The following is a 144,179-nucleotide window of genomic DNA, read 5'->3' as shown; positions in this document are numbered from 1 at the left end:
TTTCCTGTCGTTTGAGGAAAACACAAAACGATGACGGTTAGTCCCATCCACGAACTTTTGTGCTTCGCTACTTATAAATGTTGTAAATGTTGTTTTTTTCTTTGCTACTATTACTTAGATGTAATCGTCCCTGGTTCTTCTGATTTTTAAAAGCGAAGCTTTTCTATAATTAGGGTCGGTCCGTCCGTCCGTCCGTCCGTCCGTACGTCCGTAACGGATAGCTTTTTTCGTTAATTTAGACATGTTAGAATTGTCCTATCGATTTTAAATTTTGCATGGTGATTCCTTTAGTAGTTAGGTACGATTTAGAAAGCGTAGCAACTCTATAATCATTACCAAAATGTCCGTACGTCCATTTTTAACATATTGATTTTTTTACTTTTTTAAATATATAGCTTTATTCGTTAATTAAGGCATGTTAGAATTGTCCTATCGATTTCAAATTTTGCATGGTGATTCCTGTAATAGTTAGGTACGAGTTAGAAAGCGTAGCAACTCTATAATCAATACCAGAATGTCCGTACGTCCATTTTAAACATGTTGATTTTTTTACATTTTTAACAACAAATTTGTATGTGACCTAATTATCCGATTGGTCTAATTTTTGGTATACTGATTCCTGGGACAACAAAGTACAATTTTATAAGCGAAGCAACTCTATAATCAAGTCTTAAAAATGTAAGTATGTCCATAAACATTATCCTGTATCAAGCAGTTTTTCAACAAATTTACTTACAATTTTGCTTTGACTCTTATACATTCGCATTCTGATTATTCAGTTCTGACATTATACAAGTGTTAATATCCGTTTGTCCTACCGTTTCAGAGCTTCGCTTTTATGGATGTTGTCATCCTTGTTTTATTGTTCTTAGTTCAATCAGGGACGGATGGGACAAGGGACATTGTATTACACTATTTCATTAAGTTTTATAATAATTTTCTTCTTATTCGTCAGCTTAACAACTTTAGGGACCTTATTGAGTTTTGAGTGGTTGGTTCATGACGTAGTTTCAACCAAATTGTAATTCACAGAAGGGCAATTGTGTGTCATCATTGGGGGTGTATTTTAATTTATCACCCAATGCTCTATACCTTTAGATTCCTGTAATACAATAGTTTTCATCTGTTGGTTTTAGACACTGCAAAATTTAATTGTGTTTATACACATTAACAACAAAATGTAAATGCGTAAATACAAATCTAAAAATTGTTCAGCTATATGTATAATGTAAAACTATTTGGATATTTTATATTTGTTGTAGCGGCCACGCCCCTAGAGGCATCTATTGCCACTTCAAGTGGGGAGGGAGTCGACCTTCGCTCATTTACAATTTCATTTTTATTGAGTAAACAATTTGAATGGGAGGTCAATCTTTTTTGGGGACGATTTCTCTTAGGAGGGGGGAGATACCCTCCCCCAAATTATGTTTAAACCTTTCCTAGATCTATAAGAAGCTCAAGAGACATAAAAAAGCTTACTACTATATATTAGGATGTACACTAATAAATTGTAAGAACGAATGAACGTGTATTATTGTATTTGACAAATGGTGTGGAAACAAAAATTAATACTTTATTATATTTTTGCAAATATAATTGCACTCTGCAAAATTTATATCAGGGCGTCTTGGGGTAATTAATAAGACATTGATTTTGATATCTATTGAACTTAAAACACATAAAACTATATAAATTTGAATTTAATTTTGAAGCTCTTTATAGTGCCTATAAAAAAATGACGTCACACAATACAAATGACCAATAATTATATTTGTATTGCACCTAGCTACCCTTTTATCTATAATAAGTAGCTGTAAATAAGTTCATTGTCTTTCAACAGATATATAAACTTCCTTAAAAGACAACAATATTTCATTAAAATTCTCTGTAGCTAAACTTTTCTATAAGTTGCATCCATGCAGACCAAAAATAAACTAGTTACTATTGTAGTAATTAGTAATCTCCTCTTCCCAAGTTTCCCTAGAGGCCTCTAGGGGCGAGTCCGCTAGTTCGTATCTATTATAAACATAAAAAATACATAAATTCATAGTTTCATGTTTACCTCGAAATAAATTATATAATAGTTATTTCTCGCATCGTATTATCAACGGCTTTCCGCGGATATAGAATGTACAATTATGAGATTAAAACTAGTTTGTTTAGACCCAAGGTGCCGGAGGCACCGGCTAAAAAAACTGGTTTTAATCTTATTGTCGAGGAACTTTGCTATCAAAGCCGTTCCGAGATCTTGTCTAACAGACAAAGAGACGTCTACTCCCGTGCAGTGAGGAATCAAAGGAAGATTTACAAATACTAGATTTATTAACTCTTAGTATGAAAATGGATTGCCTGAAACAAAAAATATTAAAATTAATTCATGATATTACAATAATTCATATTTAATTTTATGTTTTTTGTTGAATAAAACAGTTAGGGAGTTGAATCCATTTTTATAAAAGCAGAAATATAATCTATGATTATGGTTTGGACCCTCTAAAACTGTAATCTACCTTTCCACTCTCCCCTCTCTTGGTGAAGATATCTTCAACGCCGATACGATTTTTGAAATGTAAGATTCTACTTTCCCTTCTCTTGGTGAAGATATCTTCAACGCCGATACGATTTTTGAAATTTAAGATTCCACTTTCCCCTCTCTTAATGAAGATATCTTCAACGCCGATACGATTTTTGAAATTTAAGATTCCACTTTTGCCTCTCTTGGTGAAGATATCTTCAACAAGAGAGACAAAAGTGGAATCTTATATTTCAAAAATCGTATCGGCGTTGAAGATATCTTCACCAAGAGAGGGGAAAGTAGAAGGGTAGATTACAGTTTTAGAGGGTCCAAACCATAATCATAGATTATATTTCTGCTTCTATAAAAATGGATTCAACTCCCTAACTGTAAAAGATTCAAAATTAAATTAAAATTAAGAAATCAAAAAACAATAACAAACAAGGTTTCGTGACCAAATATTGTTTTGTTTTGATCGAGGTTGCGTGAATTATTTTAAGCTTCAATAAATTGTTCATAAAAAATCCTTATTTTAAAAAGAAAACATAGTAAAACAGAATAAAATTAAATGGTTTATGTGTCAAAAAATCATAAAAACATTATATTTTATTCGCTCATAGGTTTAATCAAAAATTTATCGGTCTATCTTTAGAAATAAAAAGATAAAAATACACTTAGGACGACTCAAACATACAAGGCGACTAAGTGCCGACACACATATGACATATGATTGTACATTTTTATATTCGTAGAAAGCTGGATATAATATGATGCTAGACATAGTTTTTACGTATGGATGAGAACCGGTTCCTATCCATTGCATTCGAATGAATACAAGAAAAACAAATATTTGTAAGTTCATTATAAACATCACAAACTTTAAACATTTTATAATTTGTCCCCTTTTTTGTTTCATAGTCTATTTATAAATCTTCCTTTTTAAAGCATAATATACATAAGAGAGAAAGAATATTTACATATGTGCTCATGTCTGATTTAAACAATACTTTTTACCTTTATAATTTTGTGTACAATAATTTATCTAGATTTAAAAACACATCTAAGAATTAATCTAATTTCATTTGATATCAACAAAAAAAAAATTATTTGGGAAAACCTAAGCCATCCAATGAAAAATTTACTGATATGTTTGTCACGATGAATCATTCATCCTTGCAAAGTATATTTCTAGATTTGTTGAAATACTTTTATGTTAAAAAGAAATTTGATGCAAAATAGTATGTACCTTGATAATGCAGTTCTTACATTTCATCATTTAAAGAAATTTTAAAATATGTTGAAATTCTAACAGCAAAGTTTTTCGATTAGAGTAAGAAAAAAAAATTTATTTCTGTTAAACAAATTTAGGCTGGGAGGAGGGGTTATTCACCCTGTTATTATTTTGAACAGTGCTTTTTTTTTTGGGGGGGGGAGTTTTTTTTTCTTTTTATTTCACATAGACACATAAATCATTATGCCTCGTTTGAAATTAATGGGACAATTCTAACATACCTTAATTGTTTGTTTATAAGAGATCTCCGTCAAAATAGACGTACAGAGGAATAAACGGACGGGCCGATCCCAATATTAATATAATAAATTTAATAATGGGAGTAACTAAAGCAAATTTCGTCTTTTCAACTGAATAAATAAAAACGGATATATGCGTAGATATATATATGCATTGAATTAATCTATTATATAAAGTAGTAAGCTTTTTTGTCTTTATTAGGATCTCACTAACCACTGAATTGACATGGTTTTCATAGGTCCTGGAAAGGTTATTACTATTTTGGGGGTGTGTAACACCACCCTCCAAAATAGTAATAATCCCCCGCTCACCCCAAAAATAAATATTAGTTTAATCTTTTTAACTAAAATTAAAAATCCAAAATATCTATCCTTATAATAATTAACAGGGTGTCTGTCTGTTTGTTTGTATGTTTGTACTGAAGGATCTCGCTAATTTGCACTGAACCAGTTTGGCTCTCCTTAACAGGGTAGATTCGCATAGGTCCCAGGAAGTTTTATAACTATTTTTGGGGAGGTACCACCACCCTCCCAAGAACATAAAACTCGAATTTTTTTGAAAGACTTTTTTGAGACTTGAACGCAACATAGACATTTTATTTCTCGAAAACATTTAAACTCTCACTAGAGGCCTCTAGGGGCATAGTCGCTAGTATTACAAAATAGAACGATGTGTGTCTGTCTGTCTGTTTGTTTGTATGTACTGAACGGAATCGCTAACCGCTGAACCGATCGGGTTCTTCTTAACAGCGTAAATACTCAGAGGTTTCGGGAAGGTTTATAACTTATTTGGTCCCTAGAGATTGGTATATTGATTCCTGGGACAACAAAGAACAATATTATAAGCGAAGCAACTCTATAATCAAGTCCAAAAATGTAAGTATGTCCATAAACATTATCCTGTTTTTAAGCAGTTTTTCAACAAATTTACCTACAATTTTTATTCGACATTTATACATTTATGTTCCGATTTTTCAGTTCAGTTACTATACAAGTGTTAATGTCCGTTTGTCCTACCGTTTCAGTGCTTCGCTTTTATGGATGTTGTCATCCTTGTTGAAGTAATTTCAGTTTTTTACACAATAAAATATTACAAATGTTAGGACACCTTCTTTAAAATGGGTTTTGGGATTCAATCCACCCCTTCTCAAGTGCCCTTAGAGGCCTCTAGGAGCGAACCCGCTAGTGTTTGTATCTATAATACAAAGTCTGTCTGTCTTGTACTTAAGATCTCAGAAACCAGTGAACCAATTAGGCTCTACTCTTATACCTACTGGTCATGTGATGGTTTTAATCAATTTTATTGGGGGGGTTGGAACACTCCCAACTACCAACCACAAAAAAAATTCACACTATGCAACTCGGGAATTGGTCATCTAGGGTTTTTGCTTATTAATGAATCATGAATGATTTTCAATATCTTTACAATGTTTATAAATTGAATGATTTCGGATTTTATGATCAGTAATAATTTAATAATCGTTAATAAATATGAGTGATAAAATTGTCATCTAAACTGTTTAAACAAAAAATAGGTAAATCTCTTAACTTTGAAAATAATTTTAGATTAGTTAAAAATATTTAATAGAGTTATAGTTCAATCATAAACGCGCAGAATGGGGACTTTATTCACCCATCATGTTTTTAGTAGCGAAGCTACTGTATAATTTGAAATATCCGTCTGTCCGTCCGTCTGTCCTTCTGAAACGTTTTGGGGGAAACGTGATTTTCTCGGCTCCTTTTCAAGATAGACGCCTGAAGTTTCCAGGGGTTAAATAAGTCCCCATTCTTCATATTTTCTCCAAGTTAGTAGGTCAATTAATGGAGGTGCTATAGATCGATTTCTAGATTTTTAAGTTTTCATAATTTTCTCAACTCCTATTCAAGATACACGGCTGAAATTTTCAGGGATTAAATAATTTTAAATTCTGAATACTTCTATAAAGTTTCATTGAGATTTGCTTATTGATTGGGGTGCTAGATCAATTCCTAGTTATTTAAGTGTTCAAGGTTTTATTCAACTCATAGTCCAGATAAATGGCTGAAATTTTCAGGGATTAAATTAATTTACGTTTTACATATTTTTACAAAGTTTCTTTTTTAGATTTACTTATATGTTGTGGTGCTAGATCGATTCCTAGATTTTCACATTATAAATCATAAAAGTTTTCGTGATTTATTTTAATGTTTAATTTGTTTTACACTTCTCTATAGTTCATTGTCATTGTCCATCCATAATTTTTAAGCTTTGCTAGTCATGAATATTGTCATCCTTGTTTTTCATATCTTACACACTCAAAATAAATCTAAGGGGAAATTACCATAATATCTGAAATTGACCTTAGGTTAAAAACTTTAAATGTTTAAAAAATAGATTATCCCTATTTTAACCCACTATAACCCTTATATAAAATGTCCTAACTCTCTTTAGATTTTTTTTATTACCTTGCTTGCACGTCCTTAACACCACGAAGGTAATCAACCCATCACCCTTAGTTTAAACTTCAACTGAATATTGCTTTTAGATGTGAAATACCAAGTCTTTTTCGTGGGCGCCAATTTTAAATTTTGCTTAGTACAACTAAAGTGCACGAGATTGGTGCAGCTCTAACTAACTGCATATTTTTTAAAGTAAATGCAATTGCACATTAAATTAACTTCATTATACAGTGTAAATTGTATAAATCTCACATCATGCATAAAATTGAGAATGTTTTTATCGTCAGCAAAATTTTTTTGATGCAATGCCTTCTATGTGAAAAATTAATGATTATTTTTTATTCAGAAAAAAAATGACAAAGACATCATCAAAGCCGTCTCCAGTGAAGAATATATCTGTTTGTGGAATCAGCATGAAACCCCAAAAGAACCAAAAACCTCTGGTTAGACTGGATCAAAGCTCAAAGTCAGTTGCTTTGGTAATATTTAAATGTTGCACATATTTTTTGCTTGTTTTGTACATAATAAGTTTAATAAGAAAAAAAGCAATGGATGTAGAATACATGTGTATATTATGATAGGGGGAAAATTGTCGTCATTTATTGGTCTGTTCGTTCATCAAGTGAGAGTGGAGGTGATTGGATAAATGGGATGGATGGGATAAATCGTTATTTTAGCCCGCTGAGTGTTCGCTGATGGCTAATCACATTTCCGGTATCTTTTATATGATAATTTCCATTCATACAAAAGTAAAAATGTATAGATTTGAATTCTTAAGTTATCTATCGAATTGCATATCGACTATTCCTACAAACATTTTCTTGTTTTAAGGCTCGCAGTTTTAAGAAACGAGTTCGGAGAAAAAACTAAAATAAATTGGTAAGTTTTTAAACAAATTATTTATAAAACTTAAAAATTTTTCATTCTACTCAATATTTGATAATGATTAGGGCTATTTGGAAAACGTCTAAAAATTCAAAGTAACAGGAAAATAGGTATCAGTTAATTATTAGTAATTTATAAGAAATAGTTTTAAATACAGCATGTTGCAAGAGAAAAGAGCTTTTTTATAAACCTAATTATGCATAGAAAAAAAATTATAAACTACAAATTTCACAAAAATGGTATTTATATTTCCAAAAACTAGAGTTTATGACAGTTCTAACGGTATGCATAACACATTTCAACTATTGATACAATCCATGCAATTTGAATTTTAAAAATATGCACTTTTTTTCCACAACTTTCAAAACATAAATCATCAAAAATAAGGTCTTTGGAAAAACTGGTTTTTAAGGCATAATTTGTTGAAATAATCATTTACTAAGTATATTTGCGATTACTTTTATTTAATGAAATCTTCCAATTTTTAACATGTACAAAACGGCCTGTGGTATTGCATCAAGATCCATGACAGATCTATATAGGAAATAAACGTCTATAATCGAGCTTGAATCTTCCAACCTTATGGTGTATAAAACTCATAGTGCTCCAATAATCCCTATTAAATTCTCATTGACCAGAACGTTAAGACCCATTATTCTACTTTTAGCATCATAAATTCAGTTTTTTAATTCATGTTGCTATTTAAATAACATTGAAGTATTTGATTTCTATTCATAAAACAGAAAACTTAAATTTATAATTGAGTAAATCTAAGAAAACTTAGTTTTAAAATAAAATGATTCATGCGACACTCCCGTAATGTGGTCAGATATTAAACTAAACATTTCAACCCTTTGAGGACGATAAATTGAAATGAAGAATATTAGGATTTCAATCATTAAAATAAGATAAAATAATGGAGCAAAACGTTAAATCGTGTATTGTTACATTGGGTGTAAATATAAAACTAATAATTACTGATTAAATATATATTAAACAGATATTCTAACGTAAAATGATAAAGTCAAATCATTCTGTGTAACGTATATATGAAGAGAGAGAAAAAGAGAAGGAGCAAGAAAGATAGAAAGAGAAAGGGGGGAGACCGAGAGCAAACGGGGGAATAAGAGAGAGAGACGGGTTGGGGGGGGGGGAGTGAGAGAAAGAAAGAGAGACGGGGGGGGGGGTGTACATAATGAATCATAGGCATTCTAATTTTATTACAAGCTGAATTTGAAGAGATGATAAAATGAACATTTAATTAAAGAATAAGAATAAAATGAACATTTAATTGAAGAATAAGAGAATAAAATTTGTAAGGCATAGAGCGATAGTATTTAAAAAGAGTAATTATCTCTGTTAATTAATAACATTAACAAGGATGACAAAATCCGTAAAAGAGAAACATTAATCAATTCTACTAAAGAACATTTAGATTTCAGCAAAAATTTAAGTAAATATGTCATTTAATAGCTTAAATAAAAGTTATTTTATTTGGACATACTAACGTCATGGTGATAGGGCTATCAGAACTATTTGTTAGGGACGTACGGATGGACAGATCAACCCCCACTGTAGAAAAGTTTGGCTTTTAACAAGAAATAGATCATTAACATTATACAACCCTTTTACCCCATTTCCTTCCCTCTTACTGGATGAATTAACTGACCAATAAATGAGGTCCATACTGTCAAGCTATAAAGGGAATATTAATACAATTTTCAGCCAATGAATAGCAAATGAGAAAATTACTTTTTCCTCTAATCCTAGCCAACAGACGAATGGACGGACATTTTGAATTATAAATTAGCAATAAGCAATTATAATAACAAATGTCTATTATAATCTTGATTAAAAATTTAAGCCATCTAATTTTTAAAGCAGCTGAGAAAACAAATATTTTGAGTGAATTATAGATTAAGAAGGATAATTTCAATTCCAAAATTTTTTTCATCAGGGAAGGAGGTAACATATGACTGTAAATTACACTGTTAACCAAAGTTTAGTAACCACTTTGACTAAAAAACTTAATCAGTGTTTCGTCAGTTCTAAACAAGAAGATCCCTGAGTTTAAAAATCATCAACAAGGATGATAATATTAATAAGTAGCAAAAATCCTAATTGTAAAAGTAAAAACACAAAAGCAAAAAGAAGAAAACGCGGCATAACTGACAGATAGACGAATGATGATCAGTACAGTGGTCATACAAATCTTCACACAAAATATTAGTAGTCTATAGACAGAATAACAGACTAAGTAAGGAATAAAACTTCTAAAGTTTAAATTAATTGACTTCGCTAATAACATTTAACAGGTAAATAAGGATGAAAACATCCATAACTATAGAAGCTCTTGAACTTAAAAAAAAAAAAAAGGCAAAGCAAATAAAAGCAAAAAGGGTGCACAACATACAGACATATAAAGTAATGATGCATAGTGAATCTTTACACAAAAAAGATCTTTGATAAAAGCTGGGAAAATTATTTAAGAGCATTACCGATAGACCGACAGACAATATTATTCTTAGAGTAGAGGTGCATTGGTCAGCAAACATAAAATAAGTCTTTTGTCTAAACCCTGAAAGATCGGGCCCTCTACAAATTCTTAACTGATCGGATTTTATACCTTAATAATTGCATTAGCCTTCTACCTTTCCAGTACGGATATTTAATATTCTCAAGAGCATTACAGACCAGCGAACAACGTGAGCTGTAGGCTAGTTTTGAAATATTTCCAAATATATACAGCATTTTATATATTTTTTTTGTATAATGATTTTTAAAAAAACTCATTTCTTCTTCCTGACCACCACTTAGGATTTAAGGCTGTCAAAAACTGACTTTTTAAAAAGAGGCATATAGTTTCCACTCTTTCCACCAATTGAAACTTTTTTTGATGCTTTTTTGTCATATTTATGTTTATAGGGACTTTCAAAAAGTGTTCTCCAGGCAACAAGTTTTTGTGTGTAACACATTTTTATCTGGCAAAAAGTTTAAATTATGAGACATACTTTTTCCAGTTAGGCATAAAATAAGACATCTAAGAGGGATTTTTTTAAAACTTAAGATTTTCTACAATTAGGATTAATTCATCTGTCCGTATTTCCTATTGTTAATTTATCTCAAAAAACGTGCAGCTAGAGCTAACTACACAGTAAGAACACACTTCTTTGTATAAAAAATATTTTGCTTTATTCAAGCCTTCTCAATTCTAATTGTTTGAGAGTTTATGTTAATTTATATATGTTGGAATCAATTTTAAAAATTTATATACACGGTGTTTCAGAAAAAACTGCGTTTTCCGTTTTTCTGACACAACCAGAAGGAATACAGAAAAAACGATTATATGTCCTTATTCTCTGTAAAAAAGTACATCAAATTTATAACAGGTGTTTTTCATTATCTCTAAAAATATGGCCTCTATAATAGGTACATAGTTTCCAAAAATGCTTTATGTGAAAAATGTTGCGCAAGAAAAATTGAAATAACTCTTATATTATGTATAAAAAAATTGTAGAATTTCAATATTAATTTAGAAAAAGGTATAAGAAAAGTACCTTAATAAGTTTTAAAGGTGAAATGCCTTTTAGCTCCTCACAAAAGCATTTTTAAGAAACTGCAATTTGTCATTTTTTCACATTTCTTGATTGTGATGCATTTGCAGTAAAAGAATCTTCTTTAGTTACGTAGGTTATAGTAAAAAGAAAAAAACTCCTTTTTATTTGACAAAAAAATCTCTAAAGACAAAAAAGTTATTGAAGTTTGAATTTTTTATATATGCATATTTTTATAGAGAATATTGACATATAATTATTTTTTTTGTACTCCTAATGGTTGTTTCCCAAATTTGGAAAACATAGTTTTTTTTTAAACGCCCTGTAGTAAAAAATATCATCTGATTTTCACAAAATTTGAATATGCTATGTAAACATGTCTGATAAGCTATAAAACCATTAGAGAATAAAAATTTAAATTTTAAGAGGGGTTTATAGACACCCCTAACATCCATCTCATCCACTGTTTACAATTTTAAACTTTTGTCACAGGAGCCTTTGAATTTCCCTGTAGCTAGCTATTTTATTATATTTTTATTTGTTTATTTTCAGGGATTCTTCTCATCAGGAAAGAAAGCAACAAATATTTCAACAAAATAAGAATATAAATACTAGTTGGCATGATTCCAATCAATGCATGAAATCTAAATGTAAAAACCTAAATAAAACATGTTTAGTAAACAGTAATGACATCCTAAACACAGTAGAAAATGAAAATAACTCAAAAATGCTAAATTATGTGTTGACTCATGTTGATATCAATGAAAAAACTATGGATGGATGTCTTAACCAAATTCCTGTAACAACCAGTATTAGTCATGCTCAGATTGAAACTAATGATCAGAATTTTGATATGAGTAAGATTGAAGTAGTCCAAGTTTTGCTCTCTGGGAATCAACTGGAGGATATTAACAGTTTGAATGAAAGCAACATTTTAGACACTGATCTAACTGATATTGCAATGACTTACAAAAATGAAAATGATTTACCATTAGATCTTTCAACCAATCAAAACAATGTTAGAGAATCAATTAAAGTTAATACAAGTAAAATGCATTTTAATGTCACAATGTCAGATATAACACATCATGTAAACATAAATCAAACAAATATTAATGAAGCAGAACGTAATGATGATATAAATTCCAATTTATCATTTGTCATCAATGAAGAACAAATAACAACAGCAGATGGTTCAATTGATGTTGAGGACAAAAATAGTATCAAACTTTTAACAAAAAGCTCAAAACTTGTCAATAAATTAGTTTTTGGTAGCACTATTGTTAACACAGATGATGCTATGGTCACAGAGGATTCTCCTGATGAAGGAATTGAAATAGACAGAGAACTAGTTATAGATGAAGAATTATCTAACAATGAAAATGCTTTTGCTGAGGAAAAAGACCACAGAGAACAAAAAATCAATGTTATGAATATTCCTCATGTCTCTAGTAATGTTAGTTACAGCCAAAATATTTCTGACAGCACATCATTAAATTCTGACAGCCAGTCTATTCTGGTTTATGCCAAAAAATCAACTATTACAGATGAAAATATCTTAAATAATAGCAAAGAGGATATTGAATTAGAACATATAGGAACCTCTGTTTCTAAAGCTTACTATGCCAAGGATATTGCTTTTAAGAAATCAGTTGAAGGAAGAAATCAAAGAAAATTGATAAATGAAATATCAAAGAAAAAGCTTGTGATAGATGTGAACAAGAAACCTACTGAAGTTTCCAAAAGAGAACTAAACAGGATCCATTGTCAAGCATACAGATTAAAACAGTAAGTATTTTTGTTTCATTTGAATGGTGACACTTTAATTATAAAGGAAACAAAGTATAATTTAAGACCCTAGCAAAAATTTTGCTTAACTGTGTAAAAGATGCCTAATATTCTTAGAAATTGATATCTCAAAGATCATAGTAATTGTACAAATTTAAATACAATTCTTCAAATAAAAGTTTAATGTCATTTTGTTTTGAAAGGACATTCAGACTTTTCTGTAAGATTTATAGAGTTGCTTTAATTTTCCATATCCTATTATATAAAGTAGTAAGCTTTTTTGTCTGTAGCAAAGGATCTCACTAACCACTAAACTTCTGTACATTTAAGGTTCAAATTCTAAATGAAAATAGAGGGGTTGACTTCTACCCCCTCCCCACACACACACAGACACCACTCCATATTAAGTTCCCCTAGATTCCTCTAAAAGTGTAGCCACTAGTTTTTTTTAATTTACCTAAATTGTTCCAAAATCAATTTTTAAAGTATAATAGATAGGTCAATTAATTAGTCTATAAAAGGTTGCCCCAACAGATAAGTACAACACAAGTCATACAATGATTTACTGTTTAAATTAGAATTCACTATTTATCTATTTAGAAAACGCAAAGAGAAGGAACTAATCATGGAAAGAGAGACTCTAAAGCAGAGAAATCTTGAGCTAAAAAATACACATGAGAGAATGAAAGAAGAATTAGATAAACTCAAACTTATAGTTAGTAAAATACTTGAGAAGAAAAATGCCTAGATATTTTTTAAAAGGCCTTTGTTTCATTTTATTTTTTTCTTTAATTAGCAATAATCATGTATTTACCAAATCATGTATAACCTATCATTTCAATTTTGTGATATACATATTAGAATTAGTTAACATATTAAAATGAGTTAACCTAATGCACAGCTAAATAGTTTCAATTCCATATTTATGAGTAGTCAATGGTCTTCTGACAAACCCCAAACTGTCCAAGAATGAGCAAGACGATTCCTGTGATGTCATATAAAAAGGGAAGGGGGGAAGAAAATCTCTTCCCTTTTCTCCCATCTCTTTTGAAGATATTTTCTCCCCCCCATCCCTTTTTCTTTCCCGAAACGTATATGACGTAACTGGAATTGTCTTGCTCATTCTGGGACAGTTTGGGGTTTGTCGGTCTTCTTTTTATAAATTATAGAAATATTGTTGAATATTAATATCTTAATTTTGTTTTTGTGTGATCATTTTTACATCTGTAAGTGGATTACTGCTTCTAATGAAACTTAATTTAATAAAACTTAAATTAGTTACTTTAAAGCTGTAGTAAAAACTGAAACAAGTTATACTCTTGCTCCCTTTGCTCTTAATTTTTATTTATGTATACTTTACTCCCGTCTTCAAAAAAAGACTTTTCATTCCCAACAACACCATTTCTTCAGTATTTAACCATTGGGGTGCATTTCATGAGGGGGTAAAACAAGAGAGAAGCGGGCTTTTCCAATTTATAATTTAAGGGGCTGATAAAATCCCCATTCTCCTCCCTACTGCACGCTTATAATACTCTTTCTTTACATTTGGCAGTCATGATTGATTTCTATCTATAATACAAAGTAGCTTGATGTCTGTCCGTCTGTCCGTCTGTCCTTCTGTCCTTCTGTCTGTCTGTCTGTCTGTCCCTTAAGATCTCGGTAACCACTGAACCGATCGGATTCTACTCTTCAGGGAATATACCTACTGGTCTTGTGGTGGTTTTAGGCTATTTTCTTGGGGGGTGGGACACCCCCAACCCCCCCAAAAATAAAAAAAACCACCCCCCATTTTTTTTTTTACATTTTTTGTAAAATCTCAGTAACTGCTGATCAAATTGGGCTCTAACCTTCTGGGAATATACCTATTGGTCCTCTGGTGGTTTTAAGCTATTTTCTTGGGAGGTGGGACACCCCAACCCCCCAAAAAATAAAAAAATCCCCACTTCCAAAATTTTTTATTTTTAAAAAATTTTGTAAACAAAAACCAGTAATTGGGGTGGGCTTCGCCCCACTGCAACATGGGGCGAAGCCCCCATGAATCCCCCCCCAAAAAAAAAAAAAAAAATTTTAATTTAAATTTTTGTGTATGCGAACAACCTAGGTTTAATTTTTACGAATTTAAATTTTTTTGTACAAATGAAAATTTTTGTGCATAAACCGCACAACCTGGGTTTAATTTTACCACAGAATAATTAAACAAAGAATAATTTTTTTGAATATTTCGATTAAGGAGGGTTGACTTCCCATAACTTTATAGGGCGAAGCCCATAGAGGCTAGGGGCGAAGCCGCTAGTATGCAAATATTTCACTAATTTAAGGTTTATATAATTATCTCTTTCTCCCAGAGTTATTTCAACTCTCTATGCAATATTTCTTTTCGTGAATGGAGCGCGATAATAAAAATGTTATTAAAAAAGTTTTAAAAATTTGTAAGTTATTAATAGGATATTTATTGTATCCTATTTATTGTATGCCCACAGTTCAAAACGTATGCTAGCCAAATAAAAATAATAAAGATATAAAAAAAAGCAGAATAAGTAAATTTCAGACATTGGAAAGTTATGTTTTGATTGCAGTATGGAAAAGTCTTTTTTTTTTGGTAAAATGATTTATATGGTAAACCTTTTATTAACAGAGACAGTAATGTCCATAAGAAGCGCAGCATCTTCAAAAAAATATTGAAACAAACGCACACACAGTTTCTAGGGTTAAAATATAAAAAATATATATACTAAGAAAAAAAAGACGCACGGACTATTTGCAAACGTTTATAGAGTTTTTTTACTTTAAAAATAGTAGCTTACTGTTATATGAATCATCATGTAGAGTTTAGAATCGATAGGACAATTCTAACATATAAAAATGAGGGTGGGGTTCTAGGCTAGACTAGATCATTTAGTATATCTTTAACGGTCGGGGGGGGCGTTGATTTGAACGCCCCGAATCCGGTTTTTTCTATCTCATTTTCTGTGTGTGAAAGATAAAGATAAAGAGTTGGAATTTTTTGAATATCTCCATCCTGGCGGGCACAGGATGCCAGCAAACCTGGCAGGGTCATCCAGGTAAAGAGCAAAAATATTTTTTGACTAAAACAAAGCATTTTATCATACCGAAATACTAAAATGTCCTCTAGTAGTACATCCTTATATGAAATACAGGTGTTCAAGTCGCTTTCAGGTTCCAGGTATGATCCTGCAGGTCCTGATCCTCCAGGTCTCCAAAAATCTTTAAAAGGCTCCTGTGGCCGCAATTTTTGACTTAGAGACTTCAAATTTTAAAATTAAGCTTATCTTACATGTCTACATAACGTATTAAAATTTCATAATTACGGTTGCCGGTTTCCCGCTGACCGCCGACTGCGGCAGCTGGCAGCTGCCAAGTACAGCTGCGGCCGCTGAAATTTATATTTTAAAATTTCTAATGTAAAATTTACAGAAGGATAAACATTTTATGAAAAAAAATTGCTCTTCTAGCTTCAAAAATAAGAAAATTACAGCCGTTTGAAATTTTTAAGTAAAAAAAGACCTTAAAACAAAGGTTGTTAAATAAAAGGGTGAAGGAAGCGAAAATTGACTTATACTTATAAAAGATCGGAAATTCATTATCAAACAGGGGACTTGCAAAAAAAATTAACGACTGTAAAGGGTTAGGGTAAAAATAACACAAAACGCATACAAACCGTCAAAATAAGATTATAGAGTAGCCCCGTTCCATACACCCAAGAGAGCATCTTTCAAACATTGAGAAAGCAATTATTCCCCCCCCCCCCTCCCTCCTCAAACAGTTGACTTTCCCTATATGTTTTATAATTTCCCCCTCCACCCTAGAAAACACCTATGTGTCAGGGATCTTAAGAGATAAGACAATGGGGAAAAAATTATATACATCCCCAGTATAGTGTTAAACAAAATTACCCTTCTTCAACTTATAATTTATGGTTGAAAGGTTTTAAACGAACCAATGAAAATCCAATCAAAGTTGTTGAGGTAACGAGAAGATAACGTATTTATAAAACTTGAGTACTACTGTAATTTCCACTCTAATGTGCACATCCTCCCTGGTACTTACACAAGCCCCCTTTCTATTGCTAAATCCTTTATATGTATAATAGAGTACACATAGAGAGTTGGCCCCTTTAAAAATAAATTTCATTTTGGACATTCTCTATCCTCGCCAAATAATAATTAAAAGTTCTAAATTAGAATATACTGTAAATCATAATTATTATTGTTATTCAAACAACCTTCATAAAATACAAAAATTATGACCGGTCTGTTACTTGTATAACTCTATTACCTAAGCCTTACCTAATACCTATAAACAGAAAAGTCAAGTAGTTTCCGAAAGTAAACACAACTGAACATTGAAATCATGTTTGCCCCCTCGCAATCTCAAAATAATAATCTAGCAAACAATAAATCTAATAATGATAATGAAGGATTTTGTTTGGACGCAAATCAGAATGTGTTTGTACGCGTGAAATGTGATTTTTGTGATAATGACGCAAAATTTGCGTGCGCCAGGTAAAACTTTATTTTAACAACATTGCAAGAAATTTTTACTTTTATGCGCATAGTTGTAAATTATAGATCACTAGATCCAATGAAAGGGTGGAGGTAAAAGGGTATTTACCCCATCAAACTTTGAAACACATAATTTTATCCCCCACAAATATTTTTTAAATGCATTAGATTACCCCCCCTCAAATAAAAGCTTGGACGTCCCTGACTAGAAGATGCACTTACAGCATCTAGGGGGAGGGATGGGTAGAAACCGCATAAACCTAAATTTTAAATGAAATAGCCTAAAACTTTCTCGGGACCTATAGGAAATAAAGAAGAAATATAAAAAAATTAATTATGTGTAAAGACGACAATGTCTTTCATCAATGTGCATACAATATGATGCTGTTATTGTAATCAACCGAATATAATTCAATACAAACAAGGGAATATTATTTTTGTCTGGCATAGTACCCTTATTCTAGAGAAGTTTAGCTTTTTACAATTTTATTTACCTATTAAATAAGATGAAGAAAGGGGAAATTCTTAAGATACTTCTTTTATGCGAAAGGCACCTGTTGTAATATCAACAAGAAAAGTTATTTCTCGTATCGTATTATAAACGGCTTTCCGCGGATATAGAATGTACAATTATAAGATTAAAAGGCACCGGCTAAAAAAACTGGTCTTAATCTTATGATTGTACATTCCTATATTCGTAGAAAACTGGATATAATACGATGCTAGACATAGTTTTTTCGTATTCATGAGAACCGGTTCCTATCCACCGGATTCAAATGAATACGAGAAAAAGCTTTAAATCTTAATAATTATACTATAAGGGTAGGGTAGGGGAATTAATTTAATTAATGTACTTTCTTTTACAAACTTAGAAGAATTTTTTAAAAGCAAAGCTTTTCTGTTATAAGGTTCGGTCCGTCCGTAGGTCTGTCAATTAGTAAGGGATTGTTTTTTTCGTCAATTTAGGCTTGTTAGAGTTTCCTAACGATTTCTAACTTTGAACGGTTCTTTTTTAACAGTTAGGTACGATTTAGAAAGTTTAAAGTCTCTTTAATCGTTATCAGAATTCCCGGGCGTCTGCTTAAAGCATTCTGCTTTTTGAACTGTTTTACAACAATTTTTTGTGTGAAATAATTACCCTATTCATAAGTTTATTAGATTAACGCAATTTTACAAAAAATTTATAAACAGTTTTGTTTTGATTTAAGTGGTAGTATTCGTTAGTCCTACTGTCTGCTTCGAGAGCTTCGCTTATATGGATGTTATTATCCTTGTTAATGTTCTTGTAGGTGTGAGGCCTCTTGGTCATGTTGTGAACTCCATGGATCTTACCACCAGCTTCCAGGTGCCTGTGCTCCTTTTAAGGTAATCTAGTGGCTATGCTATTAGCCTCTGGGAGCTTCCTCTCAAAACGGTGGGATCATCCCCTCTCCTCATTTATTTTTGTTTTAAATACTTTAATATATCGGATGACGATCAATTCAATGTTTCTTTTTATATTTTGATTTATTTGTATATATAGATCTTTAAAAGTAATGGAGAACTTAATCGGTTCAGAAATCTAAAGCTCCAGAAACAAGATTTTTTTCAAAGATTTCTTAAAATTTCATGTTTTTAGGTTTGTAGAAGTAATGCAGTTGGACGCTATGTGATAGCCAATAGGTAATAAGATTATACTTTTTTAGATAATACTGTCACATAACTTCAACCTAAAATTGGTATTATTACTGTCAGGTAGGCATAGGTTTCAAATCTGGACTACACCACGTCATTCTTAAACAGTACCAATCAATATTAAGATGAGAGTGATAGCATTGGTACAAAAATAGACCTAACTTTGGCATATAACCCTAGAGACATTGCACACCTTAGTTATCATTGTTTGCTTGGCATAACGTCTATGTGAAAATGCAATGTAAATACTTTTCATTTCATCGTTGTATTTTATGACCGTTTGCAGACTTATTTACCGTGCAATTATACATTTTTCAGTATGGCTTCGAAACCGATTCAAAGAATATTAAAATAAAAATCATAAAATTAATTGGTTAGCCAGGGCCTTCTGGCCCTTAGGGTTAACAAAACTGGTTTTAATATATTTTTATCTTATTATCCGAGGAACGCTGTCAAAATACGATGCGATAAATAATTAATATTCTATTTTAGAGACATCAAAGCCGGAGAAATCCTTGCTTCAGAAAATCCGTTGATAGTTGGACCAAACCAGGTATAATTATTAGGACAGCTACTCTACAACTATATGGTCTAAATGGTCTGTTCGTATGTCTGTAAGCTGATAGTTGGACCAAACCATGTATAGTTATCAGCGAAACTACTCTACTCTAGAATTATATGGTCGTTTCGTATGTCTGTACGGTGATAGTTGAACCAAACCAGGTAAAATTGTTAGGACAGATACTCTACAACTATATGGCCTTTTCGTATGTCTGTACGTTGATAGTTGGAACAAACCAGGTAAAATTGTTAGGACAGATACTCTACAACTATATGGCCTTTTCGTATGTCTGTACGTTGATAGTTGGAACAAACCAGGTAAAATTGTTAGGACAGCTACTCTACAACTATATGGCCTTTTCGTATGTCTGTACGTTGATCGATAGTTGTACCAAACCAGGTATAATTATCAGCGCAGCTTATCTACAAAAATGTATTGGGTGGTTTTAAACTATTTTTATGACCTCTATTTATCTCCCCCCTAAAGGTTTAGGGGTAAAGCAACTAGTTACAGTTGTATTAGATTTTTGTAAATCTATCAAAGCAAAGAATGCTGCATTTTTATGTGCTTTATTTTTTTTAATCATGTTTAACTTATATGTTATATTCTTGTTTTCTTGTCTATAACAAAGGTAATTATAGTAAAGCTATTCAACAAAAAACACAGGAAAAGTAAAACTCATTATTTTCAGCTACAAGGACGAAAACAATTTTAAATTTGACACAAAAATTCGCAAGAAGACTTTGTGGGCAAAACATTTTTTTTACAAAAGTCACGCACAGTTGAAATTTAGATATGTTAAAAGAGGTTAATTTTTAAGAATGTTTAAAGGATGTAAAAATGAAACATATTTTAATACTTTAAGTAAAACTTTCAATTGTTTTATTTTATTTTTCCGAAAAGTTTGTTCGAAGGACATAAAAATTAAATATTTTTCAGTATGGCTTATAAACCGACTAATAAACACTGGATTAGTACAATTCTCAGGCAATCATGTAGTGCATCATATTACAGACAAGTTTCCATGAATATTAAAATCATAAAATTAATACAAGTTTTGATAGCCCCGAGGGTTAATCTTATAATTTTTCATTTTAATATCCGTGGAAAGCTGTCTTTAACACGATGCGACAAATAACTCAAGTGAAATTTTTCTATTTTTCAGGAAAGCAAGCCTATTTGTCTTGGATGTTTGGCTGAAATTGATGTTAGGTAAATATCAAAATGTCTGTTTGTATGCCAGAAAGGTTTTTGGAAAATGTGATTGTCTCACCTCCTATTTAAGATAGATGATTACAAATTGTTCTGAAGATTATCTATACCAACGAGCATCTTTAAATAATACGCTTTGTCCGTTGGCCTATCGTTCACACTTCAAAGATATTATTTACAAATATTTATAATGATTATATAGCTTAATTGCCATCTCATTATCAGTCTCTTTCCTTTTCACTCTTATTTATGACTACCAAATATCTGCTCTATAACTTAGTTTGTCTGTTTGTCCATTTTGGTTTTGTTTGTGCTTCTCGCTACTTGTGGATTTATTCATTCTTGTTTAGTCTGTCTGAGGTAAAAGCATGAAATAAGTATCTGATCAAATTGAAACTTAGCAAAAAATGTGTGTATGTTATTTTTCAAAGTAAAAGTTCCCAAACGTCTGAATAGGCTCAGCACTTTTTAAAAATGGTGTCTCAAAGAATGTGTATTGTTGAGAATTTTTTTAAAATTTATTTATGTCGTTGGTCCCAAACAATATCTTAAGCGAAACAACTAGAATAATTATTCATCGCATCGTCTAATATACAGCTTTCCGCGGGTATTAAAATTTAAAAGGACTGAAGATCCGGGCTAAAAACTGGTATTGATTTTATCATTTTTATTTTAATATTTTGTAGAAATTTTCCTTGAAGCTGTTTCTAGTACCTATAAAAAAATGACGTCATGCAATACAAATGAAGAATGATAGGATAATACACAGACTAAATTAGCAATGGCAGACCAGTATACATTTTTATTGACAAATAGTAGGCCAGTATACATTTTAATTGACCAATGGTAGGCCAGTATGACATCATAATTATATTGATTATTTTAGTTATCTTTGTGAGAGATGTGGATATCCAATGTGTGATAAAGACTGTTCAAATTCGCCAGAACATCTACAGGTAATCATCATCAATTCATTCCAAATTCTCGGTAGCTATGCCATTCTTTAATCATTAATTTAAAATTCTAATGTTTGGTAAAAATTCTTATGGTAAAAATACTTTTTTGTCTATCTATGTCCAGGTTTAGGCAGACGCGCCTTTAGCATAGCAACTGCGGCTGAATGTGAAATAATCTTGCTTTTGCTGTAACTATTCTTCTTTGCTACCTATTAGACTGACTTAATATTTAACCTAGACTCTTTCATTTCACTTTTCCTAAACCTATATGAAAATTTAAATGGTCAGAAAGTGAAAAAGTCTTAATTAAAAATGATTTTTTTTATCATTTAACTATATACATATCAGAATCCATCCCAATTATGTAAATATATTTATATGTTTAGGAATGTGAAATATTGCGCCGGGGACCCAGGCCAAATTTTTCTAATGACTCTATTAACACAGAAGGTAATTAATTAATTAATTTTATAAAAAAGAAAATGAAAGGAAAGACTATAGAATATAAAAAATATTTTATTATAAAAAAGATAGAATTGGTAAAGGTAATCTTCATAAAAAAAATCAGCCGTCTATATTTCATAGAATCTGAGAGAAGTATATTTCCCCCATATTGTTACGGACTGACAGATGGACGGTTAATATGAGTTTGCTTCTAAGAAGAAATCTTAGGAAAAGGTCAACTAATTTATTCATACCAATGCTTCTGTTTCTTAAACCCCTGGCTCTATTTCAGCTGTGAATTTATAAAAACAAGAATGACAACATCCATAAAAGCGAAGCACTGAAACGGTAGGACAAACGAACTTTAACACTTGTATAGTGTCAGAACTGAATAATCATAATATAAATGTGTAAGAGTCAAAGCAAAATTGTAAGTAAATTTGTTGAAAAACTGCTTGATTCAGGATAATGTTTATGGACATACTTACATTTTTAGGACTTGATTATAGAGTTGCTTCGCTTATTACATTATACTTTGTCGCCCCAGGAATCAATATACCAAACATCAGATCAAAAATTGTTTTTAAAAAGTAAAAAAATCAACATGTTTAAAATGGACGTACGGACATTTTCGTGATGGCTTTCTAAATCGTACCTAACTATTAAAGGAATAACCATGCAAAATTTTAAATCGATAGGACAATTCTAACATGCCTAAATTAACAAAAAAAAGCTATCCGTTACGGACGTGAGGACGGACCGACCCTAATTATAGAAAAGCTTCGCTTTTAAAAATGGCAGCATAACTTTTGCTGCTTGTTGAAAAGGATGGCTCTTGTAACTGCAGCTCGTTGCCTTTTTATTATAACTAAGACTGTAGACTGTCCACTAATAATACAGGCTCTTTGATGGTACTAGAGACTGCGGATAATGGCTAATATGCTTTCAGCCGCTGATTATCAAAATTTTTACAGCAGATTGTTTACTAATTGATTGGCAGTTAATATTGAAAACTTAAGCTAAAGACAAAATTAATATCAACAAATATACATTTTGTATCGCAATATAAGAGCTTAAAAAAGGCAAAAAATGTTAATAGTACAAATTAAGGAATTTAAAGAATTTTATGCACTATAATTTCAACAAAAAAATAAAATAAAATTAAAATATATGTCTATCACTTGTAAATACTTGTTGATCTTTAAGAATTTTTATGAAACTTTCTTACTTAACTTTTTTTAACAACGCCGTTTATAAAATTTGGGTATGTAAATAATTAAATAAGAATCAGTTTATTGTTATAAAGAAGCGAAGCTACTCCATAATTCAAATACCCGCCCGTCTCGCACTAGCTCGTCAGTTCGTTTGACCGTCCGTCACCAATCCTGTCTATCTGTTAGAAACGGACTTTGGGGAAACCTGAATTTCTCATGTAATATTCAAGATATAAGGGAGCTAAAACTTTTGGTGATAATTCCCTGCACCAATGACTATTCAGTTTATAATCTACTTGGTCTGTCGGTAGAACTATATACATATTAATATTAAGTTTAGTAATTTATCTATTGATTCATCATCTTTCTTACTTTCTTTGTCTGTTTGTCCATCCATAATTCTTTGTGCTTCACTACTTTTGAATGTTGTCATCCTTGTTGACTTAAAAAATACTAAGGCTATTTTAACATTATAATACCTTTAGGTTCACTAGAATTTTTAGGTTATAATTGAAAAAGGTCTGAAATTTTATCATGAATTACAAAACTATCTATTCTATTTAATATTTTCAAATAAGAGCTTTTTAATAAAAGGTATTCATTAGTGTTAAAAGCCTAATAAAATAACCTAGAATATACACCTGATATTTTAGGAGAGAAATCTGCCAATGCAAAAATAAATGTAGTGTTAAATTTTAGTGTAAAAACATTTGTTAAATCTAGCAATAACAAGGATGACAATATCCAAAATCGTTTAGAGGGTAACTAAAACAGATTTTTGCACTTTAATACATCATAAACAGTTTCATTAGTGTCCTCACTTGTTGACCAATGTACCCCTCCTCCCTGATTATTTTTTTAAAAATAAATTAAATATAGGGATAGACGAAGTTTTTCTTTTGTTGTTTAGGTTAGGTTAGGTTATATTGAGTATTCGGTAGCCCCTTTTTCCTGCCTTTATTTTAATTTATTTCTTAATTAGGTAGGAGTGTTTGGGTGCTTAATATGCACTTAGTGTGAAAGCCCATTTATACCCATTATCTTTAGATATAATCAATTAAATAATTCTGCTATTGTTTTAATTTTTATGTTTAAAGTACATATTTTGTTAAAATTATTTTATTAAAGAGTAGTTTCCCTGTTGGAGAAAAAAAGTATGGCCATTAGTTTAAAACAAATAACTATTGTGACACTTTTGTTTTGCATATATTTAACAATTGACATGTACATAAATACTTGGATGTTACACCAGATTTTCATGTACCTTGATAAATTGATACTTCCAGCTGGCTAGAATGAAACTACAATTCCACTTCCTTTACTTCTTCCCTACTCTCCTACTGGATGAACGAAATGACCAATATATAAGGTTTATATAATCAACCTAAATTGACGACAAATTTTCCCCTGTCAATATATCCACTTATTCTATTTGCTTATATTTAACATAGTTAATTATGTGGCCTGCACCTTATACATTTTCAACCGATAAGCTTCAAGGGAAAGTCCTATAGAAGAAAATAATTAAGTGAAAATTTTGACATTCCCCTTATGATGTTCGACACCCCCTTTAAACTAAAATATAGAAGAGTATATTAGCCCCTGACAAGCGGGGTATAAAGAGGTGTATAGCTAGTGGGGTGATACATTCCCCTTCTGCAGCATCTGCCCCGTTATATCATCTGTTGGCTGAAAAATTTATGAACTGTTATTCATTTTTGATAACTGAATTAGTATATTTTTGTATTGATTTATCGTCCATTGTGTTTTCCTTAATATCTCTGAGACAATTCAATGTTAATTTGATTTTGATTTTATAGCATTAGACAAAATGCCTACACAAATTTGAAATATTTATTTTAGCCTACCACTGTATCTTGCCACTACGAGTATTGTTGCTTCAGAATCAAGATGTGTCAAGATTACTCCTTCAATTTATGGACCATAGGTATTTATCAAATCTTAAAATATGTGTTCAATTGTAGGATTAGTTCTTTTGTAATTAGGTCTTTTGTAGGATTAGGTCTTTTGTATTTTAGTTCTTTTGTAATTAGGTCTTTTATAATTAGGTCTTTTGTAATTAGGTCTTTTGTAATTAGGTCTTTTGTAATTAGGTCTTTTGTACTTAGGTCTTTTGTATTTTAGGTCTTTTGTATTTAGGTCTGTGTATTTAGGTCTTTTGTATTTAGGTCTTTTGTATTTAGGTCTGTGTATTTAGGTCTTTTGTAATTTAAGTCTTTTGTAATTTAGGTCTTTTGTAAGATTAGGTCTTTTGCAGGATTAAGTGTTTTGTAGGATTAGGTCTTTTGTAGGGTTAGGTCTTTGGCAGATAGGTAGCAATAATACTGGTACCCAAAGTTTTAAAACCACGTTATCATTGCTTCAAAAGCTCAAAAACTTTGTTATTCAAATTTGATCGGTTGGTTCCAAAGTTATAAACTTTTAAACCAATAATCATTTTATTCAGAGATGGTGTAATATTGTTAAACATCAATGGGATCCTGTATAAATTTGTTGTCCATTGTCTTATCCTTTAAGATCCCTGCATACTATAGACGTCAAAATGATACAATGTTAGTAGGTTAGGCGCGTGACAATATTAATATGTACATTTAGTATAATTGTCTTAACCTACAAAATGCGCGAAAGGTAAAAAATCAATAAAGAAAATGATATGTAGTATTTGTAATGTCACATTGAAAGATTATTAGTAAATTTATTTATTACATTATTGTTATACTTTTCAGGGAAGGAAGAGAAGGAAGTGATTATTGGAAGACTTCACAAAAATTTGTTGTGGACCATCTGAGAGAAACACTGAAATTTGATCAATTTAGTCAGGTTGTTTTTAAGTTAAACTTGTTAGCAGGGCTTTGTAGTTACACACAGCCACCCTCTACAGGGCGGCTTATTGAAGCCTATCCGTTCAGCCGAGCGGCTATTTAAGCCTACCAATTAGGCTCACTATCAGTCGTGCTCTTAAAGACATGCACTCAATAACAAGCAGTTTTTGAGATTCAAAATATATTTTTTCTAAGTATAAAAATAAGTTTTTTGGGTAAATTTTTGTCCAAATTATATTTAATAATCATATTGTAAATCATTTTATATATAGAAAATTGATATTTTTATTAAATAGTCTAGATCATTTGATTAACATTAGTAACTCAGTCAGACATACAAACTTCACCTAGTTAGAAATAGTTGCTCCGCTACTCATAACGAACTGTAAACTATGTAAAACAATTAATTATGATCATTTAGGATGACATCCACAGAATTATAGGAATTCTTGAGGTTAACAGCTTTGAACTTCATTCTTATGGAAACTCAGGTAGTAAGATAGATAGATATAGACAAACAGACAAACACAAAGATGAATTAAAAACAGACACACAAGCAAACAGTCAGACAATTAGACAGACAAACAAACACACAAACAGACAGACAAACAGACATACAAACAGACAGACAACAAGACAAAAAAAACAGACAAAATGACAGACAGACTGACAGACTGACAGACAGATATACAAATATACAAATATACAGAAAGATAAACAAAATGATAGACACACAAACAAACAGGCTAACATTACAATTCTCACATTATTATATGCAATTTAGGATACAGAGGTGTTTTTGGTGTTGGTTCATTACTCTCCCATGCTTGTAGGTAATTATCTTAAACCTTAAAGTAACATTGGATCCAATCCTGTACCTAATATAACCTAGCCTAACCTAATCTAAAGTAAAAACAAACTTCACACCCTCCATCTTCCTGTTTTCATATTTTCAAAATAAGGTGGCGGGGGTGGGATATGTTTTACTAGGTACTATCCAGGTATTTTTAAAAAGTTGTTATAGTGGAAAGATATAAAAAAAGTGAAATATTCACCATAATGATAAATTTTTTTTTGTGTTACTTTAGTGCAAATGCGAAGATTCTGTTTGGAAAGGAGCCTCCATTTGCTTCTAAATTAATGGCAACCACTGATATTGCTGCAGGAGAGGTAATTGAATAGATCAAGGACGTCCAAGCTTTTTCTTATGGGGGGGGGGGGGAGGTAGAACATTCGAATAGGGGAGTAATTCAAATTTACGGGAGGTTATTTTCTTATATATTTACATAAAAGTATAAGAATGTCAGTCTGTGAATGTGTGTTTCTAACGAAGGTTATCGCTAACCACTGATCCGATATGGTTCACCTTCATATTGAAGCTTTTTATAGGTGTAGAAAAGTTTAAAATGTTTAGGAGGGTTAGGAGGGAAAAAGCTGAGAGTCAACTTCACTCCTTCCCTTAAGTGTCTCTAGGGTCTTGGCTGTAGGCAGATAATAAACACACAGGAAAGCAAAAATTAACAGACTAACAGACAGACAAATTAGAGATTAACTAAATTACAAAAATATCATTTGACATTTAATTTAATTTTTTTATTGTCTAGGAAATAGTAACTAGTTATCTTGACCCTCTGCAGTCAACATTGAAACGAAGGAACTTACTCAAGACTGGCTGGTAAGAAGCATTGTACTTCACACAAGTACATGTACTCTACATATAAGTTGTGTTCTTACATTTAGTACAATGAGTGCTGAGTGAAGTATTTGTTTAGTATATGTCTTGTTTGCTGTTTGTTATTTACAACAACCACAAAACATTTTAACATGTTTTATGAACTTTTAACTTAAACTTTCCTGAAAACTCAAAAATATAATTTTTATGTGCTATTTATATCACCAAACCTCACATTTTAGAAAAATAATTTTCTAAAAGAATAATTCAGTTTTCCAGTATGGCTTAGAAACCGACTAATATCCGTTTGAATTAGAACTTGTTCTTAGCCATACTGAAAAATCATGTACAGCATCGTATAACAGACAATTTTTCTACGAATATTAAAATAAAAATCATAAAATTGATATCAGTTTGTTAGCCCAGGCCTTTACCATATGGGGCTAAAAAAAAACTTGTTTAATCTTATAATTATCATTCCAATATACGCGAAAAGCTGTCTATTTAACGATGCGTTAAAAAACTGTTATAATTTTTAAAATATAAAAATAGGCATTTTTATGTGTTAAATATGCTCTGTTTATTGTTTGTTTGTCTGTTGTTCACCCTAAAATTTTTAGGTCATAACCGAATAATCTGTGACTGAAAGTATAGTTATTTGTCGCATCTAATTATAGACAGCTTTCCGCGGTTATGAAAATGAAAAATTATAAGATCAAAACCAGTTTTGTTAATCCCCAGGGGCTAAAAGCCAGGAATAACTAAATTTTTAATAATTGTATAATTCTTTATTTAATATCTGTGGAAAATTTTCTGTAAAATAATTTTTTAATTTGACTGAGAACTGGTTTTAATCCATTGGATATTTTCGGTTTCGAAGCCATACTGAAAAACATATTTTGATATCATCATAAAACACACCAAATATTATTAAAAAATCGAGAACTCTCTATGCATTATTACAAGGTGGGTATTATTGTGCTTGTCAAACGTGTTTTTAATCAATCTGTGATATACTTTTTTTATTATTTAATTACTGCATGTCAAATGTTCGTATAATTTGTAAATAAATATAAGGAATAAAAATCTATTTTTTGTAAACTGTATGTTTTGTATTTTGGGAGGGAGGAGACATTGGACTGTAAATTATACTGGTACTCACAGTTTTGAAATCAGGATCTTTGGCCTAAATTTTAGTAACTTTTATATAATATTCATTGAATGTCCAAACTTGTCAACCGATAACTTTTATCTACGTAATTTGTAAATACTTTTTGTAATGGGGGTATGCATTTATTGTCCATTGTCTTATCCATTAAGATCCCTAATAGTGTATTTACTGTTTGTGTTGTGTTACTTATATTACAAAATTGTACACACATACCTTTCAAAAATAAGGACTATGATTTTTGCTTTGTTTAAGTATTTAGTTTAATTTTAAGAGCTTTTTTGAAGAACTCCTCTTTGTAATGAAGTAGCTAAATGTATGGTTGTTTGTCAATTGAGTTCTCATAAACGGCAGTACATTTCAGAGAGTTATGTTACGAGAATTAATTGATTCGTGCTTGCAATATATTTAAAACTTTACCTTTTATTGAAGCATTATATACTTCCCCGAATTTATATTATTTTGATAATGAAATTGGATTCTAAAAAAATCGTTAACTTTTGTAGTTTCCAAAACCCTAAAGGCATGCTTCATAGTGTTGCTTAAATCCTGCTATCATTGTCTATAACAAAAAGTATACTTATCTTAAAATGGGCATAAACATAAAAGATAGGAATACCCCTGGATCCTTACTAAAATGCTGTAGTATTGTATTAACATCTTGTTTCCAGAAGAAACGTTTGCTCAACTCAGGTATAGCACAGGACTACTCCAGAGGCATAGCTCATGACTACTCCAGAGGCATAGCTCATAACTACTCCAGGTAAAGCACATGGCTATTGAAGGTATAGCAGAGGACTACATCATCAATTTTGTAACCAGGTATAAACCAGGGAATGGCATATATAAGGGGGGAAGGAATCATTTGACATTCGAATTGTACCAAAGTTTTAAAACCCTGTTAATTTATTCGTTGGCTAAAAAACGTTAGGGACTATATTGAATATTAATTGCATATTTGATGACTAGCAGTGTTCAATCTTTTCAACTAATAACTTTAAAAAGAAATAATAATTTTGTTTATTATAATTGGGGACTTACATCAATTTATCCCCCATTTTCGTATTCTTTAATATCCCTGTAATTAACATAGTAGCATTATAAGATATCCAATATGAAGTAGAATCTTTAGGCAAAATAAGTATTTTTTAATTATTCCATTTTGAATATACACAAACAAAAATACAAATAATTAAAAACTATTTAGTTTTCAAATTTTTTTATGTCTCTTTGTCTCGTCTAAATGTTTCTGTATTTTTGTGCCTTTTTATCAAACTAATCTTGAAAAACAAACAAAAAAGCAAGAAATGAAAGCTTCAACTAATTGACCTAAAAAAATAGCACATTTAAGGAAAGAACAAATAAAAAGGAAAAACATTTTTATGTCATATCTAATTCTAAGTGGGAGGGAGTTGATATTAGACTATTTATGATATTGTCCCCCCCCCCCCAAAAAAAAAACTTGTTCTATCATTTTTTAGGTTAAAAACTTTTAATGTTAAAAATAAATCTTGTTGTACAACGTAACTTTTTATGCAAATGATTTTAATCTATCATTGGATAATTTGTTTTTCATTACCATTGGTACGTTGTTTATCGACCATTGACACGTCTCTTAAGTTCTTTGATTTTATCAGCGTGCCAACTCTAAAACCAGAGTATGTTTGTCTGGCCAATTGTAACGTAGCGTGCTGTTAAGAAAAATTACTATTGATAGGTTTCGAGATTATTCCTAATTTTGGGCTAAAATTATCAATTAATTTAAGTCTTCTTAAAAGTAATTAATCTTTTTCCACATACAATAGACAGATAGACATTCCTAGAATTTTAATCGATTTTAACTTTATGATACATAATAAAAAATTAGGTTACAATTACTAGAAATATAAACAAAAATTGTCTAAGCTTACTCTGAAAAAAATATATATATATAAAAGTAAGAATCACATTTTTTTCAGGAAATTTGAATGTATCTGCCAACGTTGTTTGGATCCTACGGAGTTAAATACTCATCTAGGAGCTTTCTTTTGTCCGAGGTAAATGGATATATAGAATACGTGGATATTGTGATGTTATTTTTGTCGTAAATTTAAGTTGTTAATATAGTCTTCAAATTTTGGTCTATACGTTCCTTCATTGTCAGGAGAAGTGATAAGGTCATACGGGTGGGATGGGGGGTATCGTTTTATTAGCCAGCTTGGATAATCATTTTATCAGGGTATGCAATAGTCTTTCACAATATCCAGGTATTTTATATTCATGCCAAACGAGGGAATTCAGAAATTATACTTTTTCCTTCCTTATCGTCCAAAGTGATCTCCTTATTATTAAAAAAAACATTCTTATCGAAGACAAAAACCTAAAAAAATAGGATTTGTTTTAGTTTATCATCTAATGAAAACCGGGGTCGTGCAGGAGGTGGTTGTAGACTCAGGGGTAATCAAACTCCACGGAATTTAAATTTTAATAGAATGCCTTCCCCTTTTTTTCTTTTTTTTCTCAAGGCTCACACCCCAATTCCTGTGCATGCCTCTTATCAAAACCGATTTGTTTTCTAATTCAATCAAAATTTATAATACATAGGTATAAAAAGAGTATCAATTTCGAAAAGAAAATTTTTTTTCATTCAAAGATGTACTGCCAATACCCAGAAAACAAGTATAATTCAACCCACACAAGCGGGAGAATTAATATGTCCTGACTGTCTATATCAAGTACAAACTGATGAGTATCTCCAGCTTATGGACAAGTTTTCTGAGAAGATTAAATATACTTCTACTGAGGAAAGGTGAGTACTATGACAACATCCATACAAGTGAATCTAAATAATCATGTTAGAGATTTATAAGTGCTAACAAAATTGTAAAAGTAAATTTGTTGCCTATGTTTTAGGACATACTTACCTTTTTATGACTTGATTATAAAAAATTAATTATATAATTTTATTTTTTGTCTTACTTGTTTTGATACATGTTTTGAATAATTTAAGAATTGTATTCTAACATTTAGGTACAATGTAGATTCTTGGCTTGAGCTTATTCAAGAAGCAGATAAATATTTTCCTAAAACACATCAGGTATCATTACAAAATACTAACAATAATACGTCCATAAACCAAAATTTCGAAGGGGGTGTGATACAGACAACAAGAGGTTTCTATTTTTTTTTTGGTCAGGGGGGTAGATAAACCCCTTTAAATTAATATATGGGAGTTGTGGCTTTTTTACCTTGACACCCACTGTTACAGTGGAGTGTATCAGGGGTTTGATCACCTAGGGTGGTGTATCTACCCCCCTGACAAAATTAAGTGGGTTGGATACACTCACTTATGCACATCTCTGGGTAATACCACAATATCTTAAACTTTATTGTCTATGTATATAAACATTTATTGAAGGGGTAAATTTTAGCCACAGCCATCTATTGTGCCGCCAAGTTTCTATTCAGCTGCCCGGCTTTCTAAGCAACCCAGTAAGATTCTTTGTCAGATTTAAAGTTACTCTCAGCTGCAGTTCAATAATATTTTATTACTGCAGGTGCACCAAGAAATATCCCGTTGGTTAGTCCCCATCCTATGTCGTGGATATAGCAAAACATTTGCAGATTTTCCAATAGATCAAGTTATATTGAAGGTAATAGTTATTCATTGCATGATATTTATAGATAGTTTTCTGCGAACAGAAAATGAGAAATATAGGATTGATTTTTTCCCCTGAAAGGGCGATGACTTGGGCCAACATTTCTATGATTTGCATTTTATTATTCTAGGACATTGTCTACAAGTTTCTTGGCTGAATTACAAACAGCTTCAGTACCTTTTTTAGCGTTAGAAAATCTCAAAAATCTATTTTTAGTTGGCCCTAGCCCGAAGATATTTGAATCTCCTCGACAAAGTAGAACCGGGGCTCACAAGAAATAGAGTTAAAACTATCTTTGAAGTTGTGGATGTTACTTTATTTTTAATTCAGGTAATTATTTCTCGCATCTTATTAAAGACAGCTTTCCGCAGATATTAAAAAGGAAAATTAAAAGATTAAAACTAATTTTGTTATTTGTGAGAAATTATCTACAATACTATGCTATACATGATTTTTATGTATGGCTGAGAACCGGTTCTAATCCAGCGGATATCATTCGGTTTTGAAGCCATACTGGAAAATGCTTTGGGAATTTTGTCAGTATTGAAGTATTAGCCAAACATTGGCTTTTCTTTGCAGTAATGCTTCTTATAGGTGATAGAACCTCCATCCTTCTAATAAAAGTAGCTCTTTAAAAAGTTCTCATCTCCCTTTAATATTTTTTTTTAAATAAAACTTAAAGTGCCCCTAGATGACTCTTAGAGCGCAGCAACTTTTACCCTTCAATACAAAGTAGTAAATTTATATTTCATGAAGGATAAACTTAATACTGGATGTAAAATCAGCAATCAAGATGTTTCCGAGTTTTATGGAACTGAAACTAATATGGACAACATTATAACAGGTTTATTTTTTTCTCAGTATAATATTAATAACTATATAAGTTGTTTAGTAGCGTTTAAGGGAAATGTAAATTTTTCGGCTGCTATTCAAGAAAGGCGGCTTAAATTTTGACACACAGAAAACTGTCCCGAATTTGTATTACTTTTGACGAACAAGACTCCAGTGACGTCATATTTTTCTTTCCCGAAAAAGGGAAGGGGGGAAGAAAATCTCTTTTAAAAAGATGGGGAAAACCCCCTTTTCTCCCATCTCTTTTTTCTTCCTCCCTTCCCTTTTTTTTCTTTCCCCCTTCCCTTTTTCGGGAAAGAAAAATATGACGTAACTGGAGTCTTGTTCCTCAAAATTAATACAAATTCGGGACAGTTTTCTGTGTGTCTTAAATTTTTTGTGATGTTTTCATTTACTATTGCATTGAGCATCCAGTATATAATTTATTTGGTCCGTTAGGTTGTCGGTCATGCTAAAAAAACAATGCATACATATTCTATTAAAAAGGGTTCATATGTTTTTTTTATTTATATGAATGAATATCTGCAATGAAACTTACTTTTTCCGTTTGTTCATCCCTGGTTTTCGCTACTTATGGATGTTGTCATCCTGATTTATTTTAATTTTTATAGATTTATCAAAGAACATTGACGAAATGATATTTATTTTTATCAAACTTGGAGCTCATTCCGGCTTTGAGGAAAACTTTCATCTATTTTTTCAGTGAAGCTTATCTTAAAAGTTGGTTGTCTATCTGTCCATATTATATATGGTGGCCATGTTAAATAAATAAAAATATTTAAATGTTTCAACAAGGCATTTAATAATGTTCCAATATATTTCTTATATTATAATAATTTTATTTGGAGGTCCTTCAAGTTTATCCTCATATTATCGTAATAAGATATCCGGCTGTCTTTTGTACAGCAAAATTTCTGTAGAATTTATAGTGAAGCTTCGTATAGATCCAAAAAAGGTTTAGAACTATTTTTGGAAAAGTTACCTCCTTCCTTCTGAAAGAAGCATCTCCGCAAAAAAAAATTAGTAGAATTAAAAGTGGAGGGTAGATTCCGCCCCTCCCCCCCATTGACTTAAGTGCCCCTAGAGGCATCTATGGGCTAAGCCACTAGTTGATTTCAAAAGATGAAAGTTTATTTTTGACAGGTATGGATATCTCAACAAATACCAATTTTGAAACAAAGATTGAATTTAATTAAAAATTCATTATGAAAAAAAACATAATATTTTGAATGTTTGTGTAATATAATAAGCTCTACTATCAATTTTATTGGTTTATAAGTCAATTTAAATACAGTGTGTTTTTTTTTATGAGCACTTTTTTGAAAGCAATTTTACCCCACTTATAGTTATCAGAATTTAATCATTAATGGCTTATTTTCTTCGTTTTTTAGAAGAAATTATGAAACAACAAACAAAATTACAGTTTTTGTTGAAAAAGTACAGTAAAGTTGAAAATTAAAAACTTAGGTGTCAACATCTAAAAATGGTTTTAGCGCATTTTTCTTATGCTCAAATAATCAACCTTTTGCAAGAATGGCTGCTAAACACTTCAAAGTTGAGATATAGAGCTAAAAATGTATACAGATACTATTTGGGACATGTACTAGAACATATCAAAGTTTGAAGGTCATATCTCAACTAGGGAGGGAGTACTGGCCCCCCAAAGTCGACTACAGAAAATCCATTTTTTTAAGAAAAATGCGCTAAAACCATTTTTATATGTTGACACCTAAGTTTATAATTTTCAACTTTACTGTACTTTTTCAACAAAAACTGTAATTTTTTTTGTTGTTTCATAATTTCCCTTAAAAAACGAAGAAAATAAGCCATTAATCATTAAATTCTGATAACTATAAGTGGGGTAAAATTGCTTTCAAAAAAGTGCTCATAAAAAAAACACACTGTATTTTTCTATTTTATGCTCTATTATCATTTTTTTGTTTTAAGGTTATTATGTGTAGTGTTTTAATTACAAACTTTATAATTTTTCTTTTGCTCTTTATCTTTTTTTATTGGTTACATACATATATAAATTTAAAATTTACATATATTGTATATTATTTACCATCTGTAGAAAAAACTTTGATAATTATTACAATTTATTCTTAAAGCTTTTCATAATAAATTTCATTTTCATATTTTATTTTATCTACTTAGCCAAAGTATGGTCGTATTTCTTAACATTAGGCAGCGCAGAAACTCTATCATTGAGTGCCGCCAGCAAGGGGCACCCCTCCAGGACGACCTTAGCATCACCACCAACAAAAGCTACAAGCTGGAGTAGATCATGTAGCGCCAGGTCAGCCCATGTGAGACAGTTGCCCGCCAGGTGCTGGCCACCTCTAGCATCCAGGCGGGATTCAAGGTTCTTAAGTCCAGTCTTCACTGCGGGCATGTTCTCGGCTAGCTTGGCTAAAATAAGGCAAAACTACATTTATCTGTCTATATAAGCTTAATTACACAATTTTCTTATAAAAACAAAATCTACAATATGGAACCTCCCAAGTATGATAACAAAATTACCCCTTGTGTAGATAAATTGAATAGTGAAAAATTTAGTGCAATGCTAATGCGTACCAACCAATAATGTGCATTTTTAGAAAGCGACAATTTAACAAATCTTATTAATTTAGCGAACACAGAATTACCTAAATTATTAGCTTGGTACAGTAATAATAAACTCCTCCTCCACCCGAAAAAAACTAAGATATTAATCTTTGGACTTCCCAGAAATGATCGTTTTTTAACTAATATAGACCTAGGACTCTTAAATGAATTCCCGGTTTACTTCGATATGAACGATGAAGGACAAAATTCCCCGGAGAAAATTACCAAATTAACGCTAACCCCGAATGAAAAGGAAAAATTTTGCAGACACCTCGGAATTTTAATTGATAATAAGCTGACTTATAAATATCATCTTGACAACTTAAGAATAAGGATAAGTAAAATTATATTCTCAATGAAAATGATGAAAAATTTATTACACAAACGCCATTTGATTTTAATATATAACGCATACTTGAAATCTTTATTAGACTACTGTTCCCCATTATTCGTAGGAATTCCAGAAAGTTATATTAAACCCATTATGAATTTACAAAAAAAGGCAGTAAGAATAATATGCAGAAAAGAGAATAGGGCTCATACTAAGGATTTATTTATGGACTTACACATACTCCCCTTCAAGAAATTAATATTATATAACACTGCCAGATTCATGTACCTTTATAAGAACAAAAAGGTACCAGCAACTTTTGACGATACCTGGAAACTAAATAGAGATGTCAGAAATAGAGAGCTAAGGAATGATAACGATTATCATGTTCAATTCACAAACCGTTCCTATTTGAAAGCATTACCGCTTTACCGATTTCCAGTAATCTGGAATAATTTACCAGCTGAAATTAAAGCCGTAGAGAACAAGAACGAATTTAACAGGAAAGTGTTCTTACATTTATTACTAGGATAGGAAAATAGCTGCGCAATTTTATCATATATAACGCTTCGTGTTAATAGTAAATTATAATTATAAGGTCAAGCAAATCATTGTTATAGCAAATTACAAACACACTTTCAGTCTTTTAGAGTAGATGCACACGATATATATATGTGCGTACTTTCTTCTTAAGTTATTAAATTATTAAATTATTAAATTTACACAGTGAAAGTCGACGCAATTGCAATCACCTTATATTCTCATATATATTAGCAAGCTATGAACAAAGCTTATTTAAATCCTTAGACAACAGTTCATAAATTGTTAACGGCAGCGATACCCTTACCAATTAAAACTTAAATAGTTGTATACGCAAACACGCTATAATTTATCGATCAAATTACGCAACACCAAATTATTTCCAGCCGATTTAAAAACTTATTAACAGCAGACTAAAATTTTTTCAAATGAACCAAGTTTAATTATAGAGTAGCTCTGGATCTATCTATCCAACAAGTTAAGTTCAACAATTTCATATAGTCGCAAACGTAGTCACTCTATATTTTAATTATTAAATCGAATCCTTCAGGGTGCTAAAACACCTAATAACAGTGGACTAAGCATAATTATAGAATAGCTTTGGATCTATCTAACCAAAAAAAGATAAAAATATTGTGGAGTGACTAGTTTTTAGCCGATTGAGTCTTTATTAATATCATTGTTCGTTTTATTAATCATATAGGAGTATTCAAATTAGTTTAATCATTCTTGCACATAATAGGATGGTGAATATACATATTTATTTGTTTTTGTCATAAATGCATAGTTAAGTTAAATCTGATGGCAAATGAATTAAATTAAATTAAGTAAACTAATCCAGAATTTCGACGCTAGGCTCGCGTCGCTCCTCGTGTTCAGACTCGGAATCCTCTTCGAAGGTAGGGCCGTCGGAGATCTCTGATTCAGCACGGGGAGCGGCATCGTCTCCAGCTTCGCCTACATCGGACCTGGCTCCGGCGGATCCAGCCTCTGACTCGGAATCCATGGACCAATCATCATAGACCTGGCCATCGAGGCCGGGCTCGCTGTCACTGAGCTCAATGGTCGACTCGAGGTCCAGCACAATATCATACGCAGAGGTAGCCATTAGGACCGCCTCCTTGTATTCATTGCACTGAGCCTCGAGGACCGACAACTCATGGATGTTGTCCTCACGCGAGCGGTCGACTGTAGGCATTGCATCGCCAAGAAGGCGGTGCAGCCGAATACCTTCGTCGACAAGTCTGAGTGACTCGCGGTTGGGTATCTCCTGCAGACCTGCGCGAAAAGCTAACCGACACGCGTCGCGAAAGCTAGTGCGCAGGCCCTTCCCAAAATAATACCAGTCAGCAATTTCACTTGAGTAAACTATCGGCGGAGCTGGCAGAGGGTCTGGAACCGCAAAGGGAACGGGGCCGTCAACCTCGGGTTCGGGAGATGGAGCCAGGACCTCCTCTGCGGCGTTGATCAATAGCCGTAGGTTGCTATGATCAACCATGACAGAAAACTTAATATTTAACTTAACGGCAGATTTAAAAATACACGTAAATTTGATGGTAATCCTATGAGCACCGGAAGAGCAATGATTAGTTAACAATAAAGTCGCAATTAAATAGAATTAATCATGTCACGTGACATGTCCCGGCAAGCCTTTACAAATAGGTCTAATTTACCCCTATTTTTCATATTAAATAATAATAAACAAAGACAAAACCGGCCGGGTCAAAGATCAAAAATTGCGCAAAGGCAGCTTCCTCCCCAAAGTCAGTCTTTTTTCTCCACCCCCTTTTATTACCACCCGGGTCAACCATTTTTCAAGACGACACTTTCGGCTTCTTTGACCTCACTGACACCTCTAGTGTATTCTTAGTATTGCTGTCAAAGGGAATAAAAAGGGGAAGGGATGCTAAGGATGGATTTCCCGGGAACCTAGTAACAACAACAACACACGCCTATAACATATGGGTCGTATGCTCGTTAAATACATTGTTGTATGAAAAATGAATGCGTGTGCTTATGTGTATGTTTCTGTTTGTGTGTAGGCAAAAGCCTCACTGGCCACCCAAAGCTTCTTGGCCTCCCCAATTTGCACGATACCTGCTCTACCCCAATATTAATATCATCATACTACTCAAAAATATTCTAAATTCCTGGAAATGTTAAAAGTTAAATTGAAATTCAGCGAATTTTTCTACACATATTCCAAATTTTTAAATATCTTCAACAAAAATCAAGCCCAAGGTCAATTTTTTACTCTCTGCTTTAGTCTCCACAATAATTCCAATATTTTAATAATTTTAAGAATGTCTTAGCGATGCCTTGAATTTAGAGATCGAATCACTACTACACAATTCACAATTTAATTAAATTAATTTTAGTCGACACTGTGGGTCATGACTCGGTCATTTCTACACGACCGAGCCAAACCTAACCAACGATTTCACCTGGGAACCCCACCTCCAAACCCCCCCCCCCCCCCCCGTCAACCCACCAATGGGAAACCAACGGTCACATGGTCACACCGTGCTCTTTGACGCTTGGATCTGGTGCAAGTCGCCTTTTTCAGGATAAGGACAGCTCGGTGTGTGGACTAACCAAATGGCATGTCGGTCCTATGGACCATAATCACAGCAGTGATTGGTGTGATATTATTATATTATCACAACCACGACATCCCCTATAGGCAACCAGTAGATACATGATATATGGATGCAATTATACTTTAAATATAAATTATAAATTCTACTGTAAAATTGTAATAGTATCTTTTGTAAACGGATGGATTAACAACACGCACAGTGTTTTTACTCGATCCGTATAGCCATATGGCTATTTTCCATTGTAATCATTGTATTCTTCTGTTTTTCCGAAATAAATTATTATATTATTATTATATAATCAAAATATTAGTCTCATGCGTTATAAGCCATCGAATAAGTTTATCAATTTTTCGGATAGCATAATTTATGTAAGTCCAATATTTCTTCCTTTTTTCAACCTATATGTCTTTTTAAGTAGCTTCACTACAGTACTAACAAATAAATACCTTTCTTATCCTCAACGAGGAAAACTGCAAATAACTTGGACTGTATATCTCCAATAGCATCTATAACTTCATCTGCCTCCGCCTTGTCCATGGCTGTGTGCCCCACCAGTCTGTACCGGTTTGCTAAATACCTGCAACATTTAGATTATTAATAAACAAGGACGATTATTAGGAAAAGTAGAGTAGCTAAGATTAGACAAAATGACAACATCGGGGGGGGGGGGGGGGTGGGGGGGGGTGGAGTTAAATGTGACTAATTTCAATTTAAGCTTTAAAAAGAAAAGGTAAAAAAAAATTTTTTTGGGGGGGAGTAATTTTTTTCTATGGGTGATTTCTCTTGGGAGGATGGAGTTACCCTCCAACAAAATAGGTATAGACCTTCTCTAGAACTATAAGAAGCTTCACTGCAAAGGAGAGTCATATATTTTCATCGGATACCGAGATCCTTCTCTACAGATAATAAAAGCTTTATATAATAGGATATGTGCATACAATTTAACTAATTATCAATCAGACTATTTATCTGATTATCTACTATCTGTATATTGTTCTATTTTACTATCTATTAAAACCTGGCAATATCTATCTATCTATCTGTCTATCTATCTATCTATTTATCTATCTGTCTATCTATCTATCTATTTATCTATTTGTCTATCTATCTATCTATCTATCTATCTGTCTGTCTATCTATCTGTCTATCTATCTATCTGTTTGTCTTTCTGTTTGTGTGTCTGTTTGTCTGTCTTTTTGTCTGTCTTTTTGTCTGTCTTTTTCATGTCTGTTTGTCTGTCTGTCTATCTATATTTCTTTATATCTGTCATAATATCTATCTCTTAATACCTGGCAATAGCCAAGCTCTGTGCAAGAACAACAGTCTTTCCATTCTCCTCAATTGTTAAAGTTGGCAGCTGACCATAGGGGAGGCTTCCCTGATAATTAAATATATCAAATTGTGTGTTCATCATCTTAATTTAAAAGTAATATGATGTCTATCAGAGAGTTTGTATGTAGCTAATGATCGCGGTAACCCAGCTTTTACCAATAACGAAATTAATTCGGGAAAAAATCATGAAACCTATACTTGTTTTTCAGCTGTCGCAACACATCGTAAAATTGACGACCTCTCCATTTGCCTCCCAAATATTATTTCAGATTTATTTCGCTTGTTGGTTATACCTTACACCTGGCGGTAACCGCTGGACAAAAATGGTTCTCCTTCACAGTGAAGCTTCGTGAAGGGAAGGTTTATGATTTTCAGGGCGGGTATTCCCCCACCCTAACAAAAAAGGATAACCGTTTGCTATACGAGTATTATTTTAAGTAGTAAGTTTCGTAAATTACGTTTATTTTTTCAAGTTTAATGATTGTTTTATGCTTTTTTACTTCCCTCTCGAAAACTCGAAAAAATCAATTTTAAAGGAAAGCCTTGTAAGCAAATTTGTTACCTTAATAATATATGATTTTATACTTTCGTTTTGTATATAGGACAAAGATTTATGTTACGGACGGACGGACTTACTCTAATAATAAAGTTGTTTCGCTATTAAAAATATATATAAAAAAAATATGGACAAAACATACCTTGATGGGTGCCAGTTTACCAAACTCGACAATCTTGTTATCATATTCTACGCCAGCGTAGGCGAGAATAAGGCGGGAGATACCGGCACGTCCCGCCGGCGGGAAATACAACAGGGTCAGTTTGGTGTTGCTTGAAGACATTTTTATAGTGTGTAGTGAGTTGGTGTTGCTTGGGCTGATTTACTGAGGTTACTAAACAGTTTTGAATGATTTGTAGGTTTTTTATATCTCTTCACATTAGGTGTTCATTTGTTGCAGAAAATTATTATTTTAGCAAATGATAAAATGCTTTATAATGCAATCAAAGACATTTTAAAAAACACTATTTCCTTCTTTATTTTCTCGCTTATTTTCAATTTATATGTGGGATTGTTTGTCTAATCCTTAGAAGGTTCCAAATTTGTAACCTATACAAAAGTTAATATTTCTTTTTGACCCAAAGAAAAACCCAAATGTATCCTTAAGATAAAGTAACAGGATGTCTGTTTGTCTGTACCGAAGGTTCTCGCTAACCGCAAAACAGATAGGGTTCTCCTTAACAGGGTAGCTTCTCATAGGTCCCGGGAAGGTTTATAACTATTTTGGGGGAGGATACCACCACCCTCCCAAGAGAAATCTCAAAAAATAGAAAAAAAATTATTATTCGCGCTTTTCCGTAGAGACTTGAACGCAACATAGACAAATTAAATATAAATGAGTTTTTGGATTCAACTCCTCCTCCTCAAGTGCCCTTAGAGGCCTCTAGGGGCGTAGCCGCTAGTAAATTATATAGTAGTATATAACTTTTCTTTAGACCATGAATAAATATGTATGATATCTTAATATAAATTAACTTTTTTATAGAAACATATCATATTCAACTCAAATTTAGAAAAGAATTCTTTGACTTTGGTCACTATATTCTTAGTGTTTATGTAATGTAGATAATTTTATTATTTTATACAAACATTTATAAAAAAAGATAATGTATTTCTAGTTAATAATTTGTTTCAGCTACACTACTCAATAATTTTTATGTTTACGCAGGTAAATCAGAAACAAACTTTAGATTTTAATTTTCAACTACAAAATTAAACCAAAGAAGGTGTATCAACTTTTTTTTTATAGCTAGCCGGTTCTTTTAGTAAGTAGTAGATGTAAAATTTTTCATAGAATTCAGATATGCAATCGGTTTTTTTGTAGACCTCTTATTTTTTAAGTAATTTAAGTTTTTTAAAAAAATAATTAAGTCGGTTTTAAGGTACTAAAACGCAACAAAATAAAAGAAGAAAATGGCCAGTAAGAACAAAAATAGTAAGATCTTTAATTTGACACCTTACTTTTAAAATTCTGTTGAGTAATTATTGAAAAAATCTATTTTTTTAACCTCGGTTTAATAAAAACTTTAGACCTAAATATTTTCTCAAACAGACATAAAAAACATGGGTTCATATATACCTTTAGAATCAGAAAAATATTACGAATCCATTGTAAGCAAAATTGAAAAAAAGTAAAAAAATAAAAAAATATAAAAATGGCCAATTGTATTTTTTGTTCTGACAACACTATCGTCTTCCCTTTTTTACCCCCTCTTTACCCCCTCTATACCCCCTTCCCATTTTTATACTCAATTGAAGAGTTAAGACGTTGCCTGTACAATATAATATGATATTTTCATATAATTCCTTTTATTGTAGTTTATATACTATATTGTAAACTTTTTTTTTCAATTTTGCTTACAATGGATTCGTAATATTTTTCTGATTCTAAAGGTATATATGAACCCATATTTTTTTACTTGTGAAATGATAAAATTGAGTTCAAAGTTTTTATTCTCGTGGGTTTAAAATAATCGATTTTTTCAATAATTACCTGACAGAATTGAAAAAGTAAGGTGTCAAATTAAAGATCTTACTTTTTTTGTTCATAATGGCCATTTTCTTTCTTTTTTTTGTTGCATTTTAGTACCTTAAAATCGACTTAATTTTTTTTTTAAAACTTAAATTACTTAAAAAATAAGAGGTCTACAAAAAATCCGATTGCATATCTGAATTCTATGAAAAATTTTACATCTACTACTTACTAAAAGGACCGGCTAGCTATAAAAAAAAAAGTTGATACAACTTCTTTAAAGAAAAGAAGTTACCATTCCCCAAAATATAAGAGGCTTTAACAACATTACATCATATAAATAAGGGTAATTCTTATTTCAATAAGTTATTTTGGATCATGGAAAGAAAATGAAGTAGCGGGTTTCGTCGTATATTTACAGTAGCTTTTCTGTTTTCACAGTAACCTATTTCTAACCCTGCGGGGCAATCATTTACATTTACCTAACTTAACCTAAAGTAACCTTACAAAAGCTACTATGAAAATTTATGATGAAACCCGCTACTTCGTTTTCTTTCCATGATCCGTTATTTTTAGTTGTAAAGGATAAACGCTGTGTACTCTATAGTAGCTTTTTTTTTTTATAAGCGAAGCTAGTATGTTACTTACTTTTTCTGTACATCCTAATTAAAACTTCTCTCTGATTGGAGATATATTTAAATGTATTTTTTGTGTAGATTCCTCGGATATTTGAATTATTGTAATCCTTGTTTTAACACTAATCCTATGACAGAAAAAATAATTTATTTCTTTTTGTTCTTTAAAATAACGATAACAAATAAACCAATTGAATTCTCCAATAATAACTTCACGGGTACGTTTTAGGCTATTCCATGTTAATTTCAATATTGTTTTAGACTGTTTTTGTTCGCCTAGTTCTATAATGTGATTGTGAAATTTTAAGACAAATAATATCCTAGAATTATAAATCTATTTTTATAATCTAAATTTAAAAAGAAATGTAATTCTAAACTTGTAAATGTGTGTATGTCTGTTTAATTATTTGATTTGTTGAGCTTTGCGTTTAATGATGTTGTTGTCCTTGTATTAATTATCTAGATATAAGAAAGGCTAATAGAGAAATAAAATGTCGAGGTATGATAAAATTGTTAAGTCTTATGATGAAATGTTTTCTATCGTGTTATTTACTCTAAAAATAACTTCTTATCAGTTCATTAATTTATTTCAAATATTTATTTTCTTATTCCCTATCTATCTATCTAATTCTCAAAAGTTTGCTTTTTTACCTTAACCTATAAGGGAGTGGACATTGTCCCTTTAGTATTATAAACACGTTATCTCATTTGTTGGCTTTAAAAATTTGGAGACTTGGACTAATACATATACAAAATACATCAAACTTTAACATTCCATGATTACACAGGATAACACCATCTATAAGTAGCGAAGCAACATTAAATCATAGATGGACAAAGGTAAAAGTTAGTTATAGAGTAGATGTTTAGATACCATAAGAAGAATAATATATATACTAGAATATCCCAAAACCTTTACTTAAGAATTAGCATAACCGACTGACTGACGGGCCAAATAAGTTATACTTGATATTCATAACTTTGGGAAATCTTTACAAAAAAACAGTCATAAAAAGCAGCCTAGAAATTCACATTTAAACAGACGGACAGGCGAAACTAATTAGAGTAGCTTCGCAATTAAAAAGAATGTTATTTCTACCGGTGCACCGGTGAATGCAATGATGATTCTGGTTTTGACTCAGAAAGAGTCAGAGTATACGTACACTAAGCACTCTTACTAAAAATAGAATATATAGATACATACTTAGTAAATTGGGCCGATAGAAACACAGTGGAGGAAAAGTCTGGCCATATTATAGGTTAGAAAGTGTATTTATTTTGTTACAAAAGAACAGTTATTTTTTAATTCATTTGTAAAATAAGTCATTTACAAATAGTCAAATTTCTTGGGTTAAAGCATTTCTGGGATATATTTGTTATATTTTAGCTCGTATTATTGGAATGATAAAATATCACTAAATATAACAAAAATGTTTGTATGCTAGACATAACTTTTTTAGATCGACGGATTATTATTAACTATATATCATCTAGGGTTTTACATCTATTGCACTAACGCTATGCTTATATCTTTCTTCCTACTTTTTCTCTAGCCAAGCCTTTCAAACAAATTCAAATCTCAAAATTAACGGCGCGCCTACAAAACAGTAGATGAATAGCACTAACTTTAGCAATATTATCAGTCTTTTTATTCCTCGATCTTTTTTATGTTTTTTTAGTTGAAAGGTTTCAAAAATTTTAATGCCTATTTTACATTAATCACTTCTGGAAAATAATAATTCTTCTTATAATAACGTGTGTAATGTTTCCTATTTAAAAGCGAGGCTTTTCTATAATTAGGGTCGGTCCGTCCGTCCGTCCGTCCGTCCGTCCGTCCGTCCGTCCGTCCGTAACGGCCATTAATTAGTTACTCCTTAACGCTAAGGGGGAAATATGATTTTCTCAGCTTCTATTCAAGATAGACGGCCGAATGTTTTGTGTTAAGATTTCCTGTACCCATGGCCATCCAGTATAAAATTTACTTTGTCCGTCAGTCTGTCAGTAATGCTACAAAATAGAATAATACGTGAGAAAGGTTCTCCAATAGTTATATTTTCAAAACAAATGCTCCTTAAATCTCCTTGTCAGTATTTCCATTCTTGATTTTTTTGTGCTTCGCTACTAATGGATGTTGTCATCCATGTTGTTTAAATATTTTACAAGTTTGTACAAATACCAAATTGCTCTTACTTTCTGTTCTATTTCTGCATTTTCAAGGGAGGAAAGGACATTGGACTGTAAATTATGCTTGTACCCAAAGTGTGATAATCAAGACTTTGGGTACTTTTAATGAATTTAGATTTTTGGTTCAAAACTAGAAGTGACCAAACTTTTCAACAAATAACTTAAATCAGCTGACGGGGTAATATTGTTCATCATCATTTCTGACGTATATCAATAAATTGCTTATTGCCTTAAGATCCTTTTTAGCTTTCAACCAACCATATCTATTATATACATACGTTTTAGCTAAACATTGAGTACGTACTCTTTTACCACGAAATGAACACATAGTACATTATTTGGATCATGGAAAGAAAATGAAGCAGCGGGTTTCATCGTATTTTCAAAGTTGCTTTTATCCTATTTCTAGAACCTGAGGAGGCTCCAACCCTGTCGGGCAAATTTAAACAAAAACAAAAATTTTGCTAATCAATTTACTTTCAAATCATAACAATTTATATTTTTATAAAATATGATTCAAGTATGTACAGATTTAGTCATTGATGAGATTGAGACCATAAACCGCGACGCTATTAACCATTTTTTGGTTTTGTAAGTTTTTTTTTTAAAAGCTATGTCATTGTTGGTTGTTGACAAAATTATTTTCAATGGTATTGCTACAATATATCTATAATACAAAGTAGAAAAACGCAGGGAGTAAGGGAGGGGACAATGGATCGAATATTCAATTTTTAGGAGTCTCAGACTTTGGGTACTGGCTTAAAGGGAATGTGCAATAATTTAGCAGTTTCTGACTGAGTTTGGGTACTTGCGCATAAAATGCCGCTACTCGTTATGTATGTTTTGAATATTGCAGACGGGGAGAAGGAATAAGGGAAGTGGAGACAAGGGAAATAACTACACGTTATGTTAGTTTGGAATGTAGCAGACGGGGAGAAGGGAGGTGGGGGCAAGGGGTAAGGGAAATAAGCAGAATAAAAAGGGGCAGTCATATTTTTGCTAGCAGCTGGCCGGGTCCAATAATCTTGTAATATAAAAACCACACCATAAAACCTCAATATATTTCATCAAAAACAAGTTGTGATTTCACTTTACATGACGCTATGGAAATCTATATTTCAATTAACAATCCCTTTATAATTTCCTACAAATTTATTGGATAAAAATGGATTTCATGCCTTTTCTTTGATAACTCTTATATTGAATTAATTGCCCATTGTCCCCTCCCTTACTCCCTGAGAACAACGTCTGTCTGTCAGTCCCTATGAGGCAATCCGCTGGACCAATTAGGGTCTGTGATTATAAAGCGATAAAAATTTAGTTTTTGTTTTTATCCAAGTTCATTTTGTTAACATTAACCTTATATTTTTACAATGATTTCTGAAACAATTAAGTTCAAAAAAAATCGAAGTAACTAAATAATCGTTAACAAATAGAATGTATCTTTATTTATTAGTTTTTTGTGTGATGGGTCTATCAATATTTCTAGAATGATTTACCATGAGTAAAAAAAGATATTTTTAATTTTTTTTTAAACATTTTATTCTTTAATAGCTGCAAAGCTTCACGCGCACACACACCCTTTAAGTACACACAGACAGACAGGTAGACTCACAAGCATCCTGTTACTTTTATATAAGGATTACTATTCCTACTATTTCAAATAAATTTTGTAAGTATATATATTTGTAACACCATCCACCGGTTTCCTTTTCTCAAGGTCATTGTCACCAATTCTTGAACAATTACGAGATGAACAAGGAAGAATATGTCCGATAGTTGCGCATTTTGCCGCTGCGGCTGAGAGTGTCTTGTAAAACGACTTCTGTGCGTGGTTTTGAAAGTCTGGCTGCGGCTTCACTTAAATATTGTACCTTGTTGTCCTAGAAATATTTTTCCAAAAAATTAAATGAATAGGATAATTATATCATACAAAAAAAAATTAAGTTAGAAATGAACACGTTTTGAATGGACGTACAGACATAGTTTACAAATCGTACCTAAATGTTACAGGAATTATCATCCAATGTTTTAAATTGATAAGACAATTTTAACGTGCCTAAATTAACATAAGAGTTACGTACGGACGAACAAACCCTAATTTTAGAATAGCTTCGCTTTTAAACAGTGACGTTAAATTTAATGCAAAATTTCAATGATTTTCTTAAAAATTGTTATCACTTTTCATCATTTATTAAATTTTAATCTTATCTATATCTAAAAAAAATAGTAAAGATTAAAGGCACAACAAATTCACCACTAGATTTGGAGTGTCATTGGTATTAGGGTGATTCACCTCATGGTTTAAAGCCCTGAGTTTTAACAAATCAAGTTAATTATTCACATAACTATAAATCTAACAAGAATGACAACCTCCATAAAAGCGAAGCACTGAAACGGTAGGACAAACGGACATTAACACTTGTCTAGTGTCTGAACTGAATAATCAGAATATAAAAGTATCGAAAGAATCGAATCAAAATTGTAAGTAAATTTGTTGAAAAACTGCTTGATACAGGATAATGTTTTGGACATACTTACATTTTTAGGACTTGATTATAGAGTTGCTTTGCTTATACTATTGTTCTTTGTTGTCCCAGGAATCAATATACCAAAAATCAGATCAAACGGATAATTAGATCACATTAAAATTTGTTGTTAAAAAAGTAGAAAAGTCAACATGTTTAAAATGGACATATGGACATTCTGGTAATGATTATAGAGTTGCTACGCTTTCTAAATCGTACCTAACTACTACAGGAATCATCATGCAAAGTTTGAAATCGATAGGACAATTCTAACATGCCTAAATTAACGAATAAAAGCTATCTATCTCGGACGGACGTACGGACCGACCCTACTTATAGAAAAGCTTCGCTTTTAAAAAGGGTAGGGGAGGATGTAGCGCGCAATTGTATTAGAATTATTCTGAAAGTTTAATACTTTGGCAGAATATACGCAACGCACAGACTTATTAAACGCATAAAAAATCTTTGAAAAAGACAACTTTTGTGGTCAAATGTTTTCTACAAATGTCATTACTAGCGAAGATACTCTACAATTCGAAATGTTTGTCTGCCTGGCAATCAGCATCGTTTGAGGGGAAACATGGTTTTTTGGCTGCTATTCAAGCTAGATGGCTGTTTTTTTTGTAAAGATTCTCTATACAATATGAGCATCGAGTATACAATCTACTTGTTAAGTAGGTCTGTCGGTAATGCTCTAGCGGCCATTTGATATATGTTGTAAAATTTTACTCATTTTGGCATTTTGGCTGACCAATGCGCATTAACTGTATTACCCAATTAATACGCCAATATGACTGTAACGCTCTAGAATGCAGCAAATTTTTAAAGAGAAATGTGTTTTTTCTTTGGTAAAAATATCTGTAACATATGAAAATCTACTCCACAAATAACTTTGTCTGTAAGTCTATGCTGGTTTCGAGTTTCGAGTTTTTCTACTTAGGGATATTGTCATCCTTGTTGTTTTGATATTTACTTTGTGAAAATTGCTATTTGTTTTTAGTTTTATTTATCTGTCAATGTCTCATTTTTATGCAAATATCAATGAAGATCAAACATGGATGACAACATCAAAAAAGGTGCGTGTACAGCAATTCACCAGAGGGATGTAAAGGGGTTAAAAAGGGTAAGGGTAGGTCCTCCAAATTTAAAATTTAATGGGGTTGTTGACAAACCCCTAACACACACCACTGTAATCTACTGAGATATGTAATAGAAGCTTATTGGTGAATGAAATATTAACAAAAAAAGTTCAACGGCCTCTCTTATTAGCTGAGTAAATCGCGTTCATCTTAACTTCCGTAGCATGACTAACAGATTGACGGACCAAGTGAGTTAAAAATTCGATGCTCATTGGTAATGAAATTCGTCAAACAAAATTTTTCCCGAAATATTATGGTAAAATACTAGAGGGGGAAGGGGTTAAATAACTGTATGTTCCCACCCCAAGGACTTTGTTCCGACTCTCAATTAACACAGCCAATTAGCAGAAAACAATTTGCTTGCAGACGAGAAAGGTCCTTGGAATAGGGAAACACAGGTAGTTATCTGTATTATAAAAACATCTATACTATAGAACTGTTTTCGAAATATTGAATTTTAATGATACTTTTTGAACCCAGTAATAGTGTCGGACTGATTATGACGTAAAAACAAAATTAGCCAATGAGAGGCCATTATTGACCAATGGTAAAATTTATAGTGGCCTCTCATTGGCTAATTATTTTTTTACGTCATAATCAGTCCGACACTTTTACTGGGTTCATACTTTTTCGCATCGTATGAAATGATTCCTATGACCTGTGGGTATTAATCTGTAACTAACATTGTCATTTGTCAGTTCATTATGTTGTGTGTTCTGTAAATTGGAATTATATGTGAGTCATATGATTTTTCTCAAATGCTATTAAAGATGGATGTATCAAACTTATAGCGGGGTTAAATAAACATAAAGAGTAAATAAAATCTACTCTATTATTCACTTTGTCAGTTTGTTTCTTTTGTATGTATGAGCTTAGTTTTCTGCAATGGATGTTGTTATCCTTGTTATTATAAAATTTTGTGTTACGATAAATACTATTAATGATTTATGACGATTTGATTGTAAAACTTTCAATAAATTATTATTACCCATCGTAATTTTATGACATGTGTCATCAAAGATTTTCTTTCCGATTATTAGAACATTGTAAATACCTAAATAATGCTAATTACCCAAAGATTTTAAATATTTTAAAGTCATAAATTATATCATCATAAATAACATATTGAACAATACTAATTTTATGGTATTTTATCCTAATATAGTCGAAAGTCATAGCATTAATAAATAAAAAGAACAGCTTTTAATTCTGATTATGTCAGAACGTTTTCCAATATAAAAAGCAAGGACCAATGCAACCATGAAAGCGAAGCATATTTTATTTTTTATCTTTAGTTATATAAGACACACGTCTTTATCGCATGTAAAATAACAGGATCCCTCGAGTCTAACAAAACTGGTATTAATTCAATTTTATCTTAATTTCAATGTTAATGGAAAATTTATCTTATTCATGAATTTTCAGTTTGGCTGAGAACTGGTTCTAATCCAGCGGATATTAATCGGTTTCGAAGCCATACTGGAATAAATATTATTCAACCGTCTTAGTTTTAACAATAGATGAAAAAGATTTGCACTAACAGGAGAAAGTAAAGCGATGTCTTTCTGTGTTTGTGTGTGTACCAAAGGAAAGCTGGGATACCAGGGCCTTTAGGGGCGTAGCCATAGTAAATATATTTATATATTTAAAGAAAGTCCTAACTATTAAATGAAAATTATCAACACACTTTAATTTTATTTTGATTTTCCACATAAAAGATTTGCTTATATTACACCCGAGGGACCTTGTTTTACGATGTGTCATTTGTTTTTATAACGATTATTGCACTTGTGATTAAATAACAGAAGGCTTAACTATTATGAACAACAGAGGTAAAGAAGAGTAACTTTTATCCCTATGTAAGAATACTAAAGGATACGCCCCCAAGAGGCCTATAGGTGTACTTGAGAGAAGGATTATGGGGGGAATTGACCATCCACTTTTAATTTAAATTTAAAAAGAAAATTAACAGTGATTTTTTCTTGGGATTAATTCTCTTGGGAGGGTTATAAACCTTTCCTTGGTCAAAGAGAAGCTTCAATGTCAAGGAGAACCATATCGATTTAGCGGTTACATACACACATACATCCTGTTACATTTATACAAAGAAAAAATGACCAGAATAATTATGTGCATAGTCAAAGAAACACCAGATATTTCATATCATACTAAATCATTTATGACTGAGAAATTTCATAGAACAAAAACCATTAATGCTATGTCTATTACATTAACTCAATTGTTTAAAACAAAAAAGGAAAGAGAGCTGTAAGCGGTCAAATAGGATAAAAGAAAATCTTTTACAACCTCCCTCCCCATCCCTCTTTAATATTATAATAAATAGTTACAACAGTTACGTTGTAACCTACAGAAATGGGCGGAGATTTTATAAACATTTAAAGGGTAAAAATAGAGGGAAGAGGGTGGACGGAGGAATTGGGGAAAAAAGAAAAAAGGGGGCGGAGAATAAAAAAATTCATGTGTTACAAACAATGGAACAAGGTCATTTGTATTCATATGTAAAGCAGTAATTTTAAACCCTAAATTCTAAAATGAAAAAACGAACAGAAACAATATTGATATAAAATGTAGGTTTACAATTTTGCTGATATTGTTAATAAATCACGTATCATGACTTTCGTGATTAGGTTAATAATTAGTTATAATTAAAGGCAACTTCCCCCAAATTTGTCTTTTCGAGCACATTAGGAGAGGGTTAGTTTTTTCGTTTGTTTGTTTTTTTAAGGTTAGGTTCATATTGTCAGGACACCGCAATTATAGGCCCCGAAGGATTAGAATCCTTGCATGGGTTATAAACTACCCCTTTCTCCCCTTATTTTCAATTTATTCAATGATAAGGGATGGTGGTTTCAGTGCTCAATATGCACACCAGGGGAAAGTCATAAGTTATAGAGTAGCTACGCTACTAAATGCACACATGGGGGGACTAACTAGGAGGTTTTCATGTGAGGGGTAGGGGCTTTTATACCTATATCATTTGGACCTACAAAATACACAATGTATGAGGTACATATACGAGTAAAGGATAAGTGGGGATTCATGCATTTAATCAAAAATAGTTTACTATATTTCATAGGGTACACAGACAACTAGGCATCCTGTTACTTTGTAATAATGGAAAAGAGGAAATTTAATGAAGTAATTTTCATTAAAGTATAAGGATTTTACTTAAAAATTTATTTTAGAGAAAATAAAGAAGTATTTGCTAATTCTTGTAATTTATATAATGCAATTTTGTATAAACACTTAAAACGGGGGGGGGGGGGTTAAACATGCATATGTTATGTTATACCCCAATTAAGAACCATGGATAACCATATTATTCCTGTTATCAGTTATCATCAGAGATCCAAAGCGATAACATACCATTATTGAAAACCTTGTCAACATGTTATAAATAAAAATTATGCTCAGTTATAATTGAACCATATATGATAAAATTGGATATGACATTTATATCTAAAAACATTAAACATAAAAATGGAAATTAAAATTATATTATTACTGATTTTGATTCATCAATTTAAACAGGTAAACCATCTTTTTTAAATTATATAACAAATTTTGCTAGCGTGATAAAAAAGGGTACCCAAATTATAAAATCGTGTTATCCCATTCGTTGACTTAAAAACTTTTGGTTCTTTTAAATTCTGGTTGGTAGGTTCCAAACTAGTTTGTCCAATAATCTTGATGTACATAAGGGGTAATTTTGTTTATCATCATTATAGATGTATATTAATCTATAGTCAATTGTCTTATACCGTAACATGACTGAAGTATTGAAATTAGGTTAAAGGCATTTAAAGAATATCTATATTACTTCTTTAATTTAATTTATTTTATTTTATTAATTAAAATCATTATTTTCAGACTTATTCAAGAACAATTTTCCAACGAGAGCAAACCAAAATGGAAAAAGCCATCAAGCTTTTTCCTTCATTAAAACCCCAACAAATCTCAGACGAAATCAAATTAAACCTTCTAAAGAACGCGAAGGAAAAAGTGAATAAAAAGTCTAAACTTATAGTGAAAGCATATTATAAAATCCAACTCAAACAAATCCTAGAAAAATGGATTAAACGGCTAGGCGGTGAAATAAAATCTTCAGAAAATGAACAAAAAAATCTTCCAAATAAAAAGTTTATTTTTAAATCAAACAAATTTGAGCTTGGAAAAGTTCATATAATAAACAAAAAGATTGGAAGCTTAGACTTATTAAGACACCCAAAAACTGAAAGTTTCATTAAAAAAGAAGTACCACAAAAATTCTTTACTTTTGATGCTACAAAATTTAGATTTGGGGATTCGTTCAAAGTTAAATCATATGGACATTATATGAAAAAGCCAAAAAAATCACAGAAACTCTTTCAATTTAAAGCAAAAAATTTCAAGTTTGGAAAAACTTTTACAGTGAAAAAAGAAAAGAAAATATCAATTACCTACAAAATGCCCAAAGCTCATGGGTTCGAGTCCCACAAATTAAAAAGTAAAAATAAACTGTTCTTTTAAAATTCAAAAATTATATTTGTGCCAGTGAAAATTAATATTAATGTTATGAATTAATTATATTCATATCTTTAAACTAAAATTGCTAGTTATTATTTATCTTTATGAAATATATTTTACATATTAATGTTTCTTTTTAAATCAAAGTAATCTTTAAGTAAATATGTTGTAAAACTACTTTAAAACAGGATACTTTTTAAGACTAGATTTTTAAGATAATTCACATAAAATAATATACCTCGCTTAAAAATCATCATTAAAATCAAGTTAAAAGATAATTATATCAATAAAAAGATGGTGTCAAAAAAGGAAAAGAAAAAACTTATTAAAATGATTTTAAAATTGCTGCATTCTCTAAATTAAACTATACTGATCCAATAATCAGTATCCTACGGTTAATTGAAGAAAATCTTCGCCATAAAAAAATAACGTACTAAAAAGTGTGTACACATTGACCTAAAGTTGCGTGTACTCTTTGATACTAGAAAGGAAAACTTTTACTTAACTAAACAAGGTTATTTACGTCCAATAGTAGCTTAGCACAAAGAAAAGTATGGATGGACAGACAAAGAAAGTGAGTTGTAGAGCAGAAGTTAGGTGGTCATATAAAAAGAGTGCGAGGAAAAGGAAAAAAAATAGCAGTTTATCTTGAATAGCCGGTGAGACAATCACACTTTCCCCATAGCTTTACGAGAAAAACGGACCGACAAACAAAATAAATTATTGAGTAGCTTCGCTACTAATATTTATCATGTTTAAGTTTGTTTATTTATTTAGAGAATATTCGAGAATGAAAGATCGCATTTGAATTATTTTTAGGATCCAAGCTACTTTATAATTGGCTATTGGTCCGTCAGTCTGTCGATCATGCTCTGTTGCACACTAAAATGATAAACTCGACTTTCTATCAGAGATAGACCGACATCAACTCTATAATTTTCCTGATCTGTCGGTCTATCTCTATTGCTATGGGGGCATAAATTTTTTTATAGAGAAATCAATATCTCAGTTGACAAGAAAGCAAAAGACTAATTAAAACTATACATATATGCTTCTCCTTTACAGTTCAGCTTTGTATAACCATAGGAAGGTTTATAACTATTTTAGGAGAGAATAGCTCAACCCTCATAAGAGAAAACTCACAAAGAAAAAAATTACCCCACCTGTGGCCACTAGTACAATTACAGTGTATAAACTATCGAAAAGATGACAAGATAAAATAAGATTTGTTATAAAAGGATTACATAACAATTAGTAAGGCATGAAAAATGATCACGAATTTTTAAAATCTTGCAACTTTTCTTTTTCTATCTCTTCCCTTTCTTTCTTTCCCACTTTTAAATCTAATTTATCAATGAAAGTGTAATTTCAAATCCGCAAATTATTAAATCATAGAAAATGTTCTTTAGATATCTAATATTAGATTATGTATTGTATACAACAAACCCTTTGATTACACGACTTTTGTTCAGACAGTATAAAGCTATGAGAAAGATTCGTGCGTAGGGGGAAGTATCAACCCCCGGCCCTGGTAAAGTTAAGGGGGTAGATACTGTCTCCAGGATGTCCACTCCCCCAAAGTCCTCTTAATAAGGGTCTACACTCTACACCTACCTTAAATTTCAGGGGAAAATGTATAAAATTTGCGTCATTTTACTAGTGGAAGGACGCTTGTTTCACCCTTCAGAATGTTGGTTTTGTATAGGGTTGACAATCTTAAGGGTGCATAAACTCCCTTACTCTAAAATAAAACTCTTCTTGTTGTTTATGATACATCTCCCTACTCCCCTCTCGATTTTGGTCTAAAGGGATTTTCAAAATTTTGAGTGCGCTTCGTGGAACCCCGTGGTAAAACCCAGTGCCCCCTAATAAATGAAAATTGTGTCTTTTACAGGTCAATATATTTTTTCAAGCAATTGATTATAATGATTTTGCATTAAAGCAGTTGATATATTTCTTACTTTTATACGTTCAAATGCTGCATAGGATTAGAAAACAGGGCTCTGCAGCTACGCGCGCCAGCCGCCTGTAAGCCTCAGTAAAACCAATCTTTTACCATTTTAATATTCAGCTGAAAGTGTAAACCTTAAACAAATATGGCAATAATCTCTAAATTAAAAAAAATTCAATGCATCCAAACGAGTTTTAATTTGAGGCTTAGTCGCGGCTTTTGCCCACTAAAAAAAGGTAAATTGTCTAAATTTATGAAATGATCTAAAATTAGATTTCTTTAAATTCAGTTCTGTGTTTACTTTTTCGTTTCGAGTTTGAAAACATTTTTCTCCTTATCATGCAGCACATATAAACATAAAACAATATAATAGAGTTTTTTCTAGACAAATATTTTCCTTACTTTTCCAGTTAACCAATTAATATCCGCTGGATTAGAACTGGTTCTCATTCATACCGAAAAACCATTTATAGCATTGTATTACAGACAATTTTCAACGAATATTAAAATAAAAATCTTAAAATTTATATCAGTTTTCGTAGACGGGACTTTAGCCCCTCAGGGCTAAAAAAAACTGGTTTTAATCTTATTTTTTATTTTAATATCCGTGGAAACCTGTCTATGATACGATGCTATAATCAACTATTACAATTTTAAATATTGCTTGTAAATTTCAGTTATGGTTATCAGAATAGCCTTTTAATTAATATTAAAACGGTTGTAAACTTCCATTTTTCTTTTATGAACGTAGGATGTCTTGTTTGTCTGTCTGTTTGTTTTCTAACCGATATTGTAATCCTTTACAGTTAAGGTTCTTCTGGCTCCAGAGAAAAGATTAATCGCCCCTAGAAAAAAGTATACTACTGTGGTATCCGCCTAGGATAAATGGCAGACACCAGAGTTCAAATGACTACGGCAGTGTGAACAGACGTGGACACCTATACTATAGAGAAGCTACGCTTCTCTAGCAATCACTAAATAATAAACAGAATCTATTCAGTTGTTCCTTTATTGAAGGTCTAAGGATTACTAAAGTTATATACAACAAACAATAGCTACACAGATAGGAATAAATAATCATAAATAAAAGCAATATAATACATATACAATAGTCAGTTTGGGCAATAATGATCCCCCATCCCTGGAAAGGGTGGGGGGAATTAACAATACAGCTTAACCATAATAAGGCTGTCAGAATCAATCATTAATTTTAGGCATAGGGAGGGGGTCGGCAGACCCCTTCCCCAGGACTCGAGGGAGGGCCTTTAGCCCTTCCCCGAACCCCGGTCAGGGTTGCCATAGGCATGGCTCACGGTTGCCGAATACCACAACTCTCCCCTCGGAAGGCTGGGAGGGGGTCTCCCTGCCAGACTTCCGACAGTGGTTGAGGCCTTCGGCCCGCTCCTTAGGGCTAAGATATATATATACAAACGATAATGATTCAATGGAATCCTAGTGGTGATTTTCAGGGCTGATGGGCTCCCAACGTGGGATAGAAGGTAGAGGCTGGCTTTGGTTGGACACGTAGCTCGGCGCCAGCAGGTGTCAGGTTGGCGTGGGGCACAGCCGCTGCGGGGCCCGTCAGTAACGGGGCATTCTGGTTGTTGTTGGCAGCGGCTGGGGCACTGGCTACCAAGTTGACCGTCTGAGCGACAGCCTGGCCTCCCGAGGGGCCGCGGGGCTTTCCAGAGGGTGGTCCAGGCCTGCCTGGGCGGTCATGCCCGCTATCGGCTGATTGCATGGACACCATTTCCTCGGCTGCTTCCCGGCTGATAGGAATGGCATCCCAGTCTACTGAAAAGTCCCGGGACTTGGCATGGGTGAGCCGGGCTCTGGCCAGGGCCTTCCTGTACAAGGTTGGATGGTACAGGAACACTTGTGACATCGCATTCATGGCGGCCCGTACACCTCCTTGTGCGGCTGCCAGGGAAATGATGGTCAGATCCCCCAGCAGTTTGAGGATCAACAACAGCAAACACAGTATGGCTGCGCCATCTCCCCACTCGTGAATAGCTTGTCTGAACCCAGCCCAGACATCCAGGGCGGCCTCTCCTTCCTCCGCCAGTCGGTCGATATTGTAGGACACGATCCCATGGTCTCCGGTGGCCGAACAGCTACCTTGCTGAACGCATGAGCCATAAGACAGGCCGGTCAGCATGGCGGCTTTATACGCTGGGAACGCTAGCAGCTGCTGCCAGTCGTTCAGCTCAGCCTGCGAATACAAGCCTCCCGAACTAAAGTCATCCAAGGGTTCTGTCAGCAGCTGCTTGGGCGTATCCAGCGGGGGTGGCCTCTTCTTAGGTGCGGGGGTTAGCTCTATCCAGCCTTCCTCCGCGTGCACAGTTAGGGGGTAGGTGGAGGAGCAGGGAATCTTGGTGGCGTGGCCACTATACACCCTTGTCACGGCGTCTACGAATCCTGTGGGTTCCACTGGTACTTTGTCCCAACATTCATTGCTCTCACGGACAACATATTTGTTGCGTTGGCAGGTAAGCTGGAGCAGGACATCTCCCCTCAGCACAGAGAACGTGCTCCCCTGGACACGCACCGGGTGGGCCGGGTCTAGTTGCTGGAGCTTCCAGCAATTGGCCGCTACTTCTTCTGCCGCTGTGCTTTTCATGCGTGTCTCCAGGGTAAATCCAATGTAGCCTGCATGTATCTGGGCCTGCAGGGGGACATCCACATCCCTGGCCGATACTCTGGGCAGCGCTGCCGCGGCCGGGTCAGCTGCCACGAACAATGCTGGGTGGTTGGTGGCATGGGCCTCAAAGTCGCAGTTCACTATTGAGGTGGGGGTGGTCATGTTGATGAAGAACTGGGCTTGATGGTCAACCAGGAACGCATCCATCACTAGGCTAGGCTGGAGGCTGCGGATCAGCCTCAAGGGGCAATCTCTCCCCAGGTGGTCCCACACGTAGGTGGCTTCCCCAGTAATGCAAGACAGCTCAGAATGGGGACATTCTAGGGTCAGGTGGTCAGATTGGGACTCCACCCGTCCATCCTCTACTACGTAGGTCTCTTCCTTGACCAGCAGCCGTCGTTCCTGGAGCACTAATTCATTGCGGTACAGCTGGCCCTCGAAGTGGACGTCCTCCCCTTCACAACCCACCCCCTCGGGGCTGTTGACCAAGGCGCCCACCATGTCGAGGGTGAAGAACAGGGGATGGTTCAGCTGGAACGTCAGTGGCTGGGTCTTGCCTGGCAGCGTGTAGACTCGGTTCCTGGCCAGGTCTCGGCACGTTTCTGGATCAATCTTGGTTGGCCTCATGAGGGTGGGGACCGAGGTCACCTTGAGGTGACCCCATACCCCACACCTAAATGTCCACTGGGACACGGTGAGCTGACAACTGTATCCTGTTGTTTCCCTAATCTTGACTTGCTGCAGGACATGTACCTCGTGGCCCAGGGGCACCTCCTGGTGTAGCGGTTCCGTGCTACACATCTTCTCCTTATTGTAGGCTGTGACGTGGGTGGGGTTGGCGCAGTCCCACCCTACCAGGACGTAGCTAGTTGTAGGCCACACGGCTGCAAGCAGTAGTCCCCACAGAACCATCTACCTCGCACACGCGGCTGGGGATCTTCGGCTCGGGTCACGGCTGCTTCTTGGGGCTGGACACGGCTGGGTTGCTCCTGGCTAGATACAAATTTCCATTGAGCGTTATCTTTGTGTGTCCGGGGCATCCCGATACCCTCCCCAATGACAGACTGACAGGCGACTGGTGCCTGCCTGGGTGTCGGCTCCCCTAGCCCCAAGGGGTCCCTTCCCTTGTCCATGGCATGCCCAGTGGCATGGGGCTGAAGTGCGTGTGGCACAGGCTCGCCCTGAATCACGTCCCTCCCCTGCCCTAGGAACTCAGGTGCATGTGGCACAGGCAAGTCCTTATATCCCCAAATTTCAATCTCCCCAGCCTCTGGTGCAGGAGGCACAGGCAAGGTTGGGGGGTTACAATAATTTGGATACAATACATTGGTCAAATTTAACTTATCCTGGCTCGACTGGAAGTGATGGGCAGCTGGGTTCCCTCGGCTGGCAGGGGGCGCTGGATGGTGTATGGCTGGGCTCTCCCTACGGGCTGGTGGCGCTGGCTGACTGGGGGTGACGGGTGTCACCCCTTCCTCTGGGACTGCTGGCTCGTTCCAGGATCCAGGTATCCAGGATCCAGGTATCTCGTGTACTCAGGTACAGAGGCAATCTCATGACTCATCATTTCACGTTTCACATTAGCGTTACGAATGCCACGATTTAATTCGTCTATCAATAATTCAAGGTCCTCATGGCTGTAGGCCTCCCTATACAAGGCACACTTTGTGGATATGTATGCTTGTATAGGTTCTGTCGAGTGTTGCCTGTAATCCCTGAAGGCTTGCTTCAAAGTCTGGGATTCAAAGGCTGGACGAAATAACATTTCACACTCGGCCTTGACTTGTTCGTATGTCAAGGCTTGGCCTGCCTCGCCAAACAGATGAGAGGCCATCTCCGCCGCTTGCCCCACCAGTGACAGTAAAAGGGCGTTTCGGCGGTTTAGTGTGTCATGGGGCGGCACGCGGTAAGCCGCCCATGACATCTCGAGTCTGCGGATGTGGGAACTCCAGGATTGCTTGGGCGGTCCTCTATACTCCGGCAGGTTACTCAGCATCAGCTTGCGGTACTCGGCTGGAGCCGGTTGGGGGTCATCCTGGAGCCATCCTTGGGCTTGGTTGCCTCCTGGCGCTTGCGGCTGCTCCATCGGGTCAACGGTTCAGCGGCGGGACACAAAGTTCTAAGTCAATACTATAAATGGTTTACACTTGAGGCTTTCTAGCCTAGCAGCCAACACTGTTTATCACTAGGTTGGTAGTTTAACTACAAAGATGTAACTTAGATGTACTTGTCACTAGTTTTTCTGAGTTGTAGAGTAGGCTGGTAGGGGTAGATAGCTGTTGGGGGTCTGAACTGCTGTCAGGAACTGATTGGGTTTTCCTTTATCACACTATAGATAGGAGGGAGAAGCTTGTAAGTCTTGTTTTCTAAAAATATCTCTGTTAGATGCTATGGAGTAGCTCCGCTCCTGTGTGTGTGTGTGTGCGTGAAATATCCTTTCCTTGCAACGCGCTTACGCACCGTCAAATCCGCGCACACAGGTAAAACGCGCACTTATCCCTCAACCCGCTCTCTCATTGGTCCGCTTTGTCCGTTGAATTTTGTGATACGTCCCGAACTCTGCTGCGCGACCCGTAAATGGCGCTCTGTTCTCCCGGTCGCTATCTCCACACCGTGGGTAGGAGGGGGGAAGCGCGTGAGGGGACGGGGTAAAACCGTCCGTTCCCCCTTGTGGAGAAGGGGGGAGTGCTGTGGGTTTGAGGTAACTGTGTGGTGAGGTAATTGTGCCCTCTTTCCTTAATCCTGGGCTTATTGTTATGTCACCTCGATTGTATTCTCTTCAATGGATGGTGGGCCCCTCCCTTTCCTCTGGAATAAGGGGTGTATTTGTTGTGCTGGAGGCTTGGGTGGTTAGATTGTTTATCAATGCATTGTTATATTACATCTAGATTCTATTTTTGGCCTTATCACAATACACCACAGATTTGCTTACCAAGCCTGTTCTATTTTTAGTTTTATCACAATACACAACAAATTGTTTAACAATCCTTGCTCATAAATCTATTGTTCAGCCTTCACACTAGGGTGGTAATCCCTACAATGTGATATAATATCTGCTTTTCTAGATGGGTGGCTGTGTTGTAGCCTCTCAGGATACTTGGAGTTGACGTAGTTTCCTCTGCTTGGTACACTACACTCGTATGTTGGCTCGCAGCTCGCAGCTATTTTGCGTGTTTCAGCCTGTCGGCGGCAGGGAATGTCCCGTCCTGCAGCGCCGTATATCCGAATCCAGCTGGTGGCGGCAGGGAATGTCCCGTCCTGCAGCGCCGCTGGTTCGAATCCTTGGCTTGTTTCAGTCTGTCGGCGGCAGGGAATGTCCCGTCCTGCAGCGCCGTGTATCCGAATCCGGCTGGTGGCGGCAGGGAATGTCCCGTCCTGCAGCGCCGCTGGTTCGAATCCTGCTACCTCTTGCAGTAAATGTTGGCCTATTTTCAGCCGTTTACACTTAGTTGGCCTGTTTCAGCCCCTCCGCAGGCCTGTTTCAGCCCTTGAGCGCTCAATTCTCCATTAGATGTCGGCGCTTCTCGCGGTTCTCCGTCAAGTTTCGCTGCTCTCCGCAGTCTCTCGTCCGATCTTGCTAGATTTCGCTTCCACAACTGCCGGATGCAGAGTTAGACCTTGCTATCCAGGGTGGGTAATTCAGGTTGCTTGTGTCAGTTTTGCCAGTTTCACTGCTGGGAGTACCTTAGCCTCAGCTGCGCGTCTGCTCTACACTTGTGGTTTGCCGTAATCTCACACAGCTGTCACCAAAAGTTTTGGTATCCGCCTAGGATAAATGGCAGACACCAGAGTTCAAATGACTACGGCAGTGTGAACAGACGTGGACACCTATACTATAGAGAAGCTACGCTTCTCTAGCAATCACTAAATAATAAACAGAATCTATTCAGTTGTTCCTTTATTGAAGGTCTAAGGCTTACTAAAGTTATATACAACAAACAATAGCTACACAGATAGGAATAAATAATCATAAATAAAAGCAATATAATACATATACAATAGTCAGTTTGGGCAATAATGATCCCCCATCCCTGGAAAGGGTGGGGGGAATTAACAATACAGCTTAACCATAATAAGGCTGTCAGAATCAATCATTAATTTTAGGCATAGGGAGGGGGTCGGCAGACCCCTTCCCCAGGACTCGAGGGAGGGCCTTTAGCCCTTCCCCGAACCCCGGTCAGGGTTGCCATAGGCATGGCTCACGGTTGCCGAATACCACACTACCCCTCAGCGCCCTCTATTTTTTATTTCTTCTTATAAAACTAAAACTAAAATTGCCCGTAGAGGCCACTAGGGCCCGGCTGTAGACACTTGTCATATAAACAGTCATATAAACAATCCTTTAACCTGTAACAATCAACATGTTGATGCATCAACTTTGCTGTTGAAGAGTAATTTATTCACAACAATGTAAAAACAAAAGTCTAAGAGTAGGAATGTTTTCTCTGTAATAAGAACACATACGAGTAGATTGTTCTAGAACTATTCAGTCCAAAATTTGAGTACTTAAATGTTTCATACTTGACAAACTCCTTAGTAATAATCCAACTACCACCAGATCAACAGGACACATCCTCTTACATAATGGCCAACAACAAGCTGACTCTGCTATATTTTGCTGCCCCTGGCCGCGCAGCTGTCTCCAGAATGATTCTGGCTTATGCAGGTAGCAACATTTATTATTTCTCATGGATCTAAAGGGATAAGACATTAGCCGATAAATTTGTGTACTTAACAAAGGATGATATACACAATTAGCTCTTTTTTGAATTACTATCATGAAAAAAATTTGTAATTTTTAGGAATATGAAAGTTAAAGAATTTAGGGGGCATGAGCTACATGTAACTTTACTCCCGATTTTGTATTTAACAGTGACAAAAATAATAACACAGCCGAGTTCCTACAAAAGGGTATCCATGTAGTTGTCTGGATTATACATCTTTTAATTCATACTTATACTTTTATTGTAGGAGCTGACTATGTGAACAAAACCGTCGACTTCACCGAGTTCGGCAAGATGAAGTCCAGCCTGCCCTTCGGTCAGCTGCCCACCCTCACCTTGGAGGATGGAAAGGTTCTGTGCCAGAGCTTGACTATTGCCAGATATCTGGCTAACAGGTACAAAAAGTTCGGTTTTCAGAAATAAAACAAAAACATTCTAAGTTTTTAAATAAATAAAAAAAACTAAAAACAAATAGAGGAAGTAAGAAAGAAAAATTTGACTTTGACTGCATAAATTTAAGTGTGGGATTTTAACTGTTTAACTCTATTAGGAGCTTGTATAACAGAGACCGTTTAAAATCAAGAAAGGGGCTCGACTGTAAAGGGTTAGGAGGGCGGACTTGACCTATCCAAAGAATTTCACTATTGAAAAAATCTTTTATCCAGTTCAAGTATATTTCCTAAATCAAAATTATTTTAGATATCACCTAGCTGGCCACACTGAAATGTGCAAAGCCGAAGCCGATGAAGCCGTTGACACACTCAACGACATCCAGTCAAAGCTTTTTGGCGTTTTCTTTTCCACAGACAAGAAGGCCAAGATGGCAGAGTGTATGCCCGCCTGTGAGAGCGCCCTCAAGAACCTGGAGAAGAGGCTGGAGTCACGTGGTGGCCAACATTTGGCGGGAAATTGTCTGACCTGGGCAGATCTTATGTTGCACGGAGTTGTGACTCTGCTGTGCGCTGTGGGCGGTGAAGATGCTCTCAAGGGATGTGATAAGCTCAAGAATTTGAATGAGAGAGTGGGAAGTATTCCTAATATCAAGAAGTATGATGCCACCCTCCAATCAAGCTAAACAAATCTTTAATTAATTGTATACCAAAATTTTAAGTATTTACATGACTCAAAGACAACTTTATACTGAATATTAACAACCTAAATTAACGACAAATTTTTCCCTGTCAATATATCCACGTATTCTATATCCATTTTGAGACGGCATTGCATTTATAAAATAAACTTTGCATTACAATTTTTTTCTGAGCTTTAGTTTAAAATGTTCCTGTGTTTAAACATTGTGATTATTTATATAAATATTATATAATAATATACTTTTAATCTTCATGCTTTAAAGATTATATCATATAGATTTCTTAACAAATATTCTCAATGCAATTCTAATAATTTACAATAAAATACATTCATTCAATCAATTTGTCACTAAAAGATCTTGTTTAAAATAGAATTTATTGTGCATACATTTTTTAATATGTAATAAGTAATAATCAATAGAAAAGTTACATAAAAGTTAAAGTCTATATTCCAAATCTTTGAGGACTGGCAAACTCAGGTTGGAAACAAAAGGTCTCAGAACTGAAAAAAAAACATTTATACTAATTGAAACACTTTACAGTATAAATCCAGGATGACATTATATAATATGACCGTACTATAAGATAAAACAAGGATAACAACATCCATAAGTAGTGAAAATTATAAATTATAGAAGGTCAATTTATCCAAGAAGTTTTACCTAATTAAAATCTGCGAAAGTAATCTGGCAGATGGCAAAGACCAGGCTGTACCTGGGAAAAAAATATTTGTAACATTTTGAATAGTAGGAAATTTTGTTAATAACCTGATATAATGCAATGTAGAGTGTTAAAACACGACAATATTTAAAGTACTTAAGACGGTTTGTACCTTTTTTTAACAATAGACAAAGCCATCATGTCTCAATGTTTAAAGGTTCTATCTTTTTTTTTATGTTAAATTGACAAGGAATGAGGAGTTAGAAACCTGGTTAAGGAGTCTAGAGTAGGAAGATTTACATAACCCATCAAATACAGGAATAAGGTATAACCAACAAGCGAAATAAATCTAAAATAATATTTGGGGGGCAAATGGAGAGGTCGTCAATTTTACGATGTGTTGCCCCCCAACGACAGCTGAAAAACCCAGGAGAGTGGTTGTCTGTGCTCGCTAGGCACTTTGTGTGAGAGCAAAACTATGTAAGTAAAACAGACACAAATCTAAATTATTTGTTTTAATGTTCTTATTTGATATTTTAATAAGTTACCTCTAAATCCATGGCCACAGTTCAAGAACAGATTAGAATATTTTTCAGTTTTGCCTATGATTGGAAAATCATCTGGGGACAGGGGCATTATTCCACACCAAGTCTCTACCTAATACGAATCAAAATATTAAAATTGTAGAGTAGCTATACTCCCTCATATTTTGTATGAATTATATTGCTGTTTATGTTTTGTACTTTTATTTTTAGTGATCAATTGTATTGTTGACTTGTTCCCCTTCCTTGAATATAAACATCTTTAACCCAACCTATTATATAGATTGGTTCTGATCTAACAGGACTTGGATGATAAGAGCTTGGTGAAGTTTCAGGTACAAGTCCGTTCCATATCTAGTATTCGTTGAAAATTGTCTGTAATACGAGACTATGCTTGATTAATTTAAAGTATTGCTGAGAACCGGTTCGAATCCAGTAGATACTAATCGATTTCGAAGCCATGCTGGAAAAAATATTCAATATTTTTTACCTGATCTGATTTCCAGTCTTCTCCAGTAAAATGTTGAGCCACTTGAATCAAATGATTGAGGCGTATCTTATTCATCGTTGGATCATTACCATTCATATCTCTAATTCCTACAGTTCACAAAAATTATAGGTATCTTGAAATAGGTGACCCTCTCTTACAAATAGGTCTACCTATCTACCATAAGATAAAGAGGCATTATACAAGAATGAAAATGTTACGTCAAAACATTCTAGAATAAACAAAAATAAATAGGTACAATTTGTAAAGAAAAAAATGTATTGCCAAAACTAAAGACATTTCATAATTTAATATAAAACTGTAAAATATAGAAAGTTTTAATCAATTATAGGGAAGGAGGTTACATTAGACTGCACATTATAAGGGGGTACCCAACTTGTTTTATAATCACTTATCCTATTTGTGGGCTCAAAACTCTTGGTTCTTTTACGAATTTTGATTGGTTGGTTAAAAATATCAAACGTTTAAACTTTTAAAACTATTTATTTAAATCTACAAAAGGGGTAATTTTGTTTATCATCGTTGTCTTATCCAGTATGATCCCTGATTAATGATTAGTTGTATACCTGTAACTCTAAGACCAAATGAATCCTTATTTTCTTTATAAGGAGTAAATAATCCTGATACTTTAGAATCTATATTCACAGTGTATTTCCAATTCTAGAAATATAATGGATATGAGATATAAGTGGATATTAAAAGGAGAAATTTAGCTTGCTAATATGGACCTCATTCATAGGTCCATTCGTTCATCCAGTAGAAGGGGAGGTGTTTGGGTAAAGGGGGTGAATAGCATCATTATTTTAGCCAGCTGCGAGTTAACTTTATCAGAGTACATGAAAAGCTTGTGCAACATAAGAGTATTAAAATATAGATTAAAAGTATGGTCAGTCACTGCAGATACTGTCTAAAAATCACTTATTATATTACTTCTTCATAAAGATGACATTATTTTAGTCATAATTTCAAACAAAATTTGTTAATCTGATAGTAAACTGAAATGAAAGTTAGATTAACTTCACTTATGTATGCCATTTTTTAGACGGACGTAAGAGACAACGTAAAGTGGCACCAAAAAATAACGTCATAAGATAAAATAACCAATAAGAGGCTAGTATAAATTTTATCTTTGGTCAATTACAGTGTACGCTGGCCTCTCATTGGTCAACTTTATTGTATGACGTCATTTTTTGGTACCACTTTACTCTGTCTCTGGGCGTAAATTATACACAGTCTAAAACTAAAAAAAAATTTAAAATTTATGGTCATACCTCTGCTATTTTAGACTTGCTTTTGTGTAAACTGTATGCCTATTTAAAATTTATTCATTTATTTTATGTCTTTGACTGGCAGTATGGCTTGACCAAAAAGACAACTATTGATGCCTTCGACTAGAAGCCTATATAGTTAAAAAAGGAGAATACAGACCTCTTCATTTCAATAAGAACCAGGGATCTAAAGGGATAAGATAATGGCCGATAAATTAATGTACATCCCAAATGATGATACACCCTTCTGTAGATTACAATTATTGGTTGAAACATATGGACACTGAACTTAATAAACCTAACCAACCAATTGAATTTAATAAAAGTCCCCATAGCTGTTAACGAATAAGAAAACATTAAAATAAAACTTTGGTGACTAGTGTAATAAACACTAGACAGCCAAATGTCCCCACTATACTTTCCTTTCACAATCATATACTTATATTGGTTTTCCATTCTAGTTATTCTAAATTAAGGATTTAAAGTCAAGATTTAAAGATTTAAAGTCATATTAAATTGAATTAATCAAATCCTTTATTGGCATGAGGGGTAGTTTGATTCCAAGTTGTTTCATCATTGAATTTGATCCATAACCTGAGGATAATTACTATTATTTATATTTTTAACTGGAAAGCTTACATATTTGAATATGATGAAAATGCGGTAAACAGATAAGGGGGTGTATTCACCCTCCACCCCCCAGACAATAAAATGGCACCAATCTTTCTGGATGTATTACACCGAACTCGATTTTTGTTTAGGGGGGCCGGGGTAGGTGGTGTCAAAATAGAAAAGGAGTGTCCATATTTTTGTCTGGAATTCGCTCACCATCCCTGCACATATCTGCTCTAAAGCTTAAAATTAGAAAAAATTAAATAATCTTATATTTCATAAAACCTGCAGCTACGACAAATAAATCAGCTTGAAGCATATTTCCACTCTTTAACGAAATTGCATTGATTTTGGCATCCTTCATCTCATATTTTAAAACCTCATCCTAAAATATGTATGTTTGATAACCATTTTAAAGCAATACTGTTAATTTAAATTAACCTTATATCCAGATCTTTTTACAATTTAAATACCAAATTTAATGTTTAGAGCTATTGTTTTTAGTTTTATCCTTTTTTTAAATTTTCAAAAGTAAAAAAAAAAACATGCAAAACTTTTACCTGCAGAATAGTTACACCTCTTTCTGTCAATTTTTCTTTCAAACTTAATCCTATAATATGAACCCAATAAATAATTATGAAGTGTGTCATTTTTTAATCAGTTTTTTCTAATTGGTGCGATAAACATACCTTGATAATAATAATAATAATCCGTTTGTTCATACGACCGTCCGGAACGGATAGCTTTTTTTGTTAATTTAGTCATGTTAGAATTGTCCTATCGATTTCAAACATGTTCATTTTTTTACTACTTTTAACAACAAAATTTTATATAATCATCATCTAATTATCCGATTGGTCTGATTTTTGGTATACTGATTCCTTGGACAACAAATTTCAATATTATAAGCGAAGCAACTCTATAATCAAGTCCTAAAATGTAATTATTTCCATAAACATTATCCTGTATCAAGCAGTTTTACAACAAATTTACTTCGACTCTTATACATTTACATTCTGATTATTCAGTTCTGACACTATTCAAGTGTTAATGTCCGTTTGTCCTACCGTTTCAGAGCTTCGCTTTTATGGATGTTATCATCCTTGTTAGTAGCAAAACTATTCTATAAGTGTTTAGCATTAATTTGCAGCAAAATGTTTTACATGTAGTTTTACCTAATGATCTAGTATTAACAGTGATATCTCTAGGCTCCAAATAACCAAGGTTATAATTATCAATATTTTTGATTCCAGAATTATTTTTCACTTTTTCCAATTCAGTTCCAGATAGATAAGTCTACAAGAAAAGATTATTCAATGAATGCAGGATGAGAAAATAGATGATAAATTAGTCTACCCATATTTGTTTCAGAGAATAGGGTAAATATTGATTGATTACCCGCGGCATTAGCGTAATTGATAACGTGTTGGTTTAAGTAAGAGTAGAGGAAATGCCTTGGCCCTTAGACAGGTGCAACTCATTACTCATAAATTTCAGACAAAGGTCTTGCACTCTAAGGTTTGGTTGTCTATTGGGCGAATGAACGCTTAACACCACAATTATGAGACGCAGAGTACGTGGAGAGGTGTACTGTAGAACCCGAATCGCCATCAAGCTTCTAGAGCTATCCTTTATTGATTGACACGTCAATGTTCTCTTCCTGACTGTGCGCATGTAAATAACATGAAAAACAAGTATGTCAACATCCATGAAAGTGAAGCAATAGAAATCATACTAACATACGGACAATGACAACACAAATATAGTGACTGTACTTTTAGATCTTATCAGAATTCGATATTCATATTTCTTTGCCAAGTACTGAATATTTGAAATCGAGTTAAAAAAGTTTTTCGATTAGAATACACATTTGTTTTATTTATTACATGGTTATACTTATCTTTTCCAGAATTTGATCAAATAGTTCTTTGTTTCTTGATATTTCTGCTTTTGGATCAGGATTTATACTACAAAAAAAGTGGTTACAAGCTATTTTGTCTGTAGCGAAGGATCTCGCTTACCGTTAAATCGATATGGTTCCTCTTTACGTTGAAACCTTATTAAAGGGTTAATAAAAAATTACCCCCACCCCCTTTTTCTAAAAACTTTTTTCTCTTTAAAACTCAAAATAAAAATGGAGGAGGCTCAACATTTCCCCTCCCCACCTTAACTGCCCCTAGAGGCTTCTATATATCACTAGCGGCTACGCTCGTAGAGGTTCTTGAGGGAAGGAGGTAGGAAATTCGAACATCAACTTTCTATTTAGTTTGAAAAGACGGTTTTTTATAGGGGCGTTTTGTTTTGAAATTGTGGAGGTATCCTCCCCAACATAAGCCTTTCCTAGATAAACCTATGAAGCTTCACTGTAAATAAAAACTATATCAGTTCAGCGGCTAGCGATGGCTTTCGCTTCACATACACGAACAGAGAGACATCCTGTTACTTAAATGAAAAAAAGCTTACTGTAATCTTAAACCCGGAGTATATTTGAAATTATGTTGAAGTCTGTCTAATTCTAATTCATCAAATATTTCTTCCATCAACGGTTGAATTGCAGCACCTAGAAAAATAATTTTTTTTTCAGTATGGCTTCTAAGCCGATTAATATCCGCTGGATTAGAACCAGTTCTCAGCCATACTGATTCACTGAAATATCATGTGTAGCATTACAGTTAATTAAAATCATAAAATTAAAAATCAAACGATGCGATAAAAAACTGATATTTCAAAAAAAAATTCTTAGAGTTATAAGTTTTGAGTTTGATAAATTAAATAAAATAATTAAAGTGGATTTAGATTATTAATGGGAAAAAATTATACCCATTTGTTTCATGCCTTCGGAGTGATACAAAATTCGTTCTCTTAAATATAAAAATTAAATGTTCGATAATTTTTAAATTGTGATTTGATTAGAAATACTCATCATTTAATTTTAAGTAACTAAGCTAATCTATAATACAGAGTAGCTTGATGCCTATCCGTCCGTCCCTTAAGATCTCGGTAACCACTGAACCGATCGGATTCTACTCTTTAGAGAATATACCTACTGGTCCTGTGGTGATTTTAGGCTATTTTCTTGGGAGGTGGGACAGCCACAACCCCCCCAAAAACCAAAAAAATACCCCCCCCCCCCATTTTTTTGTTTATGGGAATGGATAAAATAATACCTGGATGTATTGCTGAAGAAATGTTTAAGCCAGAGAAGAAAATTTGGTTCTAATATTGCTTTGGGATGGAAGAAAGTGTTACTGCTTGAGTTTGATACCAGGGATAGAAGTGAGGACTAAAAAATAAATAAAATTTTAAGAATAAGTTTTGAAATATTTTTGTACAAATAATTAACCTAATATGTAAATAAACACAACATCCAAGTATCGAAGTTAAAAGAAAATCATGGATTGACAAACGGACAAAGTGAATTACAGGGCAAATATTCAGTGGTAATAAAAAAAAAGTAAGAAAAAGTGAATAATAAAGTAGATTCTCTACCAAAAAAACTTAAAAAGTATTTATCAGAGTCATGTATATTACTTAGATGGACAAATACAAATAGAAAATACCATAAAACCTAAAAAGATTTTATTACAAACATCCCATAAATATTGTTTTGGCCCTTTCAATTAGCAGATTGAAATTTTTTATATGCATTAAGATTTTCATTTTAAAGCAAAAGCATAATATGTATAATATTATTCTATTTTTACCTTTAGAACACTTGGAAAACTGAGATATGAGTTAACAGGAGCGATGTATTCCACATTTATACAGCCTCCATTCTGATATGAAGTTCCAAGACACACATCCTTATAAACCAATGATGCTAGACATAGTTTTTTCGTATGGATGAGAACCGGTTCCTATCCACCGGATTCGAATGAATACGAGGAAGAATTTTATCCAAAGCTAATCTTTGATTTACTTTGTCTGTATGTCCGTCAATCTGTAGCACAATGCGAAATGTGATTTTCTCGGATTCTACCAAAGTTAGGCGGCTGTTTTTTTTTATTTATGAGTATCCCCTATATCAGAAGCATCTTACAATTAAAGCATATAATAAAGGTTTCGGGATTTTTTATGCTTCGCTACTTATGGATTTTATCATCCTTGTTTATTTTACCTTTTCTTTTTCAATGAGGGTGACTTTGAAGTGCTTTGAAAGTTCATAAGCTGATGTTAATCCAATAATACCTCCACCTTTTACAAAAATGATCCTATTATGTAAAGCAATAATATTTTTTAAGTTTTAGGATGTTTTTAGGCAACTTTTTTCTCTTTTCTACCACAATATACAGGGTGTTTTTTTTAATAAGACAAAAATATTACTTAATTTAACCCACTTGCTATTGACAGAAGTTAATATCTTATTTTTTTCATTGGGTTGGGGAGTTTTGTATAAGAAAAAAATACTTAGAGATTTTCATTAAATTATGAATTAAAAACCGGTTTTTCCAAAGTACCTATTTTTGGAAGATTTTTGGATCATGACAAATTTAAAGGGTGTGCAAAAATGCATACATTTTTAAAATTTAAATTGCACAGCTTGTGTTAATAGTAGAAAAAATGTTATGCATAACGTTAGAATCATCATAAACTCAGGTTTTTAGATATTAAAGAACTATTCCTGTGCTACGCATAGTTCAGGAGCTACGTGGTAAAATGACCCAACTGACTTAAAACTTTTCAACCTTTCTCACATTATCCATCGTATCTTCTATACTACAAAAAGCATAAGTATGAAACATATATTTCCAAAAAATAGAATATATGACGATTCTAATGGTATGCATAGCATTTTTCTACTATTAACACAAGCTGCGCAATTTGAATTTTAAAAATGTATGCATTTTTGCACACCCTTTAAATTTGTCATGATTCAAAAATCTTCCAAAAATAGGTACTTTGGAAAAACCGGGTTTAAAGGCATAATTTGTTGAAAATCGCTAAGTATTTTTTTCTTAAACAAAACTCCCCAATCCGATGAAGAACTTAAGATATAGATTATTAACTTCTGTCAATGGCAAGTGGGTTAAATTAAGTAATATTTTTGTCTTATTAAAAAAAACACCCTGTATATGTAAATAAAATTTTATAAAATCTTGTCTACAGTTAGGTATATCCGTAAGGTTGTCCGTTACAGATAGCTGTTATTGCAAATTTTATGCATGCCAGATTCGTCGATTTTAAGCCTTCCATGAAGATTCCTGGAGAATTGTAACAAAAAATGATTCTTAGCATTTTTGAACTAACTTTTGGACAATCAATAATTTTTAATAATCTTTACCTATTACAGCCACGTGTTGCATTCTACAAATTTTAGATAACTTCATAATTAATAACTATTCACTTTATTTTTTGACAATTAAGTTAATGATTGACATATTTTGTTTGTTTGATGAAAAAAAAACATGTTTTTTACTTTGTTTTGAATTGAACATATGCTATTACAACATGAATTTATCATAAATGTCTTCTTCCTAGAGCGCTTATCTCAAATTTCTTTAAAACTTAATAGAGAATTATAATTGTATAAAGAATACTTCTTAGGTGTCTTCATAAGGGCCTCTGGGGGCACTTATGTGAAGGGCTGATTTCTATGGGGAGGGGTGAAGTACCCTTCCCTAAAATAGTTATAAAAATATACCATTAAAAGGCTTCGCTGTAAAGGTTATATTTATATCAGTGCTTTTCAAGGTCCTTTGCTACACATCGACATCCTGTTCCTTTCATGTTTTTATTATTCAATACTAGATAAAAAAAAGTGGCTATATCGGATTATTTTGTACAAGTTATTTTGTCTGATATTAACGTTGGCAATTTGTCTTTTTCGAACAATAGCAACAATTAAAAAGTAAATTATAATAATATAAACAGAATGGTTGTATATATTTATTGGTCAAAATGAAGTTAACAATCGTTGCAGTAGATGTCTCCATTGCAGTGAATAATTCCACAACCAGACCAGTTCTAAAATATAAATATAGTTAATAATTAATACAGTAGATGTCGCCATTGCATTGAATAATTCCACTATATAATATAGTGATATATAATATAGTTGATAATCAGTACACTAGATGTCTCCATTGTATTGAATAGATGTGTAACTAGACAAATTCTAATGTTAACAGTAATTTCTCATATTTCATTATAAAGATACATTATTGACATTATTAGGGACTACTAAACATCCTTATACTAAAGTAACAGGATGTCTGTGTGTTTGTCTGTGTGTTTGTACCGAAGGATCTCGCTAACCGCTGAACCGATCGGGTTCTCCTTAACAGGGTAGCTTCTCATAGGTCCCGGGAAGGTTTATAACTATTTTGGGGGAGGGTGCCACCACCCTCCCATGAGAAATCGCCCCAAGAAAAAAATTACCCCTCCCGAAAAAGAGACTTCAACGAAACATAAACCAATTATTTCTCTAATTAGATATTTTAAATAAAAAAAAACATTCAAAGTGCCACTAGAGGCTTCTGGGGCGTAGCCGCTAGTCATTTAATAAAGTGCTAAAATAATGATAATACAATTATTTTTACACCACCCTATAATACCTATATATGCAACAACTTTTAATACACAGAAACTTCCAATTTTTAACAATTACAAGATATGACTCCTACTCTCTCGGGTGACATCGAACCGGCGACATTGAAGTAATTAATGCAACATTTTATGCTTGAGCTACAAGGGTTACTGAACTCTGAATAATATTTTAATCTAATAGGGTAAATGGAAGCAATTAGTACTGACCTTCTCCTTGTTGGGTGTGCAGAATCCAGCTCCCATATCCTCTGTCTTGTACCAAACAGCACCTACACAATTATACCTCATTAATTTCTTTGGTCATTGTCTTATCAACGTAGGCTATTGTAGAAACGCATGAACCATTGCAATATATGTAGAACTAGAGGTTGCACTCCTAAAACCACCAAACGACTTAAACCTAAAAAGCCCAAAACCATCCATAGACCTAAGCGAAGCTGCTCTAAAATGGAGAACTTAATCTGTCTAGCGGTTAACAATATCCTTTGCTACAGACAAAAAAGCTTACTTCTTTATGTAATAGGATACATGGATCTTTTTGACAGGGGAACATAATCATTTGTTGTCACTTTAGGTTGATAATATGAACCTCATTATTGGTCAGTTTCTTAATCCAGTAGAAGGAGAGTGGATGGGCGGTTGGGGGTATCGTTAATTTAGCTAACTTGGAAGTCCCACTTAATTAGAGTATATAAAAATCTGGTGCAACATTTAAGTAAATAGTAATAATATATCGATTACCATTACTGACAAATGACCATTGATTACAAGCCTTTGTCTGAAAAATTAGTTACACCTGTTTTGTCCTATGTAAATCTCCTACTCTTGAATTTGACACAGCAGTATTAGGTACTATTATAAAAACCTCTGTACACTGCGGTGTGGTCCAGACTTCAAACAGCAAGCATGCATGCTTCAATTTTTGCTAATGACGCAGGTGTAGGCAAGGACGTCCAGGGGGGGGGAAGTGGTGATTACCCCCCCCCCCCTACAAACGATTTTTTTCTTTTTACTACCCCCCCCCCCCATTTTAAATTTACCCCTACCTTGGGGGTCCAGTAGGCACCACCAACCATCTAGGAGGGGGTATTTAACCCCCCAAAATGAATAATCCCTAACAAAAAAATTTTGAAGGGGTGGTAAAAAAATTTGCGGTCCGCCTCGGGCGCCATTTTACCCGCCCCCTCTTAAAAAAATTTAACCCCCTTCAAATAAAAAAGCTTGTACGCCCCTGTTTGAAGGGCAGAAAATCTAAGGTATTCACTGGTACAATCATATAGTACCTGAGCAAGTAGCAGTGGGCATCACATCTCCGAATCCCCAGCTTGGGTGGTAGTCCCACTAAATTAGAATTATGCATCAATTTTTTTTTCTCATTAAAAAAATGATATTTGTCAAAAGTGTCTGTGAGTCATGAAAGAATCTTCTACACATGTTCACTCATTGTTCAGCCTGGTTTTGAACATATTTAATATTCTGTCTGTTTATATTTATTGCAAAAAAAAGATTTGATGATTCAAACAAATTAATTTAAAAATTTAAAAAAGGAAAATACTTACAGCCCAGATTTCGAATTCAGCTCCATTTACAGGGGCGAAAAACATAGCCTCGGGTCCAAGTCCTGAAGAAAGTTTATTTTTTTGATATTCCAAACTGCCATCTCTAGTGAAGAATTATAAATTAATGACAATTTTTGACAATATTTTCATTTTATGCATGACATTTTTGAAAAAAGTATCTATTCAGTTTGGTCTATCTTTATATCCCTTTATGCAATGTGCATATACCTATTTATTTGTCTTTATATCTATCCTGTTATCTATCTACCTATAGATTACAACTCTTTTATCCCTCTTTTTATCTACTTAATATCTAATTGACCTTCCATCTATCAAATTGATTTTCTATCTATCTATCTCCCTAATCCCATTCGCATGAAGTGCTATTCACCTTGCCATATGACGTAAAATGAGGGAGATGAGAGGAGAAGTGAGAAAGAAAACCAATAAAAAATAGATAGATAATCCCTCATTTTTATGACGTCATATGGCTGGTTTTTTAGTCACTTTGGGCTTTGTCCCTACCTGTAGCAGAATCACATTCACGTGGAGTGCAGGTCACCTTGCCAGTACCCTCTATCTATCTACCAATTAACCTTTAGCAGAATCCCATTCATTTGGAGTGCAGGTCACCTTGCCAGTACTCTATATCTATCTATCTACCTGTAACAGAATCCCATTCACGTGGAGTGCAGGTCACCTTTCCAGTACCCTCTGTCTATCTATCTACCTGTAGCAGAATCCCATTCAAGTAGAGTGGATGTCACCTTGCCAGTACCCTCTACTTATCTATCTAACAACCTGTAGCAGAATCCCCTTCACGTCAAGTGCATATCACCTTGCCAGTACCTTCCACTTAACTATCTATCTACCTGTAGCAGAATCCCATTCATGTGGAGTGCAGGTCACCTTGCCAGTACCCTCTATCAAGCTATCTACCAATCTGTAGCAGAATCCCATTCACGTGGAGTGCCTATCACCTTGCCAGTACCCTCAACTTAACTATCTATCTACCTGTAGCAGAATCCCATTCACGTGGAGTGCAGGTCACCTTGCCAGTACCCTCCACTTAACTATCTACCTACTTGTAGCAGAATCCCATTCACGTGGAGTGCAGGTCTCCTTGCCAGTACCCTCTATCTATCTATCTACCAACCTGTAGCAGAATCCCATTCACGTGGAGTGCATGTCACCTTGCCAGTACCCTCGTTGTTAGCTCCTAAAGTAAAAATATGCAATGCAATACATAGAATAGTAGTGTGACTTAATAGATACTTTTTATAATTAAAATATTGTGAAGGTGTATTATGCTGCTTTTTCTATTACATTTGTGTTTATTATTGATAAAATTTACTATTTTTTTTAACTATCGGCCCAAACTACTTTCTTCTCTATCTGTATTTCCTATTACTAACTGTCTTAGTTCAAGCCCTTCTGGCTTCTGTAGCATAGCTCAATTTCTGTATTAGGATTTTATTTTAAAAATCTCACCTTCTCCAAAGTCAGCATCAACACTAACATGTCCATAGCATTGGAGCACACCAGTGCCGGACCAATCAGCGGACACCTATAGATAGATGAAAAAATTGTTTTAGAAATCAGCAGGAATGGAGGGGACAATGGACTGTCTAGTATACTAGTATAACCCATAGTTTTATAATCATGTTTTCTTATTAATTGGCTTAAAATTTTACGGTACTCTTTGGTTTCCAAACTTCTTAACCAATAATTTCAATTTACAAAAGGGGTAATCTCATTTGTCTTCATTTGGTGATATGAATAAATGGATCTACTGCAGTTCACGGTAAAATAAGCTGCCAAACGGCTGAACGTACATATCATACCCGCACACCATTTTAAGCGGCATAAGAAGGCCTACAAATAATCTGTAATAGCCAAGATCCAATGATGCACAGGGAAAGCTTCACTGAAGAAAAAACGCGTAAAATAGGTCTTTTTTCGCGCATTTCTCTGCACTGTGAGATAATTATGCATTATTGATTTATGGCTATTCCAGATTATTTGTAGGCCTTCTTATGCCGCTTAAAACAGTGTGCGGGCATGATCTTTATGTTCAGCCGTTTGGCAGCTAGCAGCCTTTAAAATTCATAGATTTTTGGAAATATTGCTTACCAGCAATACTTTACCGTGAACTGCAGTAGATCCGAATTAATTTATCGTTCATTGTCTTATCCCTTAAGATCTCTTGGAATTTTTATTTGAAATTGACATGGACATTGAACACTTACAAAAAGTGAGTTAAAGGAGAAAGGATTTTATACGGTGAAATTAAAACGTTATGGGGTTGAAATGCAACCTAAACCCCTAAAAAATACCCTATAAATAATTGAATAAGTTTCATTACATTACAGAAAATAAGATAGCAAAAAACTTGATAAAAATTGAAATATTTGAAAACCTTACCAGAGCACTGGAGGCAAGAAGGGCAGAGGCAATGACAAACTTGAAGGCCATGTTGGACAAGACTAACAATATTTATCTCACAAAGATTACTATTTATATTATGGAAATTTTCTTATCTTTTAATATACTTTTGTTGTTTAAAGATTTAAAAATCAACATCACTTTTTACAAAATAATTCAGTATCAGTACACATAGAATAATTTTGATATAGAATTTCATATGATTTCCAGTATGACTAAGAAACCAATTAATATCTGCTGTATTAGAACCTGTTCTCATCCATACTAAAAATTCATGTCTAGCATTATATTAGAGACAATTTTTTACAAATATTAGAAAAAAATCATAAAATGAATGTCATTTTTGTTAGTTAGGACTTTGGACCAACAAAACTGGTATCAATTGGAACTTCCAGGCAAAGGTGTTCAAACAAAGGGTTGGTTGTCTGTTGGGATACCCAATACCCATTGGGCGCATCATCAGCGCCTTACACTGCAATCCAAGGATGTTGAGTATGTATGACGTTGAGAGGACGAGTTTCCAAAGCGCTATCCCGACTCCCAGAGGTATGTAAGAACAGATAGAATGATGCTATTTATGGCCATATGTAGTGGGGCTTACTTGAGACACCTATAAAATATAGCAGAATGACATTACGATATTCCAAACGAGTGGACAGATTTTTATGAAATTAGTAGCATTTTAAAGCATTTAATTTTCTCTATTGATTTTACTTTTATTTGCATTTTTAAGCCCACAAATGACGGATCTCGTAATTAATTATAAAACTAATGTACTTTTAGTATTCTGTAAAATTGTATGATTTTATCATGTGAGCTCTGGAAATTTTCCAAGAAATCAAAATACATATTTCTGCGCCGCATAAATATGTATATTTGACCTTTTAAGTCTACGCGTGTAGGTTTTAAGAGATATCTAATTTTGTACTCTTTATTAGAAAGGCCCCAGATATCCAGGGACGGCATCCTCAATGCATCACGGAGATTTCCCCGGCACAACTGAACGTGACTATTCGGGAAACTCAGCATACACTCCGGCCTGCTTAAATGTCATGTGCAGACCTACGTGTATCCCTAGCCATCCCTGTATGATCAGAAAACGCCCTCCAATACTCTGTAATTTTCCTATATGTATGATGTATTCATTAATTTGTGTAAACTATGTTTGTCTATTGAAAATATATCAGTTCCGCAGAATCAGTCTTTATTGGAGGATCTAATCCTAATTTTTATGCAGCTATTCCTAGCTGCCATTAATTATCCAGAAACTTATAAATTCCCTGTGGGTACTCCTGAATAGTTTTGTTATTTGCGTATCGGAGACGTCGATCAAAGGGAACGAGTCGCTTCGCTCTTGTATTCTCTCAGCCGCAACGTTACCAACTCAACGAGTAGCTCCGTCACCACCGCTCGAGGCGGGCTATTCTGTTTTTTTAAAAAGTCAACAAGGACATCCGATCCGTTACACCATAATTGACCTTGTTATCCTTTAGGAATTAATGATAATATTGTTTTTACATTTCTATGATTTTTTAGAAAGATAAAAGAATTAAGATGTTACTTCAATTCCAATTTACTATATTAACATTCTCTGTCAAGAAATTTTATTTTGACCTTTATCTTTTTTCTCAGGTGTAAGTAGATCCATAGAAAAATAAAGAATAGAGTATTGTACGTGTCATTAACAATTAAGAAAATTTTCTTTAAAAAAATGGTTTTATTAGGGACTTTAGAACCCTTCAAAGGGGGGTGTATACAGTGATACAACCTCCTAAATTTAACAGGGGGGATGGAAATACACCCCTCTTCTGCAGGCTTTGGGATTTTAATTGTGATTCTAGGAAACTTACTATGCTTTTGCTTATTATTTTTTTCTATATTTTTCTTATCATTTATTGTACAGTTAATATGATAATTTATAATAGAACTTCAGAAGTACATGTTTTTTTCACAATTTTAAGATAAAACATCCTAATAAACTTTGAATGGCTGTTTTAAGTTTTGAATAATCTATAATACAAAGTAGCTTGATGTCTGTCCGTCTGTCTGTCCCTTAAGATCTCGGTAACCACTAAACCGATTGGATTCTACTCTTCAGGGTATATACCTATTGGTCCTGTGGTGGTTTTAAGCTATTTTCTTGGGGGGTGGGACACCCCCAACCCCCCCAAAAACAAAAAAAATCCCCCCCATTTTTTTTTTTTTTTTTTTTTTTTTTCGTAGAAGAATTCTTTTGTAGAAATTTTCTTTTGAAGAAGAATTCTTTTGTAGATTTCTTTTGTAGAAATTTTCTTTTGTAGAAGATTTCTTTAGTTCTTCTTATTTTTTATTTTTTTTTATTTTTTTGTTGTCATCTCTTGGGGCAAAGCCCCTAGAGGCTAGGGGCGAAGCCGCTAGTTCTAATATAAAGGGATAGTTGCATCAAGTTCATTTCAACAGTTTGATAAGTTACAAGAATACCATCTAATGATCTAACATATATAATTTTGTATTACAATAAATAGCAATCAATTAGGCACCACCAAAATAGTCTTCATGCTGTTTTTGCAAAACAGGACAGCCATATAAGTTTCATACATCCCAAAAAACATGATTTTCGAGTCTACCTGGTAGAAAAATTAAATTCTTTCAAATATATGTCCTAGATATGTAGTTTAACCTAGTGAACAGAAAAAGATATGCAGCTCACTAAATTCAAGTTTAAATGCACTTCGTGCAACTACCCCTTCTTATAAATATATTCTTTCCTATAATTGCGTTAATAAATTAAAGGGTAATCTTTTGAGTAGCGAAACTACTACATAATTCCAAATATACGTCCGCCTGTACATCCATCAGACACGAAGTGGGGGAAACATGATTTTCTCGGCTCCTATTCAAGATAAAAGACTGAAACTTCTTTTCAACATTCACCTTAGTATGGAGCATATGTAAGTATAAAACATCCAAAGCGACCGGACTGCATTTAAGCAGCCTTTTAGCCGCTTTTACTTTTTACAACAGATTTTCTAGGCTCCTACAAAAGATACACGGTTGAAACTTCTTGCCAATATTCCCTTCATTGTGCCATAATTAAGCATAAAAAATTTATGGTAGTCTGACTGTATTTAAATAGCTTTGTAGCGGCTTTTCTTTTTACAACTTTCAAAGACATAAACCTTTTTATAAAGTTTCGTGATTTAAGGTTTTGCCTGCTCTCTCTCTTTCTTTTCTTTGAAAATGCAGAAATCAATTGGTTTAGAAGTTATTGAAATCTTATGCTATAGACAAAAACTTACTACTCTATATAATATAATTGTGGATGATTATAAATTTATCGTTCATTGTCTTATCCCTTTAGATCCCTGGCCTTACTAAGAACAGACAGACTCAGTAAATTTGTAGAGAAGCTTCCCTAAAAAATAAATTTATAACATTATTTTATTTAAATAGTTAACACACAAATTCTCCTCATTTACAATCTAATGTTTATATATTCTAGTTCCATAGAGTCAGAACTATTTTGTTGATCATAATCATTACATTTACAATCTAATGTTTATATATTCTAGTTTCATATAGCTAGGACTATTTTGTTGATCATAATTATTACTTTTACAATCTAATATTCATATAATCTAATTCCATTGAGCCAGGACTATTTTGTTGAATATAATCATTTTATTTACAATCTAATATTCATATAATCTAATTCCATTGAGCCAGGACTATTTTGTTGATCAAAATTATAGCATTTACAATCTAATATTTATATACTCTAATTCCATGGAGCCAGGACTATTTTGTTGAATATAATCATTATATTTACAATCTAATATTTATATAATCTATTTCCATGGAGCCAGGACTATTTTGTTGATCATAATCATTATATTTACAATCTAATATTTATATAATCTAATTCCATAGAAACAGGACTATTTTGTTGAATATAATCATTATATTTACAATCTAATATTTATATAATCTAATTCCATGGAGCCAGGACTATTTTGTTGAATATAATCATTATATTTACAATCTAATATTTATATAATCTAATTCCATGGAGCCAGGACTATTTTGTTGAATATAATCATTATATTTACAATCTAATATTTATATAATCTAATTCCATAGAGCCAGAACTATTTTGTTGAATATAATCATTATATTTACAATCTAATATTTATATAATCTAATTCCATGGAGCCAGGACTATTTTGTTGAATATAATCATTATATTTACAATCTAATATTTATATAATCTAATTCCATGGAGCCAGGACTATTTTGTTGAATATAATCATTATATTTACAATCTAATATTTATATAATCTATTTCCATGGAGCCAGGACTATTTTGTTGAATATAATCATTATATTTACAATCTAATATTTATATAATCTAATTCCATAGAGCCAGGACTATTTTGTTGAATATAATCATTATATTTACAATCTAATATTTATATAATCTAATTCCATGGAGCCAGGACTATTTTGTTGAATATAATCATTATATTTACAATCTAATATTTATATAATCTAATTCCATGGAGCCAGGACTATTTTGTTGAATATAATCATTATATTTACAATCTAATATTTATATAATCTAATTCCATAGAGCCAGGACTATTTTGTTGAATATAATCATTATATTTACAATCTAATATTTATATAATCTAATTCCATGGAGCCAGGACTATTTTGTTGAATATAATCATTATATTTACAATCTAATATTTATATAATCCGATTCCATAGAGCCAGAACTATTTTGTTGAATATAATCATTAGATCTACAATCTAATATTTATATAATCTAATTCCATAGAGCCAGGACCATTTTATTGAATATAATCATTATATTTACAATCTAATATTTATATAATCTAGTTCCATAGAGCCAGGGCCATTTTGTTGGTCATCACTGTAGACACCTCCATAAGCCTAGATAATATTTTTTTAAGTAACTGCATGTCTTTCTGTCTGTCTGAGTGTACAGAAGGATCTTGTTAACCGCTGAACCGATATGTTTTTTCCTTACCAGTGTAGCCTCTCATAAGTTTAAGGTAGGGTAAATCATAATTTCAATTAAAGGATTTATGAAACCAAATGATGAATGTATATTAAGATGTACAAAGAAATAATTGGTGAAGCAAAGAATCATAGAACACCATTTGGGTGTTAAAACTATAATAAAATACAGAGAGGTATTGAACATTGGAAAATGGTACCCAAAGTTTTATAAACACGTTCTCTTATTTGTCTTATTAACATTTGAAACGTCTAAATATGAATCTTTATTTGTTGGTTCTATCTAGCAATGTCCAAACTTTGTTACTGAAATTATAAATCATACATTAATTAATTTGCATCGTCTTATCACTTAAGATCCATGAATCAAACCCCATGGATATGAAATTGTTTAAAGTACATCTTTTATGATAAAAGTTTTATTTTATGCTAAAGTTTAGAGGTATACTGCAGAGCTATTGAGAAAGTATAAATTGTTACAGGAAATCTCTAAAAATCTTTATCATACTTTTAAGTTTTACTTTAATATTTGTGTATAAGGGAAACTAACTGAAAGATACCATACACTACAACAAAATATTGAAATTAAAGCTTTTCTATAGTTAGGGTCTGTCCGTCCGTTAGTCTACCCTTTTCGTTAATTTAGATATGTTATAATTGTCCTGCCGATTTCAAACTTTGGATGATAATTCCTATAACAGTAAGGTATAATTTGTATAATTTATTTATCCTATTAATGTGATTTTTGGAATAATTATGCCTAGGATAAAAAGGTACAATATTATTAGCGAGGCATCTTTAGATTCAAATCCTAAAATGAAAATATGTCCTGTACTTATACTGTATCCTGTATTTACTCAATTTGCAACAAATTTGTGTACAATTTTGTTCAGACTTACAAATTAATGTTCTGCTTATTAAGTTCTGACACTCAACAAGGTTATTGTCGTTAGTCCTTCCTTCTGATTTTAAAGCTTCGCTTTTATGGATGTTGTAATCCCTGTTTCAATTTTATTCATTAATTAAAGAAAATAAACCTTATGTTATAAAATATACAATACATGGACGATAAATAGATGTACACTTCTGCACCGGTTATATTAGGCAAAACTACAACTTCTACTTCTGTAGATTCAAATTATTGGTGGAAACGTTTGGTCACTACTAGATTTAACATAAGTACCCTAAAGTTTTGAAACCTCTGAATAGGAGAACGTAAAACATTGATGACCAGTTTAATTTACATACTAATGTCCCCTTTCCTCCCTGCAGACAACCCGTTGCGAATTTTCATAAATTATACCTGGATCCCAACTCCAGCAATCTTATTTCTGTCCAATGGTTCTGTATCTACCGGTTGTCCCCTTCAATAAAAAAATTGGTACCGAGCCATACATTTCAACAAAATATCATAAAAAAAACGAAAATTTAAATTATATTGTTTATCCCTATTTCATTGATGACCTGTTCCTTTAGTGCCTGAAATCCACCAAAACAGTTGCTTTATTACTTTGCCAAAAATTAACAGAATGAAAAACAAATTACTTTCCTTTTTATATCTGTTGCAATCCAAAGATCTCAGAAACGGCTAAAACGCTTTTAATAAAATATAAAAGGTCTTTAGGACAAAGTTGTTATTCTATAAATTAACATGATGTTTTCCAGCTATTCTGTCTGTCTATTAAAATTATAACAATTGTTAAGCGCCATAATAATTTGAAGTTTTAGATGGATAACAAATCTCCATATATAAATGTAACAGGATCTATGTCTGTGTGCATGTCTGTAGGATCTCGCTAACCACTAAACCGATATGGTTCTCCTTTACAGTGTTGCTTCTCATAGTTCCTGGAAAGGTACCATATTAGAAAAAAATGACCTCCCATATTTTTTTGCTTTTTCTTTTAAACTAAAAGTGGGTCGTCGAATATCGCTAACCCTCCCCCCCCCCCCCCCACCTCCCACACACACACTTTAGGTGCCTCTAGAGGCCTCTATGGGTTTAGCCATTAGTAGAATGATATAGCAATATTGATAACATGTAATTACCTAAAGTAAGCTTGAAAAGAATCCAAGTAGAGTTTGATCTGTGAAAATATGGAGTTGGAAGTCTCAACATCAAAGAAGGATTCATAAGTGACTAAAATTTAAGTGTATTAGTTCATAAATTATAAATACTTTCAGTTTAAATATATTAGAAAAGGATACTCTCAGAATTTGGGTGAATTTTATGATGGAGGGCTTAATTCATAGTCCGAGTTTGTACTATGCTGTACAATATTGTTATATTCTAGATTATTGCAAATTTTATAAAAAAAAAAATTCCGTATGTCACAGCGTATAAGTACTTTAGCATACAAGGTTTTGGGATTTACTTAGTATTATAGATTTTTGATTTTACAAGCTTCCTATTTTTAAAATGATTGTTTTCCTCCAACCTTTTATTGTTATTGCTGCTTCACTTAACGACATACTGGATCAATAGGTGATTCACTAAATAAGGGCCTTTAAAAGATTTATAGAAGGGCTCGGCAGCCGCACGCCAGCCGCCTGTAAGCTTCAGGGAAATCAACCTTTTACAATATCAAAAATTGACCAGAATAAACCTGACCCTAAACAAATTTCAATGCCTCCAACAGGGTTTTAATTTGAGGCTTCCTTGCAGCTGACGCTCTGCTTCCGAGCACTGATTTACAGCAAGACATACATTAAAATTTAAATACTATATAATTCATTTTACTCTTATGATGCATAATTTATTATTTAAAAGTTTTTGAGGGAGGTAAGGGACATTTGGCTGTAAATCATACTTGCACAAGTTTTATAACCAGAGGTGAATTCTTTCAAAAAAAATGCCTCACTAAAATCAGTGAGGCCAGGCTCACTAAAAATTTTGAGGGGATAATTTTGCCTCATTAAAATTTTAGTGAGGCAAACTGATTTTAGTGAGGCAAAAGTTTTTTTTAAGAATTCACCTCAGGTCAAGGACTTTCAAGCTTTCAATTTTGATGGAGGTAAAATAACTAGATGTTAATCTTGATTACCTTTAGGATCAACATTTTCCATATTATGATAAAAGATTATTTTCCAATGGTTCAAACCTAAAAAAAAGCAAAAACTCTTTAGATAGACCAAAGGACAGAGAGACAGACATGTATATTGATAAATTAGCTTTATTACTGAAAGTTTAACACTTGTGCAAACTGATTGAATAGGTGTAATAAAAAAAAGTTATGTAATTCCACAATTAATTTTATTGATAATATAATGTGGTAATCAACACCCAAGTTTATGTATCCTTATTCCTGCTCACATTCCTATACTTCTCTGGCTGAGTCAGACCTCCACTTGTAACCGCCACCATACTCCATCCTGCTGTGTTGAGGGCTAGTTGATTGTTGCAGGCCAAAGAGTGAATACGCTTCCTCCCGTCTGCATTCGGTTAGATACAAGCCTATAAGTCTAGGCTGGCGGTATCTATATTTCCCACGTGTTCAAGTACGTCGTTTCTTACCTAACTAAGAAACAGGACGTCCAAGCCTTTAATATATATATCATAATAAATATATCCTATAATAATAATCCCATTAATCTGCCTATTTCTAACCAGTTTTATATGTTTAATAAATGTGTATTTTTTAGAAATACTTTGTTAGATTATTGATTATTAAATTGTATCGGAGCTACTCTATACTCGTATTCGCAGTCTGTCTGTACATCCCCTCATACGTCATTTTGGCGCAGTCTTGTCTACCACTCATTTTTTGAGGGGGGAAGGTTTGGATAATTAGCGTACAGACAAAATTAAATTGTAAAGTAGCTTCGATTGCAAAGTGAAATTAATATTTTCCTGATAACTAAGTTTATTCACGGAAACGGTTTACAGTAACAATTTGTTACAGAATATTTATAATAATTATTTCGTGGCAAACTGCCAAATAAAGATAAAAAGGAACCAGCCTTTTATTTTCACACTAGTATTTAATTTCACACATTTCCATATTTTCTCCTTAAAACAGGAAGAAAGGGATATTCCCAAGTTCTTAAAAAGTTTCGTGGTAGACAAATCAGTGTTAACGAACACTACACTCCAGCACCATGACCGATAAGAAAAATGATGATAAACAAAAACCTCCGCCGGCTCCGGCCGTCTCTGGCACCTCTCAGCAGCAGCAGCAGCAGCAGCAGCAGGCTGACCCGCTTTCCCCTGAAAAAATCAAAGATCTCATATCGGAAGCGTTAAATGATAAGTTAAACGAATATTCGGCACATTATAGAGATTTAATAAAACAAGAATCCGAGATTATGCAGCTCGAATTAGAAACAAAATGGGCAGGGTTTAAGGACACAGAATCACATCGCAGATTATTAGCCGATACCGACATTTTAGATCTAAAACGCAGAGTATCAAAACTCCCAGCGGACGGAAATCTTGGCCCATTGTTTGCGGAAAAAACGCTAAACGAAAGTCTTAACATGACTCATTTTAACACCATAGGTGATGATTCAATTAATGCCACTTTTTATGACCGTATATCGGTCCAGCAAAAGATAAACGTGGTTGAATGGGTCGCCAAGGATAGGATGACAGCCCCAGGTTGTATGGCCTATTCAATTGTAGGCTTTATAGGTCCGGCGGATAATGACAATTGGATGAATGTAAGAGAAACTTCTCTAACTGAATATGAAAAAACCTTGCTAGAAAGGATTCCCTTTATCCCTGATAGGATTAAGTCGTTAGAACCCCTCCGTAAAACTACAAGGTCTGCACCCAATGTAGCAACAAGACCCTCTACAAGAAATACGCCAAACACAGGCGCAGCCGCAACGGCAACAACTAGCGCCGCCGACGATGACTTTATTAAAGAATGCTTTATTAAGGGACAAAAATGGGATTCCGATTTTGCGAGGGATGCCCCTAGGTGGGACGGTAGGGCTGATTTTGATAACTTCTTTTCTAATATGTGGAGGGTTGCAAAGACATATAGAATCTGTGACCCAATCCTTTTTAAGGATATTTTATACCAGCGAATTTATGACTCTAGAGGGGAACGATTAGGAGACTTAATTACGCCTGAAAGAAATCAGGCCTTATCTGCTTTAAGTTATTACCTGATGATTAGGAGGCTGGTCACTCCTTTCTCGGATCCAGAAGTAGCCTCTCAGTACTTCTACAACCTAAAACAGGAGACTAATCAACCCCTTGATACCTATTTTGAAAACAAACTTAGGGTTTTCAAACTCATGAATCCTGGTCTCATACCTAAAAAGAAGTGGAAAGAATTCTATCTTAACGTTAGCAAAAATCTGCTGTATACCAACCTTGCCATAGACATGGCCAATTATGTTGAGAGTATGCAATTTTTGGACGATTACAACGCTTACTTAAATAAACTTATTAATCTCGGACAGAGATACGTTAACTGGGATGGGTCTGGCCATATTAGCAAGGAAAACCTTTCTGCTTGCTATTCTCAAGCCATGGAAATGTTCCTACCTAAAAATTCTGCGGAAACGAAAAAACAACCCATAATCAGTATTATCGAAGATAATATCCCCACTAACACGGCAATGTATAAGGAAAACTTAACCGAAGAACCTAACGAGGTTCCTTCTTGGGTAGACCATGAGGATGATCCTATTGCTTGGGATCAAATCGAGGGCGTTATAGGAGCCTTTAATGGGAGGAGTAAAAATATTAAATGCTGGCATTGTAATATCCCTGGCCATGTAGTGCAAAATTGCAACAAAAAGAAAGCTGGGGAGCCCCCAAATCCTGAGTCCCGCTTTGGTAAAACACGGAGTAAATTCACGCCCAGAAAAGCTCCAAGTAATAGTAATAAAATACCTGAGCAGTATGCGCGTAAAACTATTAACCAAATGGATCAGGAAGCCAGCGAAGAATCTGAAATAGATAAATATGTTCAAGCGATTGTTAAAAATCACGTCCTCTAAATATAAAAGTGGATTTATGCGATATTAATTGTCCCTATCCCAGAAAATAAAAATTTGCTGAATGAGTTTCATATTTTGATATGAAAGATAAACAAAATATCCCATGCCAAGCTAAGCTTGCAAATTCCTTAATATCAAATATCCCTTGCCAAGCAATGCTTTGGCGCGAAAAAAATAAAACAAATTATTGTTATTAAGTCTGACTAAGCAACACAAAATAAACTCCTCCCCCTCCTTTCCCTATCCAAATGTAGCTGATACAGGAAATTGGGGGAAATAGTGAAGTAACCTGAGGAGCATTTCACATGCACTTAATATTTCCATTTTTTAAAATCTAATAGTCTTTATCAAGAAGCTAATAAGTGAATACCTATTTTCTATTTAGTAGTATTTATTTTTAATATCGCACGACTTATCTAATATGTAAATATCGTATATTTTGAATGTATATATAGTAGAATCTAAAACATTCTAGTTCAATTTTTAACCGCTAGGGGAACTTAAGCGAATTATCTGTATATAAACAATGATTTTTGAGTTGAACCCTCAGTATCAATTTTATCTGAGAGTTGCTCACTCTTAGCCTCTGGTTTTTGTAGCTGAAATATCTCAGCAATTATGTATATTAACTTATCCATATGGATAAATATTATTGCATTTTGTACAGTGACAATAATAGAACTATATTTAATTTATTATGTATCCGAAAGATGTCGCCTAGAATGCTACCGCGGTCCGTATAAGTAAATGATAAGGTTAAGAAGGGGGGGGGTCTATGGAAAATCTGTATAAATACAAGCAAATTTTCAAATCTAATTCAGTTGTCCTTCAGTTCTTTGTTGTTATCATTTACTCATTTTTGAGCTGCAATCAAGCAGCATTTAAAAATTAAAATCTTTAATCATTTAAGATGTGATTAATAAAATCTTAAAACATTTTGATTAAATTATTTTCCGCTAGGATTACTAGCAGAATGAAATAAAGTTAGTTCTATTAGCTTCCGCTAGGATTATCAGTGGAATAAAAAGTCTATATAAAAGTGAATGCACATTATTAATCGAGGCCAGTTACTACCAAAGCAGTTACTACAAACCACATCCTATTTTTTTAAGCTGATTTCAGCATTAATTATACTCTAGTAATTATATAAGCTTGTTCTACCCCATAGGTGGTAAAAATTAAGTATAAATACTAACAATATCAGAATAATAAACCAGTCATCATTGACCCTCTTTATTATATTAACCATATCTAATAATTTTTGAGCTATAATTTAGCGCTAACCTTAAATTATTTGTATCGTGAATCAGATACTGACTAATGACACTATATTTTGTATAAATACAGATGTAAGTCAAAAAATAAGTCAGTCTGTTTTTAATGTCTTGTTAGTTGCAAGCTGAACACTTATTTTTAAGCTACTTTGTAGCCCTTCAATCTTTTAAAACTTTTTAGTTCAGTTTTATTCCGATAGGTTTCTATCATATATCCAAGTATATAAATAAGGACCCGTATAAAAATTAAGTAGTTTCTTTAGAACTATTAACATTCTCATGCTTATTGAGACATTTCTGGAGCTGAAAAGCGCTTGATAAAAAACTTAATGAAACCCAGAAAGCTATACAAAATTATTTTAACAATTAACCATATTGTTAAAACATTTCATTATTTAAAAAATTTCGACAGACAACTATACCTGGAACACAGGAAGTCTCTGTGTGAGGATTACCATCGTCTAACCGCTGAGGTGGGAATCTTGGAAAATATGCATCTTAGGCTTCGACTAAAAATATAATTTATTTTATAATGCCTATCTGTGCAAAACTAAAAGTTCTTAATCCCGTGGGGGGGGAATTCCTGCAACACGCTTTAGTGGATACAGGAAATAACTTTAGGTCCCTTATTTCTAGAGAAATCTTAGATGATAATAAAATCACATTCACCCCCGCCAATCTTAGCGCTCTGTCTGTAGATTTAAAACCAGTAAATATCATAGGACATGTAAGTTTAAAATTCAGCTTTGATGGGTCAGATAAAATATTCGAAGAAACGTTTTACATCCCTGAAACGACGTCTAAAATTATAAATCTAGGATATGAATTTCTCAAAGTTAATCGAATTAATTTATTATTAGATAAGTTTTCCTTTGAGCTCCCCAATGGCGAGCAAATCCCCATAGAAAATTCAACAATTAATATAGTTGAAGAAAGTAAAAACGTACCCTTAATTCCTACAAATAATGTTCATACGGAACAAAACTCCCTTATCCCGGGAATAAATTGGAGTAACAAGGGGGGTACTGGGACATTAAAACAAAATAAAACATGCGTAAAATTAGCAAAGAAAACAACATTCTTGCCGGGGGGGAATACAACGGTGATAATAACTCCTATTCATCAGAAAAATAGGAAGCTGTATATATCCCCAAATAATTCTAAAATGACAAGCCATAACGGCTTAATGCTTATGGAGGGTATTTATAATGTAAATGAGAAAGGAGAATGTTGGGTAAATTTTGTTAATTTAGCAGGAAAAAATATTACCTTATTGGATAACGTCAAAGTTGGATATTGCTTTGAATTCGAATCAGATCCCCCAAATTCCTGCAATAAAAGTATTAATCAAATAAATGAATTATCAGGAACTACACTTCTTAAAAGAATTAAATTCATTAAAGAAAAATTAGATTTAGAAAATAGTGATCTTATCAAAAATAACCCAGGGATGAAGGAAAAGGTAGTAAAATTATGCCTTGATCATTTTGATATATTTTCGGCTGACGATGCCGATATCGGTAACTGTGACCTTTTACAGTATAAAATAGACTTGATCCCCGGGGCTAAACCTATTAAGGCTAGAAACATTCAGTTAAACCCATTATACGAAGCCAAATTAAAAGAACAAATTGAAAATTGGCTAAGGGGGGGCGTCATTGAGGAGGGCTACAGCGAGTGGTCCTCCCCAATCTTTGCGGTAAAGAAAAAACCGACGGCTGGGGGGGAAGGCAAGCTTAGGTTCGTTATCGACTTTCGTGCGCTTAATAGTGTAACACGAAAAATTAATTGGCCCCTTCCCCTGATTTCTAGTAATTTAGAAAAATTAGGCACTGGTAATGTATTTACCACCCTCGATTTGACTAGCGCATTCCATGCGCTAGCCATTTCGAAGGAAAGTAAACACTTGACCGCGTTCACAGCCCTTAACAGGCAGTATCTTTTCAAGAAACTGCCGTTTGGACTGTGTAACGCGCCAAGTGTTTTCTGCCACTTGATGGACAAAGTCCTAACCCTTATCCCTGGCTTATATGAATTTATAATATCTTACCTTGATGATCTTATTATATTCTCAAAGAATGTTGAGGAACATCTGAAACATCTCAGAAAACTCTTCGGAGTCCTAAAAATAGCAAAACTTAAGTTAAATCTAGCCAAATGTAAATTTTTCACATCCGAATGTACATATTTAGGCCATATAGTCAGTTCCCAAGGACTTAAAATGAACCCCGAATATTTAGAACAAATTAAAAATTGGAGCAGGCCCAGGACAGGCAAGGAACTCCAGCGTTTCCTGGGCTTCTCCAATTATTATAGGGCCTATTTCCCATCCTATGCAAAAAATTCTTGCACCCTAGATGAACACAGAAATGATAAAATTATCGAATGGACTAATTCCCTATCAAAAGATTGGGAAAATTTCATAAATATGTTCTCAAATTCTATAAGTAAAGGCTACCCCCAGTGGGATAATCCTAACCCCTTTATAGTAGACGTAGATTTTTCTACGAGTTATTTCGCTGGAATTCTCAGCCAAAATCAGGGGGGGGTAGAAAGAATTATTGGAATATGTTCCAAAAAATGTAACGGGGCAGAGAAAAATTATCCAAGTTATAAAGGTGAATTAGCATGTCTAGTATTTGTTCTTAAAACCTTTCTTCATTATTTAAGATTCAGAAACTTTATTGTGCGTACGGATTCGATTTCCTTAGTTCATTACAAAAAATGGCAAAAAGGAACAATAAATGGTGTAACTGTAAGATGGATTTACTTCATCCAAAGTTTTGACTTTACAGTAATTCATCGAAAGGGTAGGGACCATTGTAATGCCGACAATTTATCTAGAGGGCAATTTTTATGCAAAGAACATAAGGAAACCGATTGTGAAAAATGTACTAGCTCATTTACCTTGGATCCTTATGAACAGGATTGTCCATACCAAGACCAGATCTTTGAGTTACATTCGGCTTCGGAAGTCGGTGTAAACAATGTTTGGCAATCTGAAACACAAAAAGATCAAGTATTATCTGAAATTCGTAGGTGGATATTCGAAAAAAAGAAGTTGTCAAGCTTTGAAAAAGCTGAACTAACCGGCCGGAAAGAGGTCCTTTTTAAGCTAATAGAACATTTATACGTTATGGAAGGACTTCTAATATTTAGACAACCTCTTAGCAATGGAACATTCATTGAAAGACCCGTCGTACCCATTGGATTATATAATAAAGTTTTCGAATTGGCACATAATAATAGTATAGGTCACAAGGGGGTTAACGAAACAACACGCAAGATAAATGAAAGATTCTTCCTTATAGGAATTAATAAGTTTGTCGAATCACGCATTAAAAATTGTATTACCTGCCTAAGAAAAATAGGACAGGTACCTAAACACAAGCAACCTATCACCCATTCAGCCATTAGTCACGAGATTTTTGGCCAGGTGTCAGTAGACCTTATCGGTCCTTTAACCCCTAACTATTTTCAAGGACAACATGTCCGTTACATATTTATACTGGTTGACCTATTCTCTAGGTATATTATCGCTCACCCCATCAAGGACGCCACCGTGGAAAGCACGGTGAAGGTCATCCTTGAACAGGTGGTACCCATCTACGGCTTATTTCGGTCATTGAGAAGTGACAGGGGAACAAATTTTACTGGGGAAGTTTTCAAAAAGGTTATGGATGAACTAGGTATCGAAACTAAACTTATTCCCCCAAGAAACCCTAATAGTAACCCATGTGAAAGGCATAATCAAAGCATTTATGCAGGTCTTAGATCCGATGACCGATTTGAAAGTAAAGACTGGGCAAGAAAATTAGCCTTGACCACTTTTGTAATTAACTCTAGTACGTCTAGAAGAACGGGGTATACGCCTTATTACCTCATGTTCGGCAGGCAACCAACTCTCAATCTCGATTTCTTTTCTCCAATCTTGCAGAAAAGACAGGACATTGACTGCAGGTCTTACTTGAACTACCTAAAAAATTTGGAAGAAATTATTGCACAGGTTTCCAAAAAATCTAAGATTTATTTAGAGTTTCAAAATAAATCTAGGAAGGCTTCATCTCCCCTTTTCGTTAACGACGTGGTCTTCGCATTTTTTAACCTAGTCAAAATAGGGGTCAGTAAAAAATTGCAATCTTTCTATGGGGGTCCTTTTATTGTAACAAAAAAATTCTCAGAGGCCCTTTTTGAGCTCAGTCCCTTTGGATCAAATCCAATAAAAACTAACCAAGTTGTTAGTAGAGATAAAATACGGAAAATAGATTCTAAAGTAGAATTATTGGGGGAAACACTTTCCTTTAACGTCTTTCCTATTGAGGAAATCGTCCCGTCTGAGGAAATAACCTTAGGAATAGATAATACCGGGCAAACCGAAATAAACGATAATAAAGGTATGGAAAATGACGATTTTACCTACCTAGATAACGATGGTGACGATTTTATAGAAGGAAACCCCGAAACTAGTCAGGATTTACCCCAGGGGGAGGTGGATTGTGATGGGGGAGGGGATATAATGGAAAAAAACTCACCATTTGAGTCACAGCCCAAAGACCAAGAACCCCCTGGCGCAGATCGGTCATCCGGTCCTCAAATTCACGTCGAAAATAGTTTCTTGGAAGAAACCGTCCCGTCCGAGGCTTCTTTCTTCGCACAAAGACCTAAACAATCCAGCCCTGAAAAGGTTATTAACGTTAACAAACAAAGCATAGTACCCAAGTATATATTAGAAGAAGAAAGAAAAACTAGGTCACAAGGGGGGGATAACCGCATACATGTCCAAATCGGACTGCATAACCCAATTAAAAGGAAAAAATAAAATGTATATAAATGTATTATATAAAACCAAGGTGGCAAATGTATATAGCTTAATCTACGTATGTATAATAACGAAAATAAACAAAAAAAAATATATGTTAAAACTAACTAATTAACATATTTCAGAGAAAAACGAGAAGCATAAAAATAAAATGCAGCATCATTTGGCAAAGGCACCAGGAGCTCGAGGTAAATTTATTTTGGGATTCTTGGGGCTTTTTATTATTTTGGCAAAATCAAATGCGTCCGAAATAATACAAATAGATGCGACTCAATGTGTAGCAAACGAAAATCCGCGTTTGAAAATCTCTGAATGCGCTGCGTTTCTTAATATTACTAATATTGAACAAAAACAATTTCACCTGCTGCAAAAGGTTGAAAGAAAAATTATACCTGGAATTCGTTGCCACCTCCGAACCAGTACTCATTACTGGTATTGTGGCAGATATAGCCACATACACCTCGCTGCTCCAGCTCTTGTAGAGATACCGAACCTCGTAACTTATGAAGACTGTTACACCATGTCCAAAACTAAAATATTTAACTTTGAAGGAAAATCAGTCTCAGTGTATGAACACCAGATGTCATACACGCGTTTCCTGGTAAACGGGACACTCACTTACCCCAACAACATCCTTAACGGCATCGACCCCGCCTGCGAGGGGAACGGCGTAAACATTAACGGCATTTTTATCCCTGGGACATTTGAGGAAAAACAAATAGGGGTCCAGGCTGAGCCTGTTGAATTATTACAAACAAAAGCGGGCTGTTACCTGGGCAGTCACTGGGTGGGAAACAATTGTTTAGATCACAATCTGAGATTAGGCTACGATAGAATTATCTCAGATGATAAAACTGATAGCGCACAAAAATTCACTTCTCCTTGGCGAACGGTAGACATCTTTAATATTTCATTGTTTACATTTGAAGGAGAACAGGGTACCCAAAAATATCTAGTGATCGATCCCCAAATTACTCTAGCACTAGAACTTAAAGATAAAAAACATTTTGAAAGTCTAATTCCCGAATTATTTTATTACAAAACTAATATTGATAATTTAATGGTATGGTTCACAAATGCTATAAAACCATATTTCCCACTCTTAAACGCTAAAGAAAAAGATGATATGTTACCACTAGAGATTTTCTATTCCTATCAACAATATAACAAATTAATTGTCCCCGAAACTCGCTGTTTACAGAACCATTTTCTGTCTAAAAGCAGTATTCAGACTCATCGTAAAAAACTAGTTAGGGCGCTCGGTGAGCTGGATTTAGTAATACAGTGCGACAGTCTTAAAATCAATGTTTCTTTGGGAGAAAATTTACCCTGTTTTGTGGATCATTTTTCGGTTTCAGTCAATAATAAGACTATGGGAATATCCCCATTTTCACGCAGATTGGTTAATACCACCCATTTAACCCCGACTAAATGTGCCGAAAATCCAATTTTCTTACATTTGTACCAAGGAAAATTCCTTGGTAATCAAGGGCAGGGTATGCAAATACTAAATGTAAATCAATATCTTATGGATAAACCGATTAGCTTATTTCTATATCATTCTTGGCAAAGCCTAGAAAAAACTAATTTCTCAGAAAGTGCCGAGGAATTATACCTCAGCCAACTTGCCGCAGACTCCAATAATTTTGAAGTAAAAATAACTGACTCCTGGTTTATTCAAACGTATCATAAGGTGGTTGATTTTCTATCCAGTACTTGGTATCATATAGTGCTTGTAGTAGCAGCCATCCTTACAGGAATAGGGTCGTTATTATGCGTCGCTTTTATTATCTACATATTAGCCTGCACCAAAATTCACGCGTACAAAGAAGGAAGTACGAGTGAAACGCACGAATTGCGGGATTTTACAAATAATGGGGAAAACTAATCCCCTCAAAAACGGACGACCTGTATCAAGCATATATACCTATAAAATTGTCGTCCCTAAAGGTCGTCTTTGTAAAAATATTTCCTTATTCGGTATAAGGAATTAATGACCCTCAATTTTAAGTTTATTATTTTTGTTTTAGGATATCCCAGGCGGAATTTTTCAAGGGGTTTTCACCACTCCCATGGGGCCGGTCACTCTTCATACCGTCGAGAATATGAAGAGGCACCCTTTTACAATGAAGAGGACTATTACTATGACAGCAATCATGGCTATCCCCAGGGCGGCCCTGAGGAAGCCTACTATGAACCTGATGAAAACAGGTATCAGCCGCGGGTAAAACCGCCGCGCAACCCTGAAAACCTCAGTGAACTGCAATGTGTCTCAAAGTCAATCCACGTTTACCGCCAAGCGAGAAAAGATGTTCCAAAGGAACTCCTAGACTTGCAAGAAAAATTGCGGCAGGCTAAAAACTTAGAAGCCAACGAATATTCCGATAAAGCCAGGTCTAGAACCAGGCCTCTAATGGAACAAAATAGGGGAGGGGAACCGCAAAAAAATCGGGTGGAATCGCCGCCAAAACGTAGTGCCTCACCTGAATTGGAGGTAGTCGCCGTAAAATCTGCCCCAAAAGCGGTAGAAAAACGTCCGCCAACACCAACAGGCAGCGGCGGCCCAGTAGCCAAAAAGGCTAAGGTGGAAATTCAACCGCCTCCATTACCCCCTAAAAAGAAAGAAACATTAGCAGAAAACAAAAGTGAGCCTAAGGCTTTTTGGGTGACCGCTGAGGAATGGAAAAAAGTCCTATCCTCCACTGTAAAAGAAGCAATGGAGGAAGCTCTTCTCCCCTTCCAGAGAAGTCTGGAAACTAAAATTGCTAGCAATGCTTCATTTGTTGAGAAAGCATATATACAACATGGCAAGCGCCTTATTGAAATTTCCGCAGAATTACTGCGGAACCGCAGAACTTTGCGCGACAAAATTCGCACCGTCTCTGAGGACTCGACCGTTGAGTTAAAAACACGAATGACCACGGTTATTGAGGCCACTAGTCGACTGTTGGACCAAAACTCTGACAGGGTAATTAAATATATTAATACTCGTTGTAATGTAATGAATGTACCTGGGCAGAATGTGGCACCCATAGAGGCATCTCTTCCCGCTGGGGACGTACCCCGGCCAGATGATGATGGAGTTGAGCTGATCTCCCATTATGGCGGTTCTGAGTGCTCTGATGAGTACAGGCCCACCGATAGAGAAGGCAATCCAGAGGTCCTGGATCCTGCAGAGGAAAACAGCGACACAGAGCTCGATGCTCAAATCAGTGAGCTCTTTCCATCTGGAATTGATCTGCCTGTTAATCCGCAGGCTGGCGCTGCCGCTGAAGATCCAGTAACCACGGCTCCCTGTGAGGGCATGTTAGCCCTCCAGAATGCTGTTGCTCCAGAGCCTCCAGCAGCTCCAGAAAATCCTACTCCCGCTGAACCCAATCCTGTGGATATCGTAGAGAGGGCTATGGCCGCGATTGAAGAACCTGCGAGTACCACATCAACCCGCAGAAGCCGGCGTGCAGGTCAACTGTGAGGGAATATTTCATATTCCCTCAGAGGGGGCAAGTGTGGTAATCAACACCCAAGTTTATGTATCCTTATTCCTGCTCACATTCCTATACTTCTCTGGCTGAGTCAGACCTCCACTTGTAACCGCCACCATACTCCATCCTGCTGTGTTGAGGGCTAGTTGATTGTTGCAGGCCAAAGAGTGAATACGCTTCCTCCCGTCTGCATTCGGTTAGATACAAGCCTATAAGTCTAGGCTGGCGGTATCTATATTTCCCACGTGTTCAAGTACGTCGTTTCTTACCTAACTAAGAAACAGGACGTCCAAGCCTTTAATATATATATCATAATAAATATATCCTATAATAATAATCCCATTAATCTGCCTATTTCTAACCAGTTTTATATGTTTAATAAATGTGTATTTTTTAGAAATACTTTGTTAGATTATTGATTATTAAATTGTATCGGAGCTACTCTATACTCGTATTCGCAGTCTGTCTGTACATCCCCTCATACGTCAATAAGTTTTATTCGTTTTAGATAAATCAAAAATTACAAAAGATAAAATAACAAAAGTAAGAAAAGTATAATAGAATCTACTTCAGCTATTATCTTTCTTTTTGAAAGAAACGTTCTTTTAATTAAATAAAAATTGATACAATGAAAAAGAAATTTCAAAGAATCTTGATTATTTGGAAAAAATAGTTTGTACTGAGTATGAAACAGAATCAATATATTTTGAAATAATTGTTTTAAGAGGATTTATATAACAGCTAAGTATAATTATTATCTATCTAGGTGAATAGATACCTTTATTGGAGTGGGGACAAAAACACCTAATTTAAAAATACCTAATTTAAAAATGCCTTATTTTATAAATGTCTAATGTGACAAAACACCTAATTTATAAATACCTAATTTAAAAATGTCTAATTTAAAAATGCCTAATTTTAAAAATGCCTAATGTGATAAAACACCTAATTTTAAAAATGCCTAATTTTATAAATACCTAACTATAAATACCTAAGTTTAAAAATACCTAATTTTAAAATACCTAATTTAAAAAAACCTAATTTTAGCATATCTTAAAACTGTTGTTAAATGATGTTAAATTTATGATTAGTTTGTGGCACCTCCAGGTATAAGGTATAACCAACAAGCGAAATAAATATAAAATAATATTTGGGGGGCAAATGGAGAGGTCGTCAATTTTACGATGTGTTGCCCCCCAATGACAGCTGAAAAACACGTATAGGTTTCGTGATTTTTTTCCGAATTAATTTCATTGTTGGTATAAGCTGTGGCACCTCACGTGAGAAATAAATTAATTAGTAAAATCAAAGGTTGAAGGACAAAGAAAACAAATGAATTTTTATTTTTTATTGGTTTCTTCCCTAACCTAAGTAGCCGTAGCGTCGTTTTACAAACTCCTCAAGGGGATGGTCAGTCAGGGGTAATAGAGGGAAAGGTAAGAGTAGGTTGATTTTTTTTTGGGGGGGGGGTGGTAGTTGACCATCCCCCACTTTAATTCTAGTTTTATAAAGAACGATTGAAGAGATATAAAAAAAATGGGGGGGAGGATTTTTTCACAGGGCGATTTCTCATTGGAAGGTGTTGGTAACCTCTCCAAAAGCGTTATAATCATTCCCATGACCTATGGGAAGCTTCATTGTAAAGATGAATCATATTGGTTCATCGATTATTGAGCTCCTTCAGCAAGAATCATTAGCCAATTGTATTAATGTTATCAAAATTTTAGGTATTTTAGTGAAAAAATTATATATTCCAGAATTAGGCATTTTTAAATTAGGCGTTTAGATAGTTTAGAATTAGGTATTTTTAAATTAGGCATTTTTAAAATTAGACATTTTTAAAATTAGGTATTTTTAGTTAGGCATTTTTAGTTAGGCGTTTTTAAATTATTAGGCATTTATAAATTAGGTGTTTTTAAATTAGGTGTTTTTAACGTAGGTGTTTTTAACATTAGGTATTTTTAAACTTAGGTGTTTTTAGTTAGGCATTTTTAGTTAGGCATTTTTAAATTAGGTGTTTTGTCCCCACTCCCCTTTATTAGTATAGGTTAACCTATTTGGGATCATTTACTTTTAAAAAACTGATAAATTCTGGGTTAGATTCTGTTCTAAGCCATACTGAAAAATCATGAATAGTATGGTATTATTATAAATCTCAAGACAAAATTAATCTTATCATTTTAATATTTTAATAAAGCTTTGCTGCACTGACAAAAACTAATTTAAGAGTAGATTTGTTTATAAATGTAAAATTAAATGACGCAAGTTAGTCTTAAAGTATTATGTTTTTATTACAATATTATATAAATAGAATATTTAAATAACAATTAAAATATTTTTTTTTGTATGGCTGAGGACCAGTTCCAATCCAACGGATAGTAAATAACTTATAACATTTCGAGAATGAAAGTTTCTCTCTGCCCACCTTTATTGCAGCTGTTTTTCTCATAAAAGAAGTTATCGCAATTCTAATTTCGTTCGAAATAGCCAAGCCTGTCCTTCTTATTGACAACTCCAGGTCATCAAATGCTGGAGCACAGGGACGTACGGACTTTCTGGTGACGATTTTAGAGTTGCTGCGCTTTCTAAGTCGTACCTAACTTTCATAGGAATCTTCATGCAAAATTGGAAATCGATAGGACAAGTCTAACCTGTTTAAATTAACGAAAAGATCTAACTGTATAGGACGGACGGGCCGACCCTAATTATAGAAAAGCTTCGCTTTTAATAAGCTGCCAGGGGAGGCATCGTATGCGTGTAAAGGTCAGTCTTATTGGGTGGCTTAAACTGTGGGGATAATGGGTGTCCAAATTGAAACTGGCTTACTACTGCAATGGGTTAATAAAGGCTTAATTAGACTTGAGGCTAAATTGTAAAGCCTCTTTGAGCTGCATGGCTAAGGGTTTCTGTGTCTTCCAAGTTCTGCATTACGATATTGTTAAGAGTGTTTGTTTGTACGAGTATTTCCTTTGAATAGAAGCTTTTTATAATGCCTATAAAAATTACGTTATACTAGCCTACCATTGGTCAAATAAATGTATACTGGCTTGCCATTGGTAATTTTCTCTATTTGCCTATCATTGATCATTTGTATTGTATGACGTTATTTTTTTCTATAAAATTAAAGAGCTTCCTTTGTATAAGTAAAAGTAATTATAATTGACACTTTACACAAGACGCAATAGATTTAAAATGATTGTCAAAATTTATTTTTGATATTTCTTTTTTTAAATATTAAATTAAACAAACTAACAATAACATTTCATGCTTTTTATAGCATGACATAATGGAATATTGAATTATAGCTTGTAAATGAAAAACACACATACATGTATATTGTATAATAATTATACATAAAAATTGTGTACTGTATTGCCTTTTAAAAGTGTAATAACTAGAACATTAATCTTCGTTAGTAGCACAGTATTAAGAAGCTAACTAAATGCTTGCAAGTTTTGACAAGTATTTTCAATATACAATTAGAAATATCCTAATTATAGAGTAGCTACACATCTTTTAATGTTTATTCTGTAGTCATTTATACTAAATATATTTTTAAAAGCGAAACTTTTCTATAATTAGGGTCGGTCCGTACGTCCGTAACGGATAGCTTTTTTCGTTAATTTTGGCATGTTAGAATTGTCCTATCGATTTCAAATTTTGCACGGTGATTCCTTTAGTAGTTAGGTACGATTTAGAAAGCGTAGCAACTCTATAATCATCACCAAAATGTCCGTACGTCCATTTTAAACATGTTGATTTTTTTACTTTTTTTAACAACAAATTTTATGTGATCTAATCATCCGATTGATCTGATTTTTGGTATATCAATTCCCGGGACAACAAAGTATAATTTATTGAGCGAAGCAACTCTATAATCAAGTCCTAAAAATGTAAGTATGTCCATAAACATTATCCTGAATCAAGCAGTTTTTCAACAAATTTACTTACAATTTTGCTTTGACTCTTATACATTTATATTATGATTATTCAGTTATGACACTATACAAGTGTTAATGTCCGTTTGTCCTTCCGTTTCAGTGCTTTGCTTTTATGGATGTTGTCATCCTTGTTTTTTATATGAATTATTAACCAGTACCCTTATAATATCAATTATAAAAACCTTCCATCTCTTTACCAAACCAAAAAATATCACAACAAAAACTAAGAATTGTGACATGGGGTCATCAAAACTAACCGCTGAAACTATGTGGTTATTCTTCACAGTTAAGCTTCCCAAGGAATCCCCGTCCTTCCCCCAAAAGATTTCACCTCTGCCTTTAAAATTGGAGAGTCGATTTCCCCCTCAATTTCTCATGAGAAACTAGAGGACGCTCTTGTCGTAGCCACTGGTTGTAATTTTGCATGGGCTGTCTTGAATTATTCTAATCCTTAGTTATATTGGCAAATACCTTGTGCTCTGCATTTCAATGTAACTCCCTCATTTTCTTCATCAACAGGAAAGTCTAAAACAAAAAAAATTTATCTCATATTAAAGAAAGAGGATGTAAATTTGTCTGATGCTTTGGATATTTTTAACCAATGAACCATCTCTTTTTCAGTGAAGCTTCTTGTAAAGCTTCTGTTCATGAAAGATTTACCTAAATAAATAATATAGAATAGTAAGTTTTTATGTCTTCCCATAGGCCTGAGATGGTTTTCATTTTTAGATTTAAGTCTTAGAATGGTTAAGGCCATTTTTTCTGCTCTTTCCTACTGTATCCTATCCCTTGTAAAGACGTTAAGGCCCATACACTAGTATTGTAGTTAGTAAAACTATCATTGAAATGTAAATGTATATTCAGTTGACCTAATTTAAAAATAGATTTCAACAAACAAATAAAAAATATTTCTGACAAAAAAATAAAAATAAACCACAAAACGAGGAAAGATAAAAATGCTGAATCATGAAGCATCATTAAAATTAAATTATATAACATTATAATTTTATCAACGAAAAAGACAAAACATTTCAAATAAAGAAAAATATTGACAGACAGACAAATAGACATCTATTAAAGGAATTTAAATGTCAATTTGCTCTATGAAATGTAGAACTATTGACGGAAATATGTTAACGGATTTATTGTATCAGTAAGCAGTACTTTCATTATCATTGAGTTTATATATCTTTTGATAAAAATTACATAATGTCTTTTAATAGGGAACTAACAAAGCTTCTATTTGATAAAAGCTTCTATTCTGAAAAAGCTCAAAAAACGTTAAATTTGACAAATATTAATCTATAATTAAAAATCATTTTTGTAACATGTTTATTATAGGTGATTTATTAAGTTTGTTACCTTCGAAATCAGTTTCATTCAGCCACCTCTTCATACCTATTCATATAAAAATAAGATAATCTTGAAATCATTATGGTACAAACAAGGACGTCCAAGCTTAGCACCCCCAACCTCTCTCTCCTAGGTATGTCCCAGGTTACAAATAATGAAAAGATGAAAGGTATTAAATATCTCATATGCTAAATCCGATAGTATGTATAAGTAATAGGATGTGTCTTTATCCCCATGACCAGTATGATCTCTTTGTCTTAACCTCTTTTTGAGGAAGCTTTGTGTTTATCAAGATCGAAATTAATTTCCTTATCCAAATTCCAATTCAGCGAAAATGTTGTCTTTGTTTGACTTTCCTTTCCTAGTAAGACGCGGCATGGAATGTTGTTTTGTTTGGGGTCTCTGCACGTTACTTTTGAATGATATGTGAGTGGATAAAGATTTCGGAGAATTAAGTCGGGCCTATCATTGGTCTCATAGTGCGTGAACAACCCTAGTATGCCAGGTGCTTTAACCATAAGAACTTCAGGACTTTGAAATAGTTTGTGTCAATAAATCTATACTCAAACCTGCTGTTGAAACTTGATGGTTCCTGGTGTTGGGGGTTTTGTCCGTAAGACTAAGATCTCTAGAACTTCCCGCAAATTCGGAAGTCACACTTAACCAAAGTGTCATGGTTAAGACAATTTCAAAGTATCTGAAGAATATGCGTTAGCATTCTTCAAGAGATCAATAGCATCCAGTGATTATTGATGCAAAATGCTGTGACAATTTTTCTGTGAAATAAGTACCTAGTGAATCAATATGCATCTAACTAAAAAGCAGAAAATTGAGCAAGCTATCGCTATTGGCAGTGAAAGGCTAGAAGTGTTTGATGAACAGTTAAAAGTGTTTTATGAAAATCTAAAAGCCTGCCAAAGTTTTAGTTCATGTGGAAATGTGAATTTAAAATCAATTCGTGACATTTTTAGTGAGGTTAAGGACCAATCTGACCTAATAAAAAGTCTAAAATCTGCCGTGGAGACTAGTGAGATGCGCGAGTTTAAGCGTGATTTTGATGAAGCTAGTGAACAGAAAAATGTTGCCGATAAAGTTCATGCATCGTTGGAGCAGTGTACAAAAATTCTGCACTGGCTTGACAATGATTCGGACGACGCGAGGTTGAGCACCGTCGCCAAGAACCTCGACGTCATTGAGAAAGTGAGGATGGACATGGGAGTGCTCAAGATTTCCATGGAGTTGCGCCAAGAAGTACATGATATGTACCGAAGGCTTAGAGAGATGGAACGTCATTCATCTAACTTGGATGAGAGTGGGACACCTGCCATACTCTCCAGGAGTATGTCCGCCGTGGATATTCGAAGTCCCAACCCGAAGTATGGGCGCTGGGACAATAGCCTGTTGCCATCATTTGATGGTACTGACACGGATTACTCCAACTTTAAACAGGTCTTTAAAGATCTGTGCGCTGTTTACGGATTTACTGACCAGAGGCTAAGTCTGATGCTGTGTATGGAGAAAGTGATAACCAATACGGAGCTGCGCAAGCAAGTATCAGCGATTAGAGATCACAATGAACAATGGTTGTTTTTGGATCAGATGTTTTTGTCAAATACCCGCCGGTTTATGAAAATTTTGACTAAGTTGAACAAGATGAAACCTGTGGAGAAACCTGTGGACGTAGTCAGTGCAATTGCTACCTTCAAAAGCACCATGCAGGAGGTAGAAGCCATCGTTGGTTCCGAAGCTAAGGATTACCACCACCTATTTCTGATTCATATTTTCAAAGATAAATGTCCAGATGTCCTGAGAGATAAAATTATGATGGAGTTAGGCAGCATGAACCTGCCAGACATCAAGAAGATTGTAGAACTTCTGGAGAGGACAAGGGGAGCAATGTTGGCTGGTGATATGTCCTACGACACTGGTGCCGGCAAGAGGAACCGTGACAGAGCTGCCGCCACGCAAGTATCTGGCCGCAGTGACAATAAAAATGGACGGGCTGGAAAGGACAAAACTTCCAAGTGGAACAGTACATGTCCTGTTGAAAGCTGCAAGGAGAAACATCCGATTTTCCGTTGTCTCACGTTTAAGAAGATGGATGTTGTTGACCGTAAAAAAGTTGTCCAGCAGAAGAAGTTGTGTGAACTCTGTTTGTGTGATGGCCATGCTGCTGACAAGTGTACTAAATCGGATAAGCTTGGCGTCTGTGGCACCAATAATTGCTACAGATATCATAGCCGGTTGCTCCATGAGGCTAGTGCTGGTGTGAATACAGTCTACAAGTCAAGTTCTGCACCTAGCCCCTGTACCTTCCTGCTTCAGTTAGTTCCTGTTGTAGCACCCGGCGGCGGCGCCTGCCATGCCACCGTTATGTTTGACTCTGGTGCGAATCTACCACTTGTGTCTGAGAAGTTATCCAACAAGTTGAAGCTGAAATCTACCGGCAGATATACAACCATTTCTGTGGCTGACGGCAGTGAAACATCCTGCCGCAATGTTGTGTTTTATCTGATGGACAGGGATGGTAATTTGAGGGAGTTTGAGGCAGCTGTCATGCCTACCCTCGGCGGGGCCAATGAGATGCGCTCAGTCCACCCTGAAACCGCCGCCGAGATATTTAAGATGCCGCCAGAAAGATTTACATATGTTAGTGCAGGCTTGGATATCATCATTGGAAATACCCATCCTGACGTGTTTCCGTCAACCTACCAGAAAGTGGGCCAGTCTATGTTGTGGCGAACCATTTTTGGTAGTGGTTTTATCTGTACAAGTGCTGACGGTGGAGCTGGTGACCAGAAATTGGCATATAAAGCTGTCAGTGTTAGTGGAGGCACTTTGCCAGATTTTTTGACGTCAGAGTCATTTGGAGTACAGCCGCAGGCACTTTGTCCAGGATGTACTGCATGCCAAGAGTGCAAGGCTATGGCCGACGGCACCACCTGGGACCAGCGTGAGAGGCAGAGAATAATTGAGGCAGGTTTAACACTAGACTTGCAATCCAACAAGTGGACAGGTCAATATGCTTATATTGAAGATCCTCACACCTTGCCCTACAATGAGAGTTTGGCCCGTAAAATTGCTGAAAAGGATCGTGCCAGAATGGTCAAGGAAGGTACCTATGATATGTATGTGCAGGTATTCAATGATGCCATCGCCAGAGGCGTTTTCCAAAAAGCAACACCTGAAGAATTGAAGTATGAAGGGCCCAAGTCTTGTTCATCAATAGTGGTTGCTTTCAAGGAGGATTCGAGTTCCACACCCATGAGATTATGTGCTAATAGTTCTCTGACGTTCAAGGGTACCAGTTTTAATCATATAATGCTGGGAGGTCCGCCACCAATGCAGAAGATTTTTTATCATCTGTTGCTTTTCCGCGGTTATAAGGTTGGTATAATCACGGACATTTCCAAGTTCTATAACTCCATCCTGGCCACAGAGTTCGACAGCCAGATGAAGAGAGTGCTATTTTCCCCGACGCCAGACGGTCCACTTGAAATTTACCTGACTAAAGTGGTGAATTTTGGCGAACTGGCCGCCAGGAATCTGGCAGTTACAGCCCTGAAGTTGACGTCCCGCCTGTTCGGCGGAAAGAGTGAAGCAGAGATCAAGGAGATGTATGGAGAGGGACAGATTAATGGTAGTGATATAGTTGCGAAACCTGAATTATGGAAGGAGCCAGAAATACCTACCTACCCAGAGGAAAATTTCAAGTTACCTCAGATTCCAGTTGCAGTCAAGCTTGAGAAGCACAGCTTCATAGATGATGTTATTTCGGGGGCAGGATCTAGGCCAGAAGCCAAGGAGATGATGAAAGAAGCCTACAGAATTATCAGCAAAGGTAGTTTTTCCTTCAAACAAGTCATTTATTCTGGTGACGAGTGCCAGCCAACCAAAGTTCTTGGGTTGATCTGGAGGCCAGCCACTGATGTTTTATCCATCGCCACGAGAGTTAATCAAGATGGTAAAGTCAAGGGAAAGAAGGTGAAAGAGGATGCTGATTTGTACAACCTCCAGGATGCCTTGGACGAAAATCTGACAAAGAAGATGGTCCACAGGTTCGCTGCCCAGACCTTCGACCCGTTAGGGCTTTGCAGCCCTATTCTGTTGAGAATTAAACTTGTCCTGCGGAAAACATGCTTGCTGAATTTGGGCTGGCAAGATTTCATTCCAAAAAGTCTACGTGGTGAACTTGTAAAGTCGCTGGAGGACAGAGCTGAGGTCACTAAATTGGAATTTGACCGTTGTGTGATACCAGAGGAACCAACTGGCCTTCCATCCTTGATGATGTTTTCGGATGGGTCATCAGAGGCCTATGCGTGTATTGCATACTTGAGGTGGCCTACTAGGCAAGGGTATGAAACGTTCCTGCTAGCCACAAAATCAAGAGTTGCGCGGTCAAGACTGAATCAATTCCACGCCTCAAGTTGATGGGTTGCCAGATGTCCACCAGGTTGTCAAAGTCCATCAGAGATGCCCTGCCTTTTGATGTTGTCAGAGTGATGTATTTTACAGATTCATCGTGTGTATTATCGCAAATTGTGCCATGTTGAACACATTTAATTCTCATCGCATCGGTGAAATCCAATCTGCAACCAACAAGGATGACTGGAGGTGGGTTCCTGGGACTCACAATGTAGCAGATTTGGGCACCAGAAGCACCTGCAAGGTAACAGATTTGGGTCCAGGTTCCAGGTACAGATTGGGTCCAGAATGGTTGCGCCAGGACGAGAGTGCATGGCCAGTGAAAACTGCCGAGCAAGTCAAGCAGGATTTACCACCGGAGGAGTTGAATACCAAGATGGTTAAGTTGTGTTCAATAAAAGTTACTGGAGAAGCCGCTGAAGATGTCTTTAGATTCAAGCACAGGAGATCATTCGGACAGGCCAAGCGTATTATGGCAGCTGTCCTGCAAGTGTCGAACGCCTGGTTGAAGAAGCTAAAGAGCAGACAAGAAGGCCAGACTACAGCAGCTGGTAGTCATGTAGCAGCCGCAGATTCTGTGTACAAGCCTTCATTGTACAATTTTATGTCGGCAGCGGAACTTTTCATTGTGTCATGTAGCCAACAGGAAGAGTGGATAAATGACGCTAAAGGCAATCATTCGTCATTGAATCCATGGGCGCATGAAGTATCTTTGACCTGGCCTGTCATTGGTCCCGGAGGTAAATATGTGACCAGGGAGATGCGTGTCCTAAAAATGGTTGGTCGTGGCGAGCCCGTCATTGACGCCATTACTGGTGGCCGTAAAATGCTCTTTGAAGACATGCCAGGTTTGGTGATTCTGGAGCCTGGTAATTGGTTAGCTTCTGTCATTATGAGAGAGGCGCATGTTGAGCTTCATTCTGGTGTCCGTGGAACTTTAGCTGAGAGCCGCCGATGGTGCTGGATTGTGAAGGCAAGGAGGTTGTCCATCATGGAGGTTAAGAAGTGTTGGCCCTGCAGTGTTGAGAGGGCCAAGGAATGTTGTACTACCATGAAGGATGTTTTACCTGACAAGTTGGTTCCAAGCAGGCCATTTGAAGCTGTGCAAGTTGACCTTATGGGTCCGCTGGTTACGAGGAGAGCTACCGCCAAAACAAGGAGTCAGACAGCAACGAAGAAGGTGTGGGTGTTCGTGGTAGTCTGCAGGTTCTTGGGGGCGCTGTGGCTGGATGCCTTGGAGAAGTATGATACCAGCAGTATCCTGTTGTCCCTGCACAAGTTGGAGGCTGTTCATTGTCTGCCGAAGGTTATAGTAAGCGACATGGGCACACAATTATCCGCTGCTCGCAAGGTTTTAGAGCAGAAGTTGGGCAGCCAGGTAGAGTTCTTGTGGTCCCAGAATCCAGCCCGTGACCACCATTTTATTGGGCAAGCTGAGAAAATGGTGGGATTAACCAAGAGATTGCTGTCCAAGAAGTTGGTGAATAGTACTGTTAATTTTAATGAGCTCCTGGTGCTGTTGGCAGAGGTTAGCAAGTTAATGAATAGCAGGCCATTGACGATAGAAGCTGCGAATGACGCGGAAAATTGGCGGTTGATTACCCCTGGCCAGCTGCTGGGGAATGTAGACCGCCAGCCGTTGTGCAATGTGGCAATGAAACCAGAGGACCAAATTTCCTCCAGGTTGAAGTTGTTAGAAGATTTGTCTGCCCAGTTTTGGACCTCCTACTGCCAGGAGATTTTGCCGAAGTTATTGAGGTTGTCCAAGTGGAAAGATGAAATGGTGGAGCCGCTAGTTGACGGAGATGTAGTGCTAGTTACGAGTACAAATCCGCTGATGAGATGTCTGCGGATGGGCCATGTGACAAGGATTGAAGATGGGAGTAAGACTGCAAGAGTCTTGTTCAGGCTGACAGATAAATCTCCCCTGGAAGAACATGCTGTATCAGTCAGGCAGTTATTAAAAATTATGATTAATAATTGATTCTTATTTTATGAAAATTGAGAACATTTTTTTTAGTAAAAAGCCACATTTTCATATGCCTATTTTTATGCCTAAAATAAGAATCAAGCGAAATGCGATTAATTTTTATTTTATTTCATATGCTCAAATTTATTTTTATTGAGTCTAATTTCTTTTCAAAAGTACAATTCATTATAAAACTTACCTGAAAAGTTTACAAAAAAAAGAATAAATGTGTCGAGGTTGCATGATTCGATATTTATTCTAAGAAAAAATTAAGTATTTTTTAGCAGATTTTTCTTTAAAATTGCATATGAATTTCAATCAAGTAAAACATTTATTCAGATCAAGGAATGATTGAAAATTCATATTTAAATTCTCATTTTTTTGCAAAGATTAAAATTGGTATTTTTATCATAATTTCAATGGAAATTCTAACAGAGATATTATTATTATTTTGCTATTATCTAAGTATTGAAAAGTTTTATTGTTGATTAAGATAATTACAGTTCTTATTCATTAAGTTTGAAAAACTTTCTGCCCGAGGATTTTGAATTTTTTTTCTAACTACTCTTTTTGATGCTTAACAAATTTAGTTTTAAGTACCTATAAATCTTAATTTTCTTGTCTAAGATTTATTTCATTATTTGTTCTTACCATTATTTGTTTACATTTCAACCAGATTTCGTAGGTACTTATTGATTTATTAATAATGATTTATTACCTATTGATTATGAAATGATTATTAACCAGTATAAGTTGTTATATTTATAACGTCATGATAAATAGGATTGTCCATTTTAGGATTTTGTGTATGTGATCTTGTGAGTGTCATGTGCCAGGAATATTGTATGGTACAAACCAATCCCCATCCTTCTATCCTAAAATGTGAGGTATTATGAGTCCTAGTGAGGAGTATAATATTGTGTATGCATTTCACGGGGTTTCATTTAGTTAGGAGCAAAATTGTCATGTTTTTTGTGATGTGGCCATTCTCATGTGATTATGGTGAGTTGAGTTTAGTGAGAAATGTTGCTAGTGCTCAGCACAAAAAAATCTTGAATCTCGTTAAGGAAGTTAATTTGACTTTCAAACGGGGGGTGTGTCTTAACCTCTTTTCGAGGAAGCTTTGTGTTTATCAAGATCGAAATTAATTTCCTTATCCACAATTCCAATTCAGCGAAAATGTCGTCTTTGTTTGACTTTCCTTTCCTAGTAAGACGCGGCATGGAATGTTGTTTTGTTTGGGGTCTCTGCACGTTACTTTTGAATGATATGTGAGTGGATAAAGATTTCGGAGAATTAAGTCGGGCCTATCATTGGTCTCATAGTGCGTGAACAACCCTAGTATGCCAGGTGCTTTAACCATAAGAACTTCAGGACTTTAAAATAGTTTGTGTCAATAAATCTATACTCAAACCTGCTGTTGAAACTTGATGGTTCCTGGTGTTGGGGGTTTTGTCCGTAAGACTAAGATCTCTAGAACTTCCCGCAAATTCGGAAAGTCACACTTAACCAAAGTGTCATGGTTAAGACACTCTTAAAAGGCTGCACTGATTGTTCAATAATTGTCAACAAGTTCTGTCATAGGGCAGTGCAGGTTTGAATTGAAACAATTTGAAACTCACCTGCAAATCCAGCACCATTAGGTTGAGGATTCAACAAGGCAAAGAAACAAGGCTCTCTGATCAACTCCAATAAACTAAAATAATACTTATTTATGGCATCGTATTATAGAAAGCTTTTCGCGGATAGTATAATAAAAATAATATAAGATTAATTCCAGATTTGGCCCTAAGGGCCGATATTAATCGGTTTCGAGGCTATTCTGGAATCAATAATTAAATTACTTAATCTATAATACTGTAATCAATTCAATAACCTCACTGTCCAAATATACAAGGTATAGTATAGTTTGAAAAGATGGATTGCTCCATTCAAATATGAGCAATACAAAAAAAAGGATGACAACATCCATAAGTAGAAAAGTACTTAAATCATGGATGGATAAACGGACAAAGTGAGCTATAGAGCAGTTGTTCATTAGTCTTTAAAGAGAGGGGAGGGAAAAGTAAAAAAGTGTAAAAATCTTAAATATTACTTGATTAAATCAGATTTCCCCAAAAAGCATTACGGACAGACTAAAAATGAATTAAAGAGAAGCTTTAATACTAAAAAATATTGTACGCCAATTCACTTACGTATATTAAAAAAAGTTCCAAATACAATGTTTTACAATGTAGTATTCATACACAAGTTGCTTCGCATGGATTTACTTCCAACCCATTACAATATTATAAATGAAATAGTTATAGAATATGTGGATATATTGACAGGGAAAATTTATCTCAATTTAGGTTGCTATATCCTTTATTGGTCAGTTCGCAGGGGAGGGGATGGCGTAAAGGGGGTGATTGGGGGGTATAGTTATTTTATCCAGCTGGGAGAATCACTTTATTAGATTACATGATAATCTGGTGCAACATACAAGTAATTATATATATCAATTATGAATGAATAATAATATGTTTTATCTTTGTGTTTTTTTAATCAGTATTATCTCAATAACCACTTGACTAAAAAAATAAGTATGACAACCTTTTAAATCCTTGTATAGAACTAACAGGAAGTCTATCTACCTGTCTGTGTGTATCGAACAAATTAGAAAACCTTCTAAGAGAAATCAACTATAGGAAAATTACATCTTAAGGTAATGGATATATTATTACTTGGATCTAAGACCACATTTAATGTTCTCTAATAACAACCCCCTCCACTCCCTTACCCTCCTACTGGATTTACGAACTGACCAATAAATGAGTTCCGTGTTAATATCTAAATTGACGAAACCTGTCATAATATACACGTATATTCAACATCCATTCTTAAGATTAGATTTTTTATGAATAGTTCTATATATGATTAGGAAAAGTTGTTTATAGATACACAATAAAAATAATTAAGTAAAAATGTATCAACAATGAATGTAAGAAATGAATTAGATATTTTAAACAGAGGAAAAATAGCATTCATTCAAGTGAAATTAAAAACAGCAAAATCCAAAATTGCGGCCGAGGCTGGTTGTGCAGGCTTTTTATGGCAGCGGCTTCGGCTGATGGTGACTAATGTTGGCTGACATTGAATGATTGACAACGGCGGCTGTTTCTTCCTCCATGGTTTCCCTATTCTGTGCGGTTATTTGTTGCCGCTATTAAAGTTTTGTCTGAGCTGTTTTATTGAATAATTCAGAGGGTACAGCTGCTAAAAAGCCGTTTGGTCAGTCGGCTGCGGCTAAATAAAGCTTCGGGTGTCGTAGACAGTTGTGTCGCGCGGCTATAATTGAGGCTGCAGCTGCTGAGCTCTGACAACTTCTTCTGATAAAGTTTATTTAATTAACTAATTAATAGAATTAACTATCTAAAGTTTCAGATAAAAACTGAAATTTTCGCATGCCCAAGTTTGTCAAAATACAAGGAAATAGACTTCATTTATATAAGAAGAATTTAAGGAGTACGGACACGCCACAATGTAGAAATGCTTTGCTTTAAAAAAAATTCTTATTTATAAAAAAAAACTAAGCTCTGTTACATACACCTACTCAAATTTATTTTTATATAAAAATTTTAAATATTTAATTCTCAATTTTCATCTCAAATTCAAATTTGTATCAGACAAAATTTTAGTGAATAGGAATACAAATAAACCAAATCTGATAGAATTCAAGTAATCCAATAGTGGATCAAATATCACCCTTCCTCCCTATTAGTCTTAAGAGGCTTTATTCAACCATTCTTTATCGCGTATTATAAATAAATATTTTGAAAGCAAAGCTTGATTTGTCTTGTAAACTTGCTTTAAAAGGAGTCCAGGGACTAACAGACATAATAATTGTATTAATAGCATTTCAATAACGAATCTTATGTAGTACTAATGTAGTTTTTCTATTTAATAATCGTTTGTCAAACTGTTCAGCCTTGATTTAATGTATGTTGTCATCCTTGTTAAAATTAAAAATATGTGTGAGGGCTGGTGTTGTTGTTTTATATATTACATGGATATATAGCAAAAATTCTTTACAGGATTTTTCAAGTTTTGGAGATTTATCAAAATAATAGAAAATTCTAAGATTAATTATCTAATAAAAAGTTCTTACAAAAACCAAAAATTTCTTGCATTTTTATATAGAGTTTAGTATTTTACATAGAAATTTCCTGGACCTTATAAGAAGATTAACAGCAGAGTAAAGCCATATCGATCCAGCGGTTAGCGAAATCTTTAGTGACAGACACATAGACAGACATTCTGTTACATTAATATAAGGATATGCACGTTCTTACCTCTTTGTTCAATTGTTGCAATGTTAGGGTGGCCTTTGACATGCCAGGTTGCCGTACAGTGTCACTGCTCTCAAACCAAATATCTTGTAAATCATAAAAATATATATCCAATTTAAAAAGACAGAAATTTACATTGCATTTTTTAGAAAGATAATTTGCAGCCAATTTGATATGACGTATAGTAATATAATGTTGATTGAATAGAGATAATCTAGAGACACACTCTCCAAATCAGCCAATAGAAAAACAGTGGAGTAATAACCAGGACTGGGTCATACTATTGGTTGGAAAAAGTAAAAATTTTAGTGAGTCAGTTATAAATAGTCGCATTTCTTATGATAAAGCTTTGCTAGGTTAAACTATATCGTGTGAAAATTTCTCCGCTCTTTTTATGTAAAGCACATGACAAAAATATAAAGGTGTTTGTCTGCTAGAATTTCTTTTTTACGTTTGTCGAATTTTGGGTCAGATGGACCGTCTAAATATATTATGTCTATTGTAGGCTTTAACATAATGTTTAAAAATTTCATTAGAATAATTACCTAGATTTGATTGTGTAAATTTTATTGGATCAGAAAACTCAAATGAAATGCCCTAAAATAACTTGAATCAAATCATGCAAAACATATGTAAATCTTTTTAATATTTCCTAATATTTTTAAAAACATTGTACATAAATGTTAAATACTTAAATGTTTTGAAAGTAATGAAACCTTATCTAAATTAGGTTATCTTAAAATAGATAGTATGATATCATTTTATCCACTCTCTTAATAGACATATGTTTGTTTTACTACCCTTTTAATCTTGCTATTGGTGTGCTATCTAAATATGTACAAAATTGCCCTTCTTATATTCATGAATGAAAATCAGAAAATGATGAGCACTCAAAAAGTTAATATTAAGATTGATTTTACCTTATTTCTTATTCTGTCTTCATTCCTGTAAATTAAAAACTTTATTAGATTTTAATATCATAAAAAGTTGTCCGCAGATAGAAAAATATTAAAAAAATACAGGGAATGCCTTCTCCCCTCTACCCTCCTTGGCAAAGGTCTACATCGACTTCCTGGACGAGAAGCTACAATGTAAAGGAGAACCAGATCGGTACAGCGATTTTTAAGATCCTTTGGTACAGACAGACATACACATAGACATCATAACAGATATAAGGATTTTAAAAATTTAAAAAAAACATTATTACCTAATAGTAGAGGACCAAGCCATAGAAGCTAACAGTAGAAATGAAGCAACACGAACCAAAAATAATCTTCCAACCATTTTGATTATCTTTATGAGAAAAAAAAAACATGGATATTGTCATCTCTGTTTTGTAATTGATATTATTAATGTACAAAATAAAGAACAAATATATGTATTTGGAAACTGCAGGGATCTTAAGGGATAAGACAATGGACGATAAATTGATATGCATTCATATGATGACTTTCAAAATCACTATTTTGAAGATACTAATTATTGGTTTAAAAGTTTGGTACCACTACCAACCAATGAAGATTTAATTTAGGTACACAAACTTGGTTTATGGTTTTAAACTTTGGGTACCAGTGTAACTCACAGTCCTTTATCCCTTTTCTTCCCTGGGTATGTGTTATTTATAATCAAATTTATGACCTCATGGTTTTATTTTACTTATATTCATTACTTTTGTCTGCAGGTATATGTCATCAAATAATATAATTTGGGTTATATGCTCTTACTTAAATTAAACAAAAGAAAATATTTCATTTCTTTTAATTAAGGGCTCTCATACCCCTACTTGGTTGCCAATATAAACCAATCTAACAGCATCTATAAGTAGAAAAGTATTGATATTAAAAACACTTGAATAATTATAATTATTCAAATTGATATTAAGAAAGTTTTTTTTTCAAATCTTCTATAGAGAATATCATAGCCATTTTTATCTCATAGAAGATGGATTGGACTTATAGACGGACGACAATTAAAGAGTAGTTTTGCCTCTTTAAATGTACAATTTATTGTCTGATTTTAATAAAATCTTGTTGGGGTACGTTCAATCATTCGTTGGCTTAAAAACGTTGATGCTATTATATGATCTTGATTAGCTGGTTCAAATTAGTTGTGTCCACACTTTTTGACAAATAATATCATCTACCGAAGGGTGAATTTTGTTTAGCATAATTTATAGTTTATTGACTTATCTTTTAAGATCCTTTGAATTGATATCTGTACATAAACCTTATAAAGAATTTCTAATAAAATGGTCTGAAATAAAATTTAATCAAAAGATGGAACACTAGAATACATTTGCAGTTTATTTCAGGTGTAGTTTAGCTATGAAGGGAGGGGATATTTGGCTGCCCCCAACGGTTTATAAAGTTTTCTTTTTCATCGGCTTAAAAACATTGGGGACATTTATTGAATCATGGTTCATTAAGTTGATTGTCACAACGTTTCAAGCACTTATTGTAATCTGCAGAAGGGGTAATTGTGTGTATCATCATTGGGAATGTAGATCAAATTATCGGCCATTGTCTTATCCCTTAAGATCCGTGAGTTGTAGCTGATCATGTCCATGTAAGACTTTACATTTTTTTTATAATTTTGCGACTGTTTGCCTCTAGCCTCTAAGGAGAGGTGGAGAGGACAGGAAAATAAAGTTTTCTTCATCATTCTCATAAAAAAGGCCTTAAATAAAAAAAACAGGACCTATCTGAAGCTTCCCTGAAATTGAGAACAGTTAAACAGTTGTCCAAATCTTAAGCTTTAGACAAAAAAATGCCTACTACTTTATAAAATAGAATATATGTATTAAGAGTAAAATATAAAGTGAACACTAGACACAGGGGAAATTATATAAGTCTAAGTTTTCATACCAAACATATTTTAAATTACATTCATTCTAACCCACATTAAACACTATAATATAAATAAAATTGTAAAAGGGTATACATATATTAGAATAACAGATACACAGACAGACATCTTGTTACTTTCATATGGATGAATCTACCCATTTAATGAGTAGTTTAATTAATTTGAAACTGCAAAAGCTAATTAAATATTTATGTTATAATTAAAAGTTTATCACGAACTATAAAACATTTTAATTAAACAAATGACTTTAAAAATTCATACAATAATTGTTGTCTGCATAAGTTTACATTATAACTACACTGTTTAATTACCACAATTTACATGCTTCTTATTTATTACAGAAGAGCTTATCATTTTGTCATGGATAGCAATGGATATGAGCAATAATAATCGAGCTTTTTTCTTTCGAAGGACAAGTCTCATAGGAGGGATGCACTCATTTTTATGGGTTGGAAAATCATGTGCGAAACATGCTGAAAATATATTTTTTTGGTATGTCCTTGAAACTGATGATTGATTTCCGCTTGATCCTCAGAGACAACAAAATCTATTTAATCTTATAAAATTTCATTTTAATATCCTCAGAAAGCTGTGTATAATGATACTATAACCAGTACCAAATATTAACTCTAGCAATAAAATTTGTTTTTAAGTATGGGAGTGTTTATCCCACAGACAAAACTTTTTAAGAAAACCTTAAAAATCTATAAAGAGCCCATAATAACCTGAGACATATTTTTTTGTAGTGATATTCCAACCCCATTCCATGTCTATGGATATGAGTTTTTGAAATATTTTAGTTTGTTTCCAATTATATAGAAGCTATATATCCATTTTAACTTTCTGAGAACTAAAATACTTCGTTAATTTATGATTATGAATAAATATAAAATAAATGTTATTAGCCTATGTAAATTTTCCATGTTTTTGGTCAGTTTATGGAAAAAGTGAATTGGTAATATAATAAAGGTTTATTAAAATATAAGAAAAAATATCTTTATTTTACTAGGATTTGGTTCAGAACCATGATTTAAATGGAAGGTATAATAAATAAATAGACAGAATAGATTTATAGATAAAAAATCTTTAAAAAATAGACAAATATATAAATCTTTAAATCAAACTGTCAGAAAGAATTAATTACAGAGATGATCATAAACCTTTTCTGTATCACAATATGAAGGGACTTCTGGACAAATAAATTTTATGAGTACCCATCAAGGGAATCCATAGAAAATACCTTTTAAAACATAATAAAACTACAGATGGAATAGAAGAATATCTTTGCTAGTAAAATTTATCAATATATTAATATTTTTGTAGATTAATTTTAAAGTAAACAAAGTATTTACTTCAGCTATAGAAAAAGTATTATTTATCATAATAAAAAAACAATTAAAATTGAAAAAATATTTACATCAAAATTAGGATAGAGTAGGGTTCTTTATAAGTCAACAAATCTTCTAAAAAATCTAGATTAACTCAATTGGTTGTCAGAAATTGAAAGAAAAGTGACAGAAAGTCCAACACAACTTTTGCCAAGGTGAACTTGACACAAGCTTTTCACTTCCAATTTTTTTTCATTTCTTGATTTCTATTTTTATCACAAAGAGTTTTATGAAAATAAAGACGAAGAACTAGAATTCAATGATCCACAAACAATTGCAAGTTTATCTAAGATTTTTCAAACCAATTGCTTTCATCTTATTTAGCAGGTAAGTAATTGACATTCCTTAGGGAATCTGGATGGATAACCAATAACCATTTTAAAGAACCTAATGACATTATCAGCTTGTAGTGGGATCCAATACTCTATTCCAACTATAGGATTTTAGAATAAGTCAGTTCAAAAAAAATTCCAAGTCTTAATCTGAAAGACCTAACTGTGTTAATAAGTTACATCTGATTAAAGGCATACCACTTTTAATGTTATGCACTAGATAATTCAGCAGTAGGTAAAATTTTAAACATTAGTTTGTTTCAGACTTGAGCCTCATATATCCAGAACAGAGTAGTGAAACAGAAGAAAATAATGCATATAAGTTTACATCCATATCTATAACTATACATTGATAGAATCTGACTTTCAGAAGTGGAATCGTCATCTAATATTACAAAATATATATCAAATTCCATCAAAATCTTCCCTAATATTATTTTTTTGTTAAAGGTGGCAAGGTATTTTGAATTTCTCATTTAAAGTTATTAGCAGCTAAAAAAAATTCTGGGATCTATAAGAAACTTCACAATAAAAGGTGGTTATCATGTTAGATTTAAATACCAACAGACAATGAAACAATCTGCAAATTTTCATTTTAAAAATGAACGCAACCTATTTTGTTTTAAGTAACCTTTTTTCAAGTTTATTTTAAATTTTTTCTTCAATCTTTTTCTGTATTATTGGTTTTTGTCGCTTAAGTTCTATTCTAAGGTCCTTTAAATATTTTTTCAATGTATCCTTTACTATCCCAACTTATCTCCCTCTTCCTATCCCTCCCCTATCGCTCCAGCCTTTTCACTCCCCCTAATTATCCTCTGCGTGAGTGCGAAACCTCTGTGAGATTTGTCGGAGAAAACTCTTGGTTAGGAACTTAGTTAACCCAAAGCAGAAAGAGTTAAACACAATTTATATATCAGAGTGGGCTCACGAAAGGTTGGACCATTAGAGAGCAAGAGTATTAAATATAGAGAGAAAATCATTGAGAGAAAAGACTGGGGGGGAGAAGGGATGTCGGAAACTAAACTGAAACTAGTAGTACCTCTTATAGTTTGGTTATAAATGTTTAAGATGTAGGGAGTTATATTTTTTTTAATAACATTAATATTAATTGCTGTAAAAAGGATATCTAAATTTGAAGAGGGTTTTTTAGTTTAACAGTTTTTTTATTACTTCCAAATGGTCTTTAGGTAATATTTTATTTTTCAAGTTATATTCTAAGAATTGAGTTATTAAATTAAAATTATGGCTTTGTTTCAAGAAGGTTTTAAATATCTCTTATTAACTTTTTATGAGTTAAGCTAATGGACTTTTAACATTTAAGATGTTAAAAAGTTCACCTGAAGTTAAAATTAAAAATGTATAAAATATTTGCTATGCATCTAGGATTTAATTTAAGACATCTCGTTGATGTATTTCCTAAAGATAACTTGAGTTGTAGTAGAATCAGCTTATACCAATAATGAAATTAATTCGAAAAAAATCATGAGACCTATACGTGGTTTTCAGCTGTCGTTGGGGCGCAACATATAGAATAAATTTACGACCTCTCCAGATTTATTGCACTTGTTGGTTATACCTTATAAATGGAGTATTAGAAGCTCTTTAGCCTATGTCACTTTTATAGGCATTTTTATTAGGATAATTAACAACAAAATATCTAAAAAGTCAACATGTTTGGAATAGACAGATTTCCAAGTAATGCTCATATAAATGCTACGCTTTCGAAATTATGCCTTACTATTACAGGAATTATCTTGTAATGTTTGAAATTTATTCTAACATGCTTAAGTTAAAACCATGCTTTGCGGACAGTCTACCCTAAGTTAAAACAATGCTTTGCGGACGGTCTACTCTCAATGCACATAGGGGCAACAAGGGGATTCAATTCAACACCCCCAAATCAAGTTTTAATCATTCTATGAGTAATATCATACCCAATGTACATCAGATTTCAAAGGAATCGTAAAAATACGGTTTTTAAGTAAGCTTTCTAAAGTCTGAAAGTCAAGATATGCAAAAATTTTCTTACAGAAAAAGGCATATATTTTGTGTTTCACCAACGATTTTAAAAGTATTATAAAATCTCTTAGAATTAACGTAATTAGACAAAATAACTTCAGGTGAGTCATGAACTACATGTATTTTGACCATATAAAAGAAAAAAACACAAATTAAAGATATTAGTCCTAAATAATTCTAGTTGAAGTTAAGATTTTAGTTTATTTTTGTTTGTTTTATAATCAACATTTAAGTAGGCAGTAAGAGGAAACATGTTTTCACCGGTTGCCACCAGCTAAAAATACGATATTTGATTACCCAAAGACATATTATAATCGCCTGTACTGGTCTCATTTACCCCCCCGCGCCCCCGTAGGGGTTTTTAGCGCGTTTTCTGAGGTTGGGTGCACGAAAAATTTGTTAGGAAAATCTTTTAAACGCGCTTTTAAAGTCAAAATGTGAGATGTAATACATATAAATAAAAGATGCAAAAACATAGTTATGAGAAATATTTATTTGATCAGACTTTGAATCTAAATGATTGTGAGGGGAGGGAGGGGGTTCTAAACCTAAATCTAAACCTCTTTATGTTTGATATTTTAATGTAACTGAATAATCGTTTCTATGGATTATTACAAATATCAGGGATCTAAAGGGATAAGACAAAGGTCAATAAATTGATGTACATCCCCAATGGTAATACACAAAATTACCCCTTGTGTAGATTAAAGTTAGTAGTTAAAATGTTTGAACACACAACTGTAAAACTTTGGGGACTAGTTTTATAAACAGCCCAATGTCCCCTCTCTCACTGAGGAAAGGTAAAGTTAATATTTAAATAACGAAGTGTTCTTATAATCATTCTAAATTGGAATTAGCAAGTAGTCTGTCTGTCTATTGGTAATGCTTTGTTTTTAAATTATGTAGTTACATAGTCTTCATGTTTGGCGTCAGCAGTTTTATTTAGAAAGGGAGAGGACATTACACTAGTCCCCAATCTTCAAAGTTTTATAATAACATTTTTATATTGGCATAACAACTTTAGGAAATTTGATTGATTTTTTATTGGTTGGTTCATTAAGATGAGTATCAAAACTTTTCAACCACTAATTGTCATCTACAGACAATCAATTTTGTATTATAATTTTTTATTTAATGAACCAATAATGGGGATGTACATACATTAATTGGTGATTGTTTTGTTCCTTAGATCCCTGGGCGTTAATCTATAATAAAAAGTAGCTTAATGTCTGTTTGTCTGTCTGTCCGTCCCTAAAGATCTCAGTAACCACTAAACCGATTAGATTCTACTCTTCAGGGAATATATCTACTGGTCCTCTGGTGGTTTAAAACTATTTTACAAAAAAAAACCTCTAAATTTTTTCATATTTCTATATTAGGATCGGTCCGTCCGTACGTCTGTTACAGTTAGCTCTTTTAGTTAATTTAAACAGGCTAGAACTGTCCTATCGATTTCAAACTTTTCATGCCGTTTTCTACAACAGTTAGGTACGACTTAGAAAGCATAGCAACTCTATAATTGTTACCAGAAAGCCCGTACATTCATTTATAACAAGCTGATTTTTTAATTTGATGACAACAAATAATGGTTTTGAATGTTAATAATATCCCATTCATCTGATTTTTAAATACTGATTCCTAGTACAATAAGGTATAGTGTTTTAAGCGAAGCATCTCTATAAAAAGTCCTAAAAACGTCAGTATGTCCTTAAACAGTAACATGTATTTAATCAGTTTTAATTACAATTTTGTATAGACATGCATTAATATTTAGTTTTGACACTTCACAAGTGTTAGTGTTCGTTTGTCCTTCCATTTCAGAGCTTTGCTTCTATGGATGTTGTCATCCTTGTTTAATTACCTCTTGAAGCAAAGCCCATAGAGGCTAGGGGCGAAACTGCTAGTATACATATAAACAGTAAACAAGAATCATAATATCATTATAAATATAGTTATTAGCCAATAAAAATTTATGTCAATCATGCTCACATTTATAATGGATTTAATATTAAGTGAAACTTGTAGCTTGCTAAAATAAGAATACCAATCTATTTCTTTACACCATCCTTTCCCCTTCTACTGAAATGAATTAAATGACCCCAAATTTGACATTTTGAATACTTTGATGGATAGATAGATGGATAGGTAGATGAATAGATATATGGATAGATACATGGATAAGTAAATGGATAGACAGATGGATAGATAGAGGGATAGACAGATGGATAGACAGATGGATAGACGGATGGATAGATGGATGGATGGATAAATGGATAGATAGATGGATGGATAGATGGATAGTTGATGGATAGATAGATAAATAGTTGATGGATAGATAGATTGATCGATAGATGGATAGATAGATGGATAGACAGATGGATAGATAGATAGATGGATAGATAGATAGATGGATAGATAGATGGATAGATAGATGGATAGATAGATGGATAGATAGATGGATAGATAGATGGATAGATAGATGGATATATAGATGGATAGATAGATGTATAGATAGATGAATAGATAGATGGATAAATAGATGGATAGATAGATGCTAAGATAGATGGATAGATAGATGTATAATTAGATGGATAGATAGATGGATAGATAGATGGATAGATAGATGGATAGATAGATGGATAGATAGATGGATAGATAGATGGATAGATAGATGGATAGATAGATGGATAGATAGATGGATAGATAAATGGATAGATAGATGGATAGATAGATGGATAGATAGATAGATAGATAGATGAATAGATAGATGGATAGATAGATGGATAAATAGATAGATGGATAGATAGATAGATGCATAGATAGATAGATAGATGGATAGATGGATGGATAAATAGATAGATGGATAGATAGATAGATGCATAGATAGATAGATAGATGGATAGATAGATGGATAGATAGATGGATAGATTGATGGATAGATAGATGGATAGATAGATTGATAGATAGATGGATATATAGATGGATAGATAGACGGATGGATAGATAGAATAATAGATAGATGGATAGGGTAAGGGGGCATTGAATATTTAAGGAAAAAAATATCTAGAAGTTTGTTTTTAATCAATAGAGTTAAGCATATATTATGTGAAAAATCCTTAGTAACACTATTCCACTCTTTTATAAATAGCCATTTATTGTATTGCTTGCCAGCATGGAGCTGTGGCTTAGAATCATCTATTAAGCCTTTAGTAGTTCTACAAAAAAAAAGCTATTAGAATTATACACAAATCCGCTTATAACAGCCATACGCCACCTTTGTTTAGGAAAATTAATGTTTTGCCTATTAAGGAGCTATCTATTTATACAAAACTACTATTTTTTTATGATTTTATTCGCTGGAGGCTACCAAATTCTTTTGATGGTGTATGGATTAGAAATAATCTAAGAAATCAGAGACAACTAAGAAATTCTAGTGAGTTTTATATTCCAATAGCCAAATTTAAAAAAATTGAAAGGTTTCCATTATTTTCATTTCAAAGACTATGGAATAATTTTTGTCATGAAAAAGATCTTTTAAATGAGAATATTCCTAAAAAAACATTTGCATTAAATCTTAAAGATGAACTTTTTAAATCTATATGTAATATTGAAGAATGTAATGAATGTACTTAAAATATATTGATTTGCCTGGATTTATTAAAAACCTTACATTATTAATTACAGAAATGGTTTTAAAATTTAAGAAAAACTAGCCTTAAAATTTGTTGTAACCCTTCTTTCCTTCTCTTTTTCCCCTGTCCATTTAATTTTACCTACATTTATTTTGACATTATTATTTCTTATTTTTCTTATTAACTTAATGCCAACCTAAAAAAGGCAATGCAAACATCTCGGATACGCATATTCCTACTTTTAGGGAAGCCTAATCAGTGCCACACATAACATCTAGTGTTAGTCATGCAATTTAAATTTATAAATATTATGAAAAATTGTAAAGTACACCTGGTACTAAGCAGTAGCTTGGTGTACTATTGTATGTACTGCTTCGTAAGACGGGGCGTAATCTGTCACTGAATAAATGTTTTTTATGTTTATGTAAGGGGGCGCTATTTTTGGGGAGGGGTTAATCCGGTAATTTTCCATCTACCTTCATTAAATGACCTTTATCTCCATGTTTCTTTCAAATGACAGAAAAAAAACATAAAAGCAAATTTGTTCGTTGTTAAATTGCCTACAAAAAAGTATAAAATGAAATTTTTGTGGGACGAATTTTAAGGGTACTAAATAATTAAATCCCCTTTTTGATTGATTTGCCCCAATGTGCAATGTAGAAAAGTTTTGCTTTAAAAATATACATAACCATCAAAATGAATTAAAGATCTAAAAACTTTTTTTAAAAGAAAAAATTAATTTTGAAAATAATATTCTTTGCTAAGGTTTCAGCTAAATGAAAAAGTTTTGAGAACTCTGACAGATGATGTAACAATTATAAAAGAATAAAAATGCATGAAAAGTATAAAATATAGTATATCAAACAAGCTAAACTATGTCCATAAAATGCATTTTTGGGGATCATATGTAAAGTTTTTTATTTGAAATAGAGGAATTAAAGTTAGTTTTATCAGTCTAGGAGCCTATGTCTTATAGAATATATTTTATCACATTTAATGTGAGAATGTTGCGATTATCATATTCAAAATAAATGCTGTAATAAGCTTTAAAATATTTAAACACTAGTCTCTCATTGGACACAAAATGACGTCCAATAAGAAAAAGGAATAAAAAAATTGGAAAGAAAATTATTTTATTTCAAATTAATTCTTGGCATTTTGGAATAAAAAATATAAAGGAAAGAAAATTATTTATTTCAAATTTATTTCTGGTCTTGAAATAATATTCATTATTTTATTTTAATTCGAGTGTCAACCAATAAGAAATAGGCATGCTGTTTTAAAAGTTTGGAATAAAAATTATTATTTTTTGTCAATTCCTTTTTTCAGAGTATAAAATGAAAATAAATTTTCCAACATCATTATTGATTTCTAATTTAACATTTCATACAGTGGGTAATATTTATTTCAACATTTTTTGTCATTCAAAATCAAGTGTCACAAAAATAATAATATTTAACATAAAAAAGAAATTTTTAAAATAATTTTGTTTTCTTTTTTTGTTGAAGGTTTAAGCCCAAGCTTTTTCTGAGGGGGGAGACCCCCCTCAACCCCCCCTCTCCTGAGGGGGGAAACCCCCCCTCGACCCCCCCCCTGACGCTCTCTTCTTTAAATCTTTCATTATTTCTGTAATTTATTCTAACTATCTTATAAATTTCAAAACATGAGATAAAAAGGAAATAATTTGCTGTACATTATTAAAAAATTAAAAAGTTGTAAAAAAAATTCCAACATGATTTTTAATTTTAAATACAAGAATATTTTTTCCTATATGATATGTTAAATTTAAATACAGGAATAATTTTGTACTGTGGAATTGAAGAAATAAATGCTGTACATTAGAGTGGCTTGATTTTTAATGATTTTCTAATTTTAAATGTGCTACATACACTTTCTGTCTGAACATCATATAAGAGACCAAAAAATGAAAAGAAAATATTTTGAATAATAGGGAGGCTCGCTGATGTATGTAAACTTTTAGAAAGACACTTGTGGGGAGAAATTTTTTTTTTTTTGGGGGGGGAGGCAATTATTTTTCTTTCAAAGTATAGCTTTATGCACCTTCCCAATTTTGTCTTGAAGAGTAGAATAAGAATAAAAAATCTGTTTTTAAAACTATTGATCCTAGCAAGAAAAATCCATAAATAAATTTAAAAACCAAGAGATTTTACATTTAATTTAAGATTTTTCATGCTTGGATGAATATTTTTTAAAACCAATTTGATATTCTTATATTAATCAACAAGACAAATTCAAAAAGATGCATAAAGCAATACTTTGAAAGAAAAAAAGTTGCACCTCCAGAATAAACTTCTAAAATTTTTAATGCATGGAAACACCTTCCCCCCATTTCCCCTCAAGGACAAAATCAATTTTTTATATTTACGTTTCTTATATGACGTTTAAACTGTAGATGTTGATTACAAATTCAATGTCCAAAATTGATCCACTCTACTTTACATTGTTATAATTTAATATTTGATGTGGGTATAAACATTAGACATTGATGGTCAATCTGACCCCATTTTTTCTTAAAAAGAAACCTTTGTTCACTTTTTGTTGTATATGAAATACAGTCTATAGGCAACATTATTTGCAACTAAATTTTGCAATGATATAATTTTTAGAAAGATAACTTTATTATAAGAAATTAAATTATTTATAACTAACTTATTATATGTTGTGTCATACGCTTCACATTATATGATGGAAGAAATATTTTCTTCAAATATTTCACCCAAGGAAAGCTTTAACCTAAGATATTCAACAATTTATAGCTGATACATAATGTAAACAAAATTCTCTTGTGCTGTCTCTAGGTTATCTCTATTGTATAAATAAACGTACAAAAGAGGAGGAGAGAGAGAAGGAAATAGACAGAAAAGTGAGGGAGGGGGGAGGGGGAAGAAATATAGAGAAAAATAGACAGAGATATTTATTGTTCACCCTTAGATGATGTAAATTTTTTTATAGACTTTTTTGAATTTAAGAAAAAGATAGAGAATGAGACAAAACCAAGTATCGTATTTTATTAATATTGCTTATACAAGAAAGGTCATTCAAAATTATTTCACCAATATTAAGGTCAAGTGACAAAAATTTAAATTTCCACCTACTTCGCCCCCAGAGATGGCAATAGTAGAAGGAAAATTCAAATTTTGATCACATGACCAAAATTGTTGAAATAATTTTAATATCCTTTCTAGCATTCACAATATTACGAAAATATGATAAATAACTATTCCAGTATGGCTTCGAAACCGATTAATCCACCGGATTAGAACTGAAAAATCATATATCACATTGTATCACAGATAATATTCCACGAATTATAAAATAAAATCAAAACTGATTTTAATCTATTTTATATTTTTTGAGTTTAATATCCACAGAAAGCTGTCTATAATACGATGCGAAGAATTACTATTATAATTTAAATCAAAGTTATGCCATAAATCGAGGATTAGAGAAACTAAAAAGCTGAATACTAAAACAATGCTAATATGGACCTCATTTATTGGTCAGTTCTTTCATCCAGTAGGAAAGGAAGGATGTGGTAAAATGGTTGGGTGAGGGTTTTAGCCAGCTGAAAAAAGTATTACTTAATTTGGGTACATGAAAATCTAGTGCAACATCCAAGTAATTATATATCAATTACCACAACGTAAAACTATTTTTAAATATTTGGCGTTTGTATTTTTTTGGTTTCTCTAAACAAATATAACAAAGACAAACTTAATAAAAGGCAGAATAACTTTATAATAAACAGAATATAATTATTATTATTATCTAGGGATTTTGTATTTAAGGGGGAGTAATAGAAGGTTAGACTGAAATCAAACCATAGTTGAAATTTAAAAATAAAATAGCCTAAAACCTTACCACTTTATATGAAAGGATATACAGAAATCATATTATAGATACATTTTTAAATAAAGCATAATTCAAATTTAGAAAAAAAAAATAGCCTAAAACCATACCGCGACCTACGTATTACAGCTTTCCGCGGATATAAAAATGTACAATTATAAGATTAAAACCAGTTTTGTTAGTCCCGAGATGCCGAAAGCTATATACTACCATACGATACATGCTTTTTCAGTGCGGCTTGGTACCTGTTCTTATACACCGGACATTAATCTGTTTTGAAGCAATACTGGAATATATATCACCAAATAAGAGAAACAGACAAAGTAATATAAAAAGTAAATGTATGTATAAAAAAAAAGACTGACGTCAAAAAAGGAAAAACTGGGCGAAAACAATAAATCAAAAACTTCATCTGTTTTTCCGCGGAGTTTAATTGAGTTTGGTTAAATTACACTAATAGGTGATTACTTTCCGCTGGATTAGAAACGGTTTTTGGCCATGCTAAAAAATATTTTATCTTGGCGTAATTTAGACAATTTTACAAATAATAAAATAAATACCAGTTTTGTTGCCCTGGCCTTTGGCCACTCAATGTCATCAAAACTGTATTCATTCTTAAAATTTTTCATTTTACTATAATACAAAGTGATATATAGTGAAGTTCAGTTTTTTAGCATAGGTTCACTATTATCCTTTTGTCCGTTTGTCACGCGGCTAACCGTCAAAATGAGATAAAATACTTTTTTATTTATGAGAATATAATGCTCAGGTGAGATGCACTATAATAAAAATGCATTGTAGGGGGTTTATTGAATATTGAGGCCAAATATTGGCTTTTGGCTATTCTTAACTTCCATTTTGTTATATATTCTTACTAGCTGCTACGCCCCCTAGAGGCCTCTAGGGGCAGTTGTGGGAGGAAGGAGGAATTAACACCTTTTATTCAATTTTAGTTTTAAAAAGAAAAAGAAAAATTTTTCAGGGGGATGGGTAAATGATTTTTCATCATCATGCTACGCCCTGTTAGACCATATCAGTTCAGTGGTTAGCAAGATCCTTCGATAAACTAAGGTAGACGAAGCTAGTAAAAGTGGCTGACTCAGATTATGACGCCACTATAAATTTTACCATTGGTCAATTACAGTGTATACTGGCCTCTCATTGGTTAATTTTTTTGACGTCACTTTTACTAGCTTCAGATTGACGGACAGAGATACATCGGATTACTTTTAAATAAGGAAATAAACAATAAATAAACACCTACAGACCAACCAAAATCTAAAGTATATTCGCTTCAAATAAAAATAAATAGTCATTCTTTTTATTTTTTTATATCTATCCATGACTGAAAGTTTTTATTTGATATAACAGACTTACAGTCAAAACCAGTTAAACTCTTTCTTCTTAGGAAAAGTTTTGCATGCCTTTCCCATAAACTAAATAACAAAACTTTACAAATGCTTTGTCCTTTGGGCAGAGTTAAATTAGAGTAATTTTTTAAAACAATTCATATTCAAGAAAAAGTTCTTCAAAACATAAAATTTATGTTTATGTAACGACTAAACCAAAAATACAAGGATGACAAGAGGAATTTTCATAAAATTTCAGCCGTGTAAATTATAAATATGAAGTGCTATAGAATTACCGAATGAAAAAATAATAGTTGTTTATCGCATCGTATTAAAGACATATTTTAGCGGATTTCAAAATGTAAAATTATAAGATTAAAACCATAGTAAAACCCGGTCTAAATAAATTAGTATCAATTTTACGATTTTTATTTTAATGTTCGTCGGAAATTGTCTACTAATACGATGCTATACATGATTTTTTTAGTATTGCTGTGAACTGATTTTAATCCATCGGACATTAATCGGTTTCGTAGCCATACTGGAAACTATTTTATATAATTATTTAATAATTGATTAAGAGTCCGTCTTAATTAGTATTAATTATCATAATGATTTCTCTTGAAATTAATATGTAGTAAAACGATATGTTAATAGAAATTTTTTAAGAATAACCTATTAAGAAGTTGCTCTTACACTTGTAACTAATATACTCTAATAAAAATAAAAGAAAATACTTAAAAACAGAATGTATAAAGACAGACAGAATTAAAAGGAAATAAATACCTAATATTTTATTTATTTTTATTATTTTACTTTGATTATTTTTAAGTTTGTTTTACTTTTGACATATGAATTGATATACATCCCCCAATGATTATAAACAAAAATAATAAAAAAATTACACTATTGGTTTTAACCAACCAATCAAGTTTTAATAGAAGTACTCAAAGTTTAAAAACCAACGAATGAGAGGTTTTGTCATCTCTCTCCCTGGTTGTAAAATAAACTTATTGAGCAACTTTGTGTGACATAATATTCATAAAATTATATTTTCTTTTTGAATAAAAATTCAAATTTACATCAAAACAGAAAACTTATACTCTTCAAAAAGAGAAAAGATAATGTTTTTTCTCGTATTCATTCGAATCCGGTGGATAGGAACCGGTTCTCATCCATACGAAAAAACTATGTCTAGCATCGTATTATATCCAGCGTTCTACGAATATAAAAATGTACAATCAAAAGATTAAAACCAGTTTTTTTAGCCGGTGCCTCCGGCACCTCGGGAAAAAAACTAGTTTTAATCTTTTAATTGTACATTCTATATCCGCGGAAAGCCGTTTATAATACGATGCGAGAAATAACTATTCTCGTATTCATTCGAATCCGATGGATAGGAACCGGTTCTCATCCATACGAAAAAACTATGTCTAACATCGTATTATATCCAGCTTTCTACAGATATAAGAATGTACAATCATAAGATTAAAAACAGTTTTTTTAGCCGTTGCCTTCGGCATTGGAGGGACGAGACATTGGACTTTAGAAATATCACTGGCACCCAAAGTTTTACGTTATCGTATATACGATTCCACCAATAATTTTAATCTTCTGAAGGGGTAATTTTGTCAATCATCATTGGGGATATATATCAAATTATCGCCTTATGCCTTATGACTTATGACCTTATGACCGAAGCATTTTCTAGAGTCAAGAATAAAAAATAAATTTTAAAGTTGATAATGAAGAAAAAGTAATCAAGTATCTTACATACAAAATCCGCGAGTCGGCTCCTATTTTTTTCTGGCTCCCAATATCGAATCTCATATGTATTATAGTAAAGATTATAAGCAAATTTACATATATAATCCCAGAATTTTGGGAGCTAAATAATTTCTTCAAAGGCGATTTTTTTCAAAGATTTTTGGTGTTTAGGAGCCATTTTACAAATCTGATATGTAACGGTAATAAAGATGTTAAAGATAAGAAAGTATTGTTTATAAATAATCATAAACTTAGTAAAGTTTAAGTTTTATTGAATGCAAAAATTCACCCAATCTCTTACTTATATTAATATGAAATTTAAATTCAACTTGAGCAAAACCAGTTAGCAAAACCTAACTTCTTTGTTTATGAACGGATTTCAAAAATTCTTTCACTAAACCCAGGGTGGGGAGGTATCGAGTGGGGTTGATGGGGGAAGAGGGGGGCGACCTCACCCCCCTAAATTTTTTCATTTTTTGTTTCTTAACCAATTAAAAAAATTCTTTCACACATGACATCACCAACCCCCGGAGAAAGAGGGAGGGGGGTGGGAGGTATTTCCCCCTCTCCCCACATTTTTTTTTAACTTTCTTGTTTCTTAACTTATTTCAAAAATTCTTTCACACACGTAATCACCAAACCTCAAGGGAGGAGGGGGGGAGAGTAAGTCCCTGCATTCCTTAATCCAAACCTCCTAACACTGCGGGCAAACCTAACCTTAACTTAACACACCCTAACCTCCCTTTTCTGGACCCTGCGGGGATCTCCAATCCTACAGGTCTTTATTTCCAACCCTGTAGGAAACTGCTTAACCATTACTTAACCTTACATAACTAAACTAAAATGACAACATTCAGTAAAGTAAATTTAAAAAAAAACAGACGAATATTGAAATAGAGAGTAGCTGCAAATTAGCCCTCTTTACTTTAAATAAAGAAAACTTAAAATTTGTCGTTTTTTTTTGCTTCTTGCTTCAGGGAGGAGACAATGGAATGTAAATTCTTCCCCCCCCAAAAAATCGTCTAATTTGTCTTTACGTAGTTGGTACTTTCTTATGATAAGATGGGATATTTTTTCGGCATTGACTAATCCCTCCCTGTTGTAATCTGAAAAAGTATATTTCATTTTATTAGAAAAAGTAGCCTTTTGATACTGCCTCGTTGTTGAAAATTTTAATTAATACCTAAACATTTCCCGAATAAAAAAAGTAAATAAAAGATGCTGCAGTTTTTAATCGCATGGGATGTCAAAGTAACCAATTTCATTGAAAGGCAATACATTTTTTAAACAGTTCCCATGGAGGAAGGATTTTCTTCATTCTTCATCATACAGGGAGGGAACATTAGGCTGCTCATTACTCTAGTCCCCAAAGTTTTATAATAACGTTTTTTTATTTGTAGGTGTAATAACTTTGGGGATTTTTTAGAATTTTATATAGCTTATCCCTTTAAGTCTCTGAGTTTATGGCTAATATACCCATTATACAAGTTTCCGTTTGCTAAAATCAATAGATTTATTGCTTTAGATAGTTATTCAGAAACACATATTAAAAAAAAATTTTGGCAGAAGAAGATATTTTTTATAATTGACATATGTGTTACATTGAGTAATAAATACCTTCAAAATTAATGATTTGGTCAAAAACTTCCTATACTATTTTCCTTATTGGTATAATTTTGAAATTGTAGATCTAAACCTATTATGTCTATTGCCAAATTTTCCAAAACTTCAAAATAAGTGTTCTTTTAAAACAGCAAAAAAAATAGTTTTTCTATGATTAGGGTTAGTACGTCCGTCCGTCAGTAGTTAATTTAGGCTGGTTAGAATTGCCATATTAAATTCAAACTTTCAGGGACAAACCTTTAGCAAATATTGCTGTTAATTGTATCCTAAGCTTCACAATCAATAATTTTGTAAGCCTTATTATTTATTCATATAAACAAGAAAACGGGAAAGTTTGTTACCAATGAAATATATGGACGCTAGACTATTGCAGAACAGCGAGGAGGTACAACAAACATTACCAGAAAATTGAAATGTGATAGTTTTTTGTTGTTTTCAATGTACACTTGGTGCATCTGTTTAGATTCCTCTCATAAATTAGCATTTATTTATTCTTTTTGTCCCTGTCAGTCATGCTAATAAAGACATGGATTTGCCCAAAGTTTTATAATAACATTTTCTTATTCGTTAGCTTAAAAACTTTAGGTACTCTTAATGAATTTTGAATGGTTGATTTATTAAATTGAGTGTCCATACGTTTCAAGCACCTACATAAGGGGTTATTTTGTGTATCAACATTGGGGATGTACATCAATTAGTCAGCCATAATCTTATCCCTTTAGATCCCTGTGAATTTTTTTTATTTCAAAGTTAGAGACAATGTTTAATTTTAACGGAAATTTACAAAATAAGACACATTTTTTTGCAGCTACTCTTCATCTTACTTTGGCTGAATCTTCTCACTAACTACTATGGCTGTCCTTCCGTATGTCAGGTTTAGGTGATAACGCAATTTTCTCGGCCACTAATTAAGATAAAGGACTCTTTTTTTCTGTGTCAATTCTGTAAATATTTGTCTCAGAGTCTGTTAGTCAGGTGACCAAAGGTATAAATGTATAATTATAGAAATGTGAATTTCCCATTTGTTTTTTCAGATGGATAGATAGATAGATATATTGTATATTGAATGTCATATATATTGATAGGTATATGATTAGCGCACCCCCCTGGCAAAACCCTGTTCACGCCACTGAATAATGAATTCTACAGAGAGAGAGGGACAATGCGCTTTTTTTACACAAGTACCCAAAGTTTTATGATAACGTTTTCTTATTTATTGGCTTCACAACTTTGGGGACTTTTGATAAATTTTGATTGGAAAGTGTCCATACGTTTTAAACACTAATTGTAATCTAAGGGGTTATTTTGTGTATTAACATGGGGATATACATCAGCCATAGTCTTATTCCTTTAGATCCCTAGCATATTTCCATAAAAAGGCTTCAATCAAATTCATAATAAACTTCTGTTATGGAGATTTACAAGGATAAAAAGTTAAAAACATCCTTAAAATCAGATCTTTAAAAAAATCAAATTTTTAATTATAGTTCTAAGCAAGGTAACTATGTTTTGGTTGTTAAATTTTTGGTCAAATTACAGAGTTGCTTACCTTATAGAAGAATCGCTATTATAATTCAAAATGGACGTACTTACCGTTGTAGATAAAGATTATAACAATAGAGTTGCTTTTCTTCCAAAATGATAGCTTTTTTGTTATCAGAATCAAAAACAATTTTGTTTAAGATTTATAACCAATAGGACAATTCTTTTATTTTACATGAACTTACTGATAGAGTTTTCTGTTTTTCTGTACATAAACGTATGGACGTACTGGAATACTAAAGTTATAGAGTAGCTATTCTACAAATAAAAAGGAGCTACACCACAATACGTCACCTATTATGTTTTATATACAGGCAATAAAGTTGGGTGGGTGAATATATCCAACTCGATTATCAATTATTAAATTAAAAGTATTGCTCAGTATAACCCACTTATCTTTAATACCTTTTTTTATCAGAAACAAGAATTATCAGTTTTCAATAATTAAGCTTCAAAACTTCTTTATCAAAATAAATGATTTGTGAAATAATGAGAAAACAAGTTGTCTTCTCAGTTTTCTGTGGTTTAGAGTTTGTCAACTTCCTGTGCATTTGTAGTCAGAGAAAGAGCTGAGGGGACATTATGGTGTTTTTATGCTAGTCCCCAAAGTTTTATAAGTACGTTTTTTATTCGTTGGCTCAACAACTTTGGGGACTTTTATTGAATTTTGTTCTGTTGGTTTATTAGGTTGAGTGATAAAATGTTTCAACCACTAATTTAATTAACAGAAGGGATAATTTTGTGTATCATCATTGGCGATGTACATCAATTTATGGGCCATAGTCTTATCCCTGATTTATAAATGGATATAGAATATACGTGGATGAAATCAAAGGAGAAAAATTGTCGTCAATTTAGGTTGCAATTTTCCCCTACATTTTTTGGTTGAGCCGTTTATCCAGTTGGAGGAAAGAGGATGGGGGAGATTGTTATTTTAGCCCGCTTCAGAGTTTACTTGATTATTATAGAACATGAAATTCTGGTGTAAGATCCAAGTAATAATACATCCATTGATTTATAGTACTTTAATTCATAATCCATGCCCTGCTTTTAACAGTAGATGCCAAGTTGGCAATAGAAGTTTAGAGGGAAGAAAAAAATCATTTTTAAGAGAGGAAAAAAATTCAACCATTCCAACTGTAATATTTAGAATTTAGATAGCATTTTATCTGTTTTCTTGCATTTATCAAATAAATGGCCCAAAACCACAACAAGACACTTAAAATTCCAACAATTGTCAAGATCTTAAGCTTCGCACAAAAAAACTTTGTACTAAAGGGATAAGACAATGGATGATAAATTTATTTTGATCTTCAGTGATGTTAACTAAATTGCACTCTTTCTGTTAATTAAAATAATAGTTTAAAAGATTTTAAAAGTTAGGACACCATTCTAGCTCAATTCGTTCGCTAGTTATCGAAGAAATAAGTAATTTTCAAACCTAGAAGGGTGCCGCTGAAAAATTCAAGTTTTGGCCACTATCTGGGCTAGGATTGAGCTGCATAAGATTTAAAAACGGCAAAATGTTCGTCTCAATGAGTAGAATAAGCACACAAATTTTGGTGAACCTAGGACAATTTTAAGGGGGCTGGACCAAACAATGTAACTTCCATCGATACAAGTTTTGGCTCACTCTCACTAATTTCTGCCTCTCACGTATTGAAAAATCTAAGTTTTCTCCACCATTTGGGCTAGGATCGAGCTACCATCGATGTTAAGGTGTCTAAATGAGCGTCTCACCGAGTAGAATTCACCCTCCAAAGATGAAGATCCTAGGACAATTTTTAGATAGGCGGACCACAAGATGTAAGTCCATCGATACAAGTTTTGGCTCACTAAAATTGAAGTTACAAGTCGTGGTCCAGCCCCCTTAGAGTTGGAATCTTGACCCCAAATTTTGTACATGTGTGTAGCATATTGAGACGGACATTTTGCCACCTTGAAGTCCAAAATCGGTTGAGAAACAAAAAAGTTTTCCTAGGAAAAACTGATTTTTTGGATTTTAATGAGCCAAAACTTGCATCAAAAAATCAAACATCGTTTGGTCTACCCCCCTAAAAGTTGTCCAAAATTAACCAAATTTTTTGTGTGGGTCCGTGATGTCGAGACGGTCATTTAGACACCTTAACATCGATTCTAGCTCAATCCGTTCGCTAGTTATCGAAGAAACATGGATTTTGTCAATTTGGTATTTAATGTTTTTAAACATATTTAATAAGTGTAATTTTGAAATCTAGTGAATTTTCTTGGGGAACTATGATGTGCGTCTATCTTGGTGACCCTTTATGGACTTGATGGAGGTTTTAGCGTTAAATGGCAACACAAAAGTGTCTACTAAGCTAGTCTACGATGTAAAACTGTCCTTTAGAGGGTAGATAGAGCCCTCTTAGCTTAGTATAGAAGGCTTATAAATAGACTACGGTTGGAGATATCTTAACAACAGTTAGTTAAAGATCTTTAGTTCTAGCTTCCAGAGGGCTACTTTGGGGATACCCTGGCTTAGCTGGGTAGTAGATAACCTGGGTATTGGTGTCCTGGCCTAAGGAAGAGTGTCTTGAGGCTGGATTACGGTAGTCTAATTGCGCTTAAGTAGGGAAAGGGAGCCTATAACTGGGCGAGGGTTAGGGGTAGAGTAGTGTAACCTTCTCCCGCTTGACAAGGGTTACTGTATATGCACAATAAATGGTTTCAATATCTCAATAGACAAACAATAAATTAAGCCATTTTCTACTTTCAATGCAGGGATTCGAACCTTAAACATTCATCTAGAACTGTGACCTGTTAGTATGTTATAACTGAAGGTCAGACATTTCTAAAAATGTAAAGACCAAATTTTTGTGACACATATTGCCATTTGTAGAAGGTAAAAATGAATAAAAATTAATTTAATAAATAATCAAACTTTGAAAGGGCCTGAAACCTGCAACCTTTGTGATATGAACTTAATTTCTTGTGCAAAAATTGTAAATAGATAAGTCTATTAGCTAGTTTTGAAATTTTGTTAAAATGTTAAAAGACCTCGAAGCTAGAGTGCTGGTTATGGAAAAACCAGAAAAGATAAGTTAGATTAGATTAGAGTTGACTGATTTCCAAAAAATCACTTGGAAGTGGTACATAGTTATAAGAAATGTATATACACAATAAATGGTTTCAATAACTCAATAGACAAACAAGAATTACATTGTTGTAACCTAAAAAAAACACTCAAAAATATTAAAACTTTAAAATGGCCTCACACCTGCCACCTATGAGATATGGCATTGATATGTTGTGCAATAATGGCAAATAAATAAGTCTATTATCAAGTTTTGAAATTTTGTTAAAATCCTAAAAAAACTCGGAACTAGAATGCTATTTAGGTTAAATCAGCAATGTTAGGTTAGGTTAGGTTGTAGTTGACTGATTTTCAAAAATCAACTGGAGGTTGTTGATAGTTATGAGAAATGTATATGCACAATAAATGGTTTCAATAAAAGACAAACAAGAAATTGAATTTTTTATGAGCTTATTTCCAAAATACAGCCATTTTCCACTTTCAATGCAGGGTTTCGAACCTTTAACCTTTAGCTAGAGCTTTGACCTTTCAGTATGTTATAACTACAGGTCAGACAATTCTAAAAGTATAAAAACCAAAAATTTTGGTCAATTAGGAGCTGAGCTACGATTTTTTAAACATCAAAATTGTCATTTTGGATTGTTTTTTTGAGGCTCGAGGCCGCCAGAGGCCACCAATCACTTGCTTAAGAAGGAGCAAAAATGACCAGCTCGTCAAGCTGATATCATTAGACACTTAAACTTAATCTGATTTGATTCAATCCATTAAGGTTAAAAACTGAAGTTACCTCTAAATTTTCAAAATTGGATTATGTTTTCTTCCCGGTCATCAAAAGTAGCCTAAAACCTGCTCTAATAAAATTTTTGAAGATTTATTATTTTGGCCCATTTATGAGGGGGTAGTCGAAGTGGACTTTAGCCCTCCTGAGCCTCTGAAATGAAAATGTCTGCAAAATTGTAAAAGTGTACCCAGATTATTGGTTTGCTGAACCTAAAATAAGTTCATTTTTTGGCCACTTAATCTCTGGCCTCCGAGGCCGAATTTGGTCAATCTGAAAACACTTTTACTGTAAAAAAATTTCATTTGAGTATTTTTCCAACTGTCGTTGAGCCTCTATGGGCAGGTTTGATGCCAGAGATTAGGCCTTATTTTTTTTGCTAAAAACACGAAAAGACCGAAATGCTTCTAAATGCTGTTCTTAAAATACACTGATTTATAATTCTTTCATTAAAAAATGTATAGAATAAGGAAAATCTGTAGGTAAATACGTTTTTTATGAAGTTTTTAAAAGTTTACATTGCTTTAAAAAAAATGTAATTCGTCATTTATAACTTTAAATAACTTTAGAGAAAACAAGGATGACAACAATTACTAGAAGCAAAGATGTATCGATCAGACTGTCATTCAAACGAACTTTAACAAATGTAAACGATTCCTTTAATCAAACAATTAAATATCAGCTGAATTAGAATTCTGAACAATCATCTATAATACAAAGTAGCTTGATGTCTGTCTGTCCGTCTGTCCGTCCGTCTGTCCGTCCGTCTGTCCGTCCGTCTGTCCGTCCGTCTGTCCGTCCGTCTGAAGCTTAAGATCTCAGTAACCACTGAACCGATTGGATTCTACTCTTCAGGGTATATACCTATTGGTCCTGTGGTGGTTTTAAGCTATTTTCTTGGGGGGTGAGACATCCCCAACCCCCCCTAAAAATGAAAATTTCTCCCCCCCAAAAAAAAAAATTTCATATTTTTTTCTAATTTTAATGTTTTTTATGTTTTTATATATTTTTATATGTTTTTATTAATTTTTATTATTTTTATATTTTTTTATACTTTTTTATACTTTTTTATATTTTCTTTATATCTTCAATTATTTTTCTAACATTCAAAAAGATTGTGAAAACATCCTTCTCCTGTGGGGGCAAAGCCCCAAAAAGACTAATGGCAAAGAGATTTAAAAAAACAATAAAAAAAAGAAAAATTTCAAAGGTTTTAAATATTATAAATCAATATAAAAAGTTATAAAGAGTTATAAAATGTTATAAAGAGTTATAAAATGATATAAAGAGTAATAAAATGTTATAAAATACAAAAAATATCTAAAAATATGTAAACAAAATTTTTTAAATTCTCCCCTGAACCTTCAAAAATAAAGCCCCTAGAGGCTAGGGGCGAAGCCGCTAGTTTATCATAAAGTATTATGGACAATGTGCAACAAATAAAAAATAAAAATGTCATTCCAAAATATACATATTTTAGACGATCTTATAGTGATGCTTTACAGTTACAGACAGACAGACAGACGAACAGGTCTACCAAATCTAAAGTTAGAAAAGCTGCTCTTTTAAAAGTTTATATTTTATCTTAAAATATATATTCATAAATTGCAGAATTACATTAAAAAAGAATCCCAAATGTATTGAATCTCAAATGAACCATCATTTTTGCATTACATGAATATTTGCAAATTTTTTATATAAAGAAATAACAAGTCAAATAAATTTTTGTAAATTAGTCGGATTCAAGTGATTTATGTTATTGAAAAAATATGTAATTTTATTTTCATAAGTAGCGTGGCTTCAAAAAACTAACATCGAGAGAAAAAAGACCACATAAAAAATATAATCATCTTATTTCTAATAAATCCTTTATATATATAAGTGCCCAAAATTTTGTGCGAACATCCGAGAGAATGTGTTTTCAAAACTTTGAGCAACAGTATAATTTTCAGACCAAGAAAGCTTAATTTATTTTTAAAAATACGAAAAATAATTGAGTATATGCAATGCCATAGGTCCTGTGATGGTTCTAGGCTATTTCAATTTTAGATTTAAGCCTTGGTTTTAAGCTATTTTTGAAGCCCTTTTAGATACAGAGCCATCCTAAAAATGAAAGTATGTCCCATATTTAATTTATTTTGCAACAAATTTATGTTGTCTGATGTTGTCATCCTTGTTTTGGTAAATTTATGTGCTGTGTTCATTTTTAAAAAATTATTATCCAAAATAATCCTTCTATTAAAGTAACAGTGTGTGTGTGTGTGTGTGTGTGTGTGTGTGTGTGTGTGTGTGTGTGTGTGTGTGTGTGTGTGTGTGTGTGTGTGTGTGTGTGTGTGTGTGTGTCTGTCTGTGTGTGTCGAAGGATTTCGCTAACCACCGAACCGAGATGGTGTTCTTTTACAATGTAGCTTTTTATAGGTCCTTGTAAGGTTCATAACTATTTTGGGGGAGGGTACCACCACCCTCTGTTACAATACCTATAACTTTTTGATTTTCATTCTATGTTAACTCGTACATGAAAACTTTTTTCATGTTTAAGGAGTTAAGAAACATAGAACAATCTTAGAAGTTAAATAATAAAGTTCAATTAATTCAATCTTAGAAGTTAAATAATAAAGTTCAATTAATTCAATTCATTTATAAGTAGCGAAGCTTCTCTTTAATTTACTTTTTCTATTCGTCAGTCCGCCAGTCTGTAACGCTATGGGGGACATGCAATTTTCTCAGCTGCCATTGAAGATAGACAGCGAAGATTCTATATCAGTGAGAATAAGTGTAAATTTATCTTTATCTGTTAAAGAAAACAAGGATGATAACATCCATAAAAATAAATCTCTAAAAACGAAGGACCATAGAACATTAACACATGTAGAGCGTCAAAACTTTGGGTACTTATATTTAGATTTATTAGTATACTGACTTCTTAGATTTTAAGATGTCCCAACCTTTTAACCAATAATTTTAATCTAAAGAATGAATAAATTTGATAATCATCATTGAAGACGCATAAACATTTATCTTCTTTTGTGTTATTCCTTAGAAACCCTGCAGAAAATAGATGTTTTAAAGGTGAAATGCTAGAATTAAATAATTTATTGTCTGATATTTTCGTAAACTCTAATAATCACAGTTAAGTACAATTTAGAAAGCGTAGCAACTCTATAATCGTTACCAGAAATTCCGTATTTCCAATTAAACATGCTGATTTTCTTGACACTTTGACAAAATAATTTTGTATTACATAGTTATCTTATTCATCTGATTTTTTAAATAATGATTCTTAGGACAACAAGGTAAAGTATTATAAGCAAGGCAACTCTATAATCAAATCCTAAAATTGAAAGTATATATTAGAGAGAGGGAACAATGGGCTGTTTATATCACATGTCCCCAAAGTTTTATAAAAAGCATTTTCTTATTTGTTGGCTTAACAACTTTGGGGACTTTTCCTGAATTTTAATTGGTTGGTTTAGTAAGTTGAGTGTTCAAACGTGTCAACCACTAATATCAATCTACAGAATGGTTAATTTTTTGTGTCATCATTTGGGATGTACATGAATTTAACAGCCATTGTCTTATCCCTTTAGATCCCTGCCCAATTATTTCCAAAAAAACAAAACGGTCACGTATTAATCTCTATTAGACTATAGACTATTGTCTGCCCATTTATTTTTATTTGACGGTCATGAGTTAATCTGTACTTGATTTTACAAAATTGGGGTTAAACTACCCTCCCCCCCATCCCCACCTCTACAACCAAACAAGGAGAGGTTAAAAGCCTGCCCAGGATTTATATAATAAATAATTATTTTAATAGAGATGCTTTTCCTAATACATTGAAATCAGATGAATGTCATACAAAAAGATGTTGTAAAAAAAACATTAAAAATCACCCTATTTTAAATGGACATTTGTATTTTCATAGAGTTGCTATGCTTTCTAATTCGTACCTAACTGTTATTGGAATCATCATGCAAAATTTGAAAACAATAGAACAATTCTAACCCATCCAAATTACCATGCAGACAGAATTAGAAAAAAGTTTTGTTTAAAAAAAGGTTTTCAAGAAATTTGAACAGTATAATGTAATAATGGAACATATATAGTCTGGATGACATAGATCTAAAGGGATGTGACAATGGCAGATATATTGATGTAAAACTCAAAAGATGTTACACAAAATTACCCCTTCTGTAGATTACAATTAGTGGTTGAAACGTTAAAACACTTATTGGACTAACCAATCATTATTCTTCAAAAGTCCCCAAAGTTGTTAGACAAAAAGAACTTTGTGTACAAGTGTAATAAACAGCTCAATGTCATCTTCCTCCCTGGTATAATGTAATAAGTGAAAATGTATGTAGCCTTGATGTGCATAGGTCTTACAAGTTTTCACCAAAAATTTCAGCTTTCTACATTAATAG

General features: G+C 33.4%; 7 protein-coding genes and 1 long non-coding RNA gene across 10 annotated transcripts; 3 read left to right on the top strand and 5 right to left on the bottom strand.

The window, feature by feature from the left end:
- Positions 1–6,834: 6,834 nt before the first annotated feature.
- LOC145313794 (uncharacterized) lies at positions 6,835–13,988 on the top strand. 2 transcript variants are annotated; one of them, XM_080153408.1, is made up of 4 exons: positions 6,835–6,950; positions 7,316–7,363; positions 11,476–12,711; positions 13,312–13,988. In XM_080153408.1, exons 1-4 carry the CDS (start codon positions 6,838–6,840, stop codon positions 13,457–13,459), a joined length of 1,545 nt encoding a protein of 514 aa, XP_080009534.1. In that variant the 5' UTR covers positions 6,835–6,837; the 3' UTR covers positions 13,460–13,988. The 2 variants fall into 2 exon arrangements, with proteins under 2 accessions (XP_080009534.1, XP_080009535.1); XM_080153409.1 differs by having other exon boundaries at positions 6,835–6,963.
- Positions 13,989–17,002: 3,014 nt separating this feature from the next.
- On the top strand, positions 17,003–34,835 carry LOC145313789 (uncharacterized). Its single transcript, XM_080153402.1, has 21 exons — positions 17,003–17,234; positions 18,524–18,599; positions 18,853–18,896; positions 19,401–19,461; positions 20,636–20,682; positions 21,569–21,638; positions 22,025–22,088; positions 25,160–25,244; positions 26,044–26,137; positions 26,561–26,630; positions 26,924–26,972; positions 27,228–27,309; positions 27,744–27,814; positions 30,938–31,015; positions 31,612–31,767; positions 31,989–32,055; positions 32,516–32,611; positions 32,834–32,947; positions 33,374–33,461; positions 34,081–34,149; positions 34,614–34,835. Exons 1-21 carry the CDS (start codon positions 17,083–17,085, stop codon positions 34,676–34,678), a joined length of 1,698 nt encoding a protein of 565 aa, XP_080009528.1. The 5' UTR covers positions 17,003–17,082; the 3' UTR covers positions 34,679–34,835.
- Positions 34,836–35,453: 618 nt separating this feature from the next.
- On the bottom strand, positions 35,454–41,776 carry LOC145313790 (glutathione S-transferase 3-like). Its single transcript, XM_080153403.1, has 4 exons — positions 41,578–41,776; positions 40,837–40,925; positions 39,994–40,124; positions 35,454–35,881 (listed from the first exon to the last, which is right to left on the bottom strand). Exons 1-4 carry the CDS (start codon positions 41,716–41,718, stop codon positions 35,619–35,621), a joined length of 624 nt encoding a protein of 207 aa, XP_080009529.1. The 5' UTR covers positions 41,719–41,776; the 3' UTR covers positions 35,454–35,618.
- Positions 41,777–63,440: 21,664 nt separating this feature from the next.
- Positions 63,441–65,165, top strand: LOC145313793 (glutathione S-transferase 4-like). The gene is made up of 3 exons (XM_080153407.1): positions 63,441–63,678; positions 63,984–64,131; positions 64,436–65,165. Exons 1-3 carry the CDS (start codon positions 63,597–63,599, stop codon positions 64,809–64,811), a joined length of 606 nt encoding a protein of 201 aa, XP_080009533.1. The 5' UTR covers positions 63,441–63,596; the 3' UTR covers positions 64,812–65,165.
- Positions 65,166–65,189: 24 nt separating this feature from the next.
- LOC145313792 (D-amino acid dehydrogenase-like) lies at positions 65,190–73,840 on the bottom strand. The gene is made up of 17 exons (XM_080153406.1): positions 73,699–73,840; positions 72,535–72,611; positions 72,122–72,220; positions 71,585–71,700; positions 71,238–71,278; positions 70,881–70,977; positions 70,320–70,384; positions 69,593–69,715; positions 68,978–69,027; positions 68,703–68,802; positions 68,340–68,399; positions 67,809–67,849; positions 67,104–67,197; positions 66,520–66,626; positions 66,036–66,144; positions 65,490–65,541; positions 65,190–65,329 (listed from the first exon to the last, which is right to left on the bottom strand). Exons 1-17 carry the CDS (start codon positions 73,742–73,744, stop codon positions 65,272–65,274), a joined length of 1,335 nt encoding a protein of 444 aa, XP_080009532.1. The 5' UTR covers positions 73,745–73,840; the 3' UTR covers positions 65,190–65,271.
- Positions 73,841–74,293: 453 nt separating this feature from the next.
- LOC145313791 (uncharacterized) lies at positions 74,294–79,128 on the bottom strand. 2 transcript variants are annotated; one of them, XM_080153405.1, is made up of 8 exons: positions 78,947–79,069; positions 78,014–78,089; positions 77,716–77,741; positions 77,537–77,573; positions 76,523–76,584; positions 76,247–76,304; positions 75,171–75,232; positions 74,294–74,381 (listed from the first exon to the last, which is right to left on the bottom strand). In XM_080153405.1, exons 1-8 carry the CDS (start codon positions 78,995–78,997, stop codon positions 74,322–74,324), a joined length of 432 nt encoding a protein of 143 aa, XP_080009531.1. In that variant the 5' UTR covers positions 78,998–79,069; the 3' UTR covers positions 74,294–74,321. The 2 variants fall into 2 exon arrangements, with proteins under 2 accessions (XP_080009531.1, XP_080009530.1); XM_080153404.1 differs by lacking the exon at positions 77,537–77,573 and having other exon boundaries at positions 77,679–77,741; positions 78,947–79,128.
- A 3,969-nt stretch (positions 79,129–83,097) lies between these two features.
- On the bottom strand, positions 83,098–115,604 carry LOC145315177 (uncharacterized). The gene is made up of 8 exons (XM_080155217.1): positions 115,539–115,604; positions 112,830–112,903; positions 104,823–104,858; positions 103,932–103,985; positions 87,034–87,090; positions 86,039–86,129; positions 85,293–85,353; positions 83,098–83,902 (listed from the first exon to the last, which is right to left on the bottom strand). The coding sequence occupies exons 3-8, from the start codon at positions 104,854–104,856 to the stop codon at positions 83,822–83,824; spliced, it is 378 nt and encodes a 125-aa protein (XP_080011343.1). The 5' UTR covers positions 104,857–104,858; positions 112,830–112,903; positions 115,539–115,604; the 3' UTR covers positions 83,098–83,821.
- Positions 92,554–98,649, bottom strand: LOC145313788 (uncharacterized). The gene is made up of 4 exons (XR_013877488.1): positions 98,521–98,649; positions 95,751–96,567; positions 95,099–95,194; positions 92,554–94,217 (listed from the first exon to the last, which is right to left on the bottom strand). It is a non-coding gene; the product is annotated as an uncharacterized LOC145313788 (long non-coding RNA).
- Positions 115,605–144,179: the final 28,575 nt, after the last annotated feature.

Source organism: Acartia tonsa, chromosome 3, assembly GCF_053477335.1.
Source record: "Acartia tonsa isolate MP-2025a chromosome 3, ASM5347733v1, whole genome shotgun sequence".
In the NCBI taxonomy this organism is placed as follows: domain Eukaryota; kingdom Metazoa; phylum Arthropoda; class Copepoda; order Calanoida; family Acartiidae; genus Acartia; species Acartia tonsa.
Note: the sequence above shows the minus strand (reverse complement) of the source record. Positions and strands in the feature narration are given on the sequence as shown.

Excerpts from the sequence above, each read along its gene's own strand:
- LOC145313794 (XM_080153408.1), top strand. The coding sequence starts at position 6,838 with ATGACAAAGACATCATCAAAGCCGTCTCCAGTGAAGAATATATCTGTT. Across the intron at positions 6,951-7,315 it reads AGACTGGATCAAAGCTCAAA|GCTCGCAGTTTTAAGAAACG; the intron begins GTCAGTTGCTTT and ends TCTTGTTTTAAG. Across the intron at positions 7,364-11,475 it reads GAAAAAACTAAAATAAATTG|GGATTCTTCTCATCAGGAAA; the intron begins GTAAGTTTTTAA and ends GTTTATTTTCAG.
- LOC145313789 (XM_080153402.1), top strand. The coding sequence starts at position 17,083 with ATGTTTGCCCCCTCGCAATCTCAAAATAATAATCTAGCAAACAATAAA. Across the intron at positions 33,462-34,080 it reads TATGGACAACATTATAACAG|ATTTATCAAAGAACATTGAC; the intron begins GTTTATTTTTTT and ends TAATTTTTATAG. Across the intron at positions 34,150-34,613 it reads AGCTCATTCCGGCTTTGAGG|TATGGATATCTCAACAAATA; the intron begins AAAACTTTCATC and ends ATTTTTGACAGG.
- LOC145313790 (XM_080153403.1), bottom strand. The coding sequence starts at position 41,718 with ATGTCTTCAAGCAACACCAAACTGACCCTGTTGTATTTCCCGCCGGCG. Across the intron at positions 40,926-41,577 it reads GTAAACTGGCACCCATCAAG|GGAAGCCTCCCCTATGGTCA; the intron begins GTATGTTTTGTC and ends TTTAATTATCAG. Across the intron at positions 40,125-40,836 it reads CAGAGCTTGGCTATTGCCAG|GTATTTAGCAAACCGGTACA; the intron begins GTATTAAGAGAT and ends TAAATGTTGCAG.
- LOC145313793 (XM_080153407.1), top strand. The coding sequence starts at position 63,597 with ATGGCCAACAACAAGCTGACTCTGCTATATTTTGCTGCCCCTGGCCGC. Across the intron at positions 63,679-63,983 it reads AATGATTCTGGCTTATGCAG|GAGCTGACTATGTGAACAAA; the intron begins GTAGCAACATTT and ends CTTTTATTGTAG. Across the intron at positions 64,132-64,435 it reads GCCAGATATCTGGCTAACAG|ATATCACCTAGCTGGCCACA; the intron begins GTACAAAAAGTT and ends AAATTATTTTAG.
- LOC145313792 (XM_080153406.1), bottom strand. The coding sequence starts at position 73,744 with ATGAAGTTATCTAAAATTTGTAGAATGCAACACGTGGCTGTAATAG. Across the intron at positions 71,279-71,584 it reads TTCTTCAGCAATACATCCAG|AGAACGAATTTTGTATCACT; the intron begins GTATTATTTTAT and ends TTTATATTTAAG. Across the intron at positions 67,198-67,808 it reads GCAAGTCTAAAATAGCAGAG|AATTGGAAATACACTGTGAA; the intron begins GTATGACCATAA and ends TTATATTTCTAG.
- LOC145313791 (XM_080153404.1), bottom strand. The coding sequence starts at position 78,997 with ATGGCCTTCAAGTTTGTCATTGCCTCTGCCCTTCTTGCCTCCAGTGCT. Across the intron at positions 76,585-77,678 it reads TGAATGGGATTCTGCTACAG|GACTTGGACCCGAGGCTATG; the intron begins GTTGGTAGATAG and ends AACTTTCTTCAG. Across the intron at positions 74,382-75,170 it reads GCACACCCAACAAGGAGAAG|AACTGGTCTGGTTGTGGAAT; the intron begins GTCAGTACTAAT and ends TTTATATTTTAG.
- LOC145315177 (XM_080155217.1), bottom strand. The coding sequence starts at position 104,856 with ATGAAGAGGTGGCTGAATGAAACTGATTTCGAAG. Across the intron at positions 87,091-103,931 it reads ATTGAAATGCAGAGCACAAG|GTTTGAACCATTGGAAAATA; the intron begins GTATTTGCCAAT and ends GCTTTTTTTTAG. Across the intron at positions 83,903-85,292 it reads TTGCTGGAGTTGGGATCCAG|GCTTATGGAGGTGTCTACAG; the intron begins GTATAATTTATG and ends AATATTATCTAG.